Source organism: Haliotis cracherodii, unplaced genomic scaffold (assembly GCF_022045235.1).
Source record: "Haliotis cracherodii isolate W230 unplaced genomic scaffold, xgHalCrac1.p SCAF_1, whole genome shotgun sequence".
In the NCBI taxonomy this organism is placed as follows: Eukaryota; Metazoa; Mollusca; class Gastropoda; order Lepetellida; family Haliotidae; genus Haliotis; species Haliotis cracherodii.
In genome coordinates, this window is record NW_027266264.1 from 74683765 (window position 1) to 74788828 (window position 105064).

The window sequence follows — 105064 nt, forward strand, 5'->3', positions numbered from 1 at the left end:
TAATCATCTCTTGAAACATGTAGAGAAAGTGCACGGTGCACCGGTCAATCCAATATGCCTGGACGAGAAGAGTTATATAGTCACTATTGCTGAGAGCGCAGGGTGTCGGGTTCTGTCCCTTCACTAGCATCGTCCGTTCAACGTTGATGGTTCGAATCCAATCCTCGCACCGGTCTTGATCCTTGGGTGTTTATTGTCAGCGCCTAGCAAAAACAACCGAACATACACAAATTCATTTCCATATGTCGTCTAAAAATGACATAACACGCACTATTCACTCGTGCAGCAGTATGGAAGTGAGGACAAGTGCTTAATCGTGTCTATGAAACTAAGAATCACTGAATTAACACTGGATGTGAAATTATATTAATCAATGCATGGCTTTTAATGGCAACCTCTGTATATTCGCAGGCGACACTGACACCATCTGTTCAGCAAATGAGATTAACGGACATGGACCTAAAACCCAATAAAAGCGACCGCATGGGGAAGTTTTAATTGTTCACGGAGAAGAAATATAGAACTCTACTGGTCGAATGACTGCACACTCCTGTTGACAATGTGTCGTCTCATGCACTTTAAAAACTCGCAATTGGTTTATTAGGAATATTGAATAGAGATGAACACTCCGGCAGAGGGTCAATACTCATCAACATAATGCCCAAACTATCATTTTCAAGAGCGCTATTGGCGGAGCGGGTATTATGTGAATCCCTAACGATCGACACGAAGTATTTATCGATTTCCCTATGGTAGTACGAATAAGAGGAAATGTTAATTTAGCAAGGATTTATTGCTCGCGCTTGGGGTGGAAACCAAGAGTTACTTCCCCTGTATAACTCTCCCCTGAGATTAATCCGAAAATGGCGTCTGCAAAGAAAGACAGCATGATCGCGGAGGACGACGAGTATTTTCGGGTGATAATTAACGAAAGATCAGTCGATGACATATCTCTGGATTTTTTCTACAAACCACATACCATCTCTCTTCTTGCAGCTTCAATTTTGGGATTGCTGTACACTGTTTTCACGCGGTGAGTAACACGTGATTCTGTCGACATTTGTCATCCGATGGGCTCTCATCGTTTTGAGATGTTCTACTGTCGTCCTTGTAGTGACATTAGGCTCATGTTCTATGTAAGCCATTAAATGCATTTGCCGTGAGCCAAGAAGACTCGTTTTGTCTTACAAATCAGATAACTGATTATTTAATTTGTTCAGTTGTTCTGAAGTTTCATCAGATCATTTGCATCGTAATTTCACCTCGATATAACGCTATGATTAGTATGGACGTTATAACGAGCACACATCGATTTGCAGTTATGGTTGTTTGGCATGTTTAATTTGTTTTGACTTTCGATGTTTCATGGGGCACATATCATTAATAGTGTCGTCCAAATACATGCAACTGTAATGTTCAAGAAAATTCCATGAAATTCGTAAATATCATCTACCGGTAAGCTATCTGTCAATGCATGTGCATTTGCATGTTTTGGTAGTTTCAGTTCTGTCTCTGAAAATATTCATAATTCTGAGTGTTTTAAACGATTTGATCATCTGTGCGGAGTTATATTGTATTTTGATATGTATGAATACTTAAAAAACAACTTGACCTTCCCCCTTGGCCTAGAGTAGGCCTATAACTGCTGGTATCATCTGTCACAGTGTCAGTGGCATGAGTGAGTCAGTGAATGAGATCTCTCTGCTTCTTCCTCTGTCTGATCTTAATCCTCTTATGTTGTATTTATCAGACTATCGTCAAGTTACCACCGTTCCATAAATTCTAGAATAAACAAATAATAATTTTGAGTGCACTGTGATCACAATGACCATGTGCACGCATGGAGACACTATTACTTCTAAAAGTGGCATACAGAATCAACTTCACTTAATACCATTCCTGCAATATGTATTACCACATTTGTCTTTAAAGTAAATAGTGCACACTCGCAGCCCTCTAGGTTCATTTTTTTGTAAGGGCGCCAAGCGGCTCCTAATATGAATATTTTAGGAGCCAAATCTCAGTTTTTAAGAGCCAACAGATCCATCTTGAACAGATATTGTCGCCAGTTATGTTTACTTTTAGATAGCCAATTTGGGAGCAGTAGATTAAAGTCACAATTGGCCACCAAAATGATCGCTTCTTAGAGGGCTGACTAGCACGAGGAATGCATAAGTTGCAGAATTATGATTTCGTAATAATTCAAGCTATCATGAGCAACATGACAAAGTGCTGAGACATGTGATGAATATTAGTGTAAAATGGAAAAATATATTTAAAACATTTACAAAAAGATCTAAGGTAGCACCAAACCTTCTACAGTTCTAGGCCAAATGATATGCATTAACCATGTTAACCAATGTTGCAGGTTTCCATAATCATATTGATAATATACACAGTTTGATACTGTGATCGTTATTGTGAGGTAACTAACAGCAGGGATAACTCTAGGGTGGGGCCTTGTGCTTTTAGCCCCAAAATTTGAAAAAAGGCCCACATTTTCAAATACAATGGGGCATTTTAACATTGTGCTGAAGGGGCAAGTGTGGGTGTACCTCTTAAATATTATGAATTTTCACACAAAGGGGCCATGTCAGAATATTCCTAGAGTGAACCCTGTGACAGTATACCTGTTTCTACATTCATGGATTTTCGTTATGAACAGAGGGGCGGTCGGGTAGCCAAGTGGTTAAAGCGTTCGCTCGTCACGCCGAAGACCCGGGTTCGAATCCTGACATGGGTACAATGTGTAAAGCCCATTTCTGGTGTCCCCCGCCGTGATATTGCTGAAAGCTGCGTAAAAGCTAACTCACTCACTCACTCCTGTTATGAACAGAAGGCATGCCTCAATGCTGTTGTTTATCATGGCAAATTCATAATGATCAAGTTAAAAATGTTCTGATCATTACATAATGTTTTGATGAGTATGTTTGACATATATAGCAAAAGATCTGTTAAATTTGACCTCGTACCTTTTTTTTTTAAAAAGTACTGAGATCATTTTTCTGGTCGGGTGGAATGGTTTGTCTGCTTGATTATGCAAATCATCTGCATCACAGATAATGTGACCAGCAACTGTAGCTTGCAATCTTGTGGCTGTGATTTCCTTGTCACAGTTTTCATGTCTGCATAGTGAATTATTTTTTGTTTTAACATTGAAAAGATATATAAGAAGATGAAATGTCACCTGTGTTTAATTTGTGAGAATATGTTGTGACACAAAATGTGTAATGTTATTGATTAAATATGTCAGGCATGGTTCTAAAAAAGATACTGATTTGTCAGCCGTAGAGAACATGGTTGCCTCCGCATGAAACATGGAGACTGACATCAATGTTTGCCGAGCGGAAATAATACAGGGATTCACGATCTATTTGCAATCTCCATAGAAAATATTACAATGTTATATAAAGAAACAAGAATATCTCAGTGTGGTAAGATTTCGCTATTTAGGTGTGGACGGCTTGATTCTTCTGTACTGTGAGCATGGTGAGAGGAGGGACACCTGGGGTTATTACATTAGCATGATTAGTATTGTCGGCCCCACATATACATGTAGTCATTGCCATGATGCCTTGGCTGCAGCTTCTGCAGACAGCTATGGAATGTTACTGTTGTTAGTGTTAATGCCTTGATCATAATCTGTGCGGCATGTCAGTCTACTTGGTCAAACTTGTATTTTTGGTATTAGTTTTTGGACCAGTACCTGCTGATGTTACTAGACCAGAAGAAGTTGTACTAGACAGGCTTTGGGCCAGTGGCTGAAGTCACAGACTGAGATCATGCAGAGATTATCTAGGATTTCAAACAAAGTGCCCCTGGCAGGCAAATTGGAGAACAAATTCGTGATATTCAAAATTGGATTTTTTAATCATGTTAATGTTCTTTTTTTCGTACAAAATAAGGAATTGCAATTTTTTTAATAGAAATTTGGAGTTTTTACTGTCATTTGCTACAGATTTTCAAGCCTCTGAGTAGGTGTAGATAAATCCCAGAGATGAGATCCTGATGTCGATTTCTTGACACTGTGACATGGAACATACTGGAACACACATTATCATGATTATACACGTACAACATTACAGAACTCAGTAATTGTTTTAGGATTCAGTGATTTAATCAGTTTTTAGTTTGAAGACATTCATGATTGAATAACAAGCTGGCTTCCTGAAGATTGATCGTGGTTTTAGGTGACAGGATATTTGACAAACCTGTTCATCACAATATCTATATCATTCTGCATGTCGGAGGTGATGCAACACCAAGATTTCTGGTAACTAATCTTAGTAATCAATCTTTGGTTGAGCATCAGCTGTTTGCTTCAAAGGGATGATTGATGATCATTTTTACAAGTGATTCCCAGCACCACAATCATGACAAGACCACATGCACAATGTTGCAGGCTGATGTTGATGGAGACTCCACCTTTTTGCCCAAGTCAGGTTGACAGAGGGTGGGATGTTTATCTCTAACACTGTCCTCGGGTTTGCTGTCGTCAAGCTCTTACAGACCCCAGAGCATGTATTCAATAAAACATTCACCCCTATTCTGCTTTCATCCCCTTTTTCAACTCTAGCAGCCTATATTCATCACTTTAGCTCTAGCGGCATGTCCTTATCCCCTTCTCACCCCTAGCAGTCCATACCCATCCCCCTTTCAGTTCCAGCAGCCTATACACATCCCCTTCTGAACTCTAGCAGCCTGTAGTCATCCCCTTCTCAGCTCTAGCAGCCTATACTCATCCCCTTCTCAGTTCCAGCAGCCTATACGTATCCCTTTCTCAGCTCTAGCAGCCTATACTTATCCCTTTCTCAGCTCTAGCAGCCTATACTCACCCCCTTCTCAGCTCTAGCAGCCTATACTCACCCCCTTCTCAGCTCTAGCAGCCTATACTTATCCCTTTCTCAGCTCTATCAGCCTATACTCCTCTCCTTCTCAGCTCTATCAGCCTATACTCACCCCCTTCTCAGCTCTATCAGCCTATACTAATCCCCTTATCAGTTCCAGCAGCCTATACGTATCCCTTTTTCAGCTCTTCAGCCTATACTCACCCCCTTCTCAGTTCTAGCAGCCTATACGTATCCCTGTCTCAGCTCTATCAGCCTATACTAATCCTCTTCTCAGTTCCAGCAGCCTATACACATCCCTTTTAGCTCTAGCAGCCTATACACATTTCCCTTAGAGCTCTAACAGCCTACACTCATCCCATTCTCTGCTCTCTTCCTGGTATTAAGGAACTTGATGCTTCCTTTAGCATGTTTAGAACATGTTGTTACCCTCACAGCATAACCTTAACCGCCAGTCCATCCGTGCATGATTCTGTCCACCCAGGCAAGATGTCGGTTCCGGAGCAGATCTTGAAAACTTTACCATATTTCTTCACCAAACTTGGCATACAAATAAGTCTAGTGCTACCAAAATATATTTTTTTTGTTTCCATGGCAACAACTTTGACTGGAAATGCTGGTAGTGTATTTGTTGCCGGAGCAGATTTTTAAAAACGTACAATATGTCTTCACCTAACTTTCCTTGAGGTTTGTTCCTGTAATATTGGAATCTAAGATTCCCCAATCTCACATTTTCAATGTGAGTGTTATGATAAGGAGCCCATGATATCCATCCTTAACTTATATATACATACTGTTGACTTATCATGCTAATTATTATCATAAAATTTGAGTCAATTGACTGAGAGTGGGTTTAACCCTCATGGTGCCTGGCCATCAGCTGGCTTTGTACACTGTTCATTGCTGCACTGTGATGACATCACAGTTGCAAAGGCGTAAACATTGTATCAAAAGTGTTACAACGTTCTTATTTCTTCAATAAGTGTAACCAAATTGTGATTGTCTTTCCAAGGGTATCTAAAGTCAACCAATCCAAAAGATCTACCGTATTCGACGTAATAAGCGCCCCGCTCTAATAAGCGCCCATGGCGATATTTGCTGATATGTTGGCTAGTGAACAATCCCAATCAGCACCCCTTCCGATTGATCAATGTACACAAGACTTATTTATTCGTGTATAATACGCACTCGTGTGTTATATCACCCTTAATTATGGGCAATTAAGTTCTTGAAAAATATATCTGTAGTATGTAAACATTTCAGGCTGTTAGCATAAACCATGAAATTTACGATCTTTCAACTCAAAATAATATTCTAATAAGCGCCCCATATTTCTAATTTTGAGAGCGCCCTGGGCGCTTATTAGGTTGAATACGGTATGCTGTTTGTTTGTTGTTTAACACTGCACACAGCAATATTCCGACTATATGACGGCGGTCTGTAAATAATTGAGTCTGGACCAGACAATCCAGTGATAGACATCATGAGCATCGATCCACACAATTGGGATCGATGACATGCATCAACCAAGTCAGCAAGGCTGACCACTCGATCCCGTTAGTCGCCTCTTACGACAAGCATAGTCGCCTTTTACTGCAAGCATGGGTTGCTGACGACCTATTCTACCCCATTTCTTCACGGGTCTATAGGTCTATAAAACATCTATGCAGTGCCTTTAGCTATTGATAAAAGTGCTGGTATTGTAAGTTTTTCCACTTTTCTACATTAATTGTAATATGGAGGCACCCGAATGCGGCAAATAAAGTCAAGTAAGCGCCTTGGTTTGAATCTGTATGCACAATAGTTCATATCATTGGAAAGTACATATCCTAATGGTGATAGACATATGACAATTATGTTGAAGTACACATTCACTGAGAATTTTCCGTGTGTTATATTTACCGATGAAATATCCCGATGAATTGTCAGTGTTTTTTATGTCAAAACAAAATTGACGGAAGTGGTTGTGATAAGTTCATACGCAGACACACGTGTCAAAGATTATGCTACAATACAAATGACCGTTTGGAATGTATATCTTGAAGAAATCCTGGTTACGTCCATGTAGGTTTCAGTGTAGGTTTCGGTGTTCTTTCTAGTTCAGTCAAACAGAATATTGTTATTTAGGAACTGAAACCATGTGTATTAGTTACGGCCACAATATTAGATCAGCCGTTTCACGTAACTTCTCCATGTCACAACATGTGAGGTCAAGTCACGTGCACCTGTCCAGACGACAAATTCACATCCGCGGGATGTCATGGACCATCTATTAGCCTATACAATTAAAATTGCAGATTGTAACATATCAAATAAGAGTTGCAATACATTATCATACGCAAATGGAGAGTACAGCGTACATCTAATATTAATTAGATCTAGATATCCATGGCAGAAGGTTGGAAATACAAGCTGTCGTGTTATGATAATATATGCCATATTCTGAGGGTATTAATAATGTGCATTTGATGATATATATTATATGCATACACAATTGGTTGACAGTTATCTTCTACAATCACAGCATGTTACATGTACATTAGACTCACGGAAAATACTATTTCAGCAAACCAATCATAGCGCCGTTATCACAGTTTCAATGAAAGGAAAAACAAAACAAAAATGAACTTTACAGCACAGCGTATCCATAAGCGGTTAACCCAAATGCAAAAAGTTATTGCTGTCATCATTTTAGAAGTTATGTAGATGTTTGTATCGCATGTACCATCGACAGAAACGGGGGTCAAGCTATCACATGTGAAACCGACCTTGACAATTTGTTTACAATATAGCGTCAACTAACGTTAGATGTTGTGGACACACTTTTGAAATCTCCATTTGTGACAAAATGTGAAACAGTTAGGGCAAGTCATACACAGGGTCAGGTAGTTTGAGCAATCTCACATGACTCTTAGTCATTTCATATGGAAAAAGTACCAGTTATTTGTCTAAATGGGCAAGCAGGTAGGACAACCAGTAGACAGCTCAGCTATGAAGCGAACGGTCCCTGTCGATCACTTTGGGCATGGCCATTCAATGTTTTCGTTTTGATCATGAACTTCCAGCCCATAAATATACACAATACCACCTTAATATTAACAATCATAGCTATCTCTCGGTATCTTTGATTTGTATATTTTCTGTAAATCAGCTAAACAGAATGACATTCTGAAATGTCGTTTCGTTTCTATCGCCGTACTAAATCGCCACGCCACACAGTCGATACACATATGCAATGCTTGAAGGCTACTAATGTGGACTTAGCGTTAGTAGTCTTACGTCTTACTGTACAGTGGGGAAAAGTTAATCCTTCTGACCAGTCTGATCAGATTACTTTTCCAAATTGGCTGTCTGATATTGTAATAGTTACGTGGTGCAGAATAAAGAAAATCGCCGTCATTTGCATGAAGGTCAACATGGCAGCAAAATGTCGAGAAGCGTGGTAACCACTTTACTAATCTCACCATATTTCACAATCCGTAGCACTGTATAAAATATGAGTTACACGTTAAAGCTGATTAGGGTGATTGTTATAATTTTGAGTTTGAACACTCAGTGTTTGACATCTTAATTCACAGTTGCATTTTCCTGGGACCATATATGGTCCCATAGCACTATGAGGGTGTGAAAAGTGAGGGACCATATATGTTCCATGGTACAAAGAGGGTGTGAAAAGTGAGGGACCATATATGGTCCCATGGTACGAAGAGGATGGGAAAAATGGCACCAAGAGGGTTAAAACAACTCAATTCAAATTTCCTGTGACTTCCAGTTCCAATTTGTACTGACCTATCACCCCATTTTTTTCAAGCACTGTCTATTTTGACTAACAACTGACTCATATCGATAGGGGGGAATATGTGTAAGATGTTCGAGAAAAAAATTAACGTTTTCATGGATGGCATTGTCAGCGTCACGTCATGTGATGACAACTCTCTGTGTTTTTTGACAAATATTACCTTCAGATTTTTTCCTTCCGACTTGTTTTAATATGCCTTATAAATGATTTAGTCACATATTACATGTATTAGTTTACTGTAAATCTCCTTTAAGCTGACAATCCATGATATAACTGGAATGCAGTTCAAAACCCAGCTGACATACTCGAACACTGAACGTTAACATTATGATCCAACCATCTGTAGATGATGAAAGAAGGGAAACATGTTACCCTCAGAGGAGACAAGTGGTAGAACAGAGACATTACGTATTGTCCAACTGGGACACTGACAGTGAGAACACCGCTACCATTGTGCTGGTAATTGGACAAGTAGAATGCAATGAGGCGTGCACCTGTATCCACTCGTCTCTTCAACAGTGGGGGGCGGTCGGGTAGCCTAGTGGTTAAAGCGTTCGCTCGTCACGCTGAAGACCCGGGTTCGATTCCTGACATGGGTACAATGTGTGAAGCCCATTTCTGGTGGCCCCTGCCGTGATATTGCTGGAATATGGCTAAAAGCGGCGTAAAACCATACTCACTCACTCACTCACTCACTTCACTCACTCACTCACTCACTCACTCACTCACTCACTCACTCACTCACTCACTCACTTCAACAGTGGGGTGCTCACAGAACAGTGCCTGTAAATGGTCCTCTTCGTAACAGCATCCAACAGGTAGCACCATTTGCTGTATTGTATGAGGTAGGAAGACAATGGGTCGAAACAGGACAGATGGTCAGTAGTTGGCCATTGTTGTGGGGGGTAATTTAACATTGGGCTCATTGATCATGGGTATGGTTCTGAATCAATATTAATAATTTAATTATTATGGTCTTATGGCTGTAACCATAGTAACAATACAAGGGGTTTGGTGTGATTCATCACAGGACTTTGTGGGGTTTCGGATTAGAATAGGTCCCAAGCAACATATATTGGTTGCCAGGGGCAACCAAATACATTTAGATCATGTTTGTTTGTGTTTTTTTTGTTTGTTGTTGTAATGTTGCACTCAGCAATATTCCAGCTATAAGACGTCAGTCTGTAAATAATCGAGTCTGGACCAGACAATCCAGTGATTGATATCATGAGCATCGATCCATGCAGTTGGGATGTCAACCAAGTCAGCGAGTCTGACCACCCAATCCTGTTAGTCCCCTTTTACAACAAGCATACCGTAATTTCACAGAAACGATGAGAAAGTATGAGTTGCTGAAGACCTATTCTTATCCGGATCTTCACATGTCTCAAGATCAGCTGGTCATGCAGACACCGACTCGGCGACTTGGTTCATGCATGTCATTGTATCCCGTTTACGTAGATTGCTGCTCACGGTATTGATCATTGGATTGTCTGGTTCAGACTTCATTATTTAAATGCTGTTGTTTTAATGTAATATTGCTAAGTGCGGCTTTAAACAGCAAGCAAACGATACAAGGGATCTTGGTTCTGATGACACAAAATTATGAGGGTTGTGAACTACTGATATATTATAATACATGATATGATAATGAGGTTCTGATATGAATGATACATGATGGTACATAAGGATACTGATGTGATACATAATGCAGTGAAAATAAAGCATGAAAAAGTAACCATCCCTTGGCATTACCCGATGTGTTGATGTTATAAGTTTAGATGGTTTCAAGATTACAATATTAAAGGAGTAAACTTTAAGAACCTAAAGGCCACCTTTCATATCAATCACTGATAACTTCTGTTTGTGTGTCTGTTGTTTAACACTCAGCAATATTCCAGCTGCCGTATTTGACGTAATAAGCGCCCCACGCTAATAAGCGCCCACGGCGATATTTGCTAATATATTGGCAAATGAAAAATCCCAATTAGCACTCCTTCCGATTGATCAATGTACACAAGACTTATTTATTCGTGTATCATACGCACTCGTGTGTTATATGCACCCTTAATTATGCACAATTAAATTCTGGAAAAATATATTTGTCGTATATAAACAGTTCAGGCTGTCTGTCAGCATAAACCACGAAATGTATCTTTCAACTCTGTTTTTTTTCACCAAAATAATATTGAAATAAGTGCCCCCTATTTCTAATTTTGAGAGCGCCCTGGGCGTTTATTACGTCGAATACGGTATATGGCGGTGGTCTGTTAATAATCGAGTCTGGACCAGTCAGTCCAGTGATGGGCATCATGAGCATCAATCCACGCAATTAGGATATGATGACATGCATCAACCAAGTCAGCAAGTCTAACCACACGATCCCGTTAGTCACTACTTATGACAAGCATAGTCGCCTTTTACGGCAAGCCTGGGTTGCTGAAGACCTTATATACCCAGGATCTTCACTTCAATCACTGATAATGTGATCATGGTAATAAAAGGATTCTGATAAGCTGTAATATGTATTCTATGAATCAGCTTTGATGTGTCAACTTGCGACCATTTGATGAGTTCAAGAAACTGATCTCATTTGGGAAACTTATGAGCTTCTTTGAAATTCTCAAAGTGGATCTTGTCGATTGTGTTTCATGAAAGTTTTCTTTGAACTCTTGCGTATATTTAGCATACCTATATCCTGTAGTTGTAATTTTAGATTGATTCAATTTACTGAAAAATTTAATGAACAAGCTGCAAAGAATCATACTGGATTATCTGTGTGCAGTGAATGAACCATGTGAGCCTAAGACTGAGATCATATTGACATGGGACAGTTAATCTATACATCCAGTGTGTTTTAAAAATTACCCATTGTCACTGAACAGCTGAAAGAAAGTGCTTAAAAATGTGTGATGTGAAATGGTGCCACAACCAAGCCAACCAGCAACTTTATTAAGGTGAGCTCGCCACAAATAGCTGGAGAATCTCTGATGCAGTGTAAATTAATATTTATTCATTTGTTCATTTAGGTACGTCCCTTGTTATGATGATGCAATGCTGTCAATTTGTGATGTCATGAACAAGAGATGACGTAATTTGGTATCAAATGGAACATGCTGCAGCAATCATGGCAATACGTTGTTGTTTATTACATCATACTGCTCCAACCATACCAACTGAGTGAGTGAGTGAGTATGGTTTTATGCCGCTTTTAGCAATATTTCAGCAATATCACAGCGGGGGACACCAGAAATGGGCTTCACACATTGTACCCATGTCGGGAATCGAACCCGGGTCTTCGGCGTGACGAGCGAACGCTTTAACCACTAGGCTACCCGACCGCCCCCCATACCAACTGACCAGTCCGCTTGAAGTATTGCCAAACGTGCTAAAATGCATACAGGGAAATAGCAAACACTTGCATTTATACACCGATGGGAATTAGTCCTGATGATATATTACATGTACATTGTGGATCTGTGAAGATCAGGGTTAGAATTGTATAAATCAACCCATGCTTGTCGTAAGAGGTATCGGCTTGTCAGGCTCGCTGACTTGGTTGATGAATGTCATTGTATACCAATTATGTAGATCGATACTCATCATGCCCATGATGTCAGTCACTGGATTGTCTGGTCCAGACTAAATTATTTACAGACTGCCATCATATAACTGGAATCTTGCTGAGTGACATACATTGTGGTTTGTTTGACTGACTTTAGTCTGTCTCCCAGACCCTAGATAATAAATTGAAAAAGAAGTCCCAACAAGTCTTGAATGATTTGGCAAGTCTAGATTGCCTCAGCTGTAAGGATTGCTCGTGGCTCCATTTGGATTCTATTTTTTTTTCATTTTATGTATTTTTAAATAAGATAACTGTATTTCTGGGACAAAATGACAGTCTAGGCTGGCTTCTTCTAACCTATCTTTCCGCTAGAATCACCATGCCAAGCCTTAAGGGCTTATTCAAAGACATGAAAAGGCATCTTTTATGTTATAAACATATATTTATTTATCATTTTACAAATTCTCGGTCGACATATGCCGGTCATCTTATCGTAGAGTTGACTTAGTTGTTGTCATTGTGTTGCTGATACCTTAAAGTCCAGAGCCTCAGGTTGGTTTGAATCCTGAAATTTATAGCTCATTAATCTTGTTTTATTGCACTGAAATGGAGTTCATCTGTTTGTTATCAAAGGTTTTTTGCCCAAGGCCTCCTGCCAGTATGAGGCATTGTTAAAATGGATTGGCAAAGGACAAGGTATGACAAGTACCCTTTTTTGGCTGTCACAATGTGCATGTTATGGGGAAATGGGGAAATAGAGTAGGAGCTTCTCTGTTACAATTTTCATTAAACAAAGGATACCCTCAATCTTCAGATTCACATCTTCAAAATGTTCCCTAGCTGTTCCAATGCTGTCTCACACACCAGTAATACAAGTTTGCTCTTCAATGTCTACTAGCAACCTTGATCTGTCTTCGACATAGGCTTTCCTTTGGCAAATGTTTTTTTTTTAGCGAGGTCTTTTAACTGAAAGAAATGTACCTGACTGGCCTTCTGTCACATGCTGGAGGTATGTACACCCATTTCCCCTATTGATTGTGAAGAATATGAAAAACGGGTTGGACAGTGCACATATTTTGTCCATCATCCTATGTTTGTGTTGAGGTTATGTCAGTGTGAGGTTATGTCTGTGAGGTTATGTCAGTGTTGAGGTTATGTCAGTGTTGAGGTTATGTCAGTGAGGTTATGTCAGTGTTGAGGTTATGTCAGTGTGAGGTTATGTCAGTGTGAGGTTATGTCAGTGTGTGTGAGGTTATGTCAGTGTGTGTGAGGTTATGTCAGTGTGAGGTTATGTCAGTGTTGAGGTTATGTCAGTGTTGAGGTTATGTCAGTGTGAGGTTATGTCAGTGTGAGGTTATGTCAGCGTGAGGTTATGTCAGCGTGAGGTTATGTCAGTGTGAGGTTATGTCAGTGTTGAGGTTATGTCAGTGTGAGGTTATGTCAGTGTGAGGTTATGTCAGTGTGAGGTTATGTCAGTGTTATCGTGTACAGGGCTCATGGTTGCATGGAGCCAAAATGACACAAGAAGCCTTTGGTACAAATCGTATGGTGCAGTATGTCTGCCAGTACATGTGGCAATATGACAACTGACCCATGAAGATCCGGGGTAGAATAGGTCTTCAGCAACCCATGCTTGCCGTAAAACAATGCTTGTTGTACGAGGCGACTAACGGGATAGGGTGGTCAGACTCGCTGACTTGGTTGATGCATGTCATCGATCCCAATAGCATGGATCTATGCTCATGATGTCAATCACAGGATTGTCTGGTCCAGACTCGATTATTTACAAATCGCCTTCATATAGCTGGAATATTGCTGAGTACGGCGTTAAACAAGATACCAACTGACAGTACTAGTGACTTATTGTCAACATGTAGGTTTGTAAGTTCCTGTTGGAAGTTTGTTTGTTTGTTTGTTTGTTAGTTAGTTTGTTGTTTAATGCTGCACTCAGCAATATTCCAACTATATGATGGCGGTCTGTAAATATTCAAGACTGGACCAGACAATCCAGTGATTGAAATAATGAGCATTGATCTACGCAACTGGGATACGATCACATGCATCAACATGATCAACTAAGTCAGCAAGCCTGACCACCCGATCCCGATAGTCACCTCTTACAGCAAGCATGGGTTGCTGAAGACCTATTGTACTCCTTTTCTTCAGGGATCTTCTGTTAGTAGTAACACATTTAATCAATTTGAAGGTTATTCATTGATTTTGGGACCTAATCTGTTAATAAGATGGTAAATATGAATACATTTTTTAATAATACTTGTTTTTGCATGTTCAGCTATCACTGGATATACAGCTAAGAAAACTAAGAACTAAGAAAAACATTACAAACAAAAATATGCCAACTATAAATTTTGCTTTTTGGCCAAAACAATAACCCGGATTCATATCAATATTATTGAAGTAAACAACATTTGACAGCATGGCATTCATCAACGCAGCTGCAGCATGTCTGTCACAGCTTCTACAGAAGTACCAGCCATGACGTCCCCTCAGGTCATCGGAACAGCTCATGGCGAGGACTGTACCTTCACGTACAGAGACATTTGGCGATCGGTCATTTTAAGCTACAGGACCTTCCCTTTGTAACAAACTCCCACCTAGTGTAAGCCTCCAACTGTCCACATAAGTGTTTTTCAGATATATGCCGACTCGACAAAGCGCTTTTTAGCTTATGTAACTGGATGCTAGCACTAATATATATATATGTGTTGGAGAAGAGGAAGGGTCAAGTTTGCTTCATCTTTGTTAAGTGTTCCTCGTCAAGAGAGATCAATCAAGGCTGTGTCTAGTTCCAGTGATACCGTCTGTCTCTTGGCCTGGATCAATGAATTCCAAACTCCACAATTAAATCTGATTATCAACATCAGCTTCCTTTGTTGTTAGAGATTGGCAGCTGCCTTGTCAAGTACACATTCAATGATTCATCACGACTGGCTATAGAAAACTTGTAATTTCACTGGTGGAAGTTTTCCAGGTTCCAAGGATCTTTCAGTTTGAAATATTGTATCACATTCACAGCCATCTGACAAACATTTAGGTTTGTGACTGGTGATTGTCAGTCATGAGTTGATTTTCCTAATTTATCTTTGTACTTTGTGTTTTTGTTATCACCAAATGCAGTGATGGTGGTGGGAATTACGCAAACAAGCTCTACCTGATCATCATCTTACTTCCCTAAATAACTGGACAATCTCAAGATATCATTCTGAAGTTTTGATTGCACATTGACTAAGATGCCATCATGGCTGTGGTGCCTTTTGGTATTCAGATTAACTAGTTTTGGTGTTGCCATAGATAGAAGACAGTATGACTGCTGGGTTTTCTGGTATTGAATACGGATATTTACATTTGTGAACCAAGTCTACAGGTCTACGCTGCTTGAGTGTCGTTTGGGAGACTGGGTGCTTAGCAGACTAGGGATATTTAAGATTGGTGTCTCTATTTGATAGATGGCTTACGATCAATTACATGTATATGCTGATGTCAGTATTTGTTGCCGAGTTGTGACTTTCAGTTGCATATTTCTACCCAAGTCAAGGCTACATGTCTGTCATGGGCCATATTCAGCCTATTGCTTCCATGAAGCTTGATGATTTATTTCCCCCAAAGTGAAGAGTGAGAATGATTGTATGGTTGTGATGGAATATGTACACGATACAGTACACATGATACAAGATACACTATATTCGATACAAGATGCATTACACATTATACAAGATGCATTACACAAGATGCAAGTCGTGATACAAGATACATAACACATGATACAAGATACACTGCACTTGATACAAGATGCATTACACATTATACAAGATGCATTACACAAGATGCAAGTCGTGATACAAGATACATAACACATGATAAAAGATACACTGCACTTGATACAAGACACGATACAAGATGCATTACACATGATACAAGATGCATTACACAAGATGCAAGTCGTGATACAAGATACATAACACATGATACAAGATACACTATACTTGATACAAGACACGATACAAGATGCATTACACATGATACAAGATGCATTACACAAGATGCAAGTCGTGATACAAGATGCATTACACAAGATGCAAGTCGTGATACAAGATGCATTACACATGATACAAGATACACTGCACTTGATACAAGACACGATACAAGATGCATTACACAAGATACAAGACACGATACAAGATGCATTACACATGATACATGACACAAGATACACTTCATGAACATGTGATGCTTGTGTTCATGTGGGAGATGATGTATGTCGGATTGTTGGGTCAGTTTGATTCTTTCTCATGAAGGTGCACCTGTCAACAATGTAATATTGAAAACATGTTATCTTGACCCTGAGCTAATTTTGCAATGGTTATTCATTGTCTGTCATGGGCATAATGCCGTGGAACATACAAATTGGGGATCCCATTACTATGGGACACATGCTAGTATTCCACAGAATCAATTCATCAACCATCGTTTCATGGCTTACCATACTTCTGATGTAACCTAAACTCCGCCATTGTTCCCATGAATACACATTCCACTTGATGTGGCGATCATGGTAATTTTAGTGATCAGCATGCATGGTTCTGTAGCGGTTCCTAACACTGTCTACAGTTGGTTGGTCTGGTTACCAACATTACAGCATCTTAGTACAATCCTCCAGGGGCTTCTGTTGTCATTCATTGCAACTTTAGGTCGAAGCTCTGTGTCCTGTACAACATGGTACAAGTAATCCCCATTTCATTTTTCATTTTATGTGACATAAAATTGAATATTATTCTTCCTAATTATTTTTTACAAGGGGGGCACGGGTGGCCATGCAGATTAAAACAGTATTAATAATTGAGTTGTCAAAAACATGTCAGACTCAGTCTTTAAGTGTATCGGCTGGCCCAGTCGTCTCCGGCGCCGTGCAGACTTGCGTCTCTTGGGCACGCCAGAAACCTATGATTATGGGTTCGAATCCTGGGTCGCCCCAATTATGTTTCTAGGTTTGTCAGCACCATACCCGTGTTCATGGGTTTCACCAAAGTGGCTCACACGCCGTGATAAAACTGTAATACTGTTAAAAGCGGAGTTAAACCCAACTCACTCACTCACTATTTCTTACAAGTAAGTTTGCCTCTGACTAGTAACAGGATGAACTTGAACAAATGTGTAGATTTTGAGAGTATCAACCCTATTTGGTGCAGTGTGCTTGGAGACAGAATCGGCCTCTGAACGGCCTTTCAACAGTGTTGATAGGTGCAAACAATGTTTGACAATGAAAATGAATGCATTCTTCAGTCATGCCATAACCAGTCATCCCAGACTACAATTAATTGTTTTTTGTACCTTGTGTCACTGTTCATGTATTGGCATGATAATTGTATTATTTAATTGTATGAGCAAAACCCTAAACCAATGCTCCTTCATGTTTTGCACACCCTACTACTTTGTTTTCAACCCTGTCTACCATGTATTCTGGAAGGGGAGGCACAGACATGATGGATGGACAAGTGGTTTGAGGCAGTGGAGTTTGTGCAGAGTTCCCTCCCTTAACAATGTCAGGATCCATTGGTCATCACCATTCCCATGATGGTTGGTTTCAGCAAAGTGGCAAAGGCCCACAACCTTCACTCTAGGGATTTCTCCCACAGTAAGCTGACATGCCAAGATATCACTGAAATACTGTTCAAAGCAGTGTTGGCTGATGCAATGATAAATATTGATTGGGTTTCACTGATCACGGACATTTGCATTCAAGGCTTGTAATAACCATTTCTTGGAACTGGGTAGGCCTGCCTTCAGGGGAGAACATGATGAAGAAGGTGTTGCGGTTTCCTTGCCTGACCGCATCAGCAAATTAACAGGGAAAAATGTTTGTGAGCATTTCCCAGAATTACCCCCAAATTGTTGTAGTGACTGCAGCTACATTAATGTAAATACAACACCACTCTATGCTTAGGCGCCTGAGGTTGCACACTGCTTGTTGATGCCATTCACAGTTGACAGGTGACTTTTAACAATAAGGGTGGTTGGGTAGCGTAGTGGTTAAAGCGTTGGCTCATCACGCAAAAGGCCCAGGTTCGATTTCCCCACATGGGTACAATGTGTGATGTCCATATCTGGTTCCCTCACCGTGATATTGCTGGAATATTGTTTTATTGCATAAACTATGTTTCGATATAGATGCTTACACCGTTATCAAGCTGGAGTGACGACAAACAGGTGATGAAAGGTATATATGTATGATATGTTGTGACAACTAGCAGATTAAGAGAGACAACAACAGGTAATAGATAACAAGTAGCATACAGATAATTGGATGAAGCCAGATGTACAGTAAGAACAACAAATAGCACACTGGTAATGAAGGCATGATTAATGAAGCCAGATGTACAGTAAGAACAACAAATAGCACACTGGTAATGAAGGCATGATTAATGAAGCCAGATGTACAGTAAGAACAACAAATAGCACACATAGGATAAGATAGGATAAGGATTAAAAGCATTAAACAATTGTGACAAGCTGATTGGATCCTAATAGTCTTTTGGCCGATTAAATCTTCATTGGCAGACGAGATGTAATACCCTTGATCTCTGTTCTAGAATGCCAATCAAACAGTTACCATGGTGATTATAAGTCATATTCACTCACTCACAAAAGACTTACATAAAACCTACCACTTGAACACATTGAATAAACATATTCAGAACAGGGATTCATGTCTGGTGCATGTATGAACCGACAATTTTGCCTTGATGAATTACTCTCCAAGTGCATGAGTGAGATGTTCTTCTGGAAGTGCATGAGTGAGGTGTTCCTCAGTGAGTGCATGAGTGAGGTGTTCCTCAGTGAGTGCATGAGTGAGGTGTTCCTCAGTGAGTGCATAAGGGGGATGTTCCTCAGTGAGTGCATGAGTGAGATGTTCCTCAGTGAGTGCATGAGCGAGGTGTTCCTCAGTGAGTGCATGAGTGAGATGTTCCTTGATGAGTGCATAAGGGGGATGTTCCTCAGTGAGTGCATGAGTGAGGTGTTCTTCAGGAAGTGCATGAGTGAGGTGTTCCTCAGTGAGTGCATGAGTGAGGTGTTCCTCAGTGAGTGCATGAGTGAGGTGTTCCTCAGGGAGTGCATGAGTGAGGTGTTCTTCAGTGAGTGCATGAGTGAGGTGTTCCTCAGTAAGTGCATGAGTGAGGTGTTCCTCAGTGAGTGCATGAGTGAGGTGTTCCTCAGGGAGTGCATGAGTGAGGTGTTCTTCAGTGAGTGCATGAGTGAGGTGTTCCTCAGTGAGTGCATGAGTGAGGTGTTCCTCAGTGAGTGCATGAGTGAGGTGTTCCTCAGTGAGTGATGTGTTCCTCAGTGAGTGCATGAGTGAGGTGTTCCTCAGTGAGTGCATGAGTGAGGTGTTCCTCAGTAAGTGCATGAGTGAGGTGTTCCTCAGTGAGTGCATGAGTGAGGTGTTCCTTGATGAGTGCATGAGTGAGATGTTCCTCAGTGAGTGATGTGTTCCTCAGTGAGTGCATGAGTGAGGTGTTCCTCAGTGAGTGCATGAGTGAGGTGTTCCTCAGTGAGTGCATGAGTGAGGTGTTCCTTGATGAGTGCATGAGTGAGGTGTTCCTCAGGGAAGCATGAGTGAGGTGTTCTTCAGTGAGTGCATGAGTGAGGTGTTCTTCAGTGAGTGCATGAGTGAGGTGTTCCTCAGTGAGTGCATGAGTGAGGTGTTCCTCAGTGAGTGCATGAGTGAGGTGTACCTCACCAAGTGCATGAGTGAGGTGTTCCTCAGTGAGTGCATGAGTGAGGTGTTCCTCAGGGAGTGCATGAGTGAGGTGTACCTCAGTGAGTGCATGAGTGAGGTGTTCCTCAGTAAGTGCATGAGTGAGGTGTTCCTCAGTGAGTGCATGAGTGAGGTGTTCCTTGATGAGTGCATGAGTGAGATGTTCCTCAGTGAGTGATGTGTTCCTCAGTGAGTGCATGAGTGAGGTGTTCCTCAGTGAGTGCATGAGTGAGGTGTTCCTCAGTGAGTGCATGAGTGAGGTGTTCCTCAGTGAGTGAGGTGTTCCTCAGTGAGTGCATGAGTGAGGTGTTGCTCAGTGAGTGCATGAGTGAGGTGTTCCTCAATGAGTGCATGAGTGAGGTGTTCCTTGATGAGTGCATGAGTGAGATGTTCCTCAGTAAGTGCATGAGTGAGGTGTTCTTCAGTGAGTGCATGAGTGAGGTGTTCTTCAGTGAGTGCATGAGTGAGGTGTTCCTCACCAAGTGCATGAGTGAGGTGTTGCTCAGTGAGTGCATGAGTGAGGTGTTGCTCAGTGAGTGCATGAGTGAGGTGTTCCTCAATGAGTGCATGAGTGAGGTGTTCCTTGATGAGTGCATGAGTGAGATGTTCCTCAGTAAGTGCATGAGTGAGGTGTTCTTCAGTGAGTGCATGAGTGAGGTGTTCTTCAGTGAGTGCATGAGTGAGGTGTTCCTCACCAAGTGCATGAGTGAGGTGTTGCTCAGTGAGTGCATGAGTGAGGTGTTCCTTGATGAGTGCATGAGTGAGGTGTTCCTTGATGAGTGCATGAGTGAGGTGTTCCTCAGTGAGTGCATGAGTGAGGTGTTCCTCAGTGAGTGCATGAGTGAGGAGAATCAGTAAAACAACTAGTTTGTTTGTTTGGCCAAACTTTAGATTTACTGGTTACATTTACATGATTTAGCGAGCAGAGGTTGATTGACACGGAAATGTTTATTTGCATTCTCAGATTACTACAGTTATGAAAATGTCACATTTAATATGTTGCTTGAATATTTGTCTCGTATTGTATGTGTTCCTTGTGTTCCTTTAATTAAATTATCCTGAGAAACATATGATTATAGTGGGCAGGCAGGTTTTGGTCAGGGCTGGCAAGTATTTCAGCTAGCCAGTCCTGTGGTTTGGCTGAAATATTTGGGAGTTTCATACCCTGGTAATAATCTACTGTTGGTTACTGCCATCTTATTACAGCAGCATGGAGTGGAGTCATAGTTGTAGATGTTGTCGTGGTTGTAGGGACCCGTACTGCCTAACTTGCCCAATAATTAATTTGTTACCATGGTTACATTTGTTCATTGTGTAATGGAGAGTACTTGACTTGAAGTTTAATGTTAGTTTCCGTTGTCATTGTTAATGGGTAGTTAAGTAACCAGTTCATAGGGAAATAGTTTAAGATTGACAGACCCTTCCTGTCTGAGTTATTTGGTAATATCAGCTGGCTGATTTACAGCAGTGGCGACCCGTGTGAAATGTCACTGTCTTGTTTCGTCTCTTGACGTCAATACCACTCTTCTATGGATTCTACGTAGTGAAAACACACAAGGCATTGAATGGGTTCCATTATTCAGGAGTCAAATATCACTTTGAAGGGCACTGGGAATTAATGACACATCTCCATTATAAATACTCTTGTTCCTACGCAGAACTTTAAATTTGCTGCATGTTTTTGTAATAGCATGTTTGAACAAATTGCTCATTTCATCAATATTCATAATCATGAGAAAGGGGTTTTCTTGGTTTTCTACATGTTATTTTCATCTACAGACATTTAAACCCCATGGATTTTGATAGTAGGTGTATTCAAGAACCGCTTGACATTTGGCTTAATTTTGGACACTGAACGCCATTGTGTCCTGGGGCCGTGAATAGCTGTAAGACTTCTGCTGCAGCCCTAATCACTTACTCACTCACTCCCTCCCGAGGGGCAGTGAAGTAGCGAAATATTTAATTTTAACGGTTCAGCTACTGAAATGTTGGACTTCTGTAAGAAAGGGCAGTTGCTGAAACAATAGTGTTGATGTATAATCATGATAATCCCACTGAAAGAGCAAAACAACAACTCCACATCATATTGATTGGACGCTCACTACCACCAGGTGTCTTGCGGTACAGTACATATCAGACTGACATACCCCTGGTAACATGATACACCAACAAGTAGGAAAAAATGATGAAGTCACTAAAATATAAATCTAAAACCTCTGGATTCATACATTTACTTATTATTGCAAAAACAAAAACTCGTAACGAAAAAAAACAAGAACAGTTTTAAACAATCTCATTAAAATCAGATCTTAGTTCTCGCTACCGCTGAACAAAGATCTGAGGACGTCCCATAACAGGTCACGTCAGACCGACCTTGCGCGAACTTTGACCGACCAATGGAATGACCAATCAGAAGGCAGCTTTCTTGTGCTTTACGGCAATAATTTCAAATTGGCGACAACGCTTCGAAACATATTTTGACAAATTCCGATTAAAAATTTGAAACCTGAACAAAAAACATTCTGAAATGGCTAATTGATGGTCTAGATTGTAAGGAATCTGTCGTTAAACCTGTAACTATCGTTCGGTATACCCCATGTTTAAGTTTTCGAGGTTGTATGATTAGAAATCACATTCCGACTGTCACTTTCATAATCTGGTAAGCGACGCACTGATTGGTCGGATGAAAGGTTGGTCTGATGGGACCCCGAATGGGATGTCTTCAGATCTTTGTTTAGCGGCAGCGAGGACTAAGGTCTGATTTTAATGAGATTGAGTTTTAAATGAAGGGGTGGTTATTAAGTGTAATAGTTTGATAGCAGGCACATCCTCTTTCACCGTGTCCTCATGTTCCACCATGTGCCATTGCAGGAGGTAACTCCATCAGTTTCTGGTCTATTTATAGCGTATCTGACGTAGGGTTGGGTAATAGAGGGGTGGGTACCTGGGTAGGGTTGGGTAATAGAGGTGTGGGTACCCGGGTAGGGTTGGGTAATAGAGGGGTGGGTACCTCGGTAGGGTCGGGTAATAGGGGGTGGGTACCTGGGTAGGGTTGGGTAATAAAGGGATGGGTACCGGAGTAGGGTCAGGCATTAAAAGGGTGGGTACCTGGGTAGGGTTGGGTAAAAGAGGGGTGGGTACCTGGGTAGGGTTGGGTAATAGAGGGATGGGTACCTGGGTAGGTTTGGGTGATAGAGGGATGGGTACCTGGGTAAGGTTGGGTAGTAAAGGGATGGGTACCGGAGTAGGGTCAGGCATTAAAAGGGTGGGTACCTGGGTAGGGTTGGGTAAAAGAGGGGTGGGTACCTGGGTAGGGTTGGGTAATAGAGGGATGGGTACCTGGGTAGGTTTGGGTGATAGAGGGATGGGTACCTGGGTAAGGTTGGGTAGTAAAGGGATGGGTACCGGAGTAGGGTCAGGCATTAAAAGGGTGGGTACCTGGGTAGGGTTGGGTAAAAGAGGGGTGGGTACCTGGGTAGGGTTGGGTAGTAAAGGGATGGGTACCGGAGTAGGGTCAGGCATTAAAAGGGTGGGTACCTGGGTAGGGTTGGGTAAAAGAGGGGTGGGTACCTGGGTAGGGTTGGGTAATAGAGGGGTGGGTACCTGGGTAGGGTTGGGTAATAGAGGGGTGGGTACCTGGGTAGGGTTGGGTAATAGAGGGGTGGGTAGGGTTGTGTAATAGAGGGGTGGGTACCTGGGTAGGGTTAGGTTATAGAGGGGTGGGTACCTGGGTAGGGTCGGGCAATAGAGGGGTGGGTACCTGGGTAGGGTCAGGCAATAGAGGGGTGGGTACCTGGGTAGGGTTGGGTAATAGAGGTGTGGGTACCTGGGTAGGGTTAGGTTATAGAGGGGTGGGTACCTGGGTAGGGTCGGGCAATAGAGGGGTGGGTACCTCGGTAGGGTCGGGTAATAGGGGGTGGGTACCTGGGTAGGGTTGGGTAATAAAGGGATGGGTACCGGAGTAGGGTCAGGCATTAAAAGGGTGGGTACCTGGGTAGGGTCAGGCATTAAAAGGGTGGGTACCTGGGTAGGGTTGGGTAATAGAGGGGTGGGTACCTGGGTAGGGTCAGGTAATAGGAGGTGGGTACCCGGATAGGGTCAGGTAATAAAGGGGTGGGTACATGGATAGTAATTTGCACTCGTCCCAGCCCAAGTTCACTTCAGGGACTATAATGGTAGTCTTGCACTACATATATTGAGGTTCAGGCAAACAAAATTTTGATACGCCCATCTGGCTGTCACTGGTACTGAAGACTTTCATAACCAAGGTAATGAACCAAGCAAGGTCAAAGTTTCATTAATTGTGTTAATTTAGTTGTTTGATGAGGACCATTAGTACCTTGCTATTGATCAAATGAACATGGTAGCCCTGTTTGCTCAGAGTGAAATAGTATTGATAGCTTAGACCTCCTGCATTATCATTTTCCGTCAATGCTCAAGTGAAACAGTTTTTGTATGGAATCCTCAGAACTTTGAATGCAAGGCTTGGATAGCACTGACATAGACCTGTTCATGGTTATTGATTGTTCGGTATCATCTTATTCCCAGAAATATCAACTATGGTGGGCATTGTCCGTAAAATGAACAAGAAATAGTCAATAGCTGCAAATAAGACAGCATTGCTGAATATGCTTGGGTATTACATTACAGTACTGGGTGGTCACTTAGCCTTGTGGTTAAAGCATTCGCTCGTCACGCCGAAGACCCTGGTTCGATTCCCGACATCGGTACAATGTGTGAAGCCCATTTCTGGTGTCCCTCGTCGTGTTATTGCTGAAATATTGCTAAAACCAAAATTGGCGTAAAACCAAACTCACTCACACACCCATCCACCCACCCACCCACCCACTCACTCACCCACTCACTCACCCACCCACCCACTCACTCACTCACTCACTCACTCACTCACTCACTCACTCACTCACTCACTCACTCTTACAGTACTTGATTCAATGTTTGCTTATCACAGTTTACCAGAACCCAAACTGGTATTATTTTGAAAGACTCAGCATTTTATAAGGGGAGCATTGGAACAAATAAGTAAAAAAGCTTGAAAATACTACTTGTTTCTCCTGTGATCAGGGGTGGATTAATCTGGAAGTCATTGACTCAAGGCATAGTGTTTGAGATATTTGTCAAAAGTTTATATAATTCTTGAAACTTGTGGCAAGTCATTCCAATACTTCATCTTGTTCAGTGTATAGATGTTGGCACACAAGGAATTGTCCTGGGACTAATAGAATGCAAATATCTGTTAAGTACCATGTCTAAATTCTTCAGACAATAATTGGACTTATCTCATATTAACATTTATATGCGTCACCATGGTAACTTCTGTATTTTATCAACCAGTGATTTTTATCATATAAATCAAGTTAATGGCAAATAACGTAATAACAGCACAAACTTGCGACTTTATGAAAGGGTACAAGATAGCTGATGAAACATGGACACTCAAGTGTAACTTATCATGATTATCATCTTGATCTTTTGTCATGTTTATTGACTGATTTATCCACTGATTGCTATATGTTTCACTTCTTTGAGAGGCATTCAGAAGTTCTTATTCTTACTTGCTCTATGTTTGTCAATAGACATGATGGAGAAGTGTTACTGAGGATGAGTGTTAAACCTATGTCATGTAAATGTGTGGGAAGGTATCCACTCAATATTACCTCTCATTGGCAAGTATCTATCAACAGACGTCACTAGACCTATGTGCATGACTTAGCTGCAAATTTCTCATAAGCTGGCCATTGTGACATGACCAAATATTTGTTGAACCATTTTTCTCTCACTCACTCACTCACTCACTCACCCAAAACCCACCCACCCACCCACTCACTCACTCACTCACTCACTCACTCACTCGTCTGTTTACAGAGATGACAGCCTACCTGAGGAGAACATTTGGAGCGGCATCTGCTGCCTCGTCTTCTTCTTCCTCATCATCAGCGTCTTGGCCTTCCCTAATGGTGAGTACCTTGTTCGCAACACAAGTCGTGCTGTACAGGAAGGACAACCTTCCAGGTTCAGTTACTAGGCTGAACATGCTCACGAGCTTCAAAACCAACCCCAAATACTTGTGTTTCAGGTAACATGCTCTAAGAGATACGAGTTGAAAGAGAATACACATTAATAAATTATCGCACCAATTGTAATAAAGAAGTTGTTCATCCATAGAACTCGTCTTACTTCAACTTCTGGTTTATTGCATATAGCGACGTTTTGATGTTGATTCTTACACCGTTATCAAGCTGGAGTGACATCAACCAAGTGATGAGAGGTACATATGTATGATATGTTGTGATAACTAGAAGACTAACATAGACAATAACAGGTAATAGATAACAAGTAGCATACAGATAATTAGATGAAGCCAGATGGGTACACGGGTAGTGACATCCTTTACAAACTCATCATGCTCAGTGTTCTTTCCAGACCTCGCCCTTGTGGCATTTCCTCACAGTACTCGGAAAAAGCAACATGTTTTCAAACTCAATTAGAGTCAATATTTATGAACATAACTTTTATTGAAATAATTGCATTAGCCGATTTGATTTTTAAAACAATGAACTGAATTAACCATTTGTTTTGTTTTGGTGTTTTTACGAATAAGACAATAAATATTGATGTCTCTTATGAGAATTCACTACTACTCTCAACACTTGTTCTTGTGTAACCAAGTATGTGAGTTGTCTTATGCTATACAGTCACCTTATTGGAGTTCATTGAACCTTAACAATTGGTTAATGTGGAATGTTGGTTGTTAGGTATGTAATAATTGATTAGCTGAGAAATTGACGTATGCACTTGGCACAGTATGGAGGAGAAATAACGGAAACATGGCTGACAAACTGTCAGACCAAAGACAACTTGATTTCATTTCTTGTTACGACTTGTCAAAACAGAAATGTTGGTGGTGGCAATGTCCCAGGTAATATCAATGGTGATGACATTGAACTTATTAACTAATCAATGGTTACTGTTTCAATACTTCTGAGAATGCTTTTCAGAATCTGGCATCATATTGGGTGTACGGGTGGCCCAGTTGTCTAAGGTGCCGCAATTCTCTGTGCAGAGTTGCGTCCCTTGGGCACACCAGAAACCTATGATTGTGGGTTTGAATCCCGGTTCACCCCAATTATGTTTCTAGGTTTGTCAGCACCATACCCGTGCTCGTGGGTTTACCGAAGTGGTAAACGTCTGAGACCTGCATCACTTTGGGCTTTTTTCCCACATTAAACTGACACGCAGTGATATAACTGAAATACTGTTTAAAGCGGAGTTAAACCCAATTCACTCACTCACTGTACACCCTGTCGACAAATTGCAGCAGTTATATCATGTGCTGTTTTCATCTTTAGTAACAGATATGCTGTCCAATTGTTGAGAATACAAGCCCAAACTTGTCCTACATTTCAATTTTCCGTAGATTTTATTCTGAACATGTTATCTAAGCTTACCCATGTAGCTAGACTGGCATTAATTCACATCAACTTGGTCTGCTTAATGGCTTAAAGTGCAAGTCTCATTGGGATATACAACTCTGCAGATTTGGATAGATTGTAACATTGTTAATGCAAATAGCATTTTAAAAACATCGAAAGCAGCTCGTAAATAGGTTTATTTGTAAGTTTGTCCTGTCTATCAATTTCAAAGGCTGAAATAAAAATACAGCGGAGATGAAGTCTTTATACACAAAGACTTCATATATGATTTTCTTTGAGGAAATTACCGCCAAAATTACCTGATTGATGGCACACAAACAACCTTCAAAATAACCGATTGATCGCACACAAGCAACCTTCAAAATAACCGATTGATCGCACACAAGCAACCTTCAAAATTACCTGATTGATCGCACACAAGCAACCTTCAAAATAACCGATTGATCGCACACAAGCAACCTTCAAAATTACAAGCTTGATCAGACACCAAACCCCCACCGCTTGATCGCACAAGAAGCCAACCACTGGCAAAGCAAACCTTTTCTTCAACCCTTTTAACTCTTGACATTCACCTATCCACAATTAACCAATGTTCATCTGTACACTGTATTTTACTGTCTATGAGTAGGAGTAAAGGATTGAAATATACTTCTCCTTCTTTCAACAACAGAATTATGACAAAGGCCATTTTCATCACAAATTGAGTTCACTGTTCGATCAGTGAGTGAGTGAGTATGGTTTTACGCTGCTTTTAGCAATATTCCAGCAATATCATGGCAGGGGACACCAGAAATCAGCTTCACACATTGTACCCATGTCGGGAATCGAACCCGGGTCTTCGGCGTGACGAGCGAACGCTTTAACCACTAGGCTACCCAACTGCCCCTACAATATTCGTTGAGAAAACAGTGTGAGAAACATACTATTTCTTCAATTGTGTTTATTGTTTGTTGTTGCATTTATTTTGTTGTGAGACTTTTCTGTGTTTGAATCGTATGTACTTTGTTCCTTTTTGCGGTATCAAGATTTTTGTTAAAACTTACCAATATGTCCGACTCTGACAGTGACAATAGGTTTCAAGTTAGCATGGAATGTGAATGTTTTTTGGAAGATGAATGGGGATTTCGGAAGAAGTACAAGGGAACGCCTACGTGTGACCGACAATAGTGCTGAAAATAATCCCCATTTTGGACGGGTGGATTACAAGTCATTGCAAAACACAGGATGGTTTGTTTGTTTCGTATATTTTCTCCAGATTACAATATCCAGGTGCAGTCTTGAAATAGCACTACAAATAGAAAGGGACATGTCATTGACTCTGTGAATCTGTGTCACTTGCCGTGTTACATTACACTATACACAAGGCTGAGTGTGTTACCTGGTGATACCTGGACTGAGTGCTGGCATACATTATGTTATAACCTACTGCAGTAACCCCGCACCACTAAGATTGAAAAGGAAAATATCTTACGATGTTAAAATTATATAATGTTACATCAAGGTTACTTGAATCCCCCCACTAGCCATACTCATAACATACATGGAATCCACACCGGTATTATAAAGAACACAGGTCACCCAACAACTAATGAAAGGATTGCGTATATTCTGTATCCGGCTGGTGGTAATATCCAATCAGCTTGCAGACCTAGCCGTCCGTGCTAATTTAGTATGGTTGTGACAAATCCAGACCTCAAATACATACTTTTAGCTCAGCGCATCAGCGCTAACTTTACATTTTCACACTTTTTTCCTGGCCATCTTATTGTACATCATACTGGCTACATAATGATGTAGGGAAAAATAAGTTACTATTTTTCATGATACTTGTACTTTAAGTCGCTGATTGAGATTGACCAAAGTTCCGTTGTCCTGCTCACCAATCATCGAGGCAATCTTGCAGCTACATGGCACTTTTGTAAGCCTATGCTTAAGTGTTGAAGGTACAGTAATCATGGTGAAGATCACTCTGTGGATTGAGGCCCGGAAGGTTAACTTGTAGCCATGATGATTAGAATACAATTGTCCAGATTGTTACCAGACCTTGACCTAACGGACTGGTTGAAATTTCCTGTTTGTCGGCAATAGGAATCCACGGATCTCCCCTCCAGAACTATTGAACTGCTGAAACCGAGCTTGGAGTAATTAAGTGGCTGCGCAAAGGCTAGCTTGTTGTATCAACAAGGTCATCATGACCATTGCTGTCTCCATCAGATTTATTTCTGTTGCTTATCACCCTCCCATGAAAGGACTCATGTGCAGAATCATTGGGTCAGAGATGTGACGGCACTCCAAGGTTTACAATATCGGCTATTTTTCTTAATTGATATTCTAAATGTTGCCTGTGGATGAAGATGTGCTGCTCCAACAAACCCAAATCCTGAAACTATTTTTCATCCTAAAATGAATAGAGTTTGGACTGGAGAATTAGGTATCCTTGTTATCTGAAGAAATAAAAACCTGCATCAAACACTGTAGCTTGAAGCATTTCGGGAAATGTTAAAGGACAGATTCAATTGTCAATGGCATTGGGTTTTCCTGTATTTGATATGTTGACAGTATTTGGACCAATCAATATAACAGACAAGCAAGTTGTAATCCAGCGGGTTTATCGGAGTTAAAAAAACAAAATTCAAAATGTCTGCTTAATCATATCTGTGGACAGAGAGTTGGAGCATCTCCTCTGTACCAGACGTATTCCACCAAATCATGCATTGATGTCAGAAAGCAAATGTCATGTGTTGTTTCCTGTGATATTTCTATTTTAAAAGCACTAGCCGTGACAATCGACTCCTTGTAAGGAAATTAGAGGACTATACATGTCTTCAACAAAAGATTTCAAGCTTTCATGGCATTTAACAGTTAATTGTATGAGGCCAGCTGTCAGCTTTTCCAAGTCAGTTTGTTTAAGACCTGAAAAAAGATATTTCATTTCCCTATTTCATTATTGTGGCGATGATTGAGGATCATTGTATGTCAATGTAAGAAGTGAATTAATTGAATTTGGTTTAAAAACTGCTCTGAATAGTGTTTCAGAGACATTAACATTAGAAAGGTGTGTCAAGGTGTGTAATTTATCAGGAAAGCCCAAACAGTTGCAGGTAGTAGTATTTTAGTACTCCACAAGGAGGCGTGTGGTGCTGACAGACCTATACAGGGTGAACCTATGTTGTAGATGGTTGCCCCTTTGGTGAAACCCACTAGGAGGCGTGTGGTGCTGACAGACCTATACAGGGTGAACCTATGTTGTAGATCAAGGATCAGAACGGGGCTAATTTTGGATTTGAACCTAAAGTTATGGATCCAGGAGAACTCTACATTGCGATTTTTGATACTTTAGGACTCTGGGCCGCCTGGACAGCCCCATTCCTGAAATATATTTGAATGTAGACTACAGATGCAGAATAGGAACAGCATGCTCACCATTGGCAACGTATGTGTTGAGCTGTGTGCAAAGTGTTGTTTCTTTTCCATATATTTCCTCCATGTTCCAAGGTTAATGTCAGCAGTTGAATTTGAAATGTTGTTAGATGTGTCAAGAATGGAAGAGGTTAAATTGGATTCTGTGATGAATTCCCTGAATGATTATTGTTGGTTTTGTTGACAGGATATCTTATTATTTACATGATTAACAGTAAGATCGGAAAATGACAGCCAGGTTCACAGTCCCTGAACCATATTTTTTCCCCTTGCCCAACCCTTTCTGTAATGCTATAGCGCTAAATGGAACACTTTAGTCCAGATAGATTTTACACTGCTTCTGAAATTTCCATCTCACTGGGTTTCCATTTTAGTTACCGTATTTGACGTAATAAGCGCCCAGGGCGCTCTCAAAATTAGATATAGGGGGCTCTTATCAGACTATTATTTTGGTGGAAAAAACAGAGTTGAAAGCTAAATTTCATGGTTTATGCTGACGGCCTGAACTGTTTATATACGACAGATATATTATCCAGAATTTAATTGCCCATAATTAAGGGTGCATGTAACACACGAGTGCGTATTATACACGAATAAATAAGTCTTGGGTACATTGATCGAGCAGAAGCGGTGCTGATTGGGATTGTTCACTTGCCAATATATTAGCAAATATCGCCGTGGGCGCTTATTAGAGCGGGGCGCTTATTACGTCGAATACGGTACTTGTAATTACTTGTGTCTGTCAACCCTTGAAGATCCGGGGTAGAATAGGTCTTCAGCAACCCATGCTTGCCGTAAGAGGCGACTATGATTGTCGTAAGAGGTGACTAATTGGATCGGGTGGTCAGGTTCGCTGACTTCGTTGATGCATGTCATCGTATCACAATTGCGTGGATCGATGCTCACGATGTCAATCACTGGATTGTCTGGTCCAGACTCGATTATTTACAGACTGCCATCATATAGCTGGAATATTGCTGAGTGCAGCGTTAAGCAACAACCAACCAAACAAACAAACAATCAAACAGAACTTGTGTATCAAATATATATTTTTTCAGAGACTAGGCGTAAGTCTAAAACATTCTAGATGTCTTGTTGTGTCTTGACTCTTAGTAAGTGTGCATCATGATCATATATCACGAAGCTAGGGTGTGATGACAGCGTAGCAGTGCTGTACATCCATGATAAGAGCGGGGAGGAAGCAATGTGACCAGGTTGTATGTAAACAAATAATATCTCCTATCCAAAAAAAAGATAAGACTTAAGGGCTGTAATTCATTGGTCTTGTTTAGTGAATTCTGGAAAATCCAGATTTGTGTATTCTTTAAAGCCTGATCACAAATTTTATATAGACCACCATCATATAGCAGGAATATTGCTAAAACAAACAAATAAAAGTTAAAAACATTTCAATCAAACACACTTTTTATTGATTCTAATTGCTTAGACACTTGTAAAATTATATGGTCATATAGAGCGATCAGTAACTCAAAATAGTGTTGTCAAAACCATGAAACCTTGACAGAACATTTGTCATGTTTTTGATCCCAGATTAACGTAATGAGGATTAAAAGATTTATGCTGGTCTTCACCAAGTCAGTTTGATAAATGTGTTGGAAACAGGCTTTGTATGTATTGATCTGTGGCCGAAGACGGAACCCCAGGATCATGGCGTAGGCCTTGCCGAACCCCCTCCCCCAACTTGGGGCTGGATGAAACAGCTGATGGCCAGGCATGGATGGGTCACACTGTCACCATGGCAACTGCCCTTTCCTTGCCCCTTAGAGATTTACTTCACTCAAATCATTGATTTCACTTAATGATTGTGTGGAAGTGGTCCTAATTAGCGTTAAATCTTCTGCCAGCAAGTGTTATATGAGTGAGATTTCCTTATTTCCTGTCCGTTTTTTTTATCTACTCAAGCCGAGATAGAAGGTAGAATATTTGAACAGATTGCCGTACATAACATGCCAGATTGCCAGATGAAAATAGTTGGTTTCAGTGTTTATGATAAGAACCTCCATGTGGAACATGTTGAAGGAGGGATTCTGCATCAGGACAAACATGTAACAGTACAGTACGTTTACACAAAGAATCAAAGATTTTTATATTTTTTAAAAATGTTAACATCGTTAATGTTCTTGTTCTTGTACTTGTTTACATTGTCAGAATATTTGAAACCCTTCAGATGGGTTTGTACATTGGCCAAAAAATTGTATTGAAAAAATGTTTTGTGTATAACAACATATTGGGAGCTGAAGTGTTTGACTGTGAAAGACACTGATTGTACATTCAGATCCTATTTTCTACATACTAAATCCAGTTTGTTGTCATGAATACATGCGAGGTAACACAACAGAAAAATCACTTCTGCATTCCAACGTTTTGTCAAACAACTCAAAGAGAAGCATCATTTGTGAATGTGTTTCTGTGTAGATATTAGGTCAAACGATACAAATGATACCAAAACTTATAATGATAATAATAATAATAATAAGAAGAAGAATGATAATGATAATAATTTTCTTATTTTTCTTCTTCTTCTTCTTCTTCTTCTTCTTCTTCTTCTTCTAAGTTTCCCAATATACTGGAGCATACACAAAAATATTACAATACATATCATTTGAAAAGCCTGTTTCAGCATACCATTATACCAATAATACCCTGCAGTCCTACATTCTAGTATCATGTCCAGTGCAAGTTGAGAAATTTCTACATTCTAAGCATCATAAATTATTTCATCCTGAAAATGCTTTTATGAAATGGTAGCTGTGTTCTGAACAGTACTGTATGGCATTTTGTGGGTATTTGACCACAGATTGAACTATTGATGCATTTCTATATCTCTGCTAAGTATTTCATCCTTGCTGCTTTATACCCACTTTGGACCCATGAAGATTCAGGTTAGACTAGGTCTTCAGCAAGCCATGCTTTCCGTAAAAGGTGACAATGCTTGTCGTAAGAGGTGACTAACGAGATCGGCTAGTCAGGCTTACTGACTTGGTTGATCCATGTCACAGTATCCCAATTGCATGGATCGATGCTCATTATGTCCATCACTGGATTGCCTGGTCCAGACTTGATTATTTACAGATCGCTGTCATATAGCTGTAATAATTCTGTGTGGTGTTAGACAACAAACAATGGTAATAAGGCTAAGACTGTCATCGTAAGTCAATATTGAATTATAACAGTATCCGAAAACTGTTGTAAGTCTGTGTTAAAGGTACAACAGCTATGATGCTTAGACTGTCGTACATCCATGTTAAGGAATATGACGTACAAAAGTAATGATGCTAAGATGTTCGTAAGTCTATGTTAGACTTACGAACATCTTAGCACCATTATTGTTGTACGTCATATTATTGATTCCAAGAGTAAAAAGTGCTTGTACTGTGTTAAAATATATCTCAGAGTTAACATCAGATATTTATGAAGGTTCCGTTAGATTGAGCAGATGTTTATGCCACAGTGACAGTAAACACTGAATGACTTGAGCCTCCCCTGAATCCATCCACAGCTTCTCATACCCTTTTGGACATTCACTTTAGAGACCCTTGTAATGCTCTACCCTGAGGGGAGAACCTCGCAGCACAAAGGAGCAAGGGAGACTAATACAATTGGGTGAAAGACACCATGACAGTTAAAACAGTTCAACAATTGATTGATGTGGAAATAGAAAGTAAAGTGTTTGTCTGGTAGCTACATTAGTTTGTGTAAATATTGTCATCAGAGCTCGATAAATCTTTAGCTCATTGAAGTTGAGAGTACTGATGTTGCTGGTGTTCTTCAGTGTTAGGTCACAGCAGGTACAGGGCTGTCTTCACCAAGATAGTTTCCATTACTGCTTATCATTGGTGCTTCATCAGACACATGCTGATGGCAAATTTTACATAAACCATTTATGCCACAATAACATGGAATGTTGTGGCTAGGGATTTGATGAAGATGATGATGATGATGATGATGATTATGATGATATCATAATTAGTGCAGTTTTAATGCACCATTGAACTCAAGTGTATGCTCATGGCACTACATTTCTATTACCCTGGTAAATAGATCAGTGTGCACTTGATTTTTGTTATCAGCTCCTTGGGGAGTATACAACCCAAGCTGCCTGTGAGGGGCAAGGAGGTTAACAGTCACTTTATCATCTCATCCTACCGGGTACCTCTTTACTGCAGGGTCAACAGAGGTAATTTCAAACAATGTCACTTGCCTTCAGTGTGGGGCAGGACCGAAACCCTAGAATCTCTTAAGAGTCAAGTTACAGTCTGTGACCGACCTTGCTTGACTTCACCTGATTTGTGACCCATGTGCTGTGCACAGGACCACATGCCACAACAATGCATATTGATTTTTCACAATCCTGAACACAATGGGAATTATGGTTAATGGTACAGGCAACATAACTGCAGTTATGTCTGTAGCTACAAGTATTTATTTGTCTAGTAGTAGGATGGTTTGCCCTGTGCCCTGTGCCCCGTGCCCTGTGCCCCGTGCCCTGTGCCATGTGCCCCGTGCCCTGTGCCCTGTGCCCCGTGCCCTGTGCCCCGTGCCCTGTGCCCTGTGCCCCGTGTCCCGTGCCCCGTGCCCCGTGTCCCGTGCCCCGTGCCCCGTGCCCCGTGTCTTGTGCCCCGTGCCCCGTGCCCCGTGTCCCGTGCCCCGTGCCCCGTGTCCCGTGCCCCGTGTCTTGTGCCCTGTGCCCTGTGCCCTGTGCCCTGTGCCCCGTGTCCCGTGCCCCGTGCCCCGTGCCCCGTGTCTTGTGCCCTGTGCCCCGTGCCCCGTGTCCCGTGCCCCGTGCCCCGTGTCTTGTGCCCTGTGTCCCGTGCCCCGTGCCCCGTGCCCCCTGCCCTGTGCCCCGTGCCCCGTGCCCCGTGCCCCGTGTCTTGTGCCCTGTGCCCTGTGCCCCGTGCTTGTGGGTTTCACCAAAATGGTAGACGTCTGAGAGCTGCATCACTTTTATGCTTTCCGCCCACATCCAGCTGACCTGCTGTGCTGTAACTGGAATACTGTTCAAAGTGGCATTAACCCCAGCTCACTGTGTCTAGGTTCCCGTGATGACAGTGCATCATCGCTCTGTTGTTGTTGCATCATCTTGTATTTCCGACACAATCTAGGGGATGTTGGTCGGGAACACGAGTCAATTACCCTGATCTGGGGTAGAATTGGTCTTCAACAACACATGTATGCTTGTCATAAGACGCATCTAACTGGATCGACTGGTCAGGCTCACTGGCTTGGTTGGTGCATGTCATCGTGTCCCAATTATGTAGATCATTGTTCATAATGTCAATCACTGGATTGTCTTGTCCAGACTTACTATTTACAGACCCCCATCATATGGCTGGAATATTGCTGAGCACTAGAAAGAAACAAAGATTCAATTAGTTTTATTACTACTGCAACTTGCATAAGGAGACAAGACCCAGACATCAATGCAATAGAGATAACCACTAAAGGACTGTTTGACATGATACTAATAAAGAAGGTCCATCAATAACATCGTGGCCATGTTTGTTTAGTATGATATGTTTGTTGCACATTTCCAGATGTTTACAGATAATTGTGAAGGCTTTGCGATCCTGTGTCAGTTTATGTTGGTGTGGTTTCCTTGTGTGTGTGTGGACGGAGTGATGTGTGAATTGGCAGTAATTAACAGCTTCTCAATACCAAATGGATAGACACTCGACTGAATTGTTTATTTTATCAATATGCACAGCCTATTTTTCTAGTCATTATAATTGTTTGTGTACAACAAAAAATTCACTTCAATTTCTAGGAAATGAACAGGAAATTATAACAAAGCTCAACAGGAAGTAAATGCACCCTGGTCTTATGGCATGGTTGTGTGTTCGCTGTGCGATGTGAGCTGTAGCAGCCGAGAATCATAGACAGGCCCTGTATTGTTTATGACAAAAGTTAATGTGAGTAGTCTTGCAACATCCTGTAACCTTCTGGATGCCACAGGGACATATATGTCCTTCATCTTAAACCCTCACCTTAAAGTCGAATACAATTTAAAATATATCGCCACACAAATACACTTCACAGTGTTGATTTCTGCAGGAAATTCTCTGTTCTGTGATACCATCTGCTGTCATTTTTTGGCAAAGCATAAACCTCGCCATTTTTTACACATTACTAACACAATTTTATTTCGTTTATGTGTTAAAATCTAAATATTGGATATTTACTCCAGCAGTAGAAACAGTTTTAGTCTACAAGTCCTTATAGTGATAACATATAGCAAATCCCTTAAAAGTGGCAAATTTCTACTGGTCCTTATGATACCTTAACTATTGGGCAGTTTGGCAAGGACTACAGGACTAGTGCCAATCTCTATCACTGTTCTCAGAAAATTAAGTTACCAAAATAGGATATTAGTGATCACGGGTATCTATTTGTTAACAAGTCACCAGTGATCAACGTCGCCGATAACCCTAGAATCGTTCGAATATTTCCGACACAAATACCATCAGTAACCCCCATATACTTCCAGGCCAATGTCAAAACCTCCAACAGTTTGGTATCTGCGGAATGTTTATCATTTATGGTGGATGCCATGAAATGTTTATATTGTTCCCAGATGCCAATATTTCAATCTAGAAATATGTTATTTCTTATATATTTTTCTTGCAAACAGTGATGAATCAATCAAATTATTAGCCCTTAGCTTTAGAGCAGTATTGATTGAGCATGCATGGTCATGCAATTCTTATGTGAAAGTACCAGTCTTATTTACTTAACACCAGATGTGTATGTGATAAGACTCCCAAGTTCTAAATAGATGCAAAGACATATCTGGTGGAGGCGGAGCCCGAGAGTTGTGAGGTTGACAGCCTGGTACAAGCTACTCAGGCCAATTGATTACTGGATAGACAACATTGAGCTTTTACGCTTTCAAATGAATTTTGTCTTTGGGCTTTTGTCACTATTCTATAAAGTAATCATTGCCCAGTGAGTGAGTGTGTATGGTTTTACGCTGCTTTTAGCAATATTCCAGCAATATCACGGCGTGGTACACCAGAAATGGGCTTCACACATTGTACCCGTGTTGGGAATCAAACCACGGTCTTCGGCGTGACGAGCGAACGCTTTAACCACTAGGCTACCCGACCGCCCCTACTGTGTAGAGTTGTCTCCCCTGATTATGATCAATGGTCTGTCGGCATCAGGTCAATGTGTATGACGTGTATTATTTGGGGCATGTCTTCCACATGCACATAAACATAAATGAGGTACCCTTTACACCAATGTCACCACAATTCATTCATTCAAATGGTAGACACCAAACCCAACTCATCCACAGCTCATTCTGGACTAGTTTATGCAAAATATCTACAGTTTTGGCAAAAAGAACTGGTCCCTCTAGATTTTCCCTAGTCCGACTAGTGTCTCTGTCTCACACCCCATTCTTCCCGGCAAGCTTCCTAATGTGCACGTAAATTTATACTTGACACAAGATGACCTTCAGTAATTTGCGTAAAAGGCAACTATGCTTGTCGTAAGAGGCGACTTACGGAATCGAATGGTAAGGCTCGCTGACTTGGTTGATGCATGTCATCGGGTCCCAATTGTATGGATAGATCTTCATGATGTCAATCACTGGATTGCCTGGTCCAGACTCGATTATTTACAGGCCGCCGTCATATGACACAATCAAACATGCTCTTGACATGAAAGGTTGCTGAAAGCTTGACTGTTTGACTAGGTTGAAAAAAAATGTGTGAAGTATCATTTCACAAGCAAAATTATCCCAACTTGATTTTGGAAACACGAGAACCATTAAGGCATTCTTGAAATAGCCACAGCAGATTATCTTGTGTTCCATTATATAAAAAGATGGTAGTATGTTCGTGGAAAGTTGTTGCCATGGTTACTTGAAATTGACATCAAATTGGATATGTCTTTGATTAAATAGCAGCATCAACATCATCTTATGATGACTTAATATTCATGTCTCGTGTTTAGCTGGAAAGAGATTTATCAGGACTAATTGAGGCAAAAGAGACAGGCATGAATAAATATCAAGGGAATGTTCGTATTAATTGGCATTGCTCATGAAATGCTAGAGCATATTTATAAGCTGTGTTATTACTACAGTGATAGTGTGCCCTAGGTTTTGTATGACATAAAGAAAGATTAAAAAAGCGTGTATTTATGAGAAAAAAGTGAAGGAAGATGTGGAGTGGCTGAGTATTATTTTCCTGAATACACACTTTTGGGGTCTTCTTTGACATACATAAGTCCACAATGATGAGGAAGTATCGCATAAACACAAGCAACTACCGGTGCACCTTTATCAAAATGAAACAGACGGTTACTCGTGCAGTTCCAAGATGTCAGTTACACGTGCAGTTCCAAGATGTCGGTTACACGTGCAATTCCAAGATGTCCAAGATGTCGGTTACACGTGCAGTTCCAAGATGTCGGTTGGGACACGATGACATGCACCCATGCTTGCCGTAAAAGGCGACAATGCTTGTCGTAAGAGGTGACTAACGGGATCAGGTGTTTAGGCTCGCAGACTTGGTTGATGCATGTCATATAGATCGAGACACTGGATTGTCTGGTCCAGCTTGATTATTTACAGATCGCTGTCACATAGCTGGAATATTGCTGAGTGCAGCATTAAACTACAAACAACAACTGCATGACAAAGAACGTAGACAAGAAATAAGTAGAAAGTATTGTTTTTTTATGTCATCACCAGGATGACGGCTGAGATTGATTCTGTTTTTAATTGAGAAAGGCCATGCATTTGTCTGAAATTGTGAGTCCTTTGTTAGAGACGGCAAGAGAATCACCTTTTCAACAACGTCTCCGTCAGATGCTTCCAGATTTAATCTCACTTATGAGATATGTTATAAGACTCAAGCTTGTTGCCATGGTTACCCCAATTTGTCTCAGATCAGCATGCTTGTTTCAGGTCTTCTGTGGTTTGCCTATCATCATTGTCACCCTGTCTGCCAACTATATTTGGCATATGGAAATGAGTTTTGATAGTTTTACTTCATTTTGTATATGGACAGCCTTTCATAATAGACAGCATACATTTTTGAGGTGTGTTCGGGTGGGTGGGTGGGTGTTTGCGTGCGTGCGTGCGTGCGTGGGTGCGTGTGTGCGTGAGCGCGCGCACAAATATTGTTTGTTCGACAAGCCAGAAACCTATCATTGTGGGTTTGAATCCCGGTTTGGCCCGATTATGTTTCTAGGTTTGTCAGCACCATACCCGTACTCGTGGGTTTCACGGAAGTGGTAAACATCTGAGACCTGCATCACTTAGGGCTTTCCTCCCATATTACGCTGACACGCCATGATATAACTGTAATATAATGGTAATACTGTTAAAAGCGGCGTTAAACCCAACTCACTAGTTCCCTCAAGCCATGACAAGACAAACCTATATTCTAGACTTGGGACCACTTCTGCAGAGCTAACTAAGATGATCGTAACACCCATACTTTAACGTAGACTTTCAACAGATTGCTTAGTGGAAAAGGTGGCCGGTCTTGAGACAAGCATTGAAAGTTGCAGGCTGTGGTAGCTGACTCCATCATCGAGAATAAATATTAATATTAACAGATATTAACAGACTCTGTCTAATGGCCCAAATTCGGCTTAAACATTATTTACTGTAGCTTTTACTGCTAATATTTTATTATAGCCCAAATTTGACTCAAACATTACTTTCTGAAGATTTTAATGTTAATTTTTTATCATAACTAGCTGAGATTATCAGACCAGACACAAGATTACTTGACTCTGGTTTCAGTCACTAGGGGCTAAAGTCACAGACTATTAAAAATAGAACATGCAATCAGGTTCTGTGTAAAACCAACCCTCTGGCATCTCTGGTGTCTGGGGATGATCAGTACCCAGTTTCTAATGCTTGTTGAACAAGTCAAGTCAGGAGGATTCCAGTCCTTGACCTGAGCCATTAGTCAGAAACCCTAGAATAGTAAATATCTATTCTTTCGGTCATGTACTCTCAGCAGAAATAATTCATGACTAACACTAAAAGCTCCTGACAGTGATGCCTTCAGCTGTTCAGGATACTTCAGGGGTCTGTTAACATCCATTCCATAATATAGATGATATTCTGAAGGTTTCCAATAGTGCAAAGAAAACACATTGAAATGATTAAACAATAAAATATAGGGAGTACAAGCAACGCTGCACATCAGTTATTTGTGTGGAATGAGTAATCGATTCTGCAGCTGTTCAGGATATTTCAAGGGTCAGTAAACATCCATTATGACAGGGATGCTGTGTAAGTTTCAAATAGAACTCGAGTTTGATGTCAAGATTCAACCTGTTCCAATCATCTGCCTCTTTCAATCATCCATCTGTGAAGATCAAGGTTAGAATAGATCTTGGGCAACCCATGCTTGCCGTAAAAGGTGACTATGCTTGTCAAAAGAGTCTTTTCACTGACTTGGTTGATACATGTCATCATATTCCAGTTGCTTGGATTGATGTTCATGATATTGGCTATTATTGCTGAGTGCAGCGTTAAATAACAAACTAAGAAATCTCAAAACCATCAACGAGGGGGACTTTTCTGATCCACCTCAAGGTTTCTGTTAGTGGTCCTGACAAGTGCTAACACAGATCAGTGCGACTTTCACCACTAGTATGAAGTCAGTGTATAGTAAGACCATCTGAAACTAGTCCACAAGACTGACACAAAACTCAAAACAAATACAGTGCCAAGATGTAAACGTGGGTGAGGCTGGTATTTGGTGGTCAGACCCTGTCACCTGGCTGATTGTAGTGTGTCCTCGTGCCTTGATTACCGAAATGGGTGCTCATGCTATCAGTCACTGGGTTGTCTGGTCCAGGTTAATTTCAGGTAATACGGCTGGAATATTCATATCTGGAGTTGAACAATATTCACTCATCCACTGTGCAAACCTGAGCTGAGTTTGTTGGCCAGTGACAGACACCCACTGACCCAGAGGCAGTTTTAAATAGGGTGACTAGTGGGGCTATTTCACTATTGCGATCGTATGACAATAGTAGCCCACACTATTGAAATAGTCTTGTGATAGTTGTCAAAGTAGTAAATCACCTGTAAGGCTTCATGATAATACTAATCTGTGTTATAGAAATTAAGAAAGTATTACTGACAGTCTCAAAGACGCCATTTTCCTCCTTGTCTCTACTTAAACCAAAGGATAGTAAATCTATTCTAAAGTTGACGTCATCCTTGCTAACCAACCACTAAGGCAGATTTTAAATTTGAATTAAATATGTGTTACTTTTAACAAATTGAAGCTATTGAAACTATCGATTGTTATGAATACTGTCGATTATGCTATTGGCATTTTAAAATTCATATCAATATCATAGGGCAACGAATTGTGATAGTTTGACAGATCGTTATATCGTTACACTCCTCAGTTATGGGCTTGAACTAATTTCAGTTGTTGTTTTGTCAGCCCGATGAATGATGGCCAATGAATAAGTGACGTGAGTGATAATCAGACAGGACAGATGAGTCAGGAAGAGATTAACATCTGAGAATTGTTTACGATAACACCCCCATATCTTCAATCTTGCGTAGTTCTTTTCAATGAAACGTCTTCAAGCATACACAAGGGGTCCATTATAGCTTAGACATGCTGAGGGTGATTGATGAAGAAATGAATGTTGGGAAGAACCTGTCAGATCAGTAATGCTGTAATCGGGAAAGTCTGTATGATGTACCCATGTTGTTACATTGATCAGTATTATGATGGAGCCTGATCTCAGATGAACATTTATGTGCACTCAGCCAAAAAAATAATAAAATTACAAATTATAATACCAGTTGCAGACAAGCTGTTGGGATAAATTTTGGAAACAGTATGACTGGAAATAAATGTTACAAACCTATACAAAGGACATGGTTGGACACATGAACTTGTGAAAGTCTGGAAGGAGGGTTTCTTCTCCTATCAAATAGTTTAGTTTCGTAAGCCACCTGTCCCAAATGAGCTGTTGTTCAGTAGGTTTCACTCATGGTGCCTCTCCTTGGTGCCTCTCCTTGGTGCCTCTCCTTGGTGTCTCTCCTTGGTGCCTCTCCTTGGTGCCTCTCCTTGGTGTCTCTCCTTGGTGTCTCTCCTTGGTGCCTCTCCTTGGTGCATCTCCTTGGTGTCTCTCCTTGGTGCATCTCCTTGGTGCATCTCCTTGGTGCATCTCCTTGGTGTCTCTCCTTGGTGTCTCTCCTTGGTGTCTCTCCTTGGTGCATCTCCTTGGTGTCTCTCCTTGGTGTCTCTCCTTGGTGTCAGTCCCTAACTGCATTAATGTCACATTATGCTGGCTCTCAGATCTTGGTTGTATAATTATCTCCTTTTACCACATACCTAGACTAACATCTAGTCTCTGAAATCAACATATTTTACAGAAAAAAACAGTTTAATTATAGTTATGAAATATAATAAAAAGGAGACCAGAGACTTTCTTCATTTTCAGATACTGCAGTAATCTAGACTTGCTGAACATTATAGACTTGCATGGGCTGTACTTGATATATTTGTTTCAGGGTCTGTATGACAGACTACCACATACCTTGCAGCGGTAGAAATTGGCGCTAGTCCTGTAGTCCTTGCCAAACTGCCCAATTTTTAAGGTATCATGAAGACCTGTAAAAAAATTGCATTTTTAAGGGTTTTGCTATTTGTGATCATCATAAGGACGAGCAGACTAAAAATGTTAGTTCTACCGCTGCCTTGACAAGTGCAGTAATGACTACAACACGTCATGTGGGATAGATCTGTCACGACTGTTGAAGGCCACAGACCCAGCCCACGCTCAGTGCTGGCTATTCAAGGTTCTTGCTCCAGGGCTAGTGGAGCATAGCGGACTGACCCTCGGGATGATTGACTAGAATCATGTCAGTATCATCTTAGAAGTCCCTTGGGCCTTGATCAGACAGTGATCCGAGTACACGTTGGAGGGGTATTGTTGATCAGCATGATATCCCTTCTGGTGGATTTGGACAAAGTGTTAAACATTAACGAGGTGCATCTTTGACATTTCTCCCTCATAACACTGACATGGTCTACCGTATTAGCCTTAATAAACCGGATCACTCAGAAAATTAACAAATATTCACAAATCAAATTTTAAAGGAGAAACTTAGTTGATAAGACTAAAGTTTTTTTTATAATAATTACAAGGCAATTATTTAACCCTTATACACTGCTGTGTATTTTGTTGTAAAGAAATTGGTAGAATGCACAGAAGATTAGGACTTGGTTTTGGGGCTTGGTACACAATGGTACAGGGAATTACTACTAGCAGATTGGTCTTGAATGTGATCAGGGGGCGCTTGTTGGGGCAGGGCGTTTGATATGGTAAATATGGTAAGTTGAATATTGTCAAGGATTGACAATATAATGGTAGCTCATTAGTGGCGAAAATGGTATTTACAATTCTGTTTCCAGTGGTCCATCATGTCCAAGTTGCAAGTGAGACGTGCTGAAGGCAATCGTGAGGAGCCCATAATACCTCAGATGTGAGGCTTTGTTAATTGTGTTTTTAACTCAGGTGTTGAAGACTGGCTCAAAATGGATTCTGATGTGAAGTAAGAGCTGTTGTTTCACAGACAATCGGCTCCTCCTCTTCCTCCCCCTCCCTCTTCTCCCCCCGTCTTCTCCCCCCCTCCTATCAACCTGTGTCCTGGCCAGTAGATATTCTGCTTGACCTGAACATGACTCAGTGCACAACTTTCTTGAGTCAGTTGAGCTCAGGTTGCTGCTGTCCGCTGTCCTTGCACATTGGATAGCAATGATCTGGTCATGTCCATGTGGTGCTGCAGTGGTAATAAAGTCACGAACTCCAGCTGCAATAAAGATGATACTGCTTAGGTTTGTTTGTTTGTTTGTTGTTTAACGCCGCACTCAGCAATATTCCAGCTATATGACGGCGGTATGTAAGTAATCAATTCTGGACAAGACAAACCAGTGATTGACATCATGAGCATTGATCCACGCATTTGGGATAAGACGACATGCATCAACCAAGTCAGTGCGCCTGACCACCAAATCCTGTTAGACGCCAGGACTAACATTAATAAAAAGGTAAAGGTTGGATGTGTTGACATATAAATTTATTACTATGTTGTGTTACTTTGTTAACGATGATCCATATACTCCTGAAACAGGGGCATTAAGTCACAAACTGTACAGAGTCAGAAAATAAAGTCATTGTGACAATTTGTTTCAGCATAAAGTGAAATTACCAGGCAGTTTTTGCACTTCATTTTTAAATAAAGCCATCCCTGATGCTTTTGTTCTTGATCATGTATGTTTCCATGGTAACAATTAGGGCTGTTACGATTCACTCGTGTATTCGGTGAATCGAACCGTAACCATTCATGAATTGAATTCATTATTCATGGCCACTAGAATTGAATATTTATGAATATGCTATCGTTTTTATTTACATACTCTGTACCTAGAAATATCCATAACAACATATTATATGCATAGATTTCTTTCAATGACAACACTCCAATAATATTTAATTTGACAGTATTGTTGTCACTGGTCATTGTCGCATTTGAGCAGATATTAGTACCTGGATAAGTGCAGTATATAAATGTATAATTTATTAATAATTAACAAACCATGTCAAATAATTTATGTTATTGTTTCACTGAAAATAATAAATAATATACATAAACTGCTGACTTGTTATTGTAATTGTGAAGTAATATTCGTATTCGTTACCCTATATTCGTGATATGAATCGTATTCGCCTCACAGTGTATTCATTGAAATATTGAAATGGAACATGAAAAGTCTTAACTACTTCACTTGATGAAATTTGTAATTTTAATTTTGCTGCAATCATTCCTCCTTGACTGGGATGAGCTTGTTACAAATGATGGCTGCCGTCAACCCTCCTTGACTGGGATGAGCTCGTTGCTCAAGATGGCTGCCACCTGCCCTTCTTGACTGGGATGAGCTCGTTACTCAAGATGGCTGCCGTCATCCCTCCTTGACTGGGATGAGCTCGTTGCTCAAGATGGCTGCCACCTGCCCTTCTTGACTGGGATGAGCTCGTTACTCAAGATGGCTGTCGTCATCCCTCCTTGACTGGGATGTCTCGTTACTCAAGATGGCTGTCGTCATCCCTCCTTGACTGGGATGAGCTCGTTGCTCAAGATGGCTGCCACCTGCCCTTCTTGACTGGGATGTCTCGTTACTCAAGATGGCTGTCGTCATCCTTCCTTGACTGGGATGTCTCATTACACAAGATGGCTGTCATCTTCCCTCCTTGACTGTGATGAGCTCGTTACTCAAGATGGCTCCCGTGATCCCTCCTTGACTGGGATGTCTCGTTACACAAGATGGCTGCCATCTTCCCTCCTTGACTGTGATGAGCTCGTTACTCAAGATGGCTGTCGTCATCCCTCCTTGACTGGGATGTCTCGTTACACAAGATGGCTGCCATCATCTCTCATTGACTGTGATGAGCTCGTTACTCAAGATGGCAGCCATCGTCCTTCCTTGACTGTGATGAGCTCGTTACTCAAGATGGCTGCCGTCATCCCTCCTTGACTGGGATGTCTCATTACACAAGATGGCTGCCATCATCCAGACTTAAGCAGCAAGTTTGGCTGTGATGAACTCATCAATAGCGCTGCTATCATCCAGACTTAACCTGGAAGTTTGGCTGTGATGAACTCATCAATAGCGCTGCCATCATCCGGACTTAACCAGGAAGTTTGGCTGTGATGAACTCATCAAGATGGCTGCCATCATCCAGACTTAACCAGGAAGTTTGACTGTGATGAACTCGTCAAGATGGCTGCCATTATCTCTCCTTGACTGTGATGAGCTCATTACTCAAGATGGCAGCCATCATCCCTCCTTGACTGGGATGAGCTTGTCACTCAAGATGGCTGCCATCTTCCCTCCTTGACTGTGATGAGCTCATTACTCAAGATGGCAGCCATCATCCCTCCTTGACTGGGATGAGCTCGTTACTCAAGATGGCTGCCGTCCTCCTTGACCGGGATGTCTCGTTACACAAGATGGCTGCCATCATCCAGACTTAAGCAGCAAGTTTGGCTGTGATGAACTCATCAATAGCGCTGCCATCATCCAGACTTAACCAAGACATTTGGCTGCGATGAGTCCATCAATAGCGCTGCCATCATCCGGACTTAACCAGGAAGTTTGGCTGTGATGAACTCATCAAGATGGCTGCCATCATCCAGACTTAACCAGGAAGTTTGACTGTGATGAACTCGTCAAGATGGCTGCCATTATCTCTCCTTGACTGTGATGAGCTCATTACTCAAGATGGCAGCCATCATCCCTCCTTGACTGGGATGAGCTTGTCACTCAAGATGGCTGCCATCTTCCCTCCTTGACTGTGATGAGCTCATTACTCAAGATGGCAGCCATCATCCCTCCTTGACTGGGATGAGCTCGTTACTCAAGATGGCTGCCGTCCTCCTTGACCGGGATGTCTCGTTACACAAGATGGCTGCCATCATCCAGACTTAAGCAGCAAGTTTGGCTGTGATGAACTCATCAATAGCGCTGCCATCATCCAGACTTAACCAAGACATTTGGCTGCGATGAGTCCATCAATAGCGCTGCCATCATCCGGACTTAACCAGGAAGTTTGGCTGTGATGAACTCATCAAGATGGCTGCCATCATCCAGACTTAACCAGGAAGTTTGACTGTGATGAACTCGTCAAGATGGCTGCCATTATCTCTCCTTGACTGTGATGAGCTCATTACTCAAGATGGCAGCCATCATCCCTCCTTGACTGGGATGAGCTTGTCACTCAAGATGGCTGCCATCTTCCCTCCTTGACTGTGATGAGCTCATTACTCAAGATGGCAGCCATCATCCCTCCTTGACTGGGATGAGCTCGTTACTCAAGATGGCTGCCGTCCTCCTTGACCGGGATGTCTCGTTACACAAGATGGCTGCCATCATCCAGACTTAAGCAGCAAGTTTGGCTGTGATGAACTCATCAATAGCGCTGCCATCATCCAGACTTAACCAAGACATTTGGCTGCGATGAGTCCATCACACAAGATACTTATTGTCTTCTGCCCTCTAAGTTCTATCCATTCTGTCACCTTGAATAGTTTGTAATGTCTCTCTCAATGATAGCTGTAATGATTTAGAAAAAGTGGAATTGGTTGACCATGAAATGAAACTTTCTGTCCCTTTAGCCTTTCCTCCTAATCCATCTCTCAGCTGAAACTGACTTCTAGTTTCTTTGTGTTACTTGGAAGATTTGTGTTTCTTAGTTTGAAAAGTAACTGGATGTGTTGCTAATTTTCAAGTGATTTCTCATACCATTTACATACTGTACAAGCATGTTTTGTAGGTTGTCGTTGTACATTGAATCTTCAATGCAAAGTCACAGGTACAAATGCATGCATTCTTGAAGAAGTTGCCATTTTTATTTTTCATAATATTGATAAATGACGTTACTTAATCACATCCATGAGGCGTCAGTTGTATTGCTAAATTAATGGCTCCTTGATATGAAACATATCTGTTCGTAACCAAACTGTTTTTAACAATAAATTGTTGTGGCTTTTTTCTATGTATGATAGTGCTTTTACTGCCTTGATAATGTCTTCGGTATGGTCTTTTTATCCCTGCGTGTTGATTATGTCTGTTTCTCTGTTTGCTACAGTCTGCTACCATGTTCCGAGGCCCTGTCCATATGGTAATAGCTTCTGCATGGTGTACCTTTAACATTCACTTTGCTGTAGTCAGAGGCCTGTCCCAACAACATTGACGCCCTCTTGGCCGTTGACAACCATTTCTTTGACGAAAATAACAATGACATGTATGAGATGAGAATGAGTTATGAAAATGCATTATTCAGTGAAATATTCAGTGAATTATTGTGTTAATTGCAAATTCTGATCCACAAATATGATTTTCTTTCACAATTGTAATATTAAACTCTATATGCTAATTCTAGTAGGGGTTTTGTCTTGGAGCAAAATAATTCTTAAACATTTAATGGTCTGTTTATATAGAATATCTTCAGTCCTGATCAATCAAAAAAAATAAATTTTTAAGCTACGAAATGTTCTGTACAGAAAGATCAGTGTTATTTCGGTCGAACATTTTGTGCCTCTTTTTCGGTGGTTTTTGCTTACTTTTCAACTGTTTTGCCCTACTAGTCTCTCCACAGATTGCACTTTGCTTTTCCAGAACACACATGTATTTTTCTCTGCTAGAGTCGTGTGAGCTAGATATACGCTACTTGTAGATTATTTTTTAAGTGTGATTTTGTGTTTTGAAAATACATCTGTCCTTTGTTTATAATGCATGTAATAGAGTCAGTGTTACAAATGCTTGGACAGTGAAAATGAACACGTTGAAATTACTATGAGTTTATTTTATGTAGACACAAAGAAAGGATTATAGATATAAGTTAATCTTCGACAATGGTGTAAATTACTGTAAACCACCTGTGATACGTATATGGATGATGACTTAAGTTTGTTGTGAAGGAGTATTGAAATGAAAATTCACAAAATCTGATATTGTTCGCAGGGTAAAGTAGGGTTGTCTTCATAACAGCAATTGTAATGGTAAACTTTTGAAGGAGATACATAGTGTTTCTGCAACTTTAAAAGTATCACCACTTTCCTGAGGGTCGCGGTGAAGACCACATTATTTGCTTGCCATGCACACTGTATAGGTTTCCTGCCATGGGTTGATGGTGTGGTCATTAATTCTTGCTGAAATGTGCTGGATGCTTACTTTCTACATCCATTATCACGATTAGTCCCATTACAGCAGCATTAAGAAAAGGAGTCCAGGGCCCTCTTGCACAAAGAGATCTCAGTGCTACAACTATCTTTAGCCTATGTTAAAATATGGAAGCTACTGTCGTCTTGGCAATACGATCGCTTTGAGCAAGTGGGCCCTGACGTCACAACCCTGATGTTCGAAATTGAAACTGCCTGGAGCAAACTTCAGGGACCCTAGACTTGCTCCATGATGTGTTTTTAATTTGACTAAAACCATTAAAAAAATATTCAAAAAGACAAGTCTTGAAATCAGCAGAAGAAAATAGTTATTTTCAAAGAGAGAAATGTGTGGGGAAATATTCAGATCAAGTGAAAAATTGCCTAAGTCTTGGCCTGATGTCATCAGAATTAAACTACAGTAGAACATGGATATAACGAACTATAAAGGACCAGAGAAATAAGTTTGTTATATAAGCTGTTCATTATATACGTTTTCGCTCGGACACACCTGCCATCTTGGCTTAAAAAACACACAATACACATACATGTTTATACACGTTTCCTCCCGCGTCTATCGGTGATTCAGTTTAAAAGTACCAAATGATACAACTTCACAAAAGTTTGATGCAATGGTCGGAAGAAATTGTATCTGAAATTATTATTTTATCAGGATAATGTATTCATATATCACCGAAATTAATTTAAACATTATTGAATGCAGTTTGTTTGTTTTACAGATTAGATTAGTCCAATTACATCGACAGGTAAGATTAACATAATGCAAGTTTAACAAGGTTGAATCATCACCAGTGATCGTGTTGATTCACCGCAATTGCTTTGATTCACGTCTGATTGTGTACAGCCAATTGTCAGTCACATTTGACACTGAGTGAGATTTCTCAGTTCGCTATGCACGTCACTAATTAGTGGTAGATGGGCTTGTCGGTGATCAGATATCTGTTCACTATATCTGTTAGTTCACTGTAGAGATTTTGTTATGTTTGTAAACTTTATATCATAATATAGAGGAGATAAATCGGGGATTTTTAAACAGTTCGTTGTATCCGTTTGTTCACTCTATCCGTGTTCGTTATATCCGTGTTCTACTGTATAGTATAATTGAATCTCAAGTACCATTCGGATAAATAAGAGAAGTCCTTAGTCTATACCAGTCTGTGACTTTACCCACTAAAGCGAGTGTCTTATACATGCTTTACCGTCAATATGTTTGGATAAATCTGCCGAAAATGATGTTGAGAGACATTTATGAGTTTGGCACGGATTATAATGATAGTTTATATGTTCCTATAAATCAGCTGTATTCATGGTGGACAAATCAGAGCAAGTCAACAGGCTCTGCTCAGACTGCTGTACAAACAAATCCTGTTCCCAGACAGCATCTGTTGCCTTGCAGCCTCAGTTCTCTGCCTTCTGCAAAGCGTATATATAATAAGACAGACAGTTCCCGAAGGAGAGGTTACAGACCACTTGGCCATGGCAAATTAATGCAATGAGGGGATGGTGTATGGCCCTTTGCCTCCAATGCAAGCCCAGTTGTGTAGATGTAGTACTCTGTGTCGGTGTGATGAGTTGGATTGGATGGAAGTTAAACTCCAGCCCCAGGGAGAGTTCTCCAGGTTTAAAGCAGGGTTATTTTGTATGAGACTGACTATTTTGTGAGCTGTGAGCTGAATATTGTTACTGTACTGAGAAAGACATGAAATTGGACATAGGTTACATGAACTGGCTAATTAAGGGGTGAAATGATACAGCAAGACTACGATACGTGTCATGATACAAAGGCCGCGATACACATATTTACGTCAAATCACGTGGAAATTTCTTGACTATAAATATTGCAGAACAAGTTGATATTGAAAAGCTAGCTGTAGGTACATGTTCGTAGCGGTTATTTTAACAGGGAACTTGGAATGCTAATTACAACACATTTTGCAATCTTTGACGAGTAGTAAGTAATATGTTTATGTAAGTGTATCGTCGTGTATTGATACAGGAAAAAACGTATCGTATCGTCGACTTGTTCGATTCAGAAAATATTTGAATTTGATCTGATCGAGGTTAATAATGCAATGTAGTATACTCATGTACTGTATCTTGTGCTCTTGTTGACTGCCCCAGTGGGATTCCATGGTCTTCTGTTAATATAAGAATCAGGTGGTCACAATGTGTGACAGATGGTATTATCGTTGCTCATACTATCAACCACTGGTTTCCTGTCCCAGAATTGATTGTTAAGTCAACTAGAATGGGGATTGTGTGTCCATAATGCTGAGTTCTTTCAAGGTCAATTCAGTATCAGGGAAGGCCAGTTCTCAACTGTGATATGTCACCCAATGTTCCTGCTGGCTTTTGAAACTGTCGGTCATGGTGGACTGGCAACTCTAAAAATTACCAGTCCCCCCTAAATTTTGTCAGTTCCAACTTTCAACAAATAAAAAAAAAAACATATAAAAAAATTCTAGTTTTAATTTTTTCAACATTTTTTTCAGTGCAATGACATCATCTCTGAAGTAGTTAGATCTACACATCATTCACACAATCTTGAAGTTACAATTTTCTCCCTTTTTTTTAACATTTCGAGACAAAGTCACTACAAATAGATATTTAACCTCAAAGCAAAGTGAAATGTTATTTCCTTGCACCCTGATGGTTAACAGACAAGCTGACTCACATTTAGGTTACACACAACCAAATGTTTTCACATAGACTTCTATAGTAACGTTATATTTTTTAAAAATTAACTAAGCATTCAACAGCTATTACCTGAACGTGTGTGCACAGTTTGGCCTTAGAGCAGCAGTAGAACCAAAAAACCACCTGGTTCTAATTTGGTGTTGTAGAACCTTAAGTGAAGGTCCTCTGTTAAACCTTAGAAATAGAAAGACTGAACAGGAATCTTACTACCGGGGTTCCCATGTCCTGCCTCTGTGAGCTACTTTGACACTACCAATGGGAATGCAGGTCAGAAGTGACCCCAGCAGCCTGTGCTTGTGTGTCTTTGTATCCTGATGGCGTGGATTGTTGCTTATAATATTGATCACTGGATAGACTTGTCCAGTTTATATTATATACAGGCCGCCGTCATATGTCAGGAATATTGCTGAGTGCGGCATAAACAATGAACACATACTTTTAAGCTGAGTAAAAATGTCAGCCTTTATGGTGTCCTTCTTGGGAATATATGTACGTCCTTTATGGTGTGTAACAAGAATAAGTTAAGTTTACGGCAGTATGGACAATCCGTGAAGCCTGAGAGATTCACAATATTTCTGGAAGAGAAATGATATTAATTATATTGCGAACCCAGGTCTTCAAATTACCATCATAATCTGCTGTTATTGACAGCAGTGTCATGTTTACCTGATAGGCTTTGGAAATTTGAACTTTAGGATGTAAAGAGCTGTACATCATTTATGCATTTGTAGTCAACAAATGGAGCCATTTATGGGACTTAGTACCTGAGATAATGGCCCTGTATTAAGGTAAATTGAGGCTCCATCAATGACAATAACCCTGATTTCTGTAGGCAATATGGAGGCTTTCACCCTGACTGGTCATTGACCAGTGGCATTTGAAGGTTCATCAGTTATGTGTTGTGTGGGTAATTTTCTCATCAACAATATTCATGTCAGAACCAGAACAATTTGGACTTTGAATTTAAGCCATTTATTTGATTTAAGAAGCATTCCATTGAGTTTTAGTATGTTTGAAAACAATGTCATACAACTACTACAAACAGTATTGCTATCATTTTTCTCATGATTTTTTATCGAACTTCATATTTGGCTTAGAGTCTCAAAGGTACTGCTAGAGGCTTTCCACCTTCCATTCATCATCATAACTACAAACTAGATCTAATCTACAGGTGTACTTTATCATGGTTCTATCACTGATTGGTCTTGAGTGTGTTTGTCAGTGAGGTGTACATGACAATGTGTGTGCCAGCCTCTCGATGCTGACACACTATATCCTGCTTGTGTGACCACCGGCTGAACACAGCCTGACTCAAGAAATGATGGTCATCAACCGAAGTATCTCAAAGTAAAAATCAAAAAGTGCATAGCTGGAGGCTCTTGTCAATAAGAGGTTACCATTTGATCACATGGAGTACATTTATATCCCAGTAAGGCCAAAATAATAAATATACGTTTCCTGTTTCCCAACCGACCTAATCTTGAGCCTCTGGCCCCGAACAATTTTTCTTATTTTGTTTATTGCGCCATACTTTTCCACAGTTTATGCTTTTTGCTTAAATGTGCTTCTCTATTGATAAACCTATCATTATTTTCAATATGGTAATATTTAATTTTAAAATATATAAAATTTAAATACAGTCATTCCAAATTAAAATTTCAGTTTTTCAAAGAAAAAGGTTATAAACACAACCCCGAAACAACTTGCTCACACTGTTTTGGGATGGGCTGAAATAGGAAACACTCACATTTTTGTTTTGGCCTAAATGTAGTGCAGACACTGCATCGTGTACCTTTCATCCACAGTGTGACATTTAACAGTGCTAGCCTCGCATCGTTTTCCCAGACATAATGTCCCGATAATGTATTGTCACTTTTCCTCCATGTAATAATTAGCTCCTGAATGCCCCAGTGTTGTCATCTGTCACTACATGGGACTATCATTACTTCCACAATTAGTTCACTATCCCTGAGAGAGTGCTGGGTAAAGTCCTGATCAGGCCATGACCCTCCTGTGTGAGCTTGTTGGCTTATTGCATGCAGTGACACCAAGAGGTGGTGTCTCATAAATCAGTTCCCGAGGGAATTCAGGACACAATAGGTGTCCGGTATCCCATACTTGTGGCAAGAGCTACCAGTAACGAGACATCCAGTGTTTACACAACAGTCAGTGGTTTTCGAGCTGGCGTATACTTGATAGGTGATTAGGAATCCTGGGGAACAGGACAGTTTTGAGGTTTGGTCAAAAATTGCCCATCAGTGCAGTGATGTTTTCTAATTAAGAAATAAACGAAGTGTGGGAGTTGTTTATTCTGAAATCCGGCAGTGTTTTACTGTATGATAAACAACGACCACGAGTCGTTTATTTCTTATATCAACTATGTATTAACTATGTACAGCCTTAATTCAAGGTGACAAGATTAAACTTGGCATGAAACTTCTGTAAGGATGGGGGCTTGCTGTGAAAAGGATTTTGTCAAGATTTTTCAGGTGCCTAGTTCTGCATTCATATTTTTGTACGACATGGTTTATTTGTCATCATCAGTTTCTGTGGCATTTTCAAGTTTCTGAACGAATGCTCCCACATCACATGTGACTTATTCTTATGTCAAAGGTTATGGTCATCTTTGATGTAACTGTGAAAAATATTTGGATCATACTTTTTCTTGATGGTCATATTCCACATGGACCTGGGTAAATCATTTTGGCACATTCCTTGAGAAAGGTCAAAGATCAAGGTCATCAGCTGGAAAGAGTGAGTGAGTGAGTTGGGTTTAACGCCGCTTTTAACAGTATTCCAGTCATATCGCGGCGTGTCAGCTTAATTTGGGAGGAAAGCCAGAAGTGATGCAGGTTTCAGACGTTTACCACTTTGGTGAAACCCACGAGCACGGGTATGGTGCTGACAAACCTAGAAACATAATCGGGGCGAACCGGGATTCGAACCCACAATCATAGGTTTCTGGCGTGCCCAAGGGACGCAACTCTGCACAGTGAATCACGGCGCCTTAGACAACTGGGCCACCCGTGTCCCCCCAGCTGGAAAGAAGTTGGTTTGGTGGTTACACTTTTTCAGAAAGTGTAAAAGTGTTTATCATTAATCTTAGTGCATGTTCTTGTGTTAAATGTAGACTTCTGAATAAGGAACTACAGCTGTGTAGAGAACTTGTCTTCATGACTGTCAAGGTCTGGGAGCAATGTTTTGTGAGCAAAACTGGTTTGTTAACATTGTTGGAGCTTCCAGGAAATAGCAGTGAAGAAGCTTGTTTTGTTTTTTACAAGTCTTGGATGGAATATTGCTGTCTGGCATGAAAAAAATGTGGTAAACTTCATTTTGCAGAATAATTAGACATTTTGTGATAATTGCTAATGGTGATGTTAATTGCTAATGTTAAAGTATTAATAACAGGAACTATACCTATGGAACGTATACAAGAAATAGTCACACATCAATCATTCATTTTCTGAGATGAAGTTTCTTTAGTTATACACACATATGTGATGGTGTTTGAACTTTATTAGCCTGTAATGCACATTGGCACAGTGGTTAAGGTGCTGCACCGATGTTTGGTTTGAATCCCAGATGTACACAGTAATTGACATCTGATACCCCATGTTACTTCCAGCATTCCTCTTACATCAGAGACCACCTCTGTGGTCAAGTGATAGAGTGTCTGCCCGAAGAGTGGAAGGTTGAGGGTTCGATTCCCGGCCTTGTCATTACAAAAAACGTTAAAAAATGGTACTTCTTTTTACCCTGCTTGGCACTCAGCATTAAGGGGCTATAACAAAGACTGTTTGCTTTGGAGTCAGGATACTCTGCGGCATAGTAACTCTGTGGGTTAGCGCTGTAAGATCGGCGGCATTAGTTCGGACTAGCGCGTGTTCCGAATCAATCTTTGAAAGACTGTAGTTAATCTGCTAGGTTTGTCCTGAAAAGTGATCATAGCACTCAGGTAATGACTCAAAACTCGCAGACTTTATCATTTGTGACTGACGTAATTATGCAAAGAAAGTCATGGCCAATATTGAGGATAGGGTGGTTCCAGTGGGTGACCTAGCTGACTGTTTGCCATCATACCCCAATGGCAATGATCATTTGCTCACGCCATCAACCGCTAGCCAAGAGTTGCCTACATGTATTTATGGGCAGGTATGACATTACTGGAATGTTGTGAAGAAGGAGGCGTAAAGTAACATCCACTCATTAAATTGCTGTAGTATCAGAGGAACTGCTTGAGACCATGTAATCAATAAACGTAACTCCAAATGCAGTTACGACCAAAGTTCTAACAACTGTTTCTCTGTTGACAGGTCCATTCACACGTCCCCACCCAGCCATATGGAGGATAGTGTTTGGTAAGTATTCTCCTGCAGACTTCTCAAACACGTTTTCAAAGCAGACAGCCAACTTGACACTTATTCAATGGCCAAGCATGTGAATTTAATCTTGTTGTTTTGTTTTGTTGTGAAGCTAACCTGTGCACAGTAATTCATTGTCTCTCTGTATTAAATATCAAGTCGCTGTGACCTCTCTCAGCAGTGTGATCAATTCTCGCATTGTTCTTGGGATTTGGGACCGACTCTTTATTCACAAGTGCAAATGTACAAATGGAGAGTACAAATTTGACAAACATGTCATCGCCCACATTTGGTCTCATCACCGGGAGGCAAGCCCCCACTGCTATATGGTAAAGTTAACAGTCGCTGATCAGTGCTGATCTGTACTAATAGTCCCAAATGAGCATGTGTCAGTAATGTCAATGAAAAACAAAAACATGTGTGCATGGTAATCAAACGGACATTAATGGTAATAAGATGCAATAGTCTCTTTGAGAATATTTGTATAAGCTAAAGGAAAGGAAAACATTGAAATGATACGTGAACCAAAGGTGAGCGACATCTGCCATTTCCTGTCACGGACAACAGGGCCACCTCCAACTACTTGGTAACTTATCTACCATGTCTATAAGTACACATTGTTCTGAACTTGGCTTGGATGTTGAATACCGCAAGTCCATGCACTCAAACACATTGAACTGGGAGTCAGTATTGTTACATCATAAAGTAAGCATGTACTACACTGTATTGTCTTACTCTATTGGGCAAACTATCAGGTACTGTTCCCTGTGGTAGGCAAGCTAATTGTTTGTGTGTATAACACACGCTCCCCTCAGCCTTTTTCTTTGAACATACGTATGAATTGCCGATGCTTCATGCTGTTGTTTGTGTTGTTTCAGGTGTGAGTGTCCAATACTTCACGCTGTTGTTTTTGTTGTTTCAGGTGTGAGTGTCTAATACTTCATGCTGTTGTTTGTGTTGTTTCAGGTGTGAGTGTCTAATACTTCATGCTGTTGTTTGTGTTGTTTCAGGTGTGAGTGTCCAATACTTCATGCTGTTGTTTGTGTTGTTTCAGGTGTGAGTGTTCTTTACTTCATGCTGTTGTGTTTGTTGTTTCAGGTGTGAGTGTCCAATACTTCATGCTGTTGTTTGTGTTGTTTCAGGTGTGAGTGTCCAATACTTCATGCTGTTGTTTGTTGTTTCAGGTGTGAGTGTCCAATACTTCATGCTGTTGTTTGTGTTGTTTCAGGTGTGAGTGTCCAATACTTCATGCTGTTGTTTGTGTTGTTTCAGGTGTGAGTGTCCAATACTTCATGCTGCAGTTGTTTTTGTTGTTTCAGGTGTGAGTGTCTAATACTTCATGCTGTTGTTTTTGTTGTTTCAGGTGTGAGTGTCCAATACTTCATGCTGCTGTTGTTTGTGTTGTTTCAGGTGTGAGTGTCCAATACTTCATGCTGTTGTTTGTGTTGTTTCAGGTGTGAGTGTCCAATACTTCATGCTGTTGTTTGTGTTGTTTCAGGTGTGAGTGTCCAATACTTCATGCTGTTGTTTGTGTTGTTTCAGGTGTGAGTGTCCAATACTTCATGCTGTTGTTTGTGTTGTTTCAGGTGTGAGTGTCTAATACTTCATGCTGTTGTTTGTGTTGTTTCAGGTGTGAGTGTCCAATACTTCATGCTGTTGTTTGTTGTTTCAGGTGTGAGTGTCCAATACTTCATGTTGTTGTTTGTGTTGTTTCAGGTGTGAGTGTTCTTTACTTCATGCTGTTGTTTTTGTTGTTTCAGGTGTGAGAGTCTAATACTTCATGCTGTTGTTTGTGTTGTTTCAGGTGTGAGTGTCCAATACTTCATGCTGTTGTTTGTGTTGTTTCAGGTGTGAGTGTCCAATACTTCATGCTGTTGTTTGTGTTGTTTCAGGTGTGAGTGTCCAATACTTCACGCTGTTGTTTGTGTTGTTTCAGGTGTGAGTGTCCAATACTTCATGCTGTTGTTTGTGTTGTTTCAGGTGTGAGTGTCCAATACTTCATGCTGTTGTTTGTGGTCTTTCAGGTGTGATTGTCTAATACTTCATGCTGTTGTTTTTGTTGTTTCAGGTGTGAGTGTCCAATACTTCATGCTGCTGTTGTTTGTGTTGTTTCAGGTGTGAGTGTTCTTTACTTCATGCTGTTGTTTTTGTTGTTTCAGGTGTGAGAGTCTAATACTTCATGCTGTTGTTTTTGTTGTTTCAGGTGTGAGTGTCCAATACTTCATGCTGTTGTTTGTGTTGTTTCAGGTGTGAGTGTCCAATACTTCATGCTGTTGTTTGTGTTGTTTCAGGTGTAAGTGTCCAATACTTCATGCTGTTGTTTGTGTTGTTTCAGGTGTGATTGTCTAATACTTCATGCTGTTGTTTGTGTTGTTTCAGGTGTGAGTGTTCTTTACTTCATGCTGTTGTTTGTGTTGTTTCAGGTGTGAGTGTCCAATACTTCATGCTGTTGTTTGTGTTGTTTCAGGTGTGAGTGTCCAATACTTCACGCTGTTGTTTGTGTTGTTTCAGGTGTGAGTGTCCAATACTTCATGCTGTTGTTTGTTGTTTCAGGTGTGAGTGTCCAATACTTCATGCTGTTGTTTGTGTTGTTTCAGGTGTGAGTGTCCAATACTTCATGCTGTTGTTTGTTGTTTCAGGTGTGAGTGTCCAATACTTCATGCTGCTGTTGTTTGTGTTGTTTCAGGTGTGAGTGTTCTTTACTTCATGCTGTTGTTTTTGTTGTTTCAGGTGTGAGAGTCTAATACTTCATGCTGTTGTTTTTGTTGTTTCAGGTGTGAGTGTCCAATACTTCATGCTGTTGTTTGTGTTGTTTCAGGTGTGAGTGTCCAATACTTCATGCTGTTGTTTGTGTTGTTTCAGGTGTAAGTGTCCAATACTTCATGCTGTTGTTTGTGTTGTTTCAGGTGTGAGTGTCCAATACTTCACGCTGTTGTTTGTGTTGTTTCAGGTGTGAGTGTCCAATACTTCATGCTGTTGTTTGTGTTGTTTCAGGTGTGAGTGTCCAATACTTCATGCTGTTGTTTGTGTTGTTTCAGGTGTGAGTGTCCAATACTTCACGCTGTTGTTTGTTGTTTCAGGTGTGAGTGTCCAATACTTCATGCTGTTGTTTGTGTTGTTTCAGGTGTGAGTGTCCAATACTTCACGCTGTTGTTTGTGTTGTTTCAGGTGTGAGTGTCCAATACTTCATGCTGTTGTTTGTGTTGTTTCAGGTGTGAGTGTCCAATACTTCATGCTGTTGTTTGTGTTGTTTCAGGTGTGAGTGTCCAATACTTCATGCTGTTGTTTGTGTTGTTTCAGGTGTGAGTGTCCAATACTTCATGCTGTTGTTTGTGTTGTTTCAGGTGTGAGTGTCCAATACTTCATGCTGTTGTTTGTGTTGTTTCAGGTGTGAGTGTCCAATACTTCATGCTGTTGTTTGTGTTGTTTCAGGTGTGAGTGTCCAATACTTCATGCTGTTGTTTGTGTTGTTTCAGGTGTGAGTGTTCTTTACTTCATGCTGTTGTTTGTGTTGTTTCAGATGTGAGTGTCCAATACTTCATGCTGTTGTTTGTGTTGTTTCAGGTGTGAGTGTCCAATACTTCACGCTGTTGTTTGTGTTGTTTCAGGTGTGAGTGTCCAATACTTCATGCTGTTGTTTGTGTTGTTTCAGGTGTGAGTGTCCAATACTTCACGCTGTTGTTTGTTGTTTCAGGTGTGAGTGTCCAATACTTCACGCTGTTGTTTGTGTTGTTTCAGGTGTGAGTGTCCAATACTTCACGCTGTTGTTTGTGTTGTTTCAGGTGTGAGTGTCTAATACTTCATGCTGTTGTTTGTGTTGTTTCAGGTGTGAGTGTCCAATACTTCATGCTGTTGTTTGTGTTGTTTCAGGTGTGAGTGTCCAATACTTCACGCTGTTGTTTGTGTTGTTTCAGGTGTGAGTGTCCAATACTTCATGCTGTTGTTTGTGTTGTTTCAGGTGTGAGTGTCCAATACTTCATGCTGTTGTTTGTGTTGTTTCAGGTGTGAGTGTCCAATACTTCATGCTGTTGTTTGTGTTGTTTCAGGTGTGAGTGTCCAATACTTCATGCTGTTGTTTTTGTTGTTTCAGGTGTGAGTGTCCAATACTTCATGCTGTTGTTTGTGTTGTTTCAGGTGTGAGTGTTCTTTACTTCATGCTGTTGTGTTTGTTGTTTCAGGTGTGAGTGTTCAATACTTCATGCTGTTGTTTGTGTTGTTTCAGGTGTGAGTGTCCAATACTTCACGCTGTTGTTTGTGTTGTTTCAGGTGTGAGTGTCCAATACTTCATGCTGTTGTTTGTGTTGTTTCAGGTGTGAGTGTACTATACTTCATGCTGCTGTTGTTCGTGCTGTTCCACAACAAGAAGGATGTCCGTCACATGTTGGTGTGGCTGTACCCAGAGCTCAGAGACGAAGGTCCTGATGAGACGGTAAGATGGAAACAGTGCAAGAAAAAAAATATGAACAGAACAAACGTACATGTATATTTTTACTATGAAAATATGTGATCAAAGAACGTTCAACCTCTCACTGTGAGGTTTCTGGGTTAGAACAGCTATGTCCTTTCGACCCATGTTTGTTGTAAGAAGCAACTTAATTGATCTGGTGCGCCGAAGACCCAGGTTCGATTCCCAACATGGGCACAATGTGTGAAGCCCATATCTGGTGTACCCCGCCATGATATTGCTGGAATATTGCTAAAAGCGGCGTAAAACCAAACTCACTCACTCACTCACTCACTCACTCACTCACTCACTCACTAATTGATCTGGTTGTAAGCTCAGTGACTTGGTTAAATACATGTTGTGATGCATTGCTCAAACACTGGTTTGTCTGATCCATAGCAACGACTTTGACTTGGCCTGAAAATGGCAGTTGTGCTCGTTTCCGGAGCAGATTTCAAAAACCATACAATATCTCTTGCCTTACCCACAATGGGTCATGTCGTATTGGCAGGGAATATGATTATTTAATGCTTGTTATTTCTGTTATGACTAATATCCTGGTTGCAGAGTTTCAACCCTTGACACACCAGAAAACTGGTTATGGGTTCAAATCCCGGTTCCCCTCAATTATCTTTGTAGGTTTGTCAGCACCATACCCATGTGCGTGGGTTTCACTAAAGGGATAAAAGTCTACATCATTTCGGAATTACAACCCACATAATGGTGACACTCTGTGATATAACTAGAATATTGTTCAAAGCAGTGTTAACCCAACTCACTTTCTCACTCTAGTGTTTCATGGTATTTGGTGTAGTGTTTAACACCAATTGCATGGATATACCTCCAGTCTCAAAAACTGTTGCTTTCTGTTGCCAGGAGTATGCTGTGAACTGTTCCCAGATCACATGGGCACGGTTGTCGTCGCACATGGACGTGTTCGCGTTCAGCCACTTCATGGGCTGGGCAATGAAGGCGTTGCTCATCCGGCACTACGGCATCCTGTGGACCATCAGCGTCATGTGGGAGATCACAGAGGTACGTCTCTTGGGAAGATTGATAAAATATGTCCTGGTTAAGATGGTATGATATGTTGCTGGGTTTCCGATAAATTCAATTTGAAGACATTGATATATTGATATAAAAAATGTTCTGAAGATTGTTTTTTCAATTGCAGATAGATTCACATTTGAGAATATTGAATTATTAACATAAAAAAATGTTCTAAAAGATTGCTTTTTTTAATTGATTAGGAAAATGTCGTGGAAAATCCTGATTTTTTTCTGGAATGTCCTATGGTAATTTCTTCCTCTGATGTTGGTTTACTAATAGTTTATTTGAAAAGCGTATTATTTCTTAGTCTTTGGGGTTGTTTTGCAGCATGAAAATGGCATTTGGGCATGGGAGTGGAAGAGGGGCAAATAAAGAGCAATAGAACATGAATCTTTCAACCATCGTAACAGTGTACTTGAAATCAGTTTTCAAATAGTTTTCTCACAATAGTGCTTTGATATTCTGCAATCTGCTTGTCAGTTGAGAGTCCGACCTTCTCTTACAGATGGCGTTTGCCCACCTTCTGCCCAACTTCGCTGAGTGCTGGTGGGATGCCTGGGTGCTGGACGTGCTGCTGTGCAACGGCATCGGGATCTGGCTGGGGATGTATGTGTGCAAGAAGCTGGAGATGAGGAACTACCACTGGGAGAGCATCAAGTGAGTGTCCTCGCCACAGCTGTAGTTGAATAGGGTGTCGGGTAGCCTAGTGGTTAAAGCGTTCGCTCGTCACGCCAAAGACCTGGGTTCGAATCCCGACATGGGTACAATGTGTGAAGCCCATTTCTGGTGTTCCCCGCCGTGATATTGCTGGAATATTGCTAAAAGCGGCGTAAAACCATACTCACTCACTCACTCACTCACTCACTCACTAGTTGAATGGGGTATGGCTCTCAGTGTCCCAAGAACATCTAACTGCCCATTACTTTGAACCCTGGTACCTGTACCTTGTCTCCATTATGTGGGGATTCTGGGTAAGAACTGGTTCTCATGCTGGTCATCAGAGGCTACATGGATCGGGCGGTCAGAATCTGTGACTTGGTTGATTGTGTGCCTGCATATTAAATTGCTAAAAAAAATGACTGGATTGTCTGGTCCAAACTTGATTATTTACCGGCTGACGTCATATAGCTGGAATGTCACTGAGTGCAGCACTAAGCAGCAAACAAACAAAACAAAAGCTCTGTTATAAAGCAGACTAGATCACCAGTATCATCTGGTAGTAAGAGCCAAGTAAACTGAGGATTGGCTGGTCACAATGGCTGCTAATGAAACTTATATTTGGACTTTTTTTTTTTTTACTGTGTGGTCGTTCCCTTGGAATGGATCTCAGCTGTGAATAATGGCAACTTGGCTTGTGTGTCAACAAAATCACAATTGTTAAGCGTTGCTTGAACTGTTGGTCACTGTTTATGAGTGCCAAGCTCCATCTGGAAATCTTGTTCATGTTCCACCAAGCAAACTTAACACTTCGACTATCGCAGGGTGGCTCATAAGTGGTTATTGTACGCAAATGTTAGAACGTGGGAATAACTGGTTCTGGTTGACTAAAACAGCTTTGTGCTGTACATACAAACTTAGATATATCAATTATATTATTTCAATGTTTATGTTTTATCATTTCTATTCCTGTCATGCTTCTGTTAATTCATCGAGCACAAAAACAACTGTTACATTCATGTCAACCACTGCTTTCAACTGTCACTGAAATTCCATTACATCCACATGATTTATTTACCTTCAGGTACCACAACGTGGTTTAATTGATGCAAATTGAATATGAAGCTGTATTTGTGCTTCAAACTATTCATAAATCTATGCACTCAATGCATTGAATTAACTTTACAAAAATAGATGCCAATTCGATTTTTCAAAGCAAACACAAAATAACTCAATCAATGATTTCAAGATTTATTTATTGTAAACTTAATGTTTGTTTGTAATTGTTTGTTAAGATTTGTGTCCTGTTACTAATTAGCAAAACTATCAGTCGTTAATCAGCACCCTGTGCTTATTAATTCATAGGAGTGGGGTAGTCACAATGACTGTTAGATATCAATATTATTGGATTGATGACCTCAAAGAACGATGCTACTGCTGTGTCCTGATGATTGTGTCATCCAATGGCTTGAATCATTTCCCACATGAGGGGCCGACCTTTCCATATGTAGTGTTGTGGGGTTTAGAGTGCAAGTGGAAAGCCCACCCCACCCTGCAAGTGGGAAACACCACGCCACCCTTCAAGTGGGAGTTACTTCAAGCTTTCTCCCGTGATTTGACTGATGTACAGTCATCGTATCCCAATTGCGTAGATTGATTCTTGTGATGTCAATCACTTGATTGTCTGGTCCTGACTCGATTATTTACTGACTGCCATCATATGGCTGGGATATTGCTGAGTGTGGCGCTAACAACATACACTGTCATCCTTAATGTTGCTGACAAAGACATACACCAGTAGAGTCCTGTACGCCTTGCCAATAGTTAGGTATCATAAGGACTAGCAGAAATTTGCCATATTTAAGGGATTTGCTATGTGTTATCATTTTGAGAACGAGTGGACTAAAAATGTTAGTTTCTAGTGCTGTTCTAGAAACTATGTTTCTAGCATAACATCTGTCAGTGCATGCCCGATTTTAATACTGATTAACCATTATCAATTCTGTTGTCACTCTGTATCATGGCATTTGGTAATTAAAAACCTGTTGGCAATATGGTGACATTAATCATTCAGACCAGCCAATACGTTGTCAAGACTTCACAGCGACTTCAGCAATTAATGATAATAAGTAGTCCTGGTCTATTGATACTTTTGTGAATCTCCATAGTGATGGCATCTACCTGACATTTTGTTAAAAAGTGGGATTCTTTTTCCATCTCAGCCTATTGTGACAGCGTGCGGAGCTGATATGGGTTGCCACTTGTTGTTTAGCTTGCTGATCTTCCAAATCATAAATGGAAGTCAGGCATTTGACAGTGGGACTTAACAATATTTGAATATTTAAATAATAAGGCTTGATGGAGGGTGCTTTGTCCATATTTCTATAAGAGCCGGTCAACAGCCTGGTTCACGTGTCAGATACCTCAAATTTAGCACATCCACTTGGAAGCTTTGCAATAAATGTCACACTCCTAACAGCAATACTTCATTGGATCTATAAATCTAGCAGGCTAATGAATGTGTCACACAACTGGAATGGATGGAGCTGGCTTCATAACTTGCTTCTTTCCAATGTACACACACATACCAGCAAATTACAAGAACATCACATGAGATCAATGTTTCAAACCATGTGCCCAACCATCCATGATTGATAATTTTTGCATCCAAATTGCAGCAGACCTGGCAATGACACACTACACTGAACACTGATTCAGTGTTAGAAATTGGCACTAGTCCTGTAGCTGTTACCAAACTGCCCAATGGTAAAGGTATCCTAAGGACAAGTAGAAAATGGCCAATTTTAAGGGTTTTGCTTTATGTTATCATTATAAGGACCAAAACTGTCAGTTTCTAATCCTGTGATTAGGCTTGGATTCTTGGCTTTTTCTGAATAAAATATCAGTTTGGTACTTAAACAATGTGCCTTCAGTGAATATATTGTTGCAGTCAATGATCCACAAGTTCCACCTAGAATTACCTACAGTGATGTTACATTTGCAATTATTTCCTCTAATAAGTGGAGGCTACAAAAAGTGGGGGTATGTCTCCCTGGAATAATATAAGTTGAAGCAGGATCCTGATGGGTACATGAGGTGTTAATGGTTTTACGTTAGGTTTTATGCCATGAGCTGCAGGCATTTATCTTTTAATATGACATTGTAAAAGAATTCAAACAAACTCAAAATTGATAAGAAATCAGCTGTTCGCTTGAGCTGAGGTTAGCTTGCACTATGTAACGTGACTTCCATTGACTTGGGGAAAAGTGTGCGACTTTTTGCTTTGAAGCAGGGTATGAGGGATTTATTTTGTTTCCCAGAAATCCACATGACTTGCTTGTGGCAGGGGTATAAGGGGTTTATTCGCCCGCTGAAAAAAAAAATCCCTTCCAAGGAGTGCCACATCATATTTATCAAGATCACGTGGACTAATTAAATCTCATCATTCTGCCATGGAGGTATGATAAATACAATTATTAGTGACTCCAGCTTATGCAACACTGCAGTTGAAAAGTGCCAGGTCTCTATTTACCACTGGGCCCCATTACCCACTGGGTATGGGAACTTGTTCAAAGAATATGCACCCTAGGGTCTTATTAGAGGCAATATGGTAAGCTGCAACTGTGATAACTGCAGGCAAAATAATATATTTGTTACTTAGATCTCATGTACTATTCATAAAAATATGATATGCTTTTTGTCAACACAAAACCACAAAATTTTGGTGATCAGTTTCTCGAACTGTTTTGTTTCCTAAATGATGTGAGTTGTTAGGTTTCTCATATGCCTGTCTTCCTGTATATAATGTAATATAATCCTGGCAACTGGGCGATACGACTAATATGACTCCAGTTGTTGTGGGCTCAAGTGAAGGACACAGAAGGGATGTGATATAGGCATATTCAACACACGATAGATGGACATGTACTTGGATTCACATTACAAACCCTCAGAAAGCAGTAACTGATCCTTCTACTGTAACATTCAGTCCCAGAACAAAATATGCTACATATGATATTTGTTGACAAATATGTATCTCAGTTTCATATTACACAAGTAGGAAAACAACATATGCAGATGATTATGCGGACATTATTCCTATTTCATCAGTTGATTGGGTGCAAGCATTTGTCATGATTAAAAACAAGAGTTCATTGGTCATGTTTGTGTATTAACTGGTAGGGAGGACATGAGGATTTTCTGACAGAGAGTTTGAAGTCATATTCTGACAGACATATTTTCATGAGTATGCTGAGAAAAGGCTTTGAAACAGGAGATTAGCCATGGCTTCCCTGACTGAACAGAATCTGGTCTACTGTTGGTAATTGCCTTGAGGTAAATCTATGGAAATATATGGCATAGTTGAGTTTCTGTCTGTGTGCATAGGAAGATGATTGTCAGTCGTGTAGGAGGGGGAGAGGAAGTACTGTGAGCTGTAATTGAGGGGTAGGGTAGTACTGTGAGCTGTAATTGAGGGGTAGGGTAGTACTGTGAGCTGTAATTGAGGGGAGGGGTAATACTGTGAGCTGTAATTAAGGGAAGGGGTAGTACTGTGAGCTGTAATTGAGTGGAGAGGAAGTACTGTGAGCTGTATTTGAGGGGAGGGGTAATACTGTGAGCTGTAATTGAGGGGAGGGGTAGTACTGTGAGCTGTAATTGAGGTGAGGGGTTGTACTGTGAGCTGTAATTGAGGGGAGGGGTAATACTGTGAGCTGTAATTGAGGGGAGGGGTAGTACTGTGAGCTGTAATTGAGGGGAGGGGTAGTACTGTGAGCTGTAATTGAGGGGAGGGGTAATACTGTGAGCTGTAATTGAGGGAAAGGGTAGTACTGTGAGCTGTAATTGAGTGGAGAGGAAGTACTGTGAGCTGTAATTGAGGGGAGGGGTAGTACTGTGAGCTGTAATTGAGTGGAGAGGAAGTACTGTGAGCTGTAACTGAGGGGAGGGATTGTACTGTGAGCTGTAATTGAGGGGTAGGGTAGTACTGTGAGCTGTAATTGGGGGGAGGGGTATTACTGTGAGCTGTAATTGAGGGGAGGGGTAATACTGTGAGCTGTAATTGAGGGAAGGGGTAGTACTGTGAGCTGTAATTGAGTGGCGAGGAAGTACTGTGAGCTGTAACTGAGGGGAGGGATTGTACTGTGAGCTGTAATTGAGGGGTAGGGTAGTACTGTGAGCTTTAATTGAGGGGAGGGGTTGTACTGTGAGCTGTAATTGAGGGGAGGGGTAGTACTGTGAGCTGTTATTGAGGGGAGGGGTAGTACTGTGAGCTGTAATTGAGTGGAGAGGAAGTACTGTGAGCTGTAATTGAGGGGAGGGGTAGTACTGTGAGCTGTAATTGAGTGGAGAGGAAATACTGTGAGTTGTAATTGAGGGGAGGAAAGGTAATACTGTGAGCACATTTGAAGCTGTTGGTTTATTAAACCTTACTGGAAGTATTTTGAAGCTGATACAATGAACTGTTTCGAAGTTCCAAAATTGTTCCAAATTTTATAGCTGAATATATGAGACCCAAGCATGATTCCCCATGTAATGTTACACAACTGCAACATGTCTGTGACCAGGCCTTTGAAATCACAATCACTTACGTGCTGAATGACTCAAGTGACAAGACCTGAATAAGTTGTTCAAGGTTAGAAAGCATGGATCTTGCTTCACATTTACATCGGTGATTTATGAGTGTGTTGTCTTTGATGTGGATGTAGTAATGTCGGGTCAATATTTGCAAGGTGGGTTCAGTGCTTGACTTACATTTGAATACACGGTGCTGCTGATCATAAAGAGCAGTGGCACATCACCACAGTGGCTATGTCTGCAGTGAAAACAAGGAAATCAATGCCTCTGATGGAGAACGATATTGTTGGGGTTTGTGGAAGTTGTTCAGTGATCCTCAACATCGCCACAATGACATTACATTAAGACTGCTGCACTGTCCATTATATGGAGATTGTCGTTGTGATATTTAGCTGATTGGCTTTGATGAGCACTTCATGTTTCACCCTCAGGCAATGCAGCTGATTGGTATTTGACATGATACCAGATATTTTGGTTTTAGATAAACTTGCATGAATTTGGGTTATTCAAGGAATGTATTTTTTAGATATTCACAGATACAACAGTATGAAGTGATTTATTTTAGGCAGAAGACTGGAGAAGCATGGTGCTGTTCCTGAGATACATACCGTATTCGATGTAATAAGCCCCCAGGGCGCTCTCATAATTAGTTGAAAGATCGTAAATCTTGTGGTTCATTCTGACCTGAAATGATACAAAAGAAAAGTCTGTGCGTATGTATAATATACACGGGAGATATTTTTTTCCAGGATTTAATTGCTCATAATTAACATGATTAAGGGTGCGTATAACACATGAGTGCTATTATACACCAAGATATAAGTCTTGTGTACATTGATCAATCGGAAGGGGCGCTTATTGGGATTGTTCACTTGCCAATATATGAGCAAATATTGCTGTGAATACTTATTAGAGTGGGGTGCTTATTGTGTGGGGATTCCGGTTTAGAATAGGTCCTGTGCTGGTTGAAGAGGCGACTCACTGGATTGGGTGGTCAGGCTTGGTGACTGGGTTGATTTTGTTTCATCGTACCCCTTCTGATGTTGCTCATGATATTGATCACTGGATTGCGTACTATTTAAAATGTACTGACAGGAAAGCTTACTTCCCTATTTTTTCATTGTTCCCTTATTCGGAAGAGAATTCATGGATGTCAACTTCGTCATTATGAGGAACGCAATGTTTCGGAGTATATGCTTTCGCCTTCATCAGGTGAATGAATGCCATGAGGCAGAGAGCATCTATATGTACATGTAAGAACAACAAAAGTAATAAGATTAAGATAACAAAAGGTGGAAACTTACAAGGGAAGCCAACAGATCATTGGCGCTGATAGGTGATTAGCAATAGAGCCAACACTTTACAGGGACACTTTACTTTGGTTGATCTTATGATGAAGTCGAGTTGGTGAAGATGTCTCACGTCTTTCATTCCTTGAACTATGGAGCTTCCTGGCTCTTCATTATCAACGTACTAGTTGTTGTTCATTACCATGAATTATAGAATATCCTGTTTCTTCGTTATGAGCTGCATTTCCCTGGTGTTATTCATTCCAGAGCGATGTGTCACCAGCTCCATCTGGTTGACTTGCTGTCATTATTCACTTGCTTATTCGATGTCATTCAACTGGACAAGGCCGTGGCTGTACTTGATGATTGGTTTCTGGCCAACTCTATTGTCTCTTGATTTAGGTGACCCGAGAAGATCTTCAGCAACCCATGTTTGCCGTAGTGAGTGAGTGTGTATGGTTTTATGCTGCTTTTAGCAATATTCCAGCAATATCACGGCAGGGGACACCAGAAATGGGCTTCACACATTGTACCCATGTCGGGTATCAAACCCGGGTTTTCGGCGTGACAAGCAAACGCTTTTACCACTAAGCTACCCATGCTTGCCGTAACAGGCGACTAACAGGATCGGGTGATGCCGACTGAGAAACGATGCCGCGGTTTAACATGGATCCCACTCAGACACTGTAAACCGACTCTGAGCTGACCAGTCCTTGTTTTTGCCCCTAAATGCCAAGTGCTAGACAGGGTAACAACAAGTGCCATCTTTTAACATCTCTTGGTATGAGACAGCCGGGGATCGAACCCCCGACCTTCTGCTCTCCGGCAGATGCTCTACCACTAGACCACGTCTCTTGATTGAGTTCCTTCCAGATAATATTTCAACATCAGGCTTCCTGGGCAGTGCTTGACATGCCATGAAATCAGGCAACACTTGCTCAGATGCATGCTGTAACCCACCAGGACTGAAGTTGCTCAGAGATTTGTGGCCCTTTGTTGCTTTTTGAAGTGGGACAACATTTCAGCTCTAGTAGGCATGTGGCGAGACTCTGTTAGACTTCATTCGCTTTGTTCGATTGTTATGATGGTCTGGTGATGTCTTCAGCTATAACTCAACAGCTCACCTGCTGGTTGTACACACATTAATTTGCTACTTTAGAGGATAACCTCAGATGGTTGTTCAACAGGGTATTAATCCCCAGGGGGACTTTTGTTGCTTGTCGTGTACCCCATTCAGTACCGTGGTAGATTGGATTCTGGTCTACTCACTTTAGTCTGTGCTGTAGCTGACATGCGCTCTTGAGATCATGGATTTACCTGTCTATTGTTGAGTCCCAGCGACTCTTAACCCGTGAAGATTCGGGGTAGAATTGTTCTTCAGCAACCCATGCTTGCTGTAAAAGGCGGTTATGCTTGTCATAAGAGGTGACTAACGGGATCGGGTGGTCTGACTCGCTGACTTGGTTGATGCATGTTATTGTATCCCAATTGTGTGGATCGATGCTCATGATGTCAATCACTGGATTGTCTGATCCAGACTAGATTATTTACAGCCCGGCATCATATAGCTGGAATATTGCTGAGTGTTGCGTTAAACAACAAACAAAAAAGAATGCGACGTTAAACCCCTTTTCACATCACCCAATATGTATTCACACAGGCTATGTATGGGAAAAGTCTGAAGCCTGCATTATCGACCTGTATCTTAGATAATGGAAGTAGATTTGACATGAATGGAGGTTGGCTTGGGTGGTGGAGCCCATGGAAAATTCATGACACTCTTTCAGTGATCACCATTGTTGTAATTAGAAACTGCATAATCAGACATCTAAGGCGGGATGTGTGGTCGTCATTCCTCAACTGTGGTGTTTCCTCAACTGCAGTGTTGCCGTGAGAGAGCATTGGCTGGGGTGGAGCTTTTATCTCTTCTCATTTCCACCATGTCCCAGTAGATGGATTCAAATGAGATGATTACTGAGAGACCTTTACTCACTATAGAAGATGTTAATCAGTGATGTTTTGATTAAATATAATCAACAAATTGATTGGTTACCTCATAATGAAATGGTAATCAACCAGAAGTGTATCTGTCATTGATTTTCGTTGCTGCCATTTAAAAAGCTTCCTATTTTGATCATGAAAAGTATTGGCATTTTGACAGAAGTTTCGAGAGAATACATAATGCCATTTTTATCTGATTTTCAGCAGCGATTGATAATTGATTTCACACTTAATCCTGGCACTATATTTCTTGTGGAAATTTTAATTTAAAAACAAAAAAAACAAAGATTATGAAAGTTCATGATACGGTCAGTCTCTTATAATGTAGATATGGCTATTATTAAGGATTTACAATGGTTTATGCCTTTTCCAATAAGAGTACTTCATCGACTGTTTGATCAAATGTACATGTCACTTCACAAACATACTTACATGTGGTCTTCTGATGTGGATCTAGAGAATCGATTATTGAAGGTGCATCTCGCTGTGCACAGTTGTGTCCCTTGGGTGTGCCAGGAACCTGTGATTGTTCCTTCCAATTGATTGTTTCTTAGCACCAGTCCCATGCTTGTGGGTTTCACCAAAGTACTAAACATATTGTCAGGATCATTTTGGGTCTCATGCCCTCATCAAACTGACACCCCATGATATAACTGAAATACTGTTTAAAGTTAAACCCAACTCACTCACTCGCAGACCAGTGAAGATCCGGGCTAGAGTAGGTCTTTAGCAACCCATGCTTGCTGTAACAGGGTACTATGCTTGTTAGAAGTGACAAATGGGATCGGGTGGTGGGGCTCACTGACTTGGTTGATGCATGTCATCATATCCCAATTGTGTGGATTGATGCTCATGATGTCAATCACTTGTTTGTATGGTCCAGGCTCGATTATTAACAGACCGCTGTCATAAACCTGGAATATTTCTGAGTGCGGTGTTAAACAACAAAGAAACAAAACAAACAAAAACTCGCTCGCATGTCACTGATATTTTAGTCACAAATCTTAACTCAAGAATACTCATAAAAAAACGTAATGAAATCTTTAAAAAATTATTTTCTGATGACCCAAATGTGTCGGGAACATGTAAACCCGAAAGTATTTGGATGTCGGCTTCCTGTAGAAACAGTAGCTGCTGATCAAATAGGTAAACACAAGACGGTGATTGTCACTTTAGGGAGGATGTAGTGGTGCTCTGGTGTCATCCATGCATAGTCCTGCCCTTTAAGTCATACCTCAGAAATCACTACAGGTTCAACATATTTTATTTCTTGACAAACAGTCATTAAAGTAATGGAAGCTGAGACTTCGGTTGTTGAGGGGATGTTTACTCACCACACAGGTGGCATCGTGTGGAGCTAACATCTTGTAGACATTCCAATATATGGCACTAATATGCTAATATGCTAGCTCTGTAATTTGCTGTGCAGAGTTGCATCCCTTAGCCATGCCAGGATCTGCTGATTTGGTTTTGCCTGTTTGTTAGCTCTAGTTTCACCTACGTGGTAATTTCATGCATTACTTTCATGTTATTACTTTCATGTTATTACTTTGTGTTTTCCGCCCTCGTTAGCGAATGAGTTGGGTTTAACGTCACTTTGAACGGTATTCCTGTTATATCATTGCATTGCACCTCAATGTAGGAAGAAAGCGTAAAGTGATGCAGGGCTCAGAAGTTTATCATTCTAGTGAAGCCCACAAGCTCGGGTATGCTGCTGACAAACCTTGTCTGGGTGACCCGGGATTCGAACCAACAATCCCAGGTTTCTGGCATGTCCAAGGGACTCCTCCTTCATAAACAGTGACAACTGACATGCAGTGATATTAATGTAGTAATGGTTAGAAACATTTCAGCAACCCACGTAAGAGGTGGATTACGGAATTGGGTGGTCAGGCTCAGTGGCTTGGTTGATGCATGCCATCGTATCCCAATTGCATAAGTTGTTGCTCATGATGTCAGTCACTGGATTATTTACATACTGCCATCATAAAGCAAGAATATTGCTGAGTGCAAAGTAAACAACAAACAGAACCGTTCAAAACAGCGTCAAACTCAACCAAATAAGGCATCCTGTAACTGCAGGCTGTTTGCTGCTGTGTGGGGACCTATTATGCGTAGACAATAATTGCAAGATGTGTAAAATCAGTGTCCTGCTACTGAAGCAGGAATATTGATCCCCACACTGTTACCTTGACCACAGGAAACCTACATTGGCTGTTAATCCTCACCAATCTCCACATCTGAGCGTTAAAGGGTCTGTGTGAGGGGGTCTGAGTGTAAGAGAGGGTCTGTGTAAGAGGGTCTGTGTGAGGGGGTCTGAGCGTTAAAGGGTCTGTGTGAGGGGGTCTGAGTGTAAGAGAGGGTCTGTGTGAGGGGGTCGGAGTGTAAGAGAGGGTCTGTGTGAGGGGGTCGGAGTGTAAGAGAGGGTCTTTGTGAGGGGGTCGGAGTGTAAGAGAGGGTCTGTGTGAGAGGGTCTGTGTGAGGGGGTCTGAGTGTGAGAGGGTCTGTGTGAGGGGGTCTGAGTGTAAGAGAGGGTCTGTGTGAGGGGGTCGGAGTGTAAGAGAGGGTCTGTGTAAGAGGGTCTGTGTGAGGGGGTCTGAGCGTTAAAGGGTCTGTGTGAGGGGGTCTGAGTGTAAGAGAGGGTCTGTGTGAGGGGGTCGGAGTGTAAGAGAGGGTCTGTGTGAGGGGGTCGGAGTGTAAGAGAGGGTCTGTGTGAGGGGGTCTGAGTGTGAGGAGGGTCTGTGTGAGGGGGTCTGAGTGTGAGAGGGTCTGTGTGAGGAGGTCTGAGTGTAAGAGAGGGTCTGTGTGAGGGGGTCGGAGTGTAAGAGAGGGTCTGTGTGAGGGGGTCTGAGTGTAAGAGAGGGTCTGTATGAGGGGTCTTGAGTGTGAGGAGGGTCTGAGTGAGAGAGGGACTGTGTGTGAGGGGATCTGAGTGTAAGAGAGGGTCTGTGTGAGGGGGTCTGAGTGTAAGAGAGGGTCTGTATGAGGGGTCTGAGTGAGAGAGGGTCTGTGTGTGAGGGTGTCTGAGTGAGAGAGGGTCTGAGTGTGAGAGAGGGTCTGAGTGTGAGGGGGTCTGAGTGAGAGAGGGTCTTATTGTGAGAGAGGGTCTTATTGTGAGAGGGGGTCTGGGTGTGAGAGAGGGTCTGAGTGTGAGAGAGGGTCTGAGTGTAAGAGAGGGTCTGAGTGTGAGGGGGGTCTGGGTGTGAGAGTGGGTCTGAGTGTGAGAGTGGGTCTGTGTGAGGTGGGTTGGAGTGTGAGGGGAGTCTGAAGGTGAGGGGTCTGAGTGTGAGAGAGGGTCGGTGTGATGGGGTTGGAGTGTGAGGGGGGTCTGAGTGTGAGAGAGGGTCGGTGTGATGGGGTTGGAGTGTGAGGGGGATCCAAGTGTGAAAGAGGGTCTTAGTGTGAGAGAGGGTCTGAGTGTGAGGGGGTCTGAGTGAAAGAGAGGGTCTGAATGTAGGAGAGGGTCTGAGTGTGAAAGAGGGTCTGAGTGTGAGAGAGGGTCTGTGTGAGGGGGTCGGAGTGTAAGAGAGGGTCTGTGTGAGGGGGTCTGAGTGTAAGAGAGGGTCTGTGTGAGGGGGTCTGAGTGTAAGAGAGGGTCTGTATGAGGGGTCTTGAGTGTGAGGAGGGTCTGAGTGAGAGAGGGACTGTGTGTGAGGGGATCTGAGTGTAAGAGAGGGTCTGTGTGAGGGGGTCTGAGTGTAAGAGAGGGTCTGTATGAGGGGTCTGAGTGAGAGAGGGTCTGTGTGTGAGGGTGTCTGAGTGAGAGAGGGTCTGAGTGTGAGAGAGGGTCTGAGTGTGAGGGGGTCTGAGTGAGAGAGGGTCTTATTGTGAGAGAGGGTCTTATTGTGAGAGGGGGTCTGGGTGTGAGAGAGGGTCTGAGTGTGAGAGAGGGTCTGAGTGTAAGAGAGGGTCTGAGTGTGAGGGGGGTCTGGGTGTGAGAGTGGGTCTGAGTGTGAGAGTGGGTCTGTGTGAGGTGGGTTGGAGTGTGAGGGGAGTCTGAAGGTGAGGGGTCTGAGTGTGAGAGAGGGTCGGTGTGATGGGGTTGGAGTGTGAGGGGGGTCTGAGTGTGAGAGAGGGTCGGTGTGATGGGGTTGGAGTGTGAGGGGGATCCAAGTGTGAAAGAGGGTCTTAGTGTGAGAGAGGGTCTGAGTGTGAGGGGGTCTGAGTGAAAGAGAGGGTCTGAATGTAGGAGAGGGTCTGAGTGTGAAAGAGGGTCTGAGTGTGAGAGAGGGTCTGAGTGTGAAAGAGGGTCTGAGTGTGAGAGAGGGTCTGAGTGTGAGACGGGGTCTAAGTGTGAGAGAGGAGAGGGTCTGAGTGTGAGGCAGGGTCTGAGTGTGAGAGAGGGTCTGAGTGTGAGAGAGGAGAGGGTCTGAGTGTGAGGCAGGGTCTGAGTGTGAGAGAGGGTCTGAGTGTGAGAGGGGGTCTGAGTGTGAGAGAGGAGAGGGTCTGAGTGTGAGGCAGGGTCCGAGTGTGAGAGAGGGTCTGAGTGTGAGAGGGGGTCTGAGTGTGAGAGAGGGTCTGAGTGTGAGAGAGGGTCTGAGTGGGTCTGTGTTAAGGGAGTTTGAATGTGAAGGGAGTCTGAGTGTGAGGGGGTCTGAGTGTGAGAGAGGGTCTGAGTGTGAGAGAGGTTCTGAGTGTGAGAGAGGGTCTGAATGTGAGAACGTAAGAAGACTGACCTGCCTGTGAACGTTGATTCCCTGGAGATGTGACTCCGCAGCAGACTGCCGTTCCCAGATGGCTGGTGGTGAAATGTCAGGATCAGCTGCTGTAGCGGTCTCTCCTACACCCAGGTGTAGGCAGTCGGAGCCACAGTGTGACCTAGCAAGTTTCTGTTTCTTTCCTCTAGCTTCCTTGCTTGCGTTTCACTCCCGTGTAAGGTGCCCTAGTCGTCTAAGGTACCGCGATTCGCTGTGCAGAGTTGCGTACCTTGAGCACACCAGAAAACTATTATTGTGGGTTTGAATCCTGGTTCACTACAATTATGTTTCTAGGTTTCTCAGCACCATTCCTGTGCTCGTGGGTTTCACCAAAGTGGTAATTGTCACCTACATCACTTTAGGCTTTCCTCCCACATTAAGCTGACAAGCTGTGATATAACTGGAATACTGTTAAAAGCGGCGTTAACCCAGCTCACTCACTCACTCACTCCAAGAACTGTACCTTTAGTTACCCTTCCCCTTCGTACTCTCATCGTTTTGTCATCGGCCATTCTGTACGTCATCACTGACGTCATCACAGTTGTGACCTGTAATAAAACTTGCGGCTTTCCCCCACCCCGAGAACAAACTGGCCAACCACATATCACTTAATAACACTATTCCAGGGGTGATTCCAGTTTAGAGCTCAGTATTGCCTGGTATCTTGCAAAACAATTTGTACCACGATACAGACTGACAATAATACTGGTATGATGGTATCACAATATACCACATCGAATAGTAAGAAATGATGAAATCACTTTAATACAGCTCTAAAACCTCTTTCTTTATACATTTATGTATTGATATCTCAAAAACGTTAACAAAGAAAACCACAAGAAGAAAACAGCTTTAAATGAAGGGATGGTTATTAATAAAGAATTAGTCGGCATGTTTTCAGCTACCACGTCCTTGTGTTCTGCCATGCTTACAGGTGGTGCTATGCCATATGGGAGGTAACTGTAAAAGTTCCTGTTCTATTTATAGGGTATTGTGATCCAATGAACTTATGATTCAATTATCGCGTGTTCCTAAGTATCAATGATATCGTAGGTATTGATGAATTGTCCCCCAGTTCATAGTGTGTCCTTGTACCATGACAGCATGGATCGTTGCTCACAATATTGAGTCATTACTCAATATCTCTATTAATATTACTCTCAGGAGCCAAAGCCAGACTGAGTAAATGCGGGACAAATAAATTAAAAAAGACATCCATTATCATGTCTGGCGATGTAGCAGTGTGGTGAGATTGACAGACACATGTGTAAGCTGTAATCCAGAGTGTGGTGGGATTCAGTCTTCACGCACAGTTGGTAATTAATTCAGGTGGCACTAATTAGGAGCTGACTCTAATTGAGATGAACTTGTGTGACATCAATGATTATCTGTTTTGAAAAATAATCATTAAAGAGTTATGGTCTATTAGATATATGCACACATGCACTGGAACATACATTGTCATATTCAAGTATTGGTTGTGCGTAATTGTGCGTTAACGAATTACAGTACTGGAGGCACATACCATGTTGTGTCAGCCTTGACTTGAAACATTTATTTTGTAAAATAACAGAAATTGGCTGCCTTGAATTCCAGTTCCAAGCTTTAATTGTCCTATTTCAGACTGACATTTAGTCCCAGAAATAAAGTTATCTTATTCAAAAATATCTTTCTACAAAATATTAAAAATAAAATCCAAATGGAGCCCAGAAGTTTTCTTATTTTCCTTGAGCAGAGGCAATCTAGACTTGCCAAATCATTCTAGACTTGAGTTGGACTCCTTTCTTAATATTTTCCCAAGTGTCTGGGAGACAGACTAGCTTGATGTGTTGAATCAGATATATCGATGAAGACAGGTGCTGGTATTTTACCAAACAAGTGATCACAGCCTTGTTAAAGGTTGCAGCACCTAAACTCGCATTGAAAGAATAAGGAAGACCATAAAATAATCTCTCGTTATTGACACTACAGTTTCTGAATGCCACGTGAAGATAAATAATAACATCTTCATCTTGCAGGGACATCCACTCCACCACGGGGAAGCTGGGTCGAGCCGTGCTGCAGTTCACTCCCGCCAGGTCAGTATATACACACTCTCAACAATCAGTAGGGCTGGCTACCAATATACATCATAGAGACCGAGCGACTATGCTTGTCGGGTGGTCAGGCTCGCTCACTTGGTTGATGCATGTCATCGATCCCAATTGCGTGGATCGATGCTCATGTTGTCAATCACTGGATTGTCTGGTCCAGACTTGATTGTTTACAGACCGCTGTCATATAGCTGGACTATTGCTGAATGCGGCATTAAACAACAAATAAACAAACAAACACAAAGTAGCTAACATGGTGATTGGGAAGGAAGCAGTGAACCCTTTGGTACTGATATTGACATACACAGATCTCTTGTTGTTATACTACAGGTAAGAGATCAATAATTGTTAAATAAATATAGATCAATTATATATAAATGTCAGAGAAGTAACAAATATGCAAAAAGCTCAAAGACAAAACATGTTTCACGTCACGGGTGAGTGGTAACACACTTTTGCGTGGATTACTGTTGACATTAAAGATACAACAAAATCAGTTGCTTTTCGTCTTCAACAGTGAGCAATAGCAAGTCTGCTTTGGTAATTTAAAACTTTATTTCATCACAATATTTTTTGTAAGATATTATCAATGACACAACTTTCATATTGATAATCGTTAATGTTTTTTCCAAGTGTCGATAATTCCAATTATCAATCTTTTCAGCCAGGCCTAACAATCAGTACTAACAACTGTTTTGGACACATATAGCTGGAATATTACTGAATGTGGTGTTAATCAACAAACACACATGCAGTTGTAGTTGATGAAGGTTGAAGATTGAAGAAGGTTGAAGGTGATCTTGGCTTAAACAAGGCGACCCATTGCACCCAACACCTTTGAACTGAACTGATGATGACGAGATCATATGAGAACAATGATAAAAGGGTTTATTATACACTTAAGTGTGAAAGACTGAGTTTTCCGAAGTTGAGAAATGAGATATGTTCATTGCAGAGAAGATACCACTTGATATTTCACTGCTGTGAACATAACACTTTGACGGAACTTTTGTCATACAAGAGTGACCTTCCCTCAAAATGTCTCCATTTGTCGTAGTGTCTAGACCGTACACAAAACGTTGAAGTCCTTTTTACGTTAGTTTCACATTGACAAGGTAAAATAATGACAGATGGTCATTTATGGAGTTAATATCGGTGTTCTTGCCATTTGTTATTCTCTTGAAAATGTTTCGTTATTAACTGTAAATTTCTCATTTAACTCATCAATTGAGACTGTTCTTTCGCAAAGCGCCATTTTTGTTACTTGACCAGCGTGTATTCTTCGGCAACCAACAGCGGTCTAGTAGTTTTTAAGTATATTTCTTTTTTAAAGTTGATTTGTTATAGAATCATATCAATATGTATGATACTGAATTTTTGTGAACCTAAATATTTGTAGTTAGTTTTGTTTATATTTTTTAAGATTTTGCAAACACGAAACTACTTCTTTTAGTCGCAAATACAAGGGGCGTGAGGTAGGGAGAATTTGCATTTCAAGGTTTTACATTTGTAATGAAATAATGTAATTTTCCTGTTGACAAACACACACAAAGTATATAAGAAATACGCCACTCGTTAAAATATCTCCTTTCCCCCGTCACTCGATAAAAGGAACATGATATTTCACTCGACATATGAAATATCCTCTATGACCTGCTGTGATATTAACACTATCTGCTGTTGCACTAGTTAAATAAACAATAAACAATGCTGTCACATCTGCTACAAGAGGAACACAAACCAGGAAGAGAGTCAGCATTGTCGCTGGTTTACAGAACTGTTAACTGTTGCGGCATGTCATGATCAAGGAAACATAACATTTACCACTGTTTTGACAAATGTAACCCTGAGTCTGTCCGACATCATGACAAACGAGAATATGTTCTTATTATAAGACTAAACATTGATCTTCCAAAGAAAATCTTTCTATGACATAAATTTGAATTAAGTGTTCTGGAGTTGTCTCCCTTGAAGTATGAAAGCACTCAAGCCATCTTTTCAATTAGAAATGGTGATGAAGACAAGATGACATGCACAGGCAGCAGAGCATGGCATGAACAGTGTCAGATGTATTGACTTACAGCTAATTTCACACGAGTATTGACGTCAGTGGAAGACTGCCATGAAATATAGATGAGACAGAATGTTGCACAATTGTTTGAACACAATTCAAATTAACAGATTTTCTATTTTGGATAGTGTTACACTTGGGCAAGCTCAGGTTATGTGTTAAGTAAAAACAGAAACGGTATTCATACGTATTCTTTCAGCTGATGCCTTTTCTAGATGTTAATCTTGCCATACATGTTGGTCAAGTTGAACTGGGTTAGGTGTGATTAGCTGCAAGGTTTGGCGTAATGGAGGAATGTGACGTTATTTTCATCCAAAGTACTCCTTATCTGTTCAATGAACCATAATTGACGCAACATCTTTGTATTAGTCAGTTCAGTGAGTGAGTAAGTGAGTTTGGTTTTACGCCGTTTTTAGCAATATTCCAGCAATATCATGGCGGGGGACACCAGAAATTGACTTCACACATTGTACCCATGTCGGGATTCGAACCGGGTCTTTGGCATGACGAGCGAACGCTTTAACCACTAGGCTACCCGACCGCCCCATTTGGTCAGTTCAATTGTCTTCAAAATCATCCAAGGCACTATTACAGGAAATTCTTAATTTTTCATTATAGTTTCAATCAACAAAATGGACATGGGGTTGGTTATTTTGAAGACTAAGAGCTTGATTATGTAAACTGTGCTGTCTGGGGTGAAGTATGGTATTGAATTTTTGTTTTAGTTTTGTGTCCTCAGCAACGGTTTATGCCGAGACTATAAGTCTTTAGCCACACAGACAGTGCTCTTGTGGTAGAGAGTCCGCCCAGAGAGCGGAAGGTCTGGGGTTTGATCCCCAGCCGCATCATACCCAAAGACATTAAAAGATGGTACTTGCTGTTACCATGCCTGGCGCTATGCATTAAGGGGCTAAAACAAGGACTGGTATATTGTGTCTGAGTGGGGTATTCGTGTTAAACTGCGGCATGGTATAACAGTGGGCTAGAACTATAAATCGGCATCAGTACGGACCAGAACAAGCAGCCAAACACACACACTTGCATGCACATCGCAATATAAGTGCAATAATCTTGGCTGCGACGTTGAACCCCATTTCACCACCATAGGCAGTGAACTTTCTTTCAGTGATCAAGGATGATACAATGACCTTTTGATCGATCATTGTCAAATTATATATAGTTTCCTTCAAAAATATTAAACTGACTTGAAAGCTAATAATAAGTAAATTCAGTCTCAAGAATTTTCAAACCAGTAGTCAATCTTGAAATATTCTCCTAAAACTTGGGCACCTCTGATTGCTCCAATCATGGAGAAAATTCCCTCTCAGTGGAAGCATATATTGATGGCAGTGCATGGCAGCAGTCTGTGAATTCAGCCACTTGTCTGAAGCCAGAGTACAATCTTGTTCTGTCTTGTATGCCCAGCTAAGAAAGTCCATATATTAGTACTAAAATCTACAAAAAATGATGCCGAGAGAGAAGTTGGAGGAAGCAGACTCAGATATTTTTGGCACTGACTGTAAGAGAGTGGACAAATTGTACACACCCATGTTGTGTTTCAGCTGGACCCACGTGCGATGGCTGGACCCCAACTCCACCTACATGAGGGTCATTGCCGTGTGGATCCTCATCGTCTTCTGGCAGGTAATGTCATCACGTGCAACATCCGTTGGGAGTCGGGATTAGAATTTGTCCCCAGCAACCTATGCCCTGTGCTTGTTGTGCGGGGGCGACTAAATGGATTGGGTGGTCAGACGAGGTTACTTGGGTGATTGCATGGCAACTTACCTTCATGGATTGTTGTTGATTATGTCAGTGGATTGTCTGGTCCAGGCTCGATTATTTCAGGCCGCTGTCATATGGCAGTGTTAAGCTTAAAGAGAAACAGGCAAATATAAATTGTTTGATAGGAATTACTTAGAAGTTGACGGATGACAAAGTAGACACAATTTATGGATAACAACTAATTTATGGATTACAAGCCTTTACAATAATTATGTTGTTATACATAAATTGTGTCTACTTTGTCAGGCAAATATAGTAGAACAAATACTGTGTTAACTGGAAAAGGCTATGAACAACAAATTTTAGGAGTGAATATTAAACTACGCTTATGTGCAAATATCTCACTTCTTCCAGCAAGAACAGCTGATATCTTTTTGCATAGATGGTTATTTTGTTCTGGTGAAATTAGTTATCTAAATATCGAAACACTGATTGTCTTATATAACCAAAGGTAAACTCATGTGAAACAAGCTTGCTATCTTATACAGATGTTTGCACAGATAGAGTGAAATAGATTAAGTACTGAATGCGTATACATGTATCAGATACACAAGGTATGAATGAATATGTCACCCCTATTAATCATTGTTGATATTTTTGTTCCAGATCTCAGAACTGAACACATTTTTCCTGAAGCATGTATTCATGGTACCGCCATCACATATAATCAATGTTATTCGACTAGCATTGATATGTGCAATATCAGCACCTTCCATTAGGTGAGTCCTCCAACGTTTACCAAGTACCACTCCACTTTTATCCAACTGTTATATGATTAATGCAATCTTTATCAAAGTATATGTCCACATTTACATCAAGTATTTAACCAACATACATCCAACATCTGACCCATGAAGATTCCGGGGTAGAAAAGGTCTTCAGCAACCCATGCTTGCCGTTAAAAAGGTGACTCTGCTTGTCGTAAAAGGCGACTAATGGGATCGGGTGGTCAGGCTCGCTGACCTGGTTGATGCATGTCATCGATCCCAATTGAGTGGATCGATGCTCATGATATTAATCACTGGATTGTCTGGTCCAGACTCGATTATTTACAGACCGCCGTCATGTAGCTGGAATATTGCTGAGTGCAGCATTAAACAACAAACAAACAAAACATCCAACATCTATCCATTACAGGAGACTCTGGTGTCACTAGATGGTATCCTTGGTGTCCAATTGTTGAATGTGTTCAAAACGGTGGTAGACAATTATTTTTTTATTTTTTTTGGATTTTGGATATCTTTTGTTAAAGTCAAAAGCCATTGGATGGAATAAACAAAATTTGAACACTGACATCAGCTCTCTTTCACAGAATATTTTTAAAATAGTGTCTGGGGAATGAGAAAAACAAAGGAATTAATCTCGGCAAATTCCATATATCAAGGACAAGAGGCATAACTCGATATTTTGTATGCACGGAACTCGTCGACTTAATGATTTTGCGATATATTATTGTCAAATTGAGCATCAAAAGTTTTATAAATGTTCATTTTGAAAACAGTAATCTCAAAATGATTTTGCATGTATGACTTGTCAGAGGTGGGAGAATAAGTGTAAATTTGGATTCATTTTTTTCTTCCAATTTTGAAGCAAATAGGGTTGGCAGATCCATGATCCAACAGCTAAATAAGTAATGGTGTAACGGAAAATCTTTAATCGTTGCCTGTTGACTGATTTTCCACACACAACATTGCTGATTCCAATTGGTGGTTTGTGGTCCATGCTAATAAATCTCTGAATTTTGATAATGAAGTAAGGTCAAATGCATAAACTGGGATCACTTATCAAGACATACATAAGTAAAACTGACTTGTTACAGGTGATGGAGAAGGTACCGGTAATGGAGATGCTGTAACATTGTTCTTGTTTTTTTTGTACAGGCAATATTATGTGTACGTGACGGACACACGGTGTAAGCGGGTTGGAACTCAGTGCTGGATCTACTGGTAGGTGTACTGTTAATAATAATAATAATATTAATAAAGAGTAACATTAAATTTATTATATGCCAAATTCCATTTATCAAGTATCACATTTTTATGCTAAGTTCCATCTTCCCAAAGCAAGGGAGTTATCTGACTCTAAAAGTCAAGTTTCTACCCTTGCCAAACTAGGCTGGAATTTCTGGGCTCGATCGCAGCGCCACCAGCCATTACGATTTTATGTCCCTTCTCTCCCCCTCCTATTGACCTATCAGATTCCATCACACGTATCACTTTTATTTGCTTTAAAAAAAAATGGTGGCCCCCAGTCAAGGTGATCTGATCGATGATCAAGATCAATATTGTAATAAAACGGGGCTTATCTCGCGAAGTGCATCAAATCACATGAGCACCTTCATTACAAACATGAAAAGATTGGGAAAATATCTGTCAAGGCCAAGTTGACAGTTCACATGCTTTGCAAATCCTGCAGTCGATCAAAATCTGCACAGTGAAATCCATGTTGTTTACGAACTGGGTGTCAAGTTCGTCACATGATTTTGATTGGATTGTTTTATAAACTCATTATTCCAGCCAAAATATCACTCCATAATTCCAGCCTAGTTCAGCAAGGTTGGAAACTTGACTTTTAAAGTTAGTGAACTCCCATATAATTAATGATTAGGCTGACAGACCTAGACCTGTTTTCTATGAAAAGCTCTTGATAGTTTAACTGTGTTGGCATATGGTTGAAGTTCGTGAAGCTAGTTTAACTGTGTTGTTGGCATATGGTTGAAGTTCGTGAAGCTAGTTTAACTGTTGTGTTGGCATGTGGTTGAAGTTCGTGAAGCTAGTTTAACTGTTGTGTTGGCATATGGTTGAAGTTCGTGAAGCTAGTTTAACTGTTGTGTTGGCATATGGTTGAAGTTCTTGAAGCTAGTTTAACTGTGTTGGCATGTGGTTGAAGTTCTTGAAGCTAGTTTAACTGTGGTGTTGGCATATGGTTGAAGTTTTTGAAGCTTGTTTAACTGTTATGTGGGCATATGGTTGAAGTTCTTGAAGCTAGTTTAACTGTTATGTTGGCATATGGTTGAAGTTCTTGAAGCTAGTTTAACTGTGGTGTTGGCATGTGGTTGAAGTTCGTGAAGCTAGTTTAACTTTTATGTTGGCATTTGGTTGAAGTTCTTGAAGCTAGTTTAACTGTGGTGTTGGCATATGGTTGAAGTTTTTGAAGCTTGTTTAACTGTTATGTGGGCATATGGTTGAAGTTCTTGAAGCTAGTTTAACTGTTATGTTGGCATATGGTTGAAGTTCTTGAAGCTAGTTTAACTGTGGTGTTGGCATATGGTTGAAGTTCGTGAAGCTAGTTTAACTGTGGTGTTGGCATGTGGTTGAAGTTCGTGAAGCTAGTTTAACTTTTATGTTGGCATTTGGTTGAAGTTCTTGAAGCTAGTTTAACTGTGGTGTTGGCATATGGTTGATGTTTTTGAAGCTAGTTTAACTGTGGTGTTGGCATATGGTTGATGTTTTTGAAGCTAGTTTAACTGTGGTGTGGGCATATGGTTGAAGTTCGTGAAGCTAGTTTAACTGTGTTGGCATATGGTTGAAGTTCTTGAAGCTAGTTTAACTGTGGTGTTGGCATATGGTTGAAGTTTGTGAAGCTAGTTTAACTGTGGTGTTGGCATGTGGTTGAAGTTCTTGAAGCTAGTTTAACTGTGGTGTTGGCATATGGTTGAAGTTCTTGAAGCTAGTTTAACTGTTATGTTGGCATATGGTTGAAGTTCTTGAAGCTAGTTTAACTGTGGTGTTGGCATATGGTTGAAGTTCGTGAAGCTAGTTTAACTGTGTTGTTGGCATATGGTTGAAGTTCTTGAAGCTAGTTAAACTGTTGTATTGGCATGTGGTTGAAGTTCTTGAAGCTAGTTTAACTGTTGTGTTGGCATATGGTTGAAGTGTTCTGACCAAGAATGTTTCTGTTTCAGTGCGGTGACATTAACAGAAGCCATTGTGTGTGTGAAGTTTGGATCTGACTTATTTAAACAGACAGACTACTTGTATGTTATAACTTGGCTGTCAGTGCAGGTGAGTCAGTTGAATGAGTGTTCTTTGTATCTATACTGGTAATAAAATATCTTTCTTCTGCAAACATTGTTAAAGCATTATGTATTTATGAAAAGAGTGCTTTGTTCATAGTTAAACATTTGCAGTGCATTTTTTATCTCTTGAATTGATAAGAAAAAGGCTTTAAAAAACACTATTTTACATGTAGAAATGTGACATATATTATGTTTGGGATTGCACTTTCTAAAAGCCATTGTCTATTCATAACATTAATGGTTTCAATGATAGTTTTGTGGAAAAAAGGGTTTCATAACATTGTCTCTTTGAGGTAAAGTAAATGTTTGCAGTTGTATACACCTGAAACACTGAAGCCACTATATGTGCCAACACTTCACTCTCTCCCTTGTTTCCAGATGGTTAGCAGTTTCATCTGTATATTTGGGTGTGTTGTGTGGGGAAAGAACAAATGGAAGGTGAGTTTGTCGAGTGACATCATCGTGTATTCTCTGGAGGAAGTCCCGTGAAGATCCGGGGTAGAATAGGTCTTCAGCAACCCATGCTTGCCGTAAAAAGCGACTATGCTTGTCGTAAGAGGCGACTAACGGGATAGGGTGGTCAGGCTCGCTGACTTGGTTGATGCATGTCATTGTATCCCAATTGCGTGGATCGATGCTCATGATGTCAATCACTGGATTATCTGGTCCATACTTAATTATTTACAGACCGCCGTCATATAGCTCTTATATTGCTAAGTGCGGCGTTAAGCAACAAACAAATCGTGTGGAGGAAATGGGAGTTTTGTAGGTGTTGGTTCACCCTCTATATTACCATTCCCATGGTTCTCACGATCACAAATTAACCGCCCTTGATTTTCATCTGCCAATTTCATTTGCTACGCTACTGACTCTAATGGACCAATCAGAAAGTGAGTTTCGAAGCAGTCTCCCTGTTGGTTTGGCAAAATCAACAACATGGCAGCCAGTCCCTTTGATTACGATAGAGTTTTCGAGAAATTCAACATTGAAAAACCTACTGGCATGCAAGAGAAAGCTCTCAAGCATCTGTTTGTTGGAAAGGATGTCTTGATGTCTACTGAAACTGGCAGTGGCAAGTCCTCCTTTACCGATTACCTTTTTCCTTATCTGGACGTTTGATTGGTCGGTAAAATGTTAGTGAAAATCAAGGGAGGGTAATTTGAGATCGCTAGAACCATGAGAATGGATAGGTGAGTCTAGGTTTACCGAAATGTGAGCTCTGGAGATGTAGAGGATGTTCTTACATACAGATCACCTGTTGTTTCACTGAAAAGAGTTATGGCTTGAAAAAAGTTCCTAAAGCCCATATAAAGGAATGGAAATGGAGAAGAGGGTTAGAAATGAAATGCTGCCAGCGTCAAAATTACGAAATATTTGCTGTATTTTATACATGTAGAATGCAAATGTATATTTTGTGATGATTGCGTAAATATCCAGGTGAGTGATACAGGCCCTATGGGCCTTTTGTTAGCATTGGACTGGCTGTCTTATGTTTATTTTTATAATTATTGTTAAGCTGTTTCCACGTACAGCCACCTAGGGGTCTAATAAAATGATGACTGTGTGGCCATATTCCTCCTGACTAGACCAACTGTCATCTGTGATCTTAGTGATTGTCAATAAGGACAGAACTACGCAGAAATGAAAAGAATATGGATTCTCTGTGTGCAATTGAATTACATGATTGCGCAGGTGCATAAAACATTGCTTAGGATCTGTCCTTAAACCAGTAGTTTGGATTAATATACACACTATGAATGCTTGGTTTACCAAGTCCATGCTGTATCTCTGAAGTAGCTTTAATGTGGCCAAGTCACATGACCCAAACTGTGACCCAGATTGCTAAGATGGGGCCCAGCACCTCATTAGAAACATAATTTGTACAGGTCATGGATTCCTAGACTCATAAGTTTTAAAATCAAACTAAAACTCTTTTGGAAATATGAAATGTCTGGGGCACAGGTTCACAGTCGTTCAGGCGATGCAGTTAGCTGTATAGAATTGTTTCCCTTAGGCATGCCCAGAGCTCCAGATAAGCTTTTGGTATTTTACTCATGCATTTTAAAATCATTGGGTATCAGTAATTCTATCTGGGTATTACCCACTAGTTTTTACACATGTGGGTATTTAAGTTAAATAAATAAAAACACTATACACTTCATCTTGTCCCTGCAAACTGTGGGTTCGAGAGCTTTATAGGACTCAAAAATACCGCGATACTTCCACAAGAGAGTGTGTGGCAAATGATCATGATGTAACTGTCATCGTGTAGTTTGGCAAGGTTGACGGAATGTCCGTATATAATTTCAAAATAAGTTTGATTTGCTAATCGAATACGCAGGGTTACTTCACAATATTTTGTTGATACGCACAAATTGTGTTTTTGTAGGGTATCTGTAATGTTCATTGCGTATTTGAAACGCTTGGATTTTGTCTCACTGCGTATTTCTGCATTTCTGATGCGTATTTTACGCAGATACGCAGCTTATCTGGAGCTCTGCATGCCTGAAATCTGTGACCGATGGTTCACAATCCTTTGTGGTCCATTTTATGTTTCTAGGTTTGTCATCACCATACCCTTGCTCCCTCTTCCTGAGGCAAGGGAGTTAACTGACTATAAAAGTCCAGTTTCCACCCTTTCCGAACTAGGCTGGTATTATGGAGTTACATTTTGGCTGGACTAACAAGTCTATGCATAGTCCAATCAAAATCGCACACCAAAATCGAAATCCGGTTAGTAAACTGTCATGCAGATTTTGGTCGATTGCATGATTTGCAATACATGTAGAATCTGATTGGTCCACAGGAGAGATAAGGGACATAACTTGTAATAACCACCGGTGGCGCTACAATCGAGCCCAGGAATTCCAGCTTTGTTCGGAACGGGTAGAAACTGGACTTTTACAGTTAGTTAACTCCCTTGCCTCGGGAAGATGACCCTTGCTCATGGGTCTCAGCAAAGATCACTTATGGCTTTCTTTCCACATGAAGATCACCAGTGTTCCCGCTGGCTTTTGAAACTGCTGATCCTGGTGGACTGGCAACTCTAAAAATTACCAGTCCCCGCAAAGTTTTGTCAGTCCCAACTTTCAACAAATAATTACAATGACGTCTTCTCTGAAGTAACTTCGTTAGATCTACACCTCATTCCCACAAAGTTCAGTCAGTTCTCTTTTTTTAAAAATATTTCGAGACTAAGTCGCTACAAATATATACTTAAGCTCAAAGCAAAGCGAAATGCTATTTTCTTGCACTAAAAATAGACAACAGGAAACCCTCATGGTAACAGACAAGCTGACTTTGTTCGAAAACTATACTTATCTGAATATCGCCAATGTTTTTTTCAACAACAGAAGATTTATAAGGTACTTTATTTGCCGGTCCACTGGGACTGGCAGTCACATGAATTACCGGTCCAAGCCTTATTTTGCCTGTAAAAAACTGGTAATTTCCTGTAAACGGGAACACTGATCACATGCTGAGATATAACTGAAATATTGGTCTAATCGACTCTCTGTTTCTGTTTCAGACTGCAGAAGAACATGACCCAATCATTCAACAGAAACGTGCTCCCACAAATACATCCACCAATGGTAAACGTAACGCCAAGGATCTCCCTGATCATCTACAGAAGGAGACAAATAAAGCCAATGGGTACAAACTCCGCAACAGGCACCCTAAACACATAGCTAATGGTGGCCTGTCATAGGCCTTCGTTTTGTTCGTGGCACACGGCATTTTTAGTATTTCATACCAAAGACACTGTGTTTGTTGTACTGAATTGTCCTTTCAAAACCTGTCATTTCTTTTTCTAGTGTGACTGTTGTTCTCTCTAGGGCCCCTGGGCGACACTAGGTCTGTAACAATTTACCTTTGGAAGATACATTGCATTTCTTGAACTGTGAGGTCGCAATATAGTACAGGATACGATACATGAAACTTGGTATGTTCAGTAGAAGTGTTCTATCATCAAATGGAATCAAAAATTTTAAGTGATTTTTTTCGTTGCATTATAAATGAAAATGAGAATGAAAAAAAAGGTACAAGTCAATTTTCGTAAAAAAAGATAACGGTAACATTATGACTTTGTACATTCTGTCAAAAAATAGTATTGTCGAATTCCATACCATTTTTCATGTCCTTATGTTGTATTGTTTTGTATCAGTATCTCATGATACAATACTCGTAAAGACGCACACACCGAAGCACCAATGGTGAATCGTTACAGCCCTGGATGACGTTAAGCTGTCACTACAATACATTGAGAACTGATACAGATACAATGATACAGAAATAGTTCTCAGGTTGTATGAGAAGAAATGTGTATGAAATATTTAATGGTGACGCTACGTGTTGTACTAATGGACTGGGATTACAAACCTGTTAGTGCTGCCCCCTATAGACGAGTGTGGTGACACTGTTGTCATGTCAACTCCTCATCTGAATCTTCAACTGAGAGCAAATCATCTGACAGGAGGACGATGACACCATTTGCTGTATTTAACCTTTTCAGTTGGGTTAAAATTGTCTTTAAACAAGCATTTGTGTCCTGAATACCTGTGGTATTACTGATTGGCGCATCATGGTATTTTCACTCACTCAACAGGGTAATACTCAGTCTTTTTCCTTTGTAGCAAAAGAATTTTTGCAGAATCTATGATCGACCAATTTCAAACCCATTACAATTAAATGAAGTATGTTATGAATTCTTGTGAAGAACCATCACCAGTAGTTTGGATTACTGATTGACCTTGCTACAGGCATTGTCATGTGTACAACCAATTCAAAATCAGTTAATAAGCACTTGTTTTATCAAGTGATGGGAAGAATTATTGTGTTGGGGTGATGAAAATCAATGAAACAGAATATGTATTTATCAAAACCAAACTGTGAATCATACTAATGGTCACTGCTATATTATTTCTACACTACCCATGTTAGACCTCAAACACCGCAGCAGGTACCAATTGCCTCCGTTGGCATGAGGTAGTTGTGCGAAAAGGCCCCCAATTTCCACTGTTAGGTAAGGGAACAACTAAATGGGTATTGGGTGGGCGGGCTTTGTCACTTACCACCGACATATCCTCCTACCCAATGTGGATAGATGGTCATCTCTGGTCCAGACTTCAGTACATACAGGCCACGGAGCTGGAACATGACTGACTGTCAAACACTGAGTCTCACTCTCTCACTCTGTGAAGTGCGTTAGATAGTTCGGATGGATTTGTCTTGTTTAGTTTAATTTTTACAATTTGCTGTTTCATCATTTCAGTTCTGTTTAGTTTATCAATGTTGATGTTTACTATTGTTTAATTTAGAATCAGTTTATGACAATATTTATTTTGAATGAGGGAGGCGCTTATGGTATACACTCATCTCTGAAAGGTGTGAATATGAATATTATGTTGTAAATAACTGAACTTATATACAAATTATAAACCTTTATTCCCTAAAAGTAGATTTATGTTTTTATCTCATAAATCTGTCCGACTTTTAGTGATATGTATTTGACTGAAAGTGCCAAACTCATATTCCAGTCAGCAGTAAGAATCCAAGGATATTCCACTGGGGTATTTCCTGAAGACTCATCAACTTCTTCTGCACATGGGTGCATTATGGGACCAAGTGCCAATATACTTTGAATAAGATAATCAAAATGTTTGATCACAATGTGACCTCTGGCCTCTGTAGCTTAGTGTTGTACAGAAACATGGATGGGTAATCTAGTTAGTCCGGTGTGTGAAAGTTGTGTCATGGAAATGTATATACCTGTAGTGTCTCCCTCAGGATTTACAGCATACCTGCCAAATTACTTACATGTTTTGCACATAGTCATTTTCTTTGAGTTATTCCATGTTTCAAGTGTTGTGTATGATTTCACTTGTCCAGGGGATCGAAGGTTCATGTCACTACATCATGATTTATGTAATACTAGTATGCAGCGACCCGTGAACATCCGGGGTAGAATTGGTCCTCAGTAACCCATGCTTGCCGTAAAAGGCAACAATGCTTATTGTAAGAGGCGACTAATGGGATCAGGTGGTCAGGCTCGCTGACTTGGTTGATGCATGTCATCGATCCCAATTGTGTGGATCGATGCTCATGGTATCAAACACTAGATTGTCTGGTCCAGCCTCGATTATTTACAGACCGCCATGATATACTGTAAACAGGGAATTTTTTGCTACCGTTTTATTATTGCGGGTTTTGCGAACGAGACTCAATCGCAAAAATTAAAAACGCAAAAATAAGTATAAATAATACCTACATACTTTATTCATTGCAACACGTCATCAAATGTTGAAATCATCAACCAGAACTAAAAGTTACTCAATAAGTTAAAAACACAAATGAATGCAGAATGGTCACACAATACATCACAAATGACAGTGTAAACCAGTTAGTGTCACTGTTACCTCAGAGTAATCCTGCCTTCTTCCAACCTCGCTTGATTGCGTCAGTGTCCTTTGCAATTTTGTCCACACATGACATGACACTGAGTTGAGTCAATTATCGTATTTGATAATTGGTCGTAATCTCTTCCGGTCAACTTTCCGGCCAACTCAGAAAAACTAGCTTCGGAGAGAAGCTGTCTATTGTTTGGTAGGCGAGGGGTCATCGCAACACAGCAACTCGCAAAAATATCTCGTCGCAGTATTGTCTTTGGCGTGGTATTCGCAATATTTTAACGGCACAGAAATAAAGCTGTTTACAGTAGCTGTAATATTGCTGAGTGCTGTGTTAAACAACAGGCAAACAAACTCAAAGGGGGACTATGTTGAACTGTCTGGTGCCCCTCTTTAGTCTAGGTCTTGACATTGTGAGGTGAAATGGGGTTTTACTTCATGTTAAAGATTATTGCACTTAAGTAGCGACATTCTTGTACACATTTGTACTAGTCAGGACTGATGCCGATTTATAGTGCTAGCCCACTAAGATACCATGCCGCTGTTTTAACATGAATACCCCACTCAGACACAGCATACTGTTCCGAGCTGGTTCTTGTTTTAGCCCCTAAATGCCGAGTGCCAGACAGGGTAACAACAATTACCATCTTTTAACGTCTCTTTTGGTATGATGTGGCCGGGGATCGAACAAGCACATGCTCTATCCACTAGACCTGGCAGCCTGTAAACTTTGTACAATGAATCTTGTCCTTGTGTCTGAGTAATTAGGGTGACCTGCCAGATATACATCTCAAGTCATTTTTGAATGATGTAAATCAAACTTTCACCTTAATCCAAATTCACCTGAGCCACCTCTCTCTTTGAGTGTTTGAGATAAGGGGATATGTGGTAGGCGAACATAAAGTGTTAGCTTCCTGTGCAGCTGGTATGGGTTTGAATCCCAGCATAGTATTCCTTTCTGCTGTGGATGTATGATATATCAGATAAATCAGATGCTGAGTTGCCTGAGCTGAACAGTTATGAAGGACATCTTGATGTTAGATCTTTGGGGATCCAATGTGGTATGTTACATGACACTTGGGACAGTGAGAATAGTGTGCCACGTTAGATCAGTATTTGGTTGGGTTTGTTTGCAGTGACATCATTGTTGTTACACCTTGATCTCGCTTGTTATATATATATATATATATATATATATACAGGCCGCAGAATTGCGTCCCTTGGGCACGCCAGAAACCTATGATTGTGGGTCAAATCCAGGTTTATGGATCCTGATTATGTTTCTGGGTTTGTAAGCACCACACCCGTGCTCGTGGGTTTCACCAAAGTGGTAAATGTGACCTGCATCACTTTGGGCTTTCCTCCCACATTAGGCTGACACGCCATATATATAACTAGAATATTGTTAAAAGGCAGCGTTAAAACCCAACGCAATCACTATATATATATATATATATATATATATACACCATGTTCAATGAGAGAAAACCTGTGCAGATACATGTTGAATAAATTGTGACACTTTGAAGAAATAATTGTGGAAGAGAATTGCACCGGTAGATATTACGTTGTAGCATGTTTCATTTACTGTTCGAATTTTAGCATTGAGATTCTTCAAATTCTTGTTACGTCTGGAGAAAAGTATAACACAATGAACTGATTATCAATAATTATCAATAATTTTACTTAATTTTTTTTATATAAATAACACTCGAGACTAAGAAACGTTTTTGTGCAGATATTATTGAAAGTCACTCGTACAAGTGACCCTTCTCCGGTCGTCACTTGTACGCATAACAGAACCTGTCTCGTGTACACGTTATGTCCTCTGCTGATAATGTTTGATGTGTGCTCATCTCATGTGACACATGCCGCTTGATGTAGAGTTTCTGCATTCAGGGATGAGGCTGTTCCACGAATCTGCCGAATTCAAGGGTCACTTTTGTGTTACATGCCATTGCAATATACCCGTGGTACTCATAAATCATTTAGTCCCCAAGAGGATTTATTTTTAAAAGAAACCTTCTCATCCCTGTGAATAAGATCACTACCTACACAAGGGTCGAGTGTATACCAATGGATCTGTACGTAGTGGACACTCCATGATGCAGCATATTGTTGTATCCGGGAGGTGTAGTTTTCTAATCAGAAGTTGAGTGTAATCGTGTATTGTCAACATTCACAGGGCTAAATCTGTCCACCACACGAAAACCAGGCCATTGAGCTCAACAATTGTTGTGGTTTGGATGTTCCGACTGTCTTTTATTTTTTCTCTTTATCAGATGCATGTAACATAAACAGACGCGATCTGAATCACAACATTTGACTTTTGAAACCATTTTAAGGAAGCATTTTTAATGTTGATTACAATTTTTTGAGGGTCACAAGTAAGGGGTTATCTCCCTTTGACCAAACCGACTGAAAGTGTTAAATCAGCAGTTATCTGGACTCGGCATATCCAACCAAATGTTTCTGACCGGCGTCCTTTGTTTTTCCTCTGTTGACCCAACTACTTTTCAAAGTGGCACTAAACTGAACTCACTCACTCACTCAGCCATGCATGGTTTTCTTCGCTAGAGGTTGCCAGGTCCCCTGTGGTAGTGAATGTTGAAAATACAGATGTAAGCACCAATAGTTAATCATTTATATCTAGTCAGACCATGTATGGTGTACGATGTACATTATTGCCAATATTTTGTAAATAGAACTGTTTCCTTCAATCGTTTTGTTTCATTGCTTGCATGTTTGTCAGTTAGTGCATGATGTTATAGCCTCTGATAGAGTGTCTGTTAGTGACATCCTCATGGCCTTATGTTAATGCAGTGATTATTGCAGTTCTATTTGCTGAACAAACGTAAGAAACACACTGGACAACAGAGCTCACGTGTCTGCCTCACCCATGTGATCAATACCAACAGAAGGGTGGAAGGTTTGCTTGTGGCGAGTCGATCTGAAGCAGTCTGCTTGACAACTGTATAAGGATCTATACCGAAAAGTTGCCTTCACACTAATTAAAGAAGTAGTTATCCTTGAATTGTGTCTACTTTATCATCCGTCAACATCTAAGTAATGCCTATCAAACAATTCAAGAGCATTAACTCCAAGTGCACTGCAGGTGGTCGGGTAGCCTAGTGGTTGAAGCGTTGGCTTGTCATGTTGAAGGCCCGGGTTCGATTCCCCATATGGGTACAATGAGTGAAGCCCATTTTCCGGTGTCCCCTGCCGTGATATTGCTGGAATATTGTTAACATCGGCGTAAAACCATACTCACTCACCATTTGCACCATGTCTCGCTCTACTACAGTTCCTGTTCGATGTAAATCAATTCTTCTGTTTCGTGTGTAACACCTGCTGTTGTACCACATGGTGTTTCTTAAGTTTGTTTATCAGTCGATAGTGTTTCCTTAACCAGAGTCTCTTAAAACCTACAAAGCATCAGTTCATGTTTTTTTTTACAATTGTATCATTTCAAATGATGTTGGTTAGTATTTTGACAATCATGTAATATTTTGTGTGTACACTGTGTATCTGATTTTCTACTGAAGTTCCACATGTTGTTTTGTCATTCCATACTCTCCGCTACATTACAAGTAACCATGGAAACTAGCACTCGCATGACTACAGACTACTTCACGATGTTTCTGAAATAGATGTTGTGAAGTCATTTCCAAATGAAATTCACTTTTAATGTTCATTATTTTCAGAAAAAAGCCAGTCAAAACTTAAAACCTGCTGCTTTGGATGTTGCTCCAGTGTCCATCAGTGCTAACTGCTGCTGTGAGCCGCTTCTGTGAGCTGCCTCTTGTCAGTGTTACCATTGTGAGCTTGTCATGGTGTCCGACACCTCGCCTTCATTGTGATGAGACTGAGAATCATGCACCATTGTCACGTGCAGTGAACTGAGCCATTCACATCACCTGACACATTCACGGGAGATATTCACATCACCTGACACATTCACAGAAGACGTTCACATCAACAAATCATCACATGTACCGTGAATGTCTCAAGAAGAATCTGTTAGACATTTTCATGACAGATGCATTGTTTAAAGTTCAGGGTGCCGTTGTACAAAACAACTTCAGCGCTAAGATGATTGTGAGTCTATGTTAAAGTATAGGAGTTACAATCACCTTAGCGCTACAACAGCACCCACATCAATTCCAACCACTCACATCATTTCTTCTATTAACCTTTTTTTCCCCCAAATCAGCCAGACAATTGAACTTTCATGTTTTAGAAGTTGCCCATCAAGACAAAACCAGCAGGTCTCAGATAATCAAACAGGAAAGTATTTTAAACACTGACAGATGAAATGTAGTTTCACTATTGTGTATCATGCTTTAAAGATCCGTTCAGGACAATGGTATGTGTTTGGCTCAGTTTCTGTGCTATCCGCTGAATCCATCCTGGTGCAGCATACATTGTTGAGTCGGCGCTTCTACATGTGCACCAGGGCTTCACTGTATATATCGCATGGGTCATTATGTGAAAGAGATTCGGTCAAGTGATGAGTGTGTGTTCACAGCTATTCATCTATGTTGGACGAGGAAGTTTTCAGATGTGATGCTGCTGCTGTATCTCAGCTAAATTAGGTGGTCAGGCTGTCTCTTGATTGACTGCGTGTCATCATACCCTGATGACCTGGATCACTGGATTGTCTGGTCCAGACTTGAAAAGATTTACCAGCTGCTGTCATATAGCTGGAACATTGCTGAGTGTGGCATTTAACAAGAAACAAAATGTAAGTCAGCTATGACACAGTCAATACTCTGAATGTATAAGTATTGATGGAAAAAATGCCCTTCATGTGCTTTTATATATGTATGTTATGTAAACAAAATTATCATTGTATGTCATGTAGTGATTCGTGCTGAACAATGATGCATACATGTCAGTATGGCATAAAGGGAATTGTAAGGTTTAAAAAAATAAAAGAATTGGTTTTCAGGCAATGGTTTTTGAAAATATACTTTTGGCGGGCAGTGTTGTTTTTTCTGGTTGTTCAAACTGGTATGTTACCAAATAAACAGTTGTGTACAATCAGCATGGGAAAGAGCCTCCCCACATAAATGTATTCCTTGATGAGTAAAATACTGGAATACAGTGGTTGACTACTAATGGACTTCGAATATTTAGGATTTTTTTAGGTGTTTTGAAAATGGAAATAAAAACGAAACATGCAGCGAACTTTATGATGATGAGGGCGGTGTCTGAGAACCAAGATTATTATTTTTTTAGCCTAATCGACTCTGGGATTGGTGCTTACCGATACCTTTATCCTGCATTTCAGTGGATGTTCTTACTAAAGGAAATAAAAGGGAAACACATAACACAGATATTGACAGTTCCTAAATGTGAAGTCCATATCATGTGAATCACAGTTTGTTCCACTTCTCTGCCATCATCCACAATCCAGTGTGTGGTTGCAGCCACAGCTGACTGTCAGGCAAGGGATTAGAAAAGTTGTCTCCCTTTGTCTCCCAAGTTGTTGGTCCATTTTGGTATTTTCACTGACAAGACACCAGCTTATATTTTCCTCCAAGGCATCGACAGCTTTGCATGTGCTTACTAATTACTACTTAGATCGCTTCATTGTGTACACAGCCACAACTAATTGAACTAAAGTAGTGCCATAGGTCTATACTACTAAAACAAAGTTTAAAGACCACCTAATTCTTTCGTATGTCCATAGTTAATACATCATACCATGTCATACCATGTCATACCATAGACACTATTGTACACACATGGACCTTTAGTCTCCGATACAAGTCAAGGGAACATTAGTATTACAGGCAGAGACCATGTATTCGGATGGACTATGATACAGGATGTTCATTTAGGAATATCCTGTTCTACATACCTCAGACATTTACAGCGACCTCCATATTTATTTTTGTCAGTGCTTTGCAGAAAGTGAGACCTATTGTAGGGTACACATGCATTATACCGGACACTTATCCACCATGTTTGTTTGATAATACCAATAAAGCTGCACGTGACAGAATCACTTTTAGAAAAATTTGTGATATGGTTCCAAATGAGCAGAATATAATGACCCTGCTTGCATTTGTATGGTTTAATAAGATAAAACCTTGAAATTGAATATCAAAGCGATGCATAAATGTCGTAAAATTGGACATCAACATTGAAAAGTACTTGAAAACAGAATTCCATAATGGTGTGTGACAACCTTATCAGTGACATCCGTCAGAGCCACATTTCAGTGAACTCATTGTATTATATTTTGGTAATTAAACAATACAATTACTTACGAAAGCATTTAGTTTCAGCCCCCCAAACCCCCTCTTATTTTAGTATGGGAACAAAAATGAGCTTGTGCACATCCCTCACCAAAATGGCGGAAGGCGTCCGGCATCCTGCACTCTTGCCTTTTGTAGGAGTGTTACAGTTCCATCTCCGTCAACAAGATTTGATGGTTGGTGCTGTACCACAGTAGATTATATCCGGCTGAAAGTAGAAGCTGAAAATACCTTTGTAACACGTGACGATTGTTATTAAAGGTTACAGCTTGTGGTTTCTTCTGGCAAGAAAATTTGCTTACTTTATGGTTATTGAAAATGAAATCATCATGAAGTTTGGTCAAATAAAAAAATTAATCTGCACTGGTCCTTTGTCACTCAGTCTGACACTGTAATCATGTGTTTTTCTTAGATCCAATTACATTTTGTTGTTTTTATGCTGTTTTTATACTTGAGAACATGCACGTCTTGTTCTGGTATCAATGTTTGATATTCACAGAAAGTCTGAAAGTTGCCATGATGTTCCTTGATGCTGTAATCAGAGGTAAAGTTTTGTGAATGGGGCCAATCCAGTCATATGGTGTGTGTGTTCGTGCGTGCGTGCATGCGTGCGTGTGTGCTCGTGTGTGTGTGTGTGTGCGTGCGTGTGTGTGTTCGTGCGTGCACAACCATGGGAATAGAAGTGACATTTGTACAGAGTAAAAACAGTTTATCTAAAATAAATGTCGATGTTAGAACTGAATGTTTTTGTACACAGGGCTTTAATTTCTGTTGCTTCCATAAGAGAAAATATTTAGCAACTGTTCTTAGAACATGTTTTCGCTTTCTTCCAAACAATAGCAAAACCATTCATTCTTCCAAAATTGGATGTGCCATGTCAGGTTATAGAATAAACACCAATGCAGGAGCTTCTGAACCATGCCATAAACATCGGTGATACTTCTAGTCCTACCTTTACCCCGGCGATGATAAATATCTGACCTGGGTCCCGTTTCACAAGGCGATTCTAGCACAACGACTATCGTAAGTCTATGTTAGAGTATGGGAGTTACGATAAGCTTAGCGCTAACATAGCTTTGTGGAACGGACCCTGTGCTGCAGGCCTTTCTCCCACATAAGGCTCACATGCACTGGTATAACAGACATACTTTTCAAACCCATCTCCTTGGTTACACAAAGTAGCTGAACCGGGGTAGAAAAGGTCTTCAGCCGCCCAAGCTTGCCATAAAAGGCGACTGTGCTTGTCATATGAGGCAACTAACAGGATCAGGAGGTCAGGCTCGCTGACTTGGTTGATGCATGTCATGGTATCCCAACTGCATGGATCGATACTCATGATGTCAATCACTGGATTTTCTGGTCCAGACTCAATTATTTACCGACCCCTGTCATATAGCTGAAATATTGCTGAGTGCGGCATTAAACAACAATTAAACAAACAAACAAAATAACACAAAGTAGCTAAGGTGGTGATTTGGAAGTAAACAGTGAACCCTTTGGTACTGATATTGACATACACAGATCACTTGATGGGATACTACAAGTAAGTCAAGAATACAACGAGTCCAGTAGCCTTGAAGGGACTGTATATAGTTGTGTGTGCCAAATGTGGGTGTGTCAGTCCATGTGTGAAGTGATAATGCAACGAAAGCCATGGAAGGTGGACATGGAGACGAGTGTGTGCTTGGAGATGCTTATCAACTTTGATTTTGTCAATATGGTCCTTTAAGATGTACTTTCCATTTCATTTTGGTTTGTATTTGTCATGAGCGATGAAGTGGGACCTTAGAATCCATGTATATATATTCTCTGTACACTACGTATTCGGTTTACTAGTTGATCACATGTAAGAAGCTTTGAAATTATTTGTGTGATTAAGGGGACAGGGTCGGCCGTGTGGTCTGGGGCACTTCTATTCGCCGAGCAGAGTTGCTTCCCTTGGCCTGGCCAGGCCAGGATCCTATGATCATGAATCCAAATTCCACATTCTCCCTGATTATGAACCATGGGTTGTCAACACTTGTCAGTTTCACCAAAGTGGTACGACCTGCCTCGCTTTGAGCTGCTCTGAGGTTCCCTTGATGGGTCATGTACAATCAGATGAGTGGACCAATGTCTTATAAAATGTTGGAAACCAGTTTTTTATGGCTGTACCTAGTTCAAGTGTTTTTGTTTTGTTTGAATGTTGTTTGTTTTGATTCATAGTTGTTGATAGGGGATTATTTATTTGTGAATTATTTTGGAGCACTCAAGAGACTACTATAGGTGCCATGTCAACTATTATCACATCAATTCCATTTATTGTTATACATATATATGTATGTGTGGGAAATAACTTACAATGCATGTCATTTAAGCATATTTTATTGTAAGGGGTACTCATTTAAACAGATTTCATATGAAGGATACATACAAATTCCTTTGCTGTTCCGCTTTTGAAAAATCACCATAATAGCTGCAAAGTTAGTGATGTGGTATAAAGTAATTATCACTCACTGAATATCTTGAAATCAGGTAGGTGCATTTGAACAAATATGAATAATAAGACTGCACACATGTATTCACCCACCAAGAATGTTTTGACACAATATTTATGTTATAACTTAATGGGCTTGCTTCTTTCAAAAACTTCAGACCCTAGAACCAAGATTAGGGGTTTGTTGCAAGGAAGAGTTTAGTATTTTACAAGCACTTCATTCACTTTTAAAGAACTGTAAATGTTTGAATCCAAAACCATTATCGTCTTCTAAATATACTTCTAAAAAGTGGTAAAAGAAAGCCTATTTTTTCATGTGATTATAGTTAATCTGTCCTTACCAAGACTAACTTTAGTCATAATAAAAAATCGGGTTTTCTTAAACCTTTTTTGAGTTGTATGTTTTTCTTTCTGTCTCAGGAGATATTGACCAGAATTTGGTAAGGAGAATATCGAAGAAAGGTACAACAGGTTTACTGAGACAATTGAAAACTAGCCTTGTGAACTGATGTATCTTGTCAGTGTGATGACTACTACGTGGCAGAACACAATGCTTAGATTTCTCGGGGAGGTTGGGGCAGCCTAGTGGTTAAAGGGATTGCTTCTCACGCCGAAGACCCGGGGTCGATTCGCAACACGGGGACTATGAGTACTATTGCTTGAATATTGCTAAAAACAGCATAAAACCTTACTCACTCACTTAAATTTCTCCTCGTCCTGTGTCAACTTTTACACACAGTTACTATTGTAATATTGCTCATGCATTTTCAGGTTTGTAAACATTAGAAGTTACCAAATATGTGTTGTTTATTATTATGAATATTTCTGATTTTTAAGTACACTTCCATTGTCATCTTGTAAATTGATGTTGATGAATATCATGAATTGTTTGTAGTTGTGTTTGTGGAAACAGTGAATGGTATTTCATGTTTATTCCAGGGAATTATTATTTATTCACTAGAAGGAACCATCTAAGCAGTGTACTTTGTTGTATTCTTGTATAAATATGCTGTATTTAGGACATCGATGCTAACAATGGTTACATATACTAGTAGATTGGTATTTTCAGGTCTTGACAAATATATGGTCCACCATAACCCTCTTGACTAATGCCAGTAGATATTTTTAATTTAAAAATGATCTGCCAACCTGTGAAAAATAAGAATTGTACATCTCATTATTTTGTTTACCTTGGGACTATGTGACATTAAAGTGTTAAAACCTAGCAAGAAATTTGCAATTTTCTGTGGACTTGTGGTTTCTCTGTGTCGCTGGTCTTGTAGGCTTTTAGAACAAATGATATTTGTGGAACTTGTTTGGGAGTCTGCATGCAACTGTAGATGGCTGAACGCTTACGGTTCTTTTCAGCTGAGGTTGTGCTTATGATATCCGACCTGGATGATTTGTCAAGTATATACCCTTTGTACTCATTACTCAATACAACTTACAGGATTTCATCATCTTGTCAATGTTGTCTTTCTTTCAATGAGTCCTTCACCATTTCTCCGTAATTGCCATGTTGAAAGAAGACAAAGCAGTGAACATATTAAGTGGGTTTGTTTTTTTATTGTTTTATATGACTTTTTCAAACAAAAATCAATTCAGCTTGCTGTATGCTCAGCACTGAAATAATCAACACAGACAGCATTGTGCCAATATCAAGTCTGTCTTTATGGATCTGCCTCGTTCTGTGTTATAACTGAGAATTATCTTTGCTCTTTGCATTTAAATAGAAGCACATTTTACGCCTATATGTATGCCAAGGTCGTGTTGATACAGTTTTAATGTCATCAAACATGTAATTCAATTAATTTGAATATACTTACATTTTGACGAGTGTGAAGTAATTGTGTTTGTCACATGCATCAATATACATTTTGTATTGACCTATATTTTCATTAGGATGGAATTTGTTCTTCAAAATGTTTTTCTGAATATTGGTTTATCAAAATTGAACAGACCCATAAGGCTGAACATAGTTACATAGGAGTTATTTGCATCATGGTGCATGTGACAAGTCCAGGATTACTTCCCCTGGTTTCCCATCATGCATCAGTGTTTGTAGGTGTGTGTCAACCGCAGGGTTGCTTATGCAGTAGGTTTATGTAAGCATGTGAGAATTTATTTGAATATTTATTTGAATATTGTTTTTAGTTGTGTGAATCCATCAGAATCTGAATAAAATCCTTATGTCAGTGAAATACGTGGTTCGGTTTGTTTGTTCCCTGGATCAGACTGGATTATTTACACATGCCATAATGTAGCTGGAATAGTGCTGTCTTGGTTGTACAACATCACTCACTGCTAACCACCAGGGTACAAAGTTCATATAGTTAACTGGGTTACTCTTAACAATGCATCCATGTGGTGGGTTCAGGTGGTCCAGTGGTCCAAGGCATCTCACTACTAAGATGTAGATTAATACTGCCATGTAGTGGGTTCAGGTGGTCCAGTGGTCCAAGGCATCTCACTGTACAAAGATGTAGATTAATACTGCCATGTAGTGGGTTCAGGTGGTCCAGTGGTCAAAGGCATCTCACTGTACTAAGATGTAGATTAATACTGCCATGTAGTGGGTTCAGGTGGTCCAGTGGTCCAAGGCATCTCACTGTACAAAGATGTAGATTAATACTGCCATGTAGTGGGTTCAGGTGGTCCAGTGGTCAAAGGCATCTCACTGTACTAAGATGTAGATTAATACTGACATGTAGTGGGTCTAGATGGTCCAGTGTTCCAAGGCATCTCACTGTACAAAGATGTAGTCTATTACTGCCATGTAGTGGGTCTAGATGGTCCAGTGTTCCAAGGCATCTCACTGTACAAAGATGTAGTCTATTACTGCCATGTAGTGGGTCTAGATGGTCCAGTGTTCCAAGGCATATCACTGTACAAAGATGTAGTCTAATACTGCCATGTAGTGGGTCTAGATGGTCCAGTGTTCCAAGGCATCTCACTGTACAAAGATGTAGTCTAATACTGCCATGTAGTGGGTCTAGATGGTCCAGTGGTCCAAGGCATCTCACTGTACAAAGATGTAGTCTAATACTGCCATGTAGTGGGTCTAGATGGTCCAGTGTTCCAAGGCATCTCACTGTACAAAGATGTAGTCTAATACTGCCATGTAGTGGGTCTAGATGGTCCAGTGGTCTGAGGCATATCACTGTACAAAGATGTAGTCTATTACTGCCATGTAGTGGGTCTAGATGGTCCAGTGTTCCAAGGCATCTCACTGTACAAAGATGTAGTCTAATACTGCCATGTAGTGGGTCTAGATGGTCCAGTGTTCCAAGGCATCTCACTGTACAAAGATGTAGTCTAATACTGCCATGTAGTGGGTCTAGATGGTCCAGTGGTCTGAGGCATATCACTGTACAAAGATGTAGTCTATTACTGCCATGTAGTGGGTCTAGATGGTCCAGTGTTCCAAGGCATCTCACTGTACAAAGATGTAGTCTAATACTGCCATGTAGTGGGTCTAGATGGTCCAGTGTTCCAAGGCATCTCACTGTACAAAGATGTAGTCTAATACTGCCATGTAGTGGGTCTAGATGGTCCA

The 105064-nt window shown here is 40.7% G+C and overlaps 1 protein-coding gene across 2 annotated transcripts; it reads left to right on the forward strand.

The window, feature by feature from the left end:
- Positions 1–856: 856 nt before the first annotated feature.
- LOC139473405 (phosphatidylserine synthase 1-like) lies at positions 857–103681 on the forward strand. Of its 2 annotated transcripts, XM_071256079.1 has the most exons (14): positions 857–1033; positions 25869–25960; positions 56633–56677; positions 60991–61109; positions 62001–62159; positions 62680–62831; positions 78411–78470; positions 82119–82200; positions 82948–83060; positions 84222–84287; positions 86246–86345; positions 86738–86797; positions 89889–90013; positions 96471–103681. In XM_071256079.1, exons 1-14 carry the CDS (start codon positions 864–866, stop codon positions 96490–96492), a joined length of 1365 nt encoding a protein of 454 aa, XP_071112180.1. In that variant the 5' UTR covers positions 857–863; the 3' UTR covers positions 96493–103681. The 2 variants fall into 2 exon arrangements, with proteins under 2 accessions (XP_071112180.1, XP_071112103.1); XM_071256002.1 differs by having other exon boundaries at positions 89889–103681.
- Positions 103682–105064: the final 1383 nt, after the last annotated feature.

Excerpts from the sequence above, each read along its gene's own strand:
- LOC139473405 (XM_071256002.1), top strand. The coding sequence starts at position 864 with ATGGCGTCTGCAAAGAAAGACAGCATGATCGCGGAGGACGACGAGTAT. Across the intron at positions 62,832-78,410 it reads TACCACTGGGAGAGCATCAA|GGACATCCACTCCACCACGG; the intron begins GTGAGTGTCCTC and ends TTCATCTTGCAG. Across the intron at positions 86,798-89,888 it reads GGGGAAAGAACAAATGGAAG|ACTGCAGAAGAACATGACCC; the intron begins GTGAGTTTGTCG and ends TTTCTGTTTCAG.